The 128,763-nt window shown below is 41.0% G+C and overlaps 3 protein-coding genes across 4 annotated transcripts; 2 read left to right on the top strand and 1 right to left on the bottom strand.

Moving 5' to 3' along the window:
* The first annotated feature begins 7,646 nt into the window (after positions 1–7,646).
* Positions 7,647–59,469, top strand: HERC6 (HECT and RLD domain containing E3 ubiquitin protein ligase family member 6). The gene is made up of 23 exons (XM_046656805.1): positions 7,647–8,175; positions 9,637–9,796; positions 11,783–11,859; positions 14,970–15,197; positions 16,118–16,212; positions 17,463–17,590; positions 18,286–18,422; positions 19,365–19,432; positions 24,560–24,681; positions 25,480–25,539; positions 28,272–28,365; positions 31,187–31,376; positions 34,391–34,545; positions 42,026–42,139; positions 42,460–42,567; positions 46,048–46,212; positions 48,287–48,430; positions 51,639–51,805; positions 53,089–53,149; positions 53,592–53,662; positions 57,179–57,362; positions 57,451–57,553; positions 58,967–59,469. Exons 1-23 carry the CDS (start codon positions 7,977–7,979, stop codon positions 59,188–59,190), a joined length of 3,054 nt encoding a protein of 1,017 aa, XP_046512761.1. The 5' UTR covers positions 7,647–7,976; the 3' UTR covers positions 59,191–59,469.
* Positions 59,470–63,947: 4,478 nt separating this feature from the next.
* Positions 63,948–108,955, top strand: HERC5 (HECT and RLD domain containing E3 ubiquitin protein ligase 5). 2 transcript variants are annotated; one of them, XM_046656803.1, is made up of 23 exons: positions 63,948–64,469; positions 66,745–66,865; positions 67,558–67,634; positions 69,978–70,199; positions 71,371–71,462; positions 71,725–71,855; positions 73,808–73,953; positions 75,298–75,374; positions 76,081–76,184; positions 77,489–77,548; positions 82,064–82,157; positions 84,645–84,834; positions 86,341–86,495; positions 94,734–94,847; positions 95,777–95,881; positions 97,424–97,594; positions 99,135–99,278; positions 100,179–100,345; positions 104,245–104,311; positions 105,220–105,290; positions 106,956–107,139; positions 107,220–107,322; positions 108,573–108,955. In XM_046656803.1, the coding sequence occupies exons 1-23, from the start codon at positions 64,145–64,147 to the stop codon at positions 108,776–108,778; spliced, it is 3,126 nt and encodes a 1,041-aa protein (XP_046512759.1). In that variant the 5' UTR covers positions 63,948–64,144; the 3' UTR covers positions 108,779–108,955. The 2 variants fall into 2 exon arrangements, with proteins under 2 accessions (XP_046512759.1, XP_046512760.1); XM_046656804.1 differs by lacking the exons at positions 94,734–94,847; positions 95,777–95,881.
* Positions 108,956–115,676: 6,721 nt separating this feature from the next.
* PYURF (PIGY upstream open reading frame) lies at positions 115,677–117,537 on the bottom strand. The gene is made up of 2 exons (XM_046656540.1): positions 117,241–117,537; positions 115,677–115,953 (listed from the first exon to the last, which is right to left on the bottom strand). Exons 1-2 carry the CDS (start codon positions 117,441–117,443, stop codon positions 115,812–115,814), a joined length of 345 nt encoding a protein of 114 aa, XP_046512496.1. The 5' UTR covers positions 117,444–117,537; the 3' UTR covers positions 115,677–115,811.
* Positions 117,538–128,763: the final 11,226 nt, after the last annotated feature.

The following is a 128,763-nucleotide window of genomic DNA, read 5'->3' as shown; positions in this document are numbered from 1 at the left end:
AATGAGGTGACCTTGAAGATGGTAGTTAGGTTCTTGAATGAAGAAAACAGAAGGTGCCTGAGTCTCTGGAAAACCAGGAAGCTGCCACACAAGCCCTTGGTTGCTCACCTCCGGACTTTTTATGTGTGAGAGAAATAAACTTGTATCTTGTTAAACATTATCATTTGGCAGTTTTATTACATGCAGGTGAAACTAATCCTAACTTACAGGGAAATCTCCACTGGTTCACACAGGTTAACAAATTAAGTTAGACCATGTTTTCCATACAAATCTTGGGCAGTCCTCAATTCATAATTGGGCAATATCTTCAGAAGCCCTTGGCTTGAGCGGCAACCATTTCTAGGATTCAGAGGCACTTTTCTTCTTTCTTCCCAGTTCAGGACCATGTTCTGGATCTCTAAGAGAGCTGGTAGACTCCAGATAAATGTAGCATTATAATGCAATGTGTTATAATGACAATGATGTAGTGATAATATAACACGTGAGCGTAACATTTTATATTTTTTCTAAGTGATTGAAATACCAATATCTTGCAATGAGCATGGGAAAGAAAATCACTAATATCTTTAAGGATAATTATAAGACTACCTATAGAAAAGAGATGTCAGCCATTAATCTGCCAACCATAAAAACTAGGTCAAGTGTTTTCATGAAGGGTAAAAAAAGAGCTCAGATTGACCAACACTGCCATCTAGAGTTAAAATTCAAAACTGCCATTTCTTATCTACGAGGAGACCGAGAGGTCAGAGTTTGAGTGGGTGGGTTTTTATTCCCACTGACTTCTACTAGCTATCTGAATTGTCCACTTGTGAAGAACCACTGGACGGCATTTGCCAGGGAGCCACCTGGACATAATTGGGACGGAGGTTGGAGTGTAATCATAAACGGAGCTAATACCTGCACTGCGTCCCATTTTCCACTTGCCGGTCTGAGGGCTGTCCCGGCTAAGCAGCAGAGGGCATGGGCTTTGAACTCAGAAGCACAGGGGTTAAAGCAGAAGTGAGTGTGGAAAGAAGATGGCAGAGGAAAGCAATGCACTTGCCACACGCCCCTCTCTTCTCAGATGCCCTTCCACCTGATCCTCAGGGATTGCCCTCAGGCCTCTTTTCCCCTCTCCTAACTGGTTTAGTCCATCTTTCCTCAACTCCATGTGCTTCACGATGCTCTTTTCTTAGCTCATCCCCCTCCCTCATCCCCTTTCTCACTTCCTTCTCACCTCACTTTGAGTCAATGCTGTTTGGCGGAAAGAGGGAAGAGAAAGGAGGTATGGTTTGAATCTGGGTTTCCCCATTTATCTTACTATTTATCTGAGCAAGTCACTAAAATGTTCTGAGGCTTGAGTTATTCACATCGGTATGGGGGTACATAATATGGAGGAGTATTTAATAGGGTGGTTGCAAAGTTTAAATGAGGAAACCTATTGTGAGAGAAATTGGCATGTGGTAGGTTGATAGGAAATTTTATTTCCTTTCCATTCTCTCATTCTCCAGTCCTCTATAAATCACTGTTTAGGGGAAAATTAGTAAAAAAGAAAAACAGGTATTGCTGTGTAATATAAGGTACAAATAATCTTCAAAGTTTGATTTTAAAGATATGATGATGGTCAATTTCAATTGATTTTCTGTTTCTTACCTGGGTGTTCTCTGAGAAAGAGAAACACATTAGACATGATTGTGTAGTGGAAAGAAAAGCCATGGGCTGTTCCACTTACTCATCTGTAATTAGAGACAAATCGCTTTCACCTCTCTGAGCCGAAGTTCCTCTGAAATAGGGACAGTCTTCCCTCTCATGCCTGCTTCCTCTGTGCTTATGAGGACAGCAGGTAAAATGGCTGGAAGGAGTTCGTAAAGTCTAAAGTAAATACCAACATGAGTAATAATTATTATCTTTTGTTTGCTCCATGTTATACCCATAGTGGAAATTCAGTAAAGATTTAAAAAAAAAATAACCATGAATTTTACCTAATTAATTACCCTGATAGTCACTGAGCGCCAGCTGCCATTTAGCACATACTGTGTAACACTTTGCTAGGCTTTGGGGAGGCTACAAAGATGATTAAGGTCCCTGGCAGGGTTGGTTGGGCAAAGATGGAATAATGTAGCAATCCAGAGTGAACTTAGTATCGGGCTGGGGAGTGTGTGTGCACTATGGACATCATTTGTAGTAGGAGCCCAGAAAGCAGTAACTGATATTGTGGAGTCCAAGAAGTCCGTCACAGAGATGAGGCTTTGAGACATAAGTATTTTCGTAAACAGAAATGGGGAAAAGAAAATTCCAGGCAGAAGATACAGAATGAACAAAGGCATGGATTTGGGGGAAAAAAGCAAGTAGGAAAAGGCAAGTTTTTCATTGTGACAGTGGTCCCAGTGCATGTTACGTGTGTACGTGTGCATGTGTGTGCGCGTGTGTGTATGCCTGTAATTGTTGGTCAAATGCAGCTGGAAAGGTCATTTACAAACAGATCACGGAGGGCCTTAAGTTATACACAAAAGGTTTCGTATTTATTTTTTCTGTAGCAATAGGCCTGCAAACATTAAAAAAGGTAAGAGATATGATCAGGAGTGTTTTTTCTGCAGATAACTTGGTAGAACTTAAAAGATCCATTAGAGATGCCAGATATTAGAGATGGAAACATGCGAGATGTTATTGCAAAAGACCTGAACTAGGGTAGGAATGGTGGAGACAGAAAACGGATGGAAAATGAGACGTTGCTGATATGAGCCTGCATCTTTCAGCAACTAATTGGTTAGGGGAGGATTTTGCAAAGGGAAGGGAATATAAGATGAATTGTCTTCTGTTCATTGATTTTATCCTGACTCAGTGAGCTGCCTTTCTGAGTTTTCTGGTAGCTCACTGTTTCTTCATGACAGCTATTTCGAATTCTTCATGAGTTAGATCACAGTCTTCCATGAATTTATGTTTGGTTTCCGAAGAACCGTTATTTTCTTCTTGCGATGCCACGTTACCGTAGTTGTTTGTGGTGCTTGCTGAGTTATTCCTCTGCCGGAGCATTTGTCATGGCAAACACTTTTCTTATTTAGGCATGGGTTGGTTTGTTTTGATTCAAACTTTTCCATCAGTTGGAGATTAGAGGCCTTTCTTTTGCTTTTCAGTAGGTGGCGCTATAGCGCCAGTTTTTTGGTTTCTTCTACCTGAGCTGCCTCTGGCTACGTTTGAGGATCTGCATGTTCCACTCTCCAGAGCCTCTATTCAGGGTGTCGCTGCCTACACCCCTGGGGGTCACTGATGCCTCGCTGTCGCTGGCTTCGCAGCTGCCAGGAAACACAGGGATAGCTGATGCCTCCACTGTGTCAGGGATCACCTGGGTCAGAAGCTCTGCCGAGGTGCGGGGTGGCGGGGTGGCGTTGAGAAGGGGAACGAGCGGCTGGAAGGAGCAGGTCCGCGGGGCACTGTCTCAGCAGTTGCCTGTTGCCCTGGGGCTGCGGGCGCCGCTGGGGTTGGGACGTCGGAGTCCTGTGAGCGCCTCCGCTCTGCGACCAGCTCCGGGATCACCCGGCTCCGCCTCCGCTGCCGCTCCGCTTCCCGCGGCCACAGGTGCCGCCGCGGCCGGCTGGCCGGAGTTCTCCGGGGCTGGGGGCGGCTGGCTCAGCCGCTGCTGCCGGGGGTCCCGGGTCCTGGGCTCTGCCTCTGCTGTTGCCCTTCTCTCCGTTCTCCAATGCACGCACCGTTGTATGTACAGATGTGTCGATCTCTCTGGTCCTGGTGTTTTGGGCAATGTAACCTTTGTTGGGTATGGATGTTTCACTTTCTGTAGATCGAAGTGGAGACACAAAGGAATCCTGTCAGGCCACCATGATGATGCTGTCTGAAAGCTAGAATTTTCTACATGGAATGGTTGTGAGGATGTGCTATTAACCCAAAGGGCACATGAGAGGAGAGATCGGGGACTAAAGAGTGTGTTATAGTGGAAATTAAACAGGCATTCTAGTCAAATTCACCAGTGTTAAAATCCCGCCACTTACATGCCATGTAACTTCAAACAAGTTACCAAAACTCTCTGAGCCTTGACTCCTTATCCACAAAACAGGAATAAAACCAATACTTGTTGTACATAATTGTTATAGAGGATACGCCTTGGCATCCATCCCCCACCTCTTCCAGCAACATGCCCAGCTTTCATTTTGGAGTCTGCCTACTCCTCGCTCTCGGAACCCGCGCATTGGTGAGATTCTGTCCCCAGCTCACAGACAGTTCTGCCAGGTGATTGATAGGATCTCCTGGCATCCGCTGTGACTGGCTCAGGGGTGGACATGAGACCCAAATCAGTCATTGTGAGCACCACGACTAAACCCCAGGACTTTTGTTTGTGAGCAAATGCTCCACAGGCTGTGGGGCTGAGAGCTGGATAAAAAGGTTAGGGCTGCTGTAACCCTCTTGCCATCTCAGAGGGGATCCTGGAACTGAGGACTACACTGCATGGCGCCTGAAGATGAAGCCCCCATAGCAAGAGGCGGAGTGAAGAGATGGGAGAAATGGAGTCATCAGGACATTGTTTAAGTCCTGGTGGACAGCAGTTCCTGGAATCAGCCGTGCTGATGGACTTCAGTGATGTGACTGTCACAAGAGGCTACCTGATGCTATCTGTGCAATAACAAACACCCCCCAGAAGCTGAGGGGCGTACAAAGACAAAGATTTATTTCTCAGTTGTGCTCCTTAGACGAGCTGCCACTCAGCTAGATTGTTGTCTTTAATCTGGGACCAAGGATGACGGAGCAATCTCTATCTGGAAAATCACCAGTTGTTCTAATATTGTAATAGAGGAAAAAGAGAGTAGGGAAAACAAGTGCTGACTCTTAAACCATCTCCCAGGACGGTTGTTTGTATCACTCGCATGTCACTAGCCAGAACAAATTCAAGTGCTCAAGCTTGATGCCACACGTGGAGAGGCACACCAGATATTTTTGAATAATAATGCAATCTACCAGTAAATTTCCCTTTTGCCTCAGTGAGATTAGGACATATTTTCTGTCCCTTGGGAACCAAAAGAATCTTAACTGAGAAAAGCTGATGAAAGAATTAAATTAGATATTTTATATAAAATAGTCAACACATGGTAAACATTCAATAAATGAGAGCTACTATTTCCAAGTGCATGAACACAGATGAATTGAGAATTATATCTTTCTCAAGCAATAAAACTGTGTTCAGTTTCTTTAATTTACATTTTATTCACTTGTCTCACTAACATTTATTGAGGTCTTTTTATGTGGCAGTAACTGTGCTAGGTCGTAGGGACACAAAGTGAGCAGAGTACATTTACAATTTAGTTCTTTAGTAGATTTTTTTTTGTTTTGAGGAAGATTAGCCCTGAGCTAACTACTGCCAATCCTCCTCTTTTTGCTGAGGAAGACTGGCCCTGAGCTAACATCCGTGCCCATCTTCCTCTACTTTATACATGGGACGCCTGCCACAGCATGGCTTGACAAGTGGTGCCATGTCCGCACCTGGGATCCGAACCAGCAAACCCCGAGCCAGCGAGAAGCGGAACGCACAAACTTAACCACTGCGCCACTGGGCCGGCCCCTCTGGTAGATTTTTTTTTAAGAAATAACTTAATATGAGGGCTCAGTGTTTTATGCTGATAATATCAAACTCTTACAGTTTGTGCCTCAGGAAAGTAATTAACATTTAGGAAATTACCATTCAGAAAAAGGTTATATATGGTACATAGTGAAATGGAAATGCTATTCATTTACTCACCACTCATCAACCCATTTGTCCAGTACATACTTATCACATCTACCATGTGCCGGGCACTCTTGAGATAGAAAAACAAATAACATTTATTCTCATCTTTAGAGAACTTAAAATGTAGTAGTAAAGAGAGGTGAGCTAAGTATACAAATGGATACTATAATACTAAAACAATAATGCTGACGACAGCTAACGCTGTCAGAGTCACCAGTGACCTCCTTTTTGCCAAACCTAAAGATCAACCCTCAACCTTTATCTTGCTCGACACGCAACTGACAGAGTTGATCATTCCCTTACTCTTCCCTTGCTCCTCGCACACCGTCCCTCCTGGCTTTCCTCCCAGGAGCAGTCGTCTGTTCTGTGCCAGCCATGCTCTCCCCATTGGTGATCGCAAGCATCCATCTGGCTTTCAGTATCATCTCTATGCCGATGCCTCCCAGTTTTGTGACTCCACCCCGACTTCTCTCCACCACTCCAAAACGGTTGACTTTATTGCCTCCTAGTAAGAAGCATGGGGGAGCAGAATATGCCACCTCCAAAACGCCACTTTGGCATGCGGATTATTTCCAGCTGAAGACAATTAAGGCCCAAGAGACTCAGGAAAAGCTACCTTCCCCAAAAATGCCTGAAACAATTTAGATCGAGGGCCTGTACCAGGGAGAAAGCTAATACCAAAGACAACTTTTCATATCAGAAAGACTTCTCTGCATGGCATGACATGCCACGTCACCAAACATCTGCTCTTCCCATCTTCCTTCCCTCTGAAGGTCCAGACCCCCATTCCCTGCTCCTTAGCTCAGAATCTCACGTAAGTCTCAAATGCCTGACTGTCTTTGGGTCTCATGCCGGGGGCTTTTGTTTTTCTCCTGTTAATCTGTCTTATGCTGATTTAATTATTAGACCAGTAAAAGAACCTAGAAGGAAAGAAGCAAAAAATTTTCCGCCCCTAAACAAGCATCTCAGGGTTATTACAGACTGGACTCCTGACCCACCAGCCCCAAACTGGCACGTCCCTTGAGGCACCCCACCCCCGGAGAGGGTACCACCACTCACCCGGTTGCTCAGACCCACCTTGGGGTAATCCTAACCCCTTTCCTTCCTTCCTTCCTCCCACTTTCATCCATCAGCAACTCTGTGGACTCTGACTTCCAAAACATCTTGTATGTGATCATTTCTTCCCATTCTCCCCTCTAAGGTAGCACCTTAGTCCCAGCATCATCCTTCTAACCCAGACTCCTGGAAGATGTTCCCTGCCTGATGTCATCGGCCAGAACAAATTCACATGCTCAAGCTTGATGCCATTAGGTGGAAAGGCGCAGCAAATATTTATCCAGCAGCCTCTCCTAACTGGCTTTTCTGCATCCATTTTTGTTCTGTTATTTTCTACATGGCAGCTAGAATGATTCTCTTAAAACTGAAGTCAGATCATGTCACTTCTCTGTTCAAAACCTTCTGACTGCCCCCTCACCCCCTGCCCTTAGAGATGAGCATGACTCATTCCCTCATTTCCCATGTTCCTGCAGCGCTCTGCTCAATGTCACTTCATCAGAGAGGTCTTCGCTGAAACCTTATCAAAAAACACTAGTTCTTGATCCACAACTAAAATATACAAGTATCTACTGGGGGGATTTGGGGAGAAAAAGCGGAAAGAAAAAAAAAGAGGATTGGCAACAGTTGTTAGCTCAGGTGCCAATCTTTAAAAAAAACAAACAAAAAAACGCTACTTCCTTCTGCCCCCAGCCTCTGTTCCTTTACTGTTCTGTTTTTCTTCATGTTGCCACCTGACACTATACTATTTATTCATCTGTTTATAAATAGGAGAATGTAGGCACCATGAGGCTTTCGCATCTCGGGCGCCAAATTCTAACCTACTGTGGTTTATCTACTAAATTATCCTAACATAACCGTCCACATTGCACAGACGTGGTAGCTGAGGCACAAAATCGTTAGGTAACTTGCCCAAAGTCACACAGCTCACAGGGGTCTTAGCTCGAACGCAAATCCAGGGGAAATTCCACCGGAGTCCCCTCTGCTCCTCAGCACTTGGCGCTCCTGTTTCATCCCCCAAAAGCCGTAGGCGGGGAGACGTCAGGATGACGCAAGTGCCAGGGCAGTGCCGCTGGATTCGAGTTGACGGCAGGAGGAGACCACGGCTGGTGGGGCCGAGCCAGCCAGCCTCCGGGTTTTCGGGAAGTCAGCGCACACCTGTCCCCAGCCTCTGAGCGCCGGGCGGGACAGGGCAGACGGGCGCGGGCGCGAGATGTACTGCTGCTGGGACGCGGGCTCCGGCGGGCTGCTGCGCCGGGGGCCGGCGGGCGCGGGCGGCCCCGAGCTGCGGCAGGCGGCCTGCGGGGGGCGCCACGCGCTGCTGCTGCTGAGCGACGGCACGGTCCACTCGTACGGGGACAACAGCCGGGGCCAGCTGGGCCGGAGGGGCGCGCCGCGCGGGGAGCGGCCAGGTGAGCGCCGGGACCCAGGTGCGGGGCGCGCGGGGCCTGGGGCCGCGGGCCCCCGGGAGGCGGGAGATCGGTGCTCCGCGCAGCCCGGGTGCAGCTTCATCGGTTTCCTTTTCCAGACGCGCCTCGGGTTTGTTTCAGTTTCCAGTTCACCTTCAAAGCGAAACTGAGAGCGCAGCTAAACTGGACCGCCCTCCCCTGAACAGAGAGAGGTGGTCCTTCCCGCTTGCCTTTCGAGACCAGTCCTTGACTGTGCGAATCCATCTAAACAGAGTGATGGTTTGTGGTTTGCACAACTTCATCAATTTCGTTTTCCAGACGCGCCTCGGGTTTGTTTCAGTTTCCAGTTCACCTTCAAAGCGAAACTGAGAGCGCAGCTAAACTGGACCGCCCTCCCCTGAACAGAGAGAGGTGGTCCCTCCGCTTGCCTTTTGAGAGCAGTCCTGCTCTGCGCGAATCTATCTGTTGATGCCGACTCTGGTGATAAGAGTCGTTCTTCTCTTCCTGGTATGGGACAGAGGGGACACCTGTACAAGGGAAATTTGTGCCCTGCTTTTAGGCGGATAAAGGGAGGGCTGAGAATTCTTCCTGCATCTGTTGATTCTCAATTGCCTTTGGCTCAAAATAATCCTTATGCCAAAGTGGCATATTTTTGGGTGCCGTATCCTGATCCCCTTCAGGTAGAAATGAGGGACAACATGATACTTAATGCCAAATTGTTCTCCAGGAAAGTGGTTCCAGTTTCTACCTCCATGAATGGGTGAACCTTTGGGAGAATTTTTATTGTTGCGTGGTTTGAAAGTAAATTGTTGAAAAGGATAAGATTACAAAGATGAAAAAGAAAACTTAAGTGCTAAAAATGGTAATGATGTACTTGACTCCAAACCTGTAATAATTCAGAGACAAACCCCTTGAGAAAGCAGATTGGACTGACTTGTAGGGAAATGTGGTCAGGTGTTCCTTCGCGGCAGGTTTGCTGCCTTTGGGGGCACAGTACTGCGCTCCTCGTTGTGAGAGGATCTGGCATCCGCCCCTCGCTCTCACAAGGCGGGCTCTCTGCGGTTTCCTCCTGAGCAGGAGATTCACTGTTTTCACTGTTCAGGGCGAGGAAGCCAGAAGAGCGGAGCAGAGGCTAGCCCATCTTCTCTCCAGCTCCCTTTATTTTGCTGGGCTTTGCTACCACCATCATAGAGAAACGTGAGGTCAAGAATCATAGTCCTTACAAGTTCCCCTCCTCCACGATGCCCACCCTTTTAAGTAGCAGCCACATTCCCGTAAGGACAGTGTAACACCCATTGAGCTTATTTCCTTCACAGCTTTAGCGTGGACTTTATGCCTCCATCTAACAGTCCTTTGGAAGAGACGAAAAATCCAGGTGACCCTTCTTTTTGAAGGAAAGTATTATCTTAAACTTGGTAAATTAATAATCTTGTGGGGGGTCTTGTCTCGTTTTTGTTCCTAAAGAACCGATTCGGACATTGGAAACTCTACAAGTCAGCCTCGTGAGCTGTGGGCAGGAGCACTCCTTGGCTGTCTGTCACAGAGGACGGGTCTTCGCGTGGGGCGCGGGCTCTGAAGGGCAGCTGGGAACTGGAGAGGTCAAGGGAATAAATTTAACACCTAAGTAAGTGAGCAGTTCGCACTTTCCTTCCATATTTTTGAATTTCATGTGTCAGGCACCACGCACGAGGCCGGAGTACAAAGACAGACTACGACAAACACAGTTCGAACCTCAGTGATGACAGTGTAGTGAGGGGAAGAGGCAGGAAAAACCTGTAACAGCAATTATTATTTCTTATCAGAGTCCTGTGAGGGACAGGGAGAAGGGCAGGGTTAAATGAGAGCATGTGGCCCTTTCGACTTAGTCTTATCTATTGGAAATAACTGTGGGGACCCAGTTGGGCCCCCAGAGTTGGTATAAAGATTATTTCAAAGTGAAAACATTTGAGCTACTGAAGATGCAGAAAGAAATTTTCTTTGAACTTCTCTTATCTGACTATATCCGAGCATTCTGAAAATACAGCAGCCATTAACCCTCCTTGGAGGGAGTTTCCTGTGAAGTCAGCTGCTGTGAAGACAGGTTGCCCAGTCAGCATCAAAAAACCCAAGAGACGGGCCGGCCCATGGCCTAGTGGTTAAGTTCAGTGTGCTCTGACGCTCTGGCGCCCCAGGTTTGGTTTTGGGCACGGACCTACACCACTCATCTGCAGCCATGCTGGGGCAGCAACCCACATACAAAACAGAGGAAGATTGGCACAGATGTTAGCTCAGGGACAAGCTTCCTCAAGCAAAAAGAGAAAGATTGGCAACAGATATTAGCTCAGGGTGAATTTTCTTCAGGAAAAAAAAAAAAGAATCTTCCATACTTTCCCAATGAAGCCCTAAAAACCCTCTTTTGCTAAGTTGATATATAGGTAAACCTTTACTCAGGCTCTTCCATAAACTTTCCATCACTGGATCTCCTGTGTGTACACGTATATAAACCTTGTCTTTTCTCCCGTTAATCTGTCTATTGTCAGTTAATTCGCAGGCCCCCAAACACTGGCCTCAAGTTGGAAGAGGAAGAGTTTTCCTCTCAACATAACCTTTTGGCTTATCATAAGCCACTGGGTCCTAATGTTTTACTTAGTAAAGCGGGGGGAAAAATCACATCCTCACAAACAGCTTCCTTGGACAGATGTTATGACCAGCAGTCTGAATTGTGTGGTCATGAATTACATGCTTGAGGATTTTCAAAAGCTTGCTTTTTAATGCTAGGAAGTTACCTCTTCTTCCCTCCTCTGGTCGTTAACTCTTACGAGAGATCACTGTGGCTTGCGGGGATGCGCATTGAACTCGGAATGAAAACACCGAGGTGTGAGTCCAGCTCTACAGCTCAGCACCTGTGTGAGCTCTTTGAGTTCCACTAGCTTCAAGCATGTGAAATTGCTGATAGTTAGGTTTTTGATCCACAAAAATGTCAATTTAATGGGATTCAACCTAATGGTTTCTTTATCTCACAGGGCTTAAATTAGGTGTCGTAGGTGACAGTGTTCTATAAATTCTAAAGATCCATGCTACACATGTTTGAAGAAATTTATTTTTCTTTTAGGCTAATAAGTAAAGAATAAAAGTTAGTACATGATATAATGTATTAAAAGTCCATAAAGATCACTTTTGCATTATAAACTACTTTGGATTCTGCCCTGTACCTGTGTACGTGTTGATGTCATGTTAAGAACAGTTTGAGGGGGCCGGCCTGGTGGCATAGTGGTTGGGTTCATGTGCTCTGCTTCAGCAGCCCGGAGTTCTCAGGTTCAGACCCGGAGTGTGGACCTACACACCAGTCATTAAGCCATGCTCTGGCAGCACCCCACATACAAAATAGAGGACGATTGACACAGATGCTAGCTCAGCGACAATCTTCCTCATCAAAAAAAAAAAAGGAAAAACCCAAACAAACAAAAAAACAGTCTGAGGGCTTTCAAATGAAAGTGCTAGAGAAATATAGGGAAGTAAAATTGTTTCCTTAGGCCAGGTGTATTACCTGAGATAGCTTTAAATCTCTGTGGTTCGCTTGATGACCCATTCTAAACAAGGATTAATAGATTTTGTATCATTTTTGTTATAGGAAGATAAAAACTCTGACTGGCATAAAAATAATACAAGTTTCCTGTGGAGACTACCACTCCCTGGCATTATCAGAAGGTAAAAAAGGCTTGTTGGATCTACCAAGTGTCATAAGCGAGTAATTGTTTGAATATGAATGATAGCTGTTGATTTTTAATGCATTGGGGTTCATTTTAATGCATTTAGAAGTTTTTAACTCCCCAGATTTCATAAGATGCGTTGTTGTTCGTATTTTTTTCAATTTTCTTTTTTCTTATTATCCTCTAAGTAGTGTCTGATTCACGTCTCATTGCCATAGAGCCATCTCTGTTCACATGATCTGGTTGGCTGATTCCCTCAGAACTCAGCAGCAGGGTTATTTCCAGCACTGTGCCCTTTATGCTGAATGCCTTGTCAACACTGGCAACCTCAGACAGACAAAGGCCTGTATGTCTTTTTTACTTAGATCAAAGAAAGAAAAGGCAAGATGTCAAAACTATGCCTCAATATTTACTAACATGCCCCATCCTTTCGTGTGTCCCTTGGGGGATTGTCATAGGCATAATTGCAGCTGTGCCACAGGGGCCGTGGACAGCCAGCATTTCTTGGTTGCCTTCTATGTGCCACCTATGTGTTAGATGCTTTACACGTGTTATCTCCTATAATCACCTAACAAACACAGAAGCTCGGTATTATTCGTACCCTCATTTCAGAAATGAGGAGATGTGGGCTCCCAGTCTTTCAGTAGTTTGCCCCAGGTCACACACTAAGAAATAGAAGAGGTGGGATTTGAGCCTCTACTTGCTTACATCCCAGCCCTAAGTGCTTAACCACTGCGCCAGGCAGGCTATGAGACCAGGCGACCCCGTGGCTGCAGGAGGATTCCTTCTCCCACCATTTCCAGCTATTTGATCTGGGGCAGGCTATTGAACTTTGATGCGTCTCAGTTTTCTCATCTGTAGGCATCTTGATGCCTAACTTACTGGTTGTTTAGAAGATTCAGTGAGAGAGGGTACATAATATATCCTGTACAGTCCAAAGCAGATAGTAAGGGTACAAAAAGGAATAGTCTCTTTTCCTTCCTTTCTTCCTTCCTTTCCTTCTTTTATTTATTTATTTATTTATTTATCATTGAGGTATAATTGATATACAATATTATATTAGTTTGGGATACACCATATTTGATATTTGTATATATTGTGAAATGATCACCACAATGTCTAGTTGACATCCATCACCATACATAGTTTACACAATTTTTTTTCTTGTGATGAGAATTTTTAAGATTTACTCTCCCTGCAGATCTTAAATATGCAATACAGTGTTATGAACTATAGTCACCATGCTGTACATTACCTCCCCAGGACTTATTTATTTTATAACTGGAATTTTGTACCTTTTGACCACCTTCACCCACTTTGCCCTCCCCACCCCACCTCTGGCAGCCACCAATCTGTTCTCTGTATCGATGAGGTTGGGGTTTTTTTTTCGTTTTTTTTTTATTCCACATACAAGTGAGATCATACGGTATTTGTCTTTCTCTGTCTGCCTTATTTCACTTAGCGTAATGCCCTCAAGGTCCATCCATGTTGTTACAAATGGTCCCTGTTGATTATGGAAATGATGTGAATGTTCCTTGGGTACTGGTTTGTCCTCGCGTTGGTCTGGCCTGGAGAGGCTGTGTTGAGCCCAGCATTTGATACTTTTCTCTGCTGAGCTGCGAGTCCTCATAGACCTTCGAGAGTTTGACATCTTGCGTTGTGCCCTCAAAAATTCTTGGGGCTGGCCCCGTGGCCGAGTGGTTAAGTTCGCGCGCTCCGCTGCAGGCGGCCCAGTGTTTCGTCAGTTCAAATCCTGGGCACGGACATGGCACTGCTCATCAAACCACGCTGAGGCAGCGTCCCACATGCCACAACTAGAAGGACCCACAACTAAGAATATGCAACTATGTACCTGGGGGCTTTGGGGAGAAAAAGGAAAAAAATAAAAATCTTTAAAAAATTCTTTTCGGTGGTGGAAATAACTTTAGAGGAGTTAAATATAAAAACTGGATATTATAAATTACAAAAATCTGAGATGTGTTGGCATTTCTCTGGATAAATAATTATTAGAAGAGTTTGATTTTTGACCTGATATAAATTGTCCATTTCTGGTCAGATTCAACATAAAATGTTTTTTTCTCAAGTGTTTACTGAGTGCCTCCAATGTTTCTGGCAAAGAGGATACAGCAGTGAACAAACCTAACACCCTGTGTTCACGGAGCTCATATTCTGGGGGGAAGTAGAGGAAGTGACCCTTAAAGAGACACATAGTGATGTGGTATAACAGATAGAGATAAGGGTGTGCAGGAAAGTGGGGCAGGGTTAGGGGACAGAGAGCGAGCGAGCCCTCGGGTGGAGGGCAGGGGTCTTTCTATTTTATAAAGGAGGTCAGGGAAGCTCTCTTGTAAGGCAACATGTGAGCAGAGCCCAAAAGGAAGGAAGGGAGGGAGACATGATGCTAAGCCAAGATCCAGAAGAATGATCCAGATGCAAAGGCCATGAGGTAGGGGTATGCCAGCAGTGTGCTCAGCAACAGCGGGCGTCAGGAGAGCCTGAGCAAGGGGGGAGATGAGGCCGAGAAGTGGTCCTGGGGAGGACTGGTGACATGGGGCTTGTGAGCACTGGGAAGAATCGGCCTTTTGTTGGATGAGATAACAAGCTCCTGAAGGGTTTGATCTGACTTATAGTTATAAAGATCACCCTGACAGCTCTTTGGGGAACAGACTGCAGAGGACAAAGGTGGAATCTGGGAGCCCAGTGAGGCGCTGTTGTAATTCTGCAGCAGAGAAATAATGGTGACTCGGCAGCTGAGGTGGTAACAATGGAGGGGTGAGAAGTAGTTTGATTCTGGATAATCTCTGAAGGTAGAGGCTTTAGGATTTTCTGGGTTAAAGAGTGTAAAAGAAAGAGAGGAATCAAGATTTTTGGCCTGAGCAGCTGAAAGAATATGGTTGCCCTTAACTCAAAGAGAGAAGAAGAGTGGATGTTGTTGGAAGGGACTTTTAAAGGTGATCTTGACCAGCCCCCTTGCCTTTAGCCAGAATACTTTAACTTCCTTTCTTCCTGTTTTATTCTTTAAAGGTTTTTAGAATGAGGGTGGTAGTTTCTACTTGCATTTGGTATTCCAATGTGTGTGTGATTCTGAATTTCTCTTCTTTATTTTTGTAGGTGGCCAAGTGTTTTCATGGGGAAAGAACAGCCAAGGTCAGCTGGGCCTGGGGAAGGAGTTCCCTTCCCAAGACAGCCCGCAGAGGGTGAGGTCCCTGGAAGGGATCCCCCTGGCTCAGGTGGCTGCAGGAGGGGCCCACAGCTTTGCCCTGTCTGTCTCTGGGACTTCATTTGGCTGGGGAAACAACAGCGCAGGGCAGCTGGCCCTCAGCGGGAATAATGTTCCAGGTAACAAGATAGTCTTGTTCCTACGGTAAACCGTTCTTTCTTTCCAGTTGGAAGACTCTGCAAAGGGCCGTCTCACAGGTTAAAACAGTGGTTCCCAAACTTTGTGCCCCATTAGACTTGTTCTAGGGAGCTGTATTAATTTTCTATTGCTGCTGCAACAAATTATCACAAACTTAGTTTAAAGCAACACAAATTTATTATCTTAGCGTTCCGGCCATCGGAAGTCTGGCGCCCGTCCCACTGGGCTACAGTCAAGGTGTCAGCCAGGATGTGGTCCTTTCTGGAGGCTCTGGAGCAGAAACCATTTTCTTGCCTTTTCCAGCTTCTCCTGGCCACCTGCATTCCTTGACATGTAGTCCCCTTTCTTCTTCAGAGCAAGTAATGGCTGGTTAAGTCTTTCTCAAGTCACGTTACTCTGACATTGACTCTTCTGCCTCTCTCTTCCTCAGATAAAGGTCCCCGTGATTACCAGGCTCACCTCCCTGTTTTAACGTCAATGATTAGCCACTTTAATTCCATCTGCTTCCTTAACTCTGCTTTGCCATGTAACCTAACATATTCACAGGCTCTGGGAAAAGGACATGGACATTGTCAGGAGGACATTATTCTGTCTCCCCTGAGAGCATTTAAAAATCCCAGTGCCCAGGCTGGACCATATACCAGTTCAATTGGAATGTCTGGAGATGGAAGCGAGGCCTCATCAGTATTACAGATCCTCCAGGGGATTCCAGTGTGCAGCAAAGTTTGGGAGCCACTGGACTAGAAGACTGCTAATTACTGCTAATAATACTTCTGATTATTCACTTACAGATTATGTTAATGAATTATAAGATAAAATATTAAAAAGTATAAAAAATATAAAAACTCGTGACATCTGAGTCTGCTTCTTATGCTCTGAAGATGCTGCTTTCTTCCAACAGTGCAAAGCTACAAGCCTCGTTCGATTGGTGCGCTGAGGAATCTGGGTGTGATTTACATCAGCTGTGGTTATGAGCACACTGCGGTGCTCACCCAGGTAATCCAAAACGTCTTGCTATTTTTTTAAATCCTAGGGAAGTGTTACCACAAGGTACGTGTACTGATTGTTGCTGAAAGCAACATATGGGTCAATATCTCAGCACAGCCATTCAGTGTACAAATATCTAAAGGGGAGAAGTTAACCCAGTAAAAGCATGAAATTTTCAAGATCCTAAGACAAAAGCTACTTTCAGCTTTAGGAAATATTTTTAGATACCTACTAAATTAGATTATTACAGGAGCTAATCCTTTTTGGCAATTATTCATTCATAATGTGGGTCTACGGATGGAAATTATTATAGAAGCAGCAAAGTAATTTTTACAGTTTTCAATAACCCACTTTACAGCCTAGAACTCTCTTTGTTCCATTTCCTACTTGGCACAGTTACAAGCCGGCTTCCTGAATGTTTTCCTCCCCTTCTTATACTGGCCATACAATATATTCCAATGGTTTGGATTCTCTCCATTGCCATAAGGAATAGACTTGAAAGCTGTGGGGTTGAAATGCTTATTTAAAAACTCAACAGCTAAAATAATTTTTATTATTTGTTTTATAAACATGTTTGGATTATTTTATTCTTAGTTGGCAGGAGAAGGCTAGAGTTGTTTTAATCAAGAGTCATCTTTTGAAAAAGAGATTATTTTCAGAGTAATGCTCAAATAAATAAAGCAACCCTCTGCTTACATGTTAGTGTTACTCTTGAGCCCGTTAACTGGTCCCTCCATTCATTCTACAATTGTGTATTGAGTGCTTAGTTCTCAAGGGAATTCCACTGATTTTTTTTTTCCCATGTTTAATGTGTTAACTTTACATTTACTATTAGAAATAACTATAAGACCCCCTCCTCTTTATATAAAGCTTATATTTCGCTTAGTGCTCACATATAACTCTTATGATACTTAATCTTTAAGGGTCTTTTTGTTTGTTTGTTTGTTTTAAAAGATTGGCACCTGAGTTAACATCTGTTGCCAATCTCTTTTTTTTTTTTTTCCTTCTCTTTAAAGCCCCCCAGTACACAGTTGTATATTCCAGTTGTGGGTGCTTCTAGTTGTGGCATGTGGGATGCTGCCTCAGCATGGCCTGATGAGTGGTGCCGTGTCCGTGCCCAGGATCCGAACCAGCAAAACCCTGGGCCACCGAAGCAGAGCTTGCCAACCCAACCACTCTGCCACAGGGCTGGCCCAATCTTTAACTTTTAGTTACATTTTTTGACCTGAAATTAGTCTGATTCCTCCTTTTTTAAACAGAATGGGAAAGTGTTCACATTTGGAGACAACAGCTGTGGACAGCTGGGACACAGCCCCAGTGCGCAGGACAGAGGCCCACAGCTCGTGGAAAGAATTGATGGCCTAGTTTCACAGATAGATTGTGGAAGGTAATAGGCTTTATTAATGTTTTTTAGCATGAGTAGAAAGTGTTATATTTTATTACTCAGAACGGACTCATATGAAATGTTATCACACCTTAAAACCCTCAAATATGTGACTTTTCTTTTTATAGATCATTTTCCTTTCTGAAAATTTACTTCTTTCAAATAATATAGTTTAATTTTTCCAACTTTTTCTTTATCCTGGGCATTTTATTTATTTAATAAGAATTTATTGGAAGTTTACTGTGTATAGACGCCTTACTAGGTTTGGGGGCGGGTGGTGAGTTTTTAACAAAAATAATGGTGCTTATCCACTTGAGTTGATAAAACAAAATTAATCTCATGCTTGTAGAAGGTGATATATGTTTGCATTTATATTCAGACTTTTTCATAAGGCAATTATGAGGCTACTTTGAGTATCATCTATCCAACTCAAAAAAAGTACTTGCATTTAAAACACAAAGCATAGAAACCATAGTAAAGACCCATCAATAAGATTCTATATTTAAGGTTAGTAATGAGTTAATACTTACCTCCCATTTGTTTAGCCACATCGTTTGGTGGCCTCTAACCCTGACATTGTGATCAGGGATCTGCATGCTTAGTGTAAGATAAACCTGTTGTTTTGTGTTAAGAAACATCACCTTCTTCAAAAAGCATGATGACCCTGGTCTTCATTATAATGTGTTCTCTCTTTGCAGTTATCACACCCTTGCATATGTCTACACCACTGGTCAAGTGGTGTCTTTTGGTCGTGGACCAAGTTGCAGAAGCAGCTCCACTCACCCGGAGGCCCAAACAGAGAACTTTGACATCAGCTGCCTGCTCTCTGCTGAGGGTATGAGTGGTCCCCCTAATTCACGATTTTGTGTTAATTGATGCCAGTGGAGGAGAAATATTATTCAGCTTCCTTTCAAAGGAGTACTTAGAACTGGGGTTCTTCTAGGACTGTTACTTTTATTTTTTTTTTTAATTTTTATTTTTTTCGGATGTACATCATATTTCAAATTCTGGATACATTACATCATGTTCACCACCCAAACACTAATTATAGTGCATCCCCTCACATGTGACCCTAATCACCCCTTTTGCCCTCCCCCCTCCCCCCTTCCCCAATGGTAACCACCAGTCCAATCTCCAATGCTATGTGGGGTTTTTTTTGGTCGTTTTTATCTTCTACTTATGAATGAGATCATATGGTATTTGACTTTCTCCCTCTGACTTATTTCACTCAGCATAATACCCTCAAGGTCCATCCATGTTGTCACAAATGGCTGGATTTCGTCATTTCTTACGGCTGAGTAGTAGTCCATCGTGTATAAATACCACATCTTCTTTATCCATTCGTAGGACTGTTACTTTTAATTTGTATAATATGCATTTTTTCTTTTGCAGTGATCCCTAGAGTATTTAGTAATCATTTCTAAAGACTGAGGTCATACAAAAGAAGATCCCAAATAGGTTACTTAAGCATCAGAATGATACACTTTTATGTATTTAATCAAACCTCTTCTAAAGCACAGCAGCCTGGCTTCATTATGCAAGTGCGTGAAAAATTAAATTTTCAGCTAAATGAATATATCACAAAATTAATCTTTTATGCTGTTTGTAGTCAAAATCTGTTTAGAAGAATATAAATTGCAAATAAATAAGTAAATTTAGCTTGGTAATACACCAGATTTTTTTAAAGACTATTTTTTAGAGCAGTTTTAGGTTTATAACAAAAGATATATTTTTTACATCTAAAAACCATAAGCATGGATTTATGACTTTCTTTTAGACCTTGTGAATGTTCAAGTCAAACACATTTTTGCTGGAACATATGCCAACTTTGTGACAACTTCTCAGGTATCCATTATACTTTCTCTTTCTTTTAAAAATCATTTTCTTCCTCTATATTTCAGAACAGTATTTGAAACATTGTATCATTCATATGTCTTCAAATTTCTTACTAAAATAGTAAGATCCTCTGTTAGAATGCTTTTTATTTATTTATTTATTTATTTATTCTCCCCAAAGTCCCCCAGTACGTTCTATGTGAGCTGCCGCCACAGCATGGCTACTGACAGATGAGTGGTTTGGTTCCACAACTGGGAAACAAACCTGGGCCGCCGAAGCGGTGAGAGTGCCAAACTGTAACCACTGGGCCATCAGGGCTGGCTCTAGAATGCTTTTTAAAAGTTTTATGCAATTCTCATTTCCTCATTTGGCTTCCTAACACATGAGACCCAAAATCCAAATTCATTGCTTTTACAGTAACTTTTTATTATTAAATAATATTAATGATGATAACAGTAATGACCAATGATAATTATAGTCATCAGGCGTTAGGCACCAAAGTACACCAGATGGATCCACATGTTTAATCCTCAGATCAACTCCAGATGGTATTACTTCCCCCATTTTACAGATGAAACAACTGAGTCTGAGAGAGGTGGACTTCCCCAGAGTTGCACCGCTAAGAAGTGGCAGAGCTGGATTCAAACCTAGGCAGTCTAGCCCCAAAGCTTACACCAGTAGCCATGGACACAAAAGCATACTGATTTTCCTAATTTGTACTTTTTTCTGTTATCAGGAATGTTTTAAACTTGACGCTCATCTAGACTCTTACTGTATTCCCTGGGACGGAAAGTGGTCAGAGGAAAGGTTTCCGTGCTGGGGATAGTCAGGAGAATGTAGTTGGCTGCTCTGTAATAGCCGTTCAGTCAGCCAGTTAACAGAGGCCTCCCGTGTCTCAGGCTCTGCCCTCGTGCTTGGGCTAACAGTGAACAGTACCGACAAGGTTGCCCTCATTCATGGCCTTTGGGTTCTGCGGGGAAGGACAGACAATAAACATGTAAATGCAGAATAAATATGATTGTGTTAGAGAGTGACAAGTGCTCTGAAGAATACAAAATGTGTCATTTGAGACTGCTGAGGTGGGCTTCTTTAGAAATGTCAGTGAGGGAAGGCCTGGCAGAGGCCGTGACATTGGAGAAGACATCTTAGCCATGCCTAGATCCAGGGAAAGAACATTTCAGGTAGTGGGAACTGCACATAGAAGGGCCCTGGGGCGAGAATAAGTTTAGCTTGTGTGAGGGACAGAAAGAGGGCGAGTCAGGCAGAGCTGGGTAGAAAAGGGTGAAGAGTTATATGCGATGGAGTCAGGAATGGGAGGTGGGGTCAGTTATGTGAGATGGGTCAGCTTGAAATGTCCTCAGAGTCTTAGTTGGATGTCTGAATCTGGAGCTCAGGGAGGATGTCAGCACCAGAATAGAAACATGGTAATTATCAAGCTGTAGATGGTATTTAGATCCAGGGGTCTGGATGAAAGGTCACCCAGAGAGACAGTAAAAATGAGAAGGGGGCCAAAATCCAGCCTTGAGGACTTCCCCATTTAGAGGTCAGGCAGTGAGGAGGAGCCAGAAGAAGAGACTGAGAAGGACCAGTCTCTGAGGTAGGGGGAAGTTAGGAGAGGGTGGCTCATCACAACAAGAGAAGAAAGTATTTCTAGAAGGAGGAAGTTGGCCAGCTCTGTCACCTTGCACTGAAAGGTCAAGTAAGAGGAACAGAGTTTGTTTTTGCTTTCTTAAGATTACATCATCTTTGGGGAGAAAGAATGAAACTGGACTGAGTAGGGTAGACCCAGAATAAGAGGGGAGCAAGTGAGACAATGACTGCGATGGTTCTGAGAAGATTTGTTGTGAGCTATGGGAGGGTTTTGCTGTTGTTTAGAGAGGTGATAGTAAGTATGTTTGTATGCTGGTGAGAATCATCCAGTTCAGACGGAGAAATAGGTGATGCATGAGAAAGAGCCATTAATTGCAGAAGCAATGTCCCAAATAGGAGAGCAGAGCAGGATCCAATGCAGAATGGAGGCATTTGAGCAGAAATATGTATTCCGTTCCAATAAGGAAGAGGGCAGGTAAGGGGAGGTGGATGGCGGAAGGTGATTAGTTCCTGCCTGGTTGCTCCCCATCGGCGAGTGAGTGAAGTGGAAGAGGAGTGTTACAGGTTTGGGAATAAAAGGAAGGCGTACAATAGTTGTCTCAGAGAAGGAGAAAGCAAATGTCATGGGAAATTACTAAACAGTCTCGAAGGCCCGTTTGAAATTTGTGGTCGTAGAGGTAAAGTGAAATCAGTCAGCACAGTTGGATGATTTTCTCCAGTGATGTTAAGCTGTTTGGATTGCATTATGGACTAATCAGAGTTGAGTTTAACCACAGATGGACTTCTGCTAGGTAAGTACAATAGGAAAGGGACAGAAGAGTTAGAGGTGCTTGCAAAGGACTGATTATAGTGCTGACCATGGAATCTAAGCCGGGTCAGGAAGACAGGAGAAGGGTGATGGGCAGTGAACAATCGAGTCAATGGATTGGAGAGCTCAGGCCTCAGAGAATGCTGGACTGGGTTCCACTCTAAAATAAGTGTCTTAGCCTGTTTGGGCTGCTATAACAAAAGTGTAGACTCAATGGTTTATAAACAACAGAAATTTATTTCTCTCTGTTCTGAAGGCTGGGAAGTCCAGGATCAAGGCGCTGGCACATTGGATGTCTGGTGAGGGACCGACCGTTTCCTGGTTTATGGATGGTTGTCTTCTCGCTATGCCCTGACAGGGTAGGAGGAGCGAGAGCTCTCTCTGGGGTCTCTTATAAGGGCATTAATGCCGTTCATGGAGGCTCCATCCTCATGACTCAGTCAGCTCCCAAAGGCCCCACCTCCTAATATCATCGCATTGGGGGTTAGGTTTCAACATGAATTTTAGGGGAACACAAAGACCATAAGATTCTGCCCCTGTGGCCCCGCCCCTACGCAGTTCATGTCTTTCTTGCATGCAAAACACATTCATTGCATCCCAACAGTCTCAAAAGTCGTAACTTGTTCCAGCATCAAAGAATGTTGGACTGAGGGTTCCACTCTAAAGTAAGTAAATCAGAAAGATGGTATATGATGATCAGAGAGGAGAATGTTTCCAACAGAAATTTAGAAGGTGGAACAATTATTGATGGTTATCAAGTACAGGTATCATCTGTATCTAGGGCACTGGCTTTCAACCAGCAGTGGTTTTGCCCCCCAGGAAACATTTGGCAATGTCTGGAGACATTTTAGGCTGTCATAATGGGAGGGCGGTGTGTGTGTTGGGGTGGCAGCTACTGCCATCTAATGAGTATAGGCCAGGGATGCTGCTGAACATCCTACAATGCACAAAACAGCCCCTCACAACAAAAAATTTTCTGACCCAAAATGTCAATAGTGTCAGTTTAGAATCCCTGATCCAGGGCATCAGTGGCTGAGGTGGAGCAGAGGAAAAGAGTGGAGATAAGATCAAGAATTGAGAGATCCAAGTGGGAGATAGATTGTGTTCATCAATTCTGAAGTTGCCAAGAATGACAGGAACAATGACAGGCATGGTGGTGCTTGAGGAAGACAGTCAGCAAGATGCTCAAGTTTTCAATGATTGAGGGTGGTGACTAGGACATTGGGAGATGACTGTAGAAGAAGAGGAGGCAGATGATAAAGTCTGATGTCATGCCCTTCAGAGGAGCTGGGATTTTGAAGAAGAAAGTAGAAGAAATGGTATGTAGGTGCCAGTGGGGAGCACCTCATTGTTCTAAGTTTCCTTGAATGTAGGAGGAAGAAAAGCTTCCTCAGGACTGAACTACAGGGGACACTCAGGACTCAGAACAAGAAGCTGAAGGGAACTTTAGGAGTCATGGTTACACATCTTTTTCAAGAGCCCTTTATTTAAGCAATGAACAAAAGTGATGCAGAATTTCCTGACACAGAACAAGTTGAGTGGAGGCATAGGTATAATGTGCAGCAGAGCACTAAGGTCTTCAGAAGACTATATTAAAGACAGATTTTTCTTTCTACACGGTGATTTTCGACATCTCTGGCTGAGCCATTTAGTTTCAGTAGACACCAGGGTTTCTCAAAGTATGCTCCCCAAACCAGCAGCGTCAGCATCACCTGGGACTTTGCTAGATGCAAAGTGTTGAGCTCCACCCCTGACCTACTGAATCAGAAACTGTGGGGATGGGCCCAGCAATCTATGCTCCAGCAAGACCACCAGGTGATTCGGATGCATGCCAAAGTTAAGAACCACTGATAGAAAAGTAGAAGTCTGTGGGTGATTAAAGGGGAGAAGGAAACTAATAGTTATTGAGCACCTACTCGAATCCATAGGTTTGTTTACCTAATATCATTTAATCTTAACAAGAGCCCACTGAGGTAGGTATTATCTCATTTTTTTAATAGTGGTAAAATATATATATAACATAAAATTTGCTATTTTAACCATTTTTTAAGTGTACAGTTTAGTAGCACGAATTGCATTCACAATGTTATGCAACCATCAACACTATCCATCTCCAAAATCTTTGCATCACCCCAAAAAGAAACTCTGTAACCATTAAATAATAACTCCCCATCCCCCTACCCCCAGCTCCAGGTAACCTCTAATCTACTTTCTGACTATGAATTTGCCTATTTCATATAAGTGGAATCATACAATATTTGTCCTTTTGTATCTGGCTTATTTCACTTAGCCTAATGTTTTCAAAGTTCATCCATATTGCTGCATATATCAGAATTTCCTTCCTTTTTATGGCTGAATAATATTCCATTGTATGTATATACCACATTCATCTGTGGATGCTGTTGGTGGACACAGGTTATTTCCATCTTTTTGGCTATTGTGAGGGATACTGAAATGAATATTGGCGTACAGGTATCTGTTTGAGTCCTTGTTTTCAGTTGTTTTGTGTTATCCTGTTTTTTAAATGGTAAAACTAAGGCTCAGACCAAGCAAAGCAGTCAAGGCCAGGAGTTGGGATGCCAGGCCAGCCTGACGCCGAAGCTCCAGCAAAGCGCACTGTCCGAGAGGGCGGGGCCTGTCCACCTGCTGTGCCCCAGCTTTACTGTGTTATTTATCACTCAGCATGCGTGTGTGTTTTGTTTTCTTGATTGTTCTTTTTCTTTTTTCCCTCCTTGAAGGATGCCAGCTCCTCAAGCGTTTCCAAGAAAACCCTGCCAGAAATAAGCCGAATGAACCAGTCCCTGACAGAGAAATGGATGGCAGTGACAATAGGAAGCACTGAACATGAAGTGGCTAAGAGGTGGCTCTGTCTGATAAATTATAAACCACTTCTATTTATTCTGAAGCCTCGGTTGTTTTATCTTAGACATTAAAAAGAGGGTTTGGGGCCGGCCGGGTGGCTCAGCGGTTAAGTGCGCATGTTCCACTTTGGTGGCCTGGGGTTTACCGGTTCGGATTCTGGGTGCAGACATGGCACTGCTTGTCAAGCCATGCTGTGATAGGCGTCCCACACAGAAAGCAGAGGAAGATGGGCACAGATGTTACCTCAGGGCCAGTCTTCCTCAGGAAAAAGAGGAGGATTGGCAGCAGTTAGCTTAGGGCTAATCTTCCTCAAAAAAAGAAAAAAACAAAAAAGAGGGTTTGGCTTTGCTGTGAAGGTATTTGCATTTTACCCATGATTTGCTCCCACCACCTCTGAGTTGGAGGAAGTCATTGCTGTGCTCATTCGCTCAGCGTTTACTTCACAGAGGTATACAAGCACGGGCACTCTCCCAGCCACCTTGCTAGGTGAAGTGAATCAAAGCCTTCACTAAGGTGGACTGTTTTTATATCTTCAGAGTTCATTCTTTGGAGCTCCATCAGCTTCTGTTTTCAGAAAGTTGTGTTTTATTTAAATCTAGATGACTTGATCAAATCCTTATGAAGAGATTTAGCGGTAACATGCACAAGGTATACCCCGAATTTAGAAGACTCTTAGGAGCGTAGTTATGTTGAATAATAATGATTCCATGTCATCAGTTGTATATTCAGACATAAGATACAAGGAGCCATGCTTTATAGTATTTTGCGACTTAACCCTATGTTATTACTTTTGCAGTGAAATTAGCCTGATATTTTCATCACCTGCTTGTCTGACTGCAAGTTTTTTGAAGAAAAGGTAATATTTACATGAGCTTGACCTCCTAAAACACTGGGGAATATTTAAAATCAAATGTTTTGAGTCAGTCATTTTAATTTGTGAATTTTGTTATCTATGAATCAAAAATCCAACACAGAACACTCCATAGGTTGTGATAGAATTCTTCCATTGTGTAATTTTCTCTTAGAGCACTGTAAGTTGTCATTTCTCGTTTACATGGTTCACTTCCTCGGCCTGCCCTTCTCTGTTATCTGACTGGCAGGAACAGCGTTTCTTCGGGATCTTTGTATCTGCGAGTGATCAGTTCATTCTAACATGGCTGCAGTCCTCAGAGGCCAAGACTGCACTTGGCAGTTCTTACTCTGGCGAGATCAATAAGGAAAATACATCCTATTTATTTTATCTTTAGTCTTACTACTGCAGAGGAAAATCTAACTTTTCTGTTTGGTTTGACACTTGGTCTGATCCAGTAGTTTAAACAATTCCTTTGTGAAATGCTCAACGTTTGGTCTTCTATTTCTTCCCCTCCCTCTATGCTCTCCAATACTGTGCCTGGGAACTGTTAAGAGATAAAGTGAGGCATATTTCAAATGTTAAGAGCTTGAGCAAACATCGATTCGAATCATGCAGCACCACATCGGAAGTGTTAGGAGTGCTCCTCCCACAGAGCCAGGGGAGGACAGAGAGAGAAGGTGCAGGAACAAAGAAAGCAAATTATTTGACTGTAGCTGAAAGCCTAGTTGGCTGTTTGTGATGGGTTGTCCTCGGATTTCAGTTTTCTAACTCTGAGGTAGTTCCAGGCTTCGCTTTTGGTTGGCTTGCGTAGGTCACCATGGCAGTAGAGCCACGTCAGTGTGATGGCCTCTTATTTAATTAATTAAACAGGATATAAGGGAGGGGAGGGGGGATAGCAGCATAAAGGTGCCCTCAGGCTGCCTCTGCCTTCTCTGGAGGCCAGCGCCTGCTGGTGTGTCTGCAGCTGATGGAGCTCATTCCGGTCCTCCTTCGCCAGGTCGGGTCCTATCCCTCCCTGTTGACTTGGCCTCAAGTTGGCTCACTGGTTCAGAAGATAGTTGGACACATCTTAGATCCCCTCCTGGCCGCTGGGTGGTACTCTCTTAACCCTACTGCAGGTATTCCTTGTCCCTACATAAAGCCCAGTTGTCAGTCCCTTTGGTTCTTAACACAGCTGCATGTTCAGTCACCCCTCCCGGGGACTGGAAGAACTGCTGGGTCCAGCAACTTCGCTGGGAATCAGAGAAGCCCAGGGAAGCTAAATGTCACGGCTTCCCCCTGGTGGCTCATGAGACAGTATCTTTCTAGAGCCCCCAAAGCATCCCTATTCATTGGTACACATCCCAGCCAAAGGCAGGAGAGGAGAAATCAGGGCTTTGCTTCCCTCTGCCTGCTTTCTCTCCCATTTGCCTTCCTCTTCTTGCCGTCCGTCCTTCCAGGCTGGAAAGGAGGGACTCTTCCACACAGTGTATCCTCTTTCTTCCCCCCTCTGGCCTCAGGCTAATCCTTATCCTTACCACATACAGGAGAATCTTTTCTACGTCAAGATATTGTCTTTCTAAAGTGGGAAAGTATCCATGCCCCCCTCCCAGGAGTGATGAACCTAAAGGTTTGATCTTAAGATGTCAAAGGCTGCAAAGGAGAATATATTTTAAAGGGAAATTTACAATAGTACTCTGTTTTAGTACATGCACAACTGTTTTAACTCTCATATTAAAATAGATCAGTTAATCCAGCAAACATAAAATATTTCTTCAGGGGCCAACCCAGTGGCACAGCAGTTAAGTTCATGTGCTCTGCTTTGGTGGCCCAGGGTTTGCCGGTTTGGATCCCTGGTGTGGACCTACGCACCGCTTGTCAAGCCATGCTATGGCAGGCGGCCCACATATAAAGTGGAGGAAGATGGGCACAGATGTTAGCTCAGGGCCAATCTTCCTCAGCAAAAAGAGAAGGATTGGTGGTAGATGTTAGCTCAGGGCTAATCTTCCTCAAAAAAGAAAAAGAATTTGTTCAGCAGAATGCAGGCTCCTCAAGTATTACCAACACAACCCAGGGAAAGGCCACACCTAGACAAAGCTTTGGTAATATTTCTGAGGGCGAAGGCCAGGGGGGCGCAGAGTCTGGGGGAGGGTTTGAGGCTTGATTGGGATTGGAGACAGATACAATGATCCAGAATGGATGGAAACAGCAAGGTAAGGATTTTGAGACGAGATTCAAAGATTTTAGGGTATAAACTGTCTTGATGCCTTCTACTGAAGAATTAATGAGTCTTTTTGGGATGTTCCTATAAAGAATTATCAAGCCATTTGCCTGAGCAAGAGACTTTGGGAAGAGTAAAGTCATGCTAAAACAGTGGAATCCCAAAGTAATGGAAATGTAGATGGTAAGGTATGTAGGGGGAGGGTAGTTTCAGTTCTCAGTGTGCAGGCTGAGCATGGGGATAAATTGTTTCCGTACTCAGACGCAGCATGTAGAATTTTGCTATTACTGCAGCCCAAACTTGCTGTAGCTACTGTAGAGATAATAAATGATTAACTACTCTCTTTTAGGAGAACATAAATTTCATAATTTTTTTTGTGCCAAGTAAATTATTTTGAAAGGAGGCAAGCTGTAAGGAAAAAGTTTATATCTGATATATAGTATAAAATAAAACAATACTTCATGATATAGGAAGTTTAGAAATATTCCTTTCCATCTGTTTATGTGGTTTTTTTTTGCATTTCTTGTATCCAAAGAGAATCTGGAGAAACGATTTCCATTGATGTGGACTTAGAAATGGCAAGAGATACCTTCAAGAAGTTAACAAAAAAGGAATGGATTTCTCTCATGGTAATAGCCAATATTTACTTGAGAAACAGTGCAATAGAATTTCTTTACAGGAACCAATATGGTTGCAGTTTAATTTTGTTGGGAGCTGACTGAGAGGGAAGAATGATAGGGGAGGGGACTAGTGTTTATTATGCGGTCACTATATTCCAGATGCTACTAGGTGCTGGCATTTCTTATTGAATGCTTAAGTGTACAGTAGATATATTTTTATTTTTAATGTGAGAAAACCAATGCTTGAGAGGTAAAGAACCTATGAAAAGGGAGCCTGAAAAGCCCATTCTCTATTTTGAGATGAATTTGCTCCTGATTCCTCCCTTACCCTGTTTGGGTCACATTTTCTTTACCTGTAAGTTGAGTTCATCTTTACGGTCTATTCTAGTTTAATGTTTTGTGATCCTGGGTTGTGTTGGGAGGAAATCTTACCCTCTAGCAATTTAGGTTCATGTGTTTGGGGGCGTTCGAATTAACAGTAGACAGATTAACAGGAGAAAAGAAAACAAGTTTTATTCACGTGCACACAGGAGCATTCAGATGAAAGGGCTCCCTGAACAGCTGGGGATGAGGGTATGGAGCCCAACTTAATAGAGAAAAGGGAGGGAGGCAAGAGGGCTTCTGTGGGAAAACAAATGGCCTTTTTTGGGAGACAGTGGGCTTTTAGAGGGACAAATGGAACATATGATAGCTTGTGATCGTGTTTGTCTATGCAATTTCTCATCCAACTGGAAGTGGCCGGCCTTCTTCCCGGCAGTGAGGCTCCCCCACCCAGAGGGCATCTGTAGCTGCCTCCCTCTCGGAAGGCTCTGCCTTTAGTCAGATGGGGGGACCCTGAAGACGTCTTTATGCATCAGCTGTATCTCAGATGTCTTCAGTTTAAAGTCATCTTTATACAATTTTGGGTCTCTACATTTGGGAGGGAAAGGGGGAGAGTGTTCCTTAATATGCAGTAGCTACTATATTTTTATTTTCAAGATGAAGAAGAATAGTAAATATTACCATTATATTTTTAAAATAAATTTATTTAGCTGATATGGGAGATACCTAGGAGTGCTATTCCCACTCTGAGTTCCAAGGAACATTTAGTTTCACAGAAGGCTCCAGGACAAAGGGTTCTTAGCAAACAACTTTGGGAACACTGCATATTATTATGGAGTCATGATGCATATTATTAAATCAAAGATTCTGTGATGTCATACACCAAAAGAAATCTAGTTTTTTTGACCCTCTTTTTCTCAAAGTTTTTTGACTTTGTGACACTGTTTTCTCATATACACCTACATTCCACAGAAATCACGTTCTTCTGGACATATGAAAACATAAATTGTAGGAAGATTAATGTCCTAATAATAATATACAGTACTTCACAGTTGACTGTTATATAGATCATCTTTCTTACCCCTTATGACATGTAGAGGCAGATACTGTAGTTAGGAGTAACTGAGATCTATTAGAATAAATAAGTTGTTGGTTCACAAGCTGGACCCCAGACACGGAGGGTACGGAGAGACCAAAGAAAGAGGCAGACCACTCCAGATTGGCAGGTGGTGGGTTTAAAAGCAAGGGAACTTACAAACGAGGCTTGTCTTGGGCAGCTGCAAGATGGGTATATCTCCGTACCTGCCCACCAGAATCTTAAAAGCTTACAGGGAGGCCTGAACTTGGTTTAGTCACGTACACAATCCACATGGTCTCAGCCACACCCTACCCTCTCCAGGCTGTGTCTTTGGAACAGTTCCCACTGTGGCAACAGTGGGCAGAGCATACATTCCAAGGAAAGAGGAGGGGTAAGGAGCCCCCGAGTGCCGTGCCAGGATTCAGCTTGAGGGCCAACCATGGTCACATCCTCTTGATTGCCTCCTCCAACATAAGCTGTTGTAACAAACAGCTTGCAAATCTCGGTGGCTTAACACAACAAAGGCTTCTTCTCACATCGTAGTCCAATGAGAGTTGAGATAGGGGGCACCTGTAGGGAAGGAAAAAAATTATTTTTCCTCTACCCATTTTAGTTTCATTGTAATTCATTTAATTACACTGAGAAAAGACAGACTAACAAGAGAAAAACAGAAGTTTATTAACATGTTCTTCCCACATATACATGGAAGTACGTAGTGATGAGTGACTTAAAGGGTGGTTAGAATTTGGGCTTATATAGCATCTTAAGCAAAGAACAATAATTTGCTAGATAAGAAAGACGACAAAGGAAAAGGACTTTGAGCTTCTGGGGTGGCAAATTGTGGGAAGGCAAATATATGGAGAAACTACTGGTAGATAAGGGCTAGTTAGTAAGGTTTGTTTGTGTAGACTCTTTCTCAGTGCCGGCTCATCTCTGCTAATAAGGTTGATATCCCCTTCCTGGTACAGGAAGTTGGGGGCAGAAGGACCCCTTCACAAGGGGAATTTATGTTCTGTTTTCAGGTAGACAAGGGGAGGCCAGAGAGCTCCTTCCACGTCTGCTTTGTCATACGTGCCTTAGCTCAAAACCATCCTCCTGCCAGAGTGGCCTGTTTGGGGGGCATGTTATATCACCCTTCCCACCTCTGCACAGCTTCATTCAGGAGTGACTCACCCTCCTTCTTTCTGGACACATGTCATTTCACTTTTATTTCCTTCCTGCCCCCCAGCATAAAATAGGGAGAATGGCTCTCACATAGTACTTCAGGGGCATTTGGGATGCAAGGAGTGATGGAGTTTGAACAGTAGGTTTCAGGAAAACTAAATGATTATTCCAATTGGAACACGGTGGAATGAAACTCCACAGCTTGTTCCTCACAATGACTGTATCTGATATATCCTGAGCCTTTCCCTGATCTTGTTTCAACGGCAGGTAACTACATGTCTCAGGGATAATCTGCTCAGAGCTCTTCCGTATCGTTCTCCACACCAAGAAGCGTTATCAGTTTTCCTTCTTCTCCCAGAATGTCCTGTGATGCATGAGTCTAGGAACTGGGCGATTCTGGTGGTGCCATTTGCAAAGGCTGTTTGTAATATGAATCACCAGTCTTTACGAGTCCTGAGTAAGTTTGATTACTTTTTTGTCACTTTGGACTCTCAACAGAGTCACTGTCTGAAGTAGAAGTTGTGGCAAATTGTGGATAGAAGATTTCAAAATACACAAATGTTTGAGTAAGTGGCATGTGAATTATTGCAAAGATTAACCTAAAGCTATTATAATCATTTATCATACAACGCATGTGTAATTCTTAGACTTGGACATAGCTTTGACATCAGAGTTTAATAACTATAGAGGATCCAGTCAAGATAAATCCATACTTTAAAACTTTTTGCTCATGTTCTTTTAAAACTTCAGATGTTTTGACCAGAAGTGATGGAAAAAAACAGTTAAAACTTGTGTTCTTGTTTTTTATTTTATTCAATACTATGGCATGTCCTTTACAATTTTAAGCTAATGTTCAACATCCAAAGCTTAAAAGGGACAAAGGATATATATATATATATATATATAGTGAAATACAAGCCACCCAGTTCCCCTCCCAGAAAGCAGTTACAGAATAGAGTTCCTTGTGTAACCTTTGAAAGATATACCAAATATATAAAAACATATAGAAATGCACTCTTTCTGGGTTTTTTTAATGATCTTTATTTATTTATTTTTTGTTGAGGAAGATTCACCCTGAGCTAACATCCATGCCAGTCCTCCTCTATTTTCTATGTGGGATGCCTCCACAGCATGGCTGATGAATGGAGTAGGTCTGTGCCCAGGATCCGAACCTGTGAACCTGGGCTGCCGAAGTGGAGCACATGGAACTTGAACCATTAGGCCACAGGGCTGGCCCCCTCTTTTTTTTTTTTTTTTTTAATGATAGCATACTATTCACATTCTTTGGCAACTTGCTTTTTCCCACTAAAAGTATATCATGGTGGGGCTGGCCCCGTGGCCGAGTGGTTAAGTTTGCATGCTCCGCTGCAGCGGCCCAAGGTTCCACCTGTTCAAATCCTGGGCATGGACATGGCACTGCTCATCACGCCATGCTGAGGCAGCATCCCACATGCCACAGCTAGAAGGACCCACAACTAAAAATACACAACTATGTAGCGGGGGGCTTTGGGGAGAAAAAGGAAAAATAAAATCTTTAAAAACAAAGTATATCATGGAGATCATTCTGTTATAGGACCGCTAGAATTGCCTCATTTCATTTAATGGCTGAATAGCATTCTATTGGGAGGATATACTACAAATAGTTGTTTCTAAACTTTTGTTATTATAACAGTGCTAACATGCATTTCTTTGTACATGTATATATTTTCACACACAGGAAAAATTCCAGACAGCAAAACTACTGGGTCAAATTGTATCTGCATTTAAAATTTTGAGAGATTTTGCCAAATGACCCTCCGCAGAAGTCAAGGCCACCAGGTTGCTCAACTTTAAGGGGTCACCATTTTCACTATATAAGTAAATTGCACGCCTGGGGTTGGGCAACATGGCAACCCTGACAGAGGATGAACCAGTTTACACTTCATCAACAAATATGAGAGCATCAGCCCACACACTTTTCTACATTATTATCAAACTTTGGGTTTTGTCATTCTGAAAAAAGAATCTCTTAATTTGAATTCGAATTTTCTCATTATGAATGAGGTTGTGTTGTTTTGCCTATATCTCAGTTCCATTCATATACCATATTCTGGGAACTATGAGTTCTTCCCTCTTACCATTTTTCCATTTGTTGTTAGTATTTCTCTTTTTTATTTAGGAACTTTTCAACTATTGAGGCAATTAATCCTTTATGTATAATATGAGTTGCAAATATTTTCTTTAGGTTATTTTTCTTTTTTACTTTGTGGTATTTTTATCATGCATAATTATTTTTAAACATTTTTATGCAACCTACTGTATTAACATTTTCTTTCATGGTTTCTGAGTTTGGGTCATACTTCAAAACATCTACCTCACTCTGAAATTAAAAAAACAATTTCCAGGGCTGGCCCAGTGGCGCAGCAGTTAAGTTTGCATGTTCCACTTTGGCGGCCCAGGGTTCACCGCTTTCGTGGCCTAGAGTTCGCTGGTTCGAATCCTGGGTCCTGACATGGCATCATTTGGCAAGCTATGCTGTGGTAGGCATCCCACATATAAAGCAGAGGAAGATGGGCACGGATGTTAGCTCAGAGCCAGTTTTCCTCTGGCAGCAGATGTTAGCTCAGGGCTAATCTTCCTCAAAAAAAAAAAAATTCCCATGCTCCTACTAGAATTTTTATTGTTTCATTTTTATGTTTAAATCTTTGCTCCATATGGAGTTTATCTTGATTAAAGTTCCTTTTTTTCTGGATCAGTTTCCAGTTGTCCCCACATATTTACTGAATGATCTGTTTCATTCCCGCTAATATGCAATGCCATCTTTATCATATACTAAAGTCTCATTTGTATCTGGGTCCACTTATGGAATCTCTGCTACACTGATTTGCCTTTCATGCATTTGGGTCATACTATTTTAATTATATTAGCTTGATAATGTATTTTAACATTTGATAGGTTTATTTTCTGAGAATTGTCCTTTAAAGGTACAAAAGTCCAGGTTGTAACCTCAGTAACATTAAAATATTGTTATTGAGCTAATTTAAAAATATATGCATAATAGGTGTTCATAAAGTCTGAAAACATAGATAATATTTTACTTTTTACAGATTGAAAATGTCCCTGATGACATTATGTTGTGTGAGTATTCACCTACGTATGTTTTCCGACTTTATAGATACCCTGTAGAATTTTGAGTTTGAAAATCATGAAATCAATCAAGTAATCAAGCATAAATATGAACTATCAACAAATTTCTTCAGAGTCCTGAATTTGAGCTTTTAATTCCAATGATACTTAATAAGGGAAAAATTTTTTTTTCCACATGTGAGTAATAAGTGTCGTTCAGGATGATATCTGCGGAAAAGACATTTTATGGGTTATGCTATCAGAAATGAAAAATATGATCTATTTCTTAAGTTAAAGAACCCAGTAGAAACTGAGGGATTTTTGTGGGGGGTGCATATTTATCATGGCTGATTTTACACCCCTCAGAGCAGTGTTGGGCATCTTTGCAAGAATCTTCTCTCAACACACTGGTCCAGATGCTTAAAACTGCCATCATCTGTCAAATACATTGTTGGGTTGAAACCAGTCAGACTCACTGCAGTGTTAAAGCTCTTCTAGAAGTGATGAAAAAAGTGTATAAGGTAAGCGTTCATCTAAAGGGATGTACCTACCATTTACTCAATCCTAATCCCTTAGGTCTCAGTCAGTTGGAGTCTTATTTTGTGTTGTTTTCCACAACAGAAAGAAAATATTGTATTCAGCCCTTAATAATTCAAAATTTTGCTTGTTTTGCTAACTGGATAGACTTGGAGGAATATAGTATATGTAATATATTAGATGCACAAATACTCAAACATGAGAATGATTCAGCATTTTCGTTAAACAACATAATCTAGAAGGAACCTAAGGTAAGGCTACTAATAAACCAATGATTGTTGGGGGATAGGGAGGAGCAGGAGCATTTTAAATAAAAGAGCAGAATTAAATTGGTATTGTTCAATTAAAAAATAATTAGCTAAAATAAGATGCTTTTACAAATGTAAATTGCTAAATGGCAATCAAATTTCACAAGTATCAATCTCAAAAGGAGAAAATATTATGTACAAAAGTTAGTGCTTTTCAGAAGTACTAATGTACTGATATTTCTAACGCCCCAGCTTTATTGAGATATAATTGACATATAACATCGCGTAAGTTTAAGGTGTGCAATGTGCTGATTTGATACCCTCATACATTACAAAATGATTACCACTGGGGCCAGCTCTGTGGCCAAGTGGTTAAGTTTGCGCACTCCGCTGCGGCGGCCCAGGGTTCGGATCCTGGGGGTAGACATGGCACCGCTCATCAGGCCACGTTGAGGCGGCATCCCACATCCCACAACTAGAAGGACCTGCAACTAAGATTTACAACTATGTACTGGGGGGGTGGTTTGGAGAGATAAAGCAGAAAAAAAAAAAAGAAGATGATTGGCAACAGTTGTTAGCTCGGGTGCCAATCTTTAAAAAAAAATGATCACCGCTATAGCTTTAGCCAACACGTCCATCACCTCACATAATTACCATTTCTATACTGTGGTGAGTACACTGAAGATCTACTCTCTTAGCAACTTTCAAGGATATAGTACAGTCATGTGCCACATAACCATATCTTGGTCAACAACGGACTGCATGTATGATGGTGGTCCCATAAGATTATGATGGAGCTGAAAAATTCCTATTGCCTAGTGACATCATAGGCAATACACGTACATATAGCACATATAATTATGTACAGTACACAATACTTGATAATGATGACAAACAACTGTGTTACTGTTTTATATATTTACTATACTATATTTTTTATCATTACTTTAGAGTGTACTCTTTCTACTTATAAGAAAAAGTTCACTGTGAACTATGCCATGTTACGCTGGCAGGACTTCATACATCTCATGTTTACTGTCTCTTGATCGCATCATTTTCTCTTATGCTTGATTTAATCTCAAGTTATTTTGTTATTTTGTTCATCATGGCTCCTAAGAGTACAAAATCCACTGCTAATGCTGCCAGTAGGAGGCCACGTTGAGTGCCTGACCTGGAAACAAAATTAAAAGTGATTAAGGACTGCAAAGGTGGAAAATCAGTGACGGTTATTGCTCACCAGTCAGGCATGTCCCATTCGACCATAGCTACACGCTCAAAGAACAAGAACAAAGTGATGGAAGCTGTTAAAGGATATGCTTTACTGAGGGCAATGAGACAAACAAAAGTTTGACAAGGGCCTATAGCAGACATGGAGAAACTTCTTATGACCTAGATGAAGACCAGACACAGAAGCATATCCCTCTCAGCACCATGACGATCATGGTCAAAACAAAAATGTTGTTTACGATGTTGAAATAAAAGAGTGGACCCCACTATAATGTTAAATTGACTACTAGCTCTGGGTGGTTAAAGGATTCAAGAATCATTATTCATTGCATTATATGAAAGTGAGTGATGAGTCTGTGAGTGCTGATGTGAAGGCAGCTGAAGAATTTTTGGGAACTCTAGATAAGCTGATTGTGGAGGCAAATTACTTGCCAGTGCACACACTCAATATGGATGAAACCTCCCTATTCTGGAAACAGATGCCTGAAAGGACTTCCATCCAAAAGGAGGCCAAGGCAATGCCAGGTTTCAAGGCTTTTAAGGACAAGATAACAGTCTTGCTTGGGGGCAATGTTGCAGGCTACAAATTGAAACCCTTTGTGATCTGAGAACCCCGGGCCTTCAAGCATATCAATAAGCACCCACTGCCAGTGTACTACAGGAGCAGTAAGAAGTCATGGATGACTCAGCTCCTTTACCAAGTTGCCCTCCTGAATTGCTATGCCAGCGAAATGGAGAAGTACTCTTTGGAGAATAACATACCTTTCAAGATTTTGCTTATTGTTGATAATGCTCCCAGACATTCTCCTTTTATTGGTGATCTTCATCCCAATATCAGAGTGGTATTTTTCCCTCTAAACACTACCTCTTTGACCCAACCAATGGATCAGGGAGTTACAGCAACTTTTAAGGCCTACTAATTGAGGGGGACCTTTTGCCCAGGTTATTGCTGCAACTGAGGAAGACACTGAGAAAACACTGATGCAATTCTGGAAGGATGACAACATCTTGACTGCTTGGGTTTGTAGTAATGTCACTAAGGAGTGTATGATTGGCCTCTGGAAGAAGACACTCAAGAAGTTCAGCCATGACTTCAAAGGATTTGCCAAGGATGAGAATGTTGCAAAAATCAACAAGGCTCTGGTTGAGAGGGCAGACAACTTAAACCTGGGTGTGGATAAAGATGAATTGAGGAGCTCTTAAAGGTGGTTCCTGAGGGAGGAATCGACTAATGAGGAGTTGTTGGAACTGGAACAGGAACGCATAGTTAAAGAAGAGAGAAGAGAAAAGGAAACTGCAAGAGAAGAAAAAGAAGAAGAACCCCCCAAGATAATTCCCAGTGAAAGGTTTAGCAGATGCTTTTTCAGACCTCAACAAGCTCCTTGAAAAGTTTTAAAACATGGCCCCCAGGACTGAAAGGTTTTCATTAATAGAGAGGAACGTTCATGGTGCATTATCTGTTTACAAGCAAATCTATGGTGAAAAAGGGAAACAAACCAAGTAAACCACAATGGACATATTTCTGAAGAGTGACATCTCCTCAGGAAGAGCCTCAGGCAGGTCAGGTCCTTCAAGAGATGTTCCAGAAGAAGGCATTGTTATAGGAGATGGCTCCATGCATGTTATTACCCCTGAAGACCTTCCAGTGGGACAAGATGTGGAAGTGGAAGACAGTGAGATTGATGATCCTGAACCTGTGTAGGCCTAGGCTAATGTGTGTTTGCATCAGTCTTTAACAAAAAAGTTTAAAAAGTGAAGAAAAAGATTTTTTTAAGTGGAAAAATCTTACAGAATAAGCATATAAAGAAAGAAAATATCTTTGCACAGCTGTACAATGTGTTTGTATTTTAAGCTAAGTGTTATTACAAAAGAGTCAAAAAGTTAAAAAAAATTAAAAAGTTTATAAAGTAAAAAGTTACAGTAATGGGGCTGGCCCCATGGCTGAGTGGTTAAGTTCGTGCGCTCGGCTTCGGTGTCCCAGGGTTTCGCCGGTTCGGCACGGACACGGCACCACTCATCAGGCCATGTTGAGGCGGCGTCCCACATGCCACAACTAGAAGGACCCACAACTAAAATATACAACTATGTGCTGGGGGGATTTGGGGGAGAAAAAGCAATTTAAAAAAAAGTTATAGTAAGCTAAGGTTAATTTATTAGTGAAGAAAATATTTTTTTAATGAATTTAGTGTAGCCTAAGTGTCCAGTGTTTATGAAGTCTACAGTAGTGTCCACTAATGTCCTGGGCCTTCTCATTCACTCAGCACTCACTCACCCAGAGCAACTTCCATTCCTGCAAGCTCCATTCATCGTAAGTGCCCTACTCAGGTGTACCATTTTTATCTTTTACACTGTATTTTTACTATACCTTTTCTTTGTTTAGATATGTTTAGATACCCAAATACCTTTGTGTTACAGTTGCCTACAGTATTCAGTACAGTATCGTGCTATACAGGTTTGAGGCTAGGAGCGATAGGCTATACCATATAGCTTAGGTATATAGTAGCCTACTACTCGTGTAAGTACACTCTATGATGTTCACACAACAACCAAATCACGTAATGGTGCCTTTTCAGAATGTATCCCTGCCCCTAAGCAATGCATGACTGTACAGTATTAACTACAGTCACCATGCTATACATTAGATCCCCAGAACTTATTCATCTCATAACTGGAAGTTTGTACCCTTGGACCAACATCTTCCCATTTCCCGCATCCTCCAACCCCTAGTAACAACCATTCTACTCTATGTTTCTATGAGTTTGCCTTTTGTAGATCCTACATATAGGTGATATCATACAGTATTTGTCTTTCTCTGTCTTGACTTATTTCACTTAGTATAATGTCCTAAAGGTCTGTCCATGTTGTCACAAATAACAGGATTTCCTTGTTTCTCATGGCTGAATAATATTCCAGTGTATATACATACCACATCTTCTTTATCCATTCCTGTGTCCATAGATGCTTAAGTTGTTTTCCTGTCTTGGCTATTGTAAATAATGCAGCAATGAACATGGGGGTGGAGATAGCTCTTCGAGATAGTGATTTCATTTCCTTTGGATATATACCCAGAAGTGAGATTGCTGGATCATATGGTAGTTCTATTTTTAATTTTTTGAAGAGCCTCCATATTGTTTTCCATAGTGGCTGCACCAGTTTACATTCCCACCAACATACACAGGGTTCCCTTTTCTCCACATCCTCACCAACACTTATCATCTCTTGTCTTTTGAGAATAGCCATTCTGACAGGTGTGAGGTGATATCTCATTGTGGTTTTGATTTGCATTTCCCTGATGATTGATGATGTTGAGCACCTTTTCATGTACCTGTTGGCCATCTGTACATCTTCTTTGGAAAAGTATCTGCTTAGTTCCTTTGCCCATTATTTTTAATTGGATTGTTTGGTTTTTTGCTCCATTGTATAAGTTCTGTATATATTTTGGACATTAATCCCTTATCAGATATATGATTTACAAATATTTTCTCTCTTTCCATTGGTTGCCTTTTCATTTTGTTGATTGTTTCTTTTGTTGTGCAGAAGCTTTTTAGTTTGATACAGTCCCATTTACTTATTTTTGCTTTTGTTGCTTGTGCTTCAGGTCTCATATCCAAAAAAATCATTGCCAAGACCAATGTCCAGGAGTTTTCCCCCTATGTTTTCTTCTAGGAGTTTTATGGTTTTAGATCTTATGTTTAAGTCTTTAATTCATTTCAAGTTAACTTTTCTGAGTCATGTAAGATAAGGGTCAAATTTCATTCTTTTGCATGTGGTTATCAAGTTGTCCCAACTGCATTTATTGAAGATAATCCTTTGCCCATTGAGTATTCTTGGCTCACTTGTCAAATATTAGTTAACCATATATGCAAGTGTTTATTTCTGGTTCTTGATTCTTTTTTTTTTTTTTTAAGGAAGATTAGCCCTGAGCTAACTGCTGCCAATCCTCCTCTTTTCGCTGAGGAAGACTGGCCCTGAGCTAACATCCATGCCCATCTTCCTCTACTTTATATGTGGTACGCCTACCACAGCATGGCGTGCCAAGCGGTGCCATGTCCGTACCCGGGATCCGAACCGGCAAACCCCGGGCCACTGAAGCAGAACATGGACACACAACTGTTGTGCCACCGGGCTGGCCCCTGGCTCTTGATTCTGTTCCATTGATCTATGCGTCTATTTTTATGCTAGTACCATACTGTTTTGATTACTATAGCTTTGTAGCATAGTTTGAAATCACGAAGTGTGATACCTCCAGCTTTGTTCTTCTTTTCAGGATTTTCACTGTTCGGGGACTTTTGTAGTTCCATACAAATTTCAGGATTTTTTTTCTATTTCTGTGAAAAATGCCACTGGAATTTTGAGAGGGATTACATTGAATCTATAGGTAGCTTGAGGTAGTATGGACTTTTTAACAATAACAATCCTTCCAATCTATGAACATGCAATACCTTGCCATTTATTTGTGTTTTTTCAATTTCGTTTATCAAAGTCTTATAGTTTTCTGTATACAGATCTTTCACCTCCTTGGTTAAATTTATTCCTAAGTATTATTGTTTTTGGTGCTATTGTGAATGGCCAATTGGAGTCTTAAGAAGACAAATAAGAATCATAAGGAGTCAAATATTTTTTTATAGTAGTATATAAAAGGGAAATGTTTGGCATAAAATAATTGGGGATTTTAAAGGTCAGAAACTTTATGAGGACGTAAGAAGATGTTTTATAATGGACATATTTCAATAAGAAAAAGTATACATCACAATCTGTAGTTTTATTGCATTTTTCATTCCTGATATTGGTTATTTGCTCTTTTTTTTTGTATCAGTCTTACCAAGAAGTGTTTTGTTTTTTTTAAGACTCAACCTTTTTATTTGTTGATCTTCTCACCTATACACCTGTTTTTTTTAATTTCCTTAATTTATATTCTTAGATTTCTTATTTCCTGCCTTCTGTCTCTTGGATTAATTTGATGTGACAGAGGCTTATTTAGATCGTTGATTTTCTAGCACCGCTTCCTCTGGGAAGCCTTCCTGAACCCCTTAAGTCCTTTTCCAGGAACTGTATCCTTGAGGCCAGATTACTTGTTGTTTTTACCTACTAGACCATGAGTTGGCAATCTACTCTCAGGGACAGTCTCCTGTTTTGGTAAATAAGGTTTTATTGGGGGGGCCGGCCCAGCAACATAGTAGTTAAGGTCACGCGTTCTGCTTCAGCAGCCCAGAGTTCACCAGTTCAGATCCTGTGCATGGACCTACACACTGCTCATCAAGCCATGCTGTGGCGGCGTCCCACATAGAAGAACAAGGACTTACAACTTTGATATACAACTATGCACTGGGGCTTTGGGGAGAAAAAAACAAGAGGAAGATTGGCAACAGATGTTAGCTCAGTGCCAATCTTCCTCACCAAAAAAGTTTTTATTGGGACACATCCATATGCACTTGTTGACATATTGCCTATGGCTGTTTTGTGCTACAAAATGTCAGGGTTGAACAGTTGCACAAGAGACTGTGTGGTCCCAAGCTCAAAATATCTACTATCTGGATTTAAGAGTTTGCTGACTACTATACTAGACAGTAAGCTATGTGTAAGCCAGGACAGTTTTCAGCTTATGCTTTGTCCCATGCCTGACAAATAGCAAGTGCTAAATTAATATTCATTAATTCATGGAGAAAGTGCTGAATTTGTCAAAAATACCTTGAATTTTTATGGTGCTTTTATTCTCACTATCTAGAAACTGTTTCCAGTAAACCTGTGCCCTAAGAATTGGTTTACTAATCTCCACTGCCAACATCTTATATCTTTTACAATATTTATGAAAATTGGAGACATTATAGATCAAAAAATGGAAGATTTATACAAGTCTATTTCATCATTGACAAATGTTTTGGGTTTATAGTGGTCTTTCTAATTATCTGTATAATAGCCATATATTTAAAAAGTAGATTAAATCATTTATTAATAGAAAATGAAATTCACAGGTCATATTCTCTTTAAGGTAAATAAAGCTAAATGTCTACTACCAGAAAATACTTTCAACATAAATGAGCTCTCCTATTTTTTGAACTTTTATGAAGACAGAAGAAGAGTGTTCTTAAGGGATAACAACCTGGTAAGAAGAACATTTTTACTTCTGAAAATTTTCATACTTTAAAGGGGGACACATTAGTAGTATCTCTTTGATAAACCAAGATTTGAAAATTTCCTCATGGAAATGTTGGATTTGCTAAATTAGATGATCATTGAAAACTTAAACATCTTTCACTCACAAAACAAATGCATTTTCTTAGAAATTTGTTTCTGGGTAATATGGATTCTTAAAAACAGATCCCAAAATCGTACAGAGGGAGATAATTTAAGGTGATAAGATAAAGAAATGGAGATTTTCTTTTCTTTTAATTATCAAAACTGTTATCTCTGTTTACTTTTTAGATACCTCCAGAAAATCCCAGCCCTGTTATTTTCAGTGATTTTCCATTTATCTTTAATTTTCTGTCCAAAATTAAATTATTACAAGCTGATTCCATTAGACAAATGCGGGTATGTATGCCTTACTTTTTTTTATTATGTAACATTTCAAACATATACAAAATAGAGATAAAGGTGTAATGAATGCCATCACAAAGTTTCAGCAGTCATCAACATTTTGCCACACTTTCTTCATTTATCACTTTTGTTGTTTTTGTAGTTGTTACTATTTGTGCTGAAGTATTTTAAAGCAAATCCCAGGCCTAATTTCTTTTCACTTCTCCATACTTCAGTGCATTATTTCTGGTTGCTTCACTCTTGTTCATGCTGAGATTCGTCAGTGGGTTCAGGTGGTGACCACGTGATTCTTCCACTGTAGTGTCTCCCATCAACCTTTTATTTAATAATTTCATCCACTGTTTTGCTTAAATTTTGCAAAATGATGATATTTCTAATCTTATCATTCCTTCCAAAGTTACTAACTGGAATTCTGTAAAGAAGAACTCTTCCTCATCAGTCAGGACCATTTGGTTACCTTGAAAAATCAATCATATAATCAGGAAAGCTGAATGAGGCGTAATCCTTTTAAATTATTCAGTGTTGCCAAATCACTGTACCTAGAAGTTGTACCAATTTATGTTACTACCAGCAATGTATGAAATGCCCCTTTCACACACTCTCACCAATGCAGAGCTTTACCAAGCTTTGTGATCGTTTCCTGTTTGAATGGGTTAATCATGATACTTGAGTTTAATTTTAATAGCGTTTCTCATTATTATATAATGCCTGAGTCCTCACTTTTTAAAGATAATATTGTTTTCCTACTATGGGCAATACTGAAACATCTAGTAACTGCTCTCTCCCTCTCCCTTCCCTCTCTGCCTCAATCCAGGGTTAGTTACTCTGTGTTCTTAGCTTTAGGCTTTAGATTTTCATATCTGCTTAAATTAGGAAGCCCCCACTGATACTCTTTTATTCCCAGAGAATGCCTGTGAGTCAATCAGTTAGTTTATTCTGTTTTCCCCTGACTCTCGCTTCTCCTCCTTTTCTGGCAGTTGTATTATTCCCACATAACATTTACATGCTATTTTGTCTGTCTTATCACCATCAGCCTTAGTTCTCAGTTAAGTATATATAATGCTCACCCCACCCCAGACATTATACTAAAGATGTTCCAAACGTTTTTTGATTGCTGAGGCTTGTTTTCTAGGCCATTCCTCAGGAAGGCTTCCTATATATTCAACTATGATGTTTATACTTTAAAGATTCACAGGAATCAGAAATCATACCCATTACTTTTATTAATAATTCAAAGGATACAGGCCATCTAGGTGAAACATGGAGAAGTCTTGGACATGACACGCACAAAAGGAGCCATAAAACATTTCTGTTTTATACCCTACTAATTATATAGCTTACATGACATTTTCCAATGAGTCATGCCCCATAAATCCATAAATTCCAGTTTAATTTATAATGAGCAACCTAGACGAACAAGTCCCTCCTGCTAAAGCATTCGTAGATGAGGACTCTCCTACTAGTTGTGGTTATTACTGTCTGTCATCAGCGTGTTTACAAGGAGATTTGACTGGGTCATCTCTTCTTTTGTTTCCCAGCCACCTCTTTCTTTTTATTTTCCTAACATCCCTGGTAACGGGAGCAAATAGATTGAGTCCTTCCTTCTCAAACCTAACTTCCCCTTAAGTTTCCTTTAAACAAGCTCTTCCCTTTCTCGTATTTTCTTCTATAGCAGTGTTCCCTCTAACCTGTCTGCTCTGTTAGTGAGGGTTGTGTGGATGGTGGACCCAGGCAGGCTGCATATCATGAAGGTTTGGGAAAGGATTGAGGACAAGAAAACTTTTAGTTGTAGTTGTCATGTGTGAAGTTAGAAGGCTGACTCCAGAGTCCTGTCCTCTGAAGGAGAGAGGATAGACATAGTCAAAATCGTAAGCTCCAAACTGGATCCCCAATCCAAATGCATCAATGCAGAAAGCCAAAACAAGACATGGAGAGTGGGAGTAGAGAAACTGGAAAATAAGATGCAGGTTTCCAGTCCAGTTCTTGGTCAGGTGAGAGAAGGCAGGCGTGCAGCAGGCCACATACACCTCTCCCTGCTATAGCCAGTGGAGGACATTGCTGGCCACTTCATCACTCTGAGCCGCGAGACATGCTGCTCAGCAGTCAGTATTACTAAAGTGTCCCAGAGCTGCACTCCTGGGCCACAGGAATTGCTGACCCATCACCAGGAAGGACCAGAAATGGCACTTGTTCCGTCTGCCTACAAACCTGGAGCTTCTTTACAAGAAACATGTTAAGGAAAAACCAGAAGAATCTAGTGGAATCCTATATAAATTTGTCAGTATATAGTGGCAGCAGAGATCTGGAACTGGGCTTTCCCAAGCCCAGAGCCACATGCACACTTCTCTGAGATGCTTGTAGAGTCCTAAAACGGCAACCACACCCAGCCTGGAAACCTGCAAGTGGATAGGTATTATCCACCTGTCTTACTGTCACGATTGTGGGATAGGCCCTAAGAGGGCTGCATTGGCTTGTGAGTCCTGAATATTCCTTTTTTTTTTTTAATTATTATTTTTTTTTATTTTTAAAGACTTTAGTTTTCCTCTTTCTCCCAAAGCCCCCCAGTACATAGTTGTGTATTTTTAGTTGAGTCCTTCTAGTTGTGGCATGTGGGACGCTGCCTCAGCATGGCTTGATGAGCGGTGCCATGTCCGCGCCCAGGATTCAAACTGGCGAAACCCTTGGCCACCAAAGCAGAGTGCGCAAACTTAACCACTCGGCCACAGGGCCGGCCCCTGAATATTCCTTTCTTATCCTTGTGATGGAGCAGAAGCCCTGGAGGAGTGTAAAAGGTCAAAGCAAGGAGAGAAAGTCCAACACTAGATTTCCAGTCCAACGGAGTTCAGCAGAAAGAAGCTCGAGGACGAAAGTAGTGAGGAAATGTTGAGAATTCAGAAAAGCTAAACAGAAGTACAATGTGGGTGACTGAGAACAATGCTAGGTCCAAGATGAGGCCACCGGTGGCATATTTCTGGGGATCTCCCATGCAGATTCAGGATATGGATCATAGTTATTTGAAGGAGAAGAGGGGATCTTCTCTGAGCAAGTCTTTCCTCTAGTCTTTTTCCTATATCCACATTATCCCTGAGCTCCTAAACTGCCCTTATATTCTTAAGGATTGTGGTGCTAACACTCTGCTTCTTAAGTCTGATAGTGGATGAATGTCTTAGCAGCTTGGAATACCACTATTGCCTTTAAGGATCATGTTTACTGTAATAAGTGATCTGAGATAGCTTCTAATTACTTAGCTGTACATCCATGGTGACTGATCCCTTGTACACAATTCCTAGGCACCATAGTGTCACAGATCCTATGATCTCTTTATCCATGATACCCTTTTCCTTAACTAATTACAATACGAGTATAAATAGCAATGGCAGGCGTAAGTGTATGGCTATCCAAAATATGTTTATTTGAAATGGTAAATACTTCCTAATATTGCTATGAGCGTTCCTAAAATATTTCTTTTTCTAGAATGCAACAGAAAGTGCATACTTGGGGCAAACAATTCGGCAAGGAGAGGATGAATTCCCTCCATCACCTACGTTTATACTTAAAGTCAGACGAAGTCACCTAGTTGAAGATGCCTTGCGTCAGTTAAGCCAAGCTGAAGTTACTGACCTCCGGAAACAATTAGTGGTACAGTAAAACATCTCATTGGACATTTTTACTAATGTGGGAGGGAAACATTTATATAACGTAGCAAAGAAGAGCCTGCATTTGCAACTATAGTTATCAGCCTTATGGCTTCCAGAATTCCTCGCTTACCCTTCAGAGAAAAGCAATGGGATGCTTAACTGAACACTGGCATTATGAGTTAACTATTACTTACCTATGGCTACAAAAATGCTGCGTAATGAACCATCCCAAAGCTTAATGACTTAAAATAACAATAATTTATATTACAGATCTACAATTTAGCTGAGGGTCTACTTATGTAGGTTGAACTCACCTGGGTAACTTTGCAGATTTTTGTCTGCGCTTGTTTACATATTTGGGAGTTGGCTGGGGATTGGCTTGATGGAGGCTGGGCCTGGCTGGGGCAGTTTGTCTCTGCTTCCTGTGTTTCTCGTCTTCTTCCTGGGACTGGCAAGCATGTTCTTCTCACAGCAATGCCAGAGGTAAAAGACAGAAAGCCCAATTACACAAGAAACATTACTTTAGTCAAAGCAAGTCACATGGCTGAATCCAAGTCAGGGGCTGGCAAAATATATTCAGCCTCTTTAATGGGAGGAAGTGCAAAGTCACATGCAAAAGACATGGATCCAGGAGGGGTGAGGAATTTGGCCTATAAATGTAGTCAGCAAGCAGCAGGTGGAACAGATACCCTTTCTACATTTTGGCTCTAGTTTTAGTCACAGACCTTCTACCATATTGGTTTCAAATCTAGCCATCCTTTACCTCACCCTTTGGGTGCCTCACCTATAGGTTTTTGTTGTGTGGTACCTCAGATCATTCGTCCTATTGAGACCATAGAATAATGACTAACTCTGTAGGTAGGAGCTGGAGTCTGTCCAGAAGGAAGTGGATTTTCCTGATATTAGCCATTAGGGAAAGAGTTAGGTTCTCAGAGAAGAAACCAGAACCTGGAGGGTGGGGGCTCAGACAGGAGAGGGATATTTCCCACAACGGGACTCCAATGGAAAACAAAGAAACTATGTTATAAGCCAGATTTTCTACTTGTATGTCTCCCCCTCTATCTACTTTCCTTTAAATTTGATTATGAGGAAATCAGTAGAAAATGATACCACCTACAGGAGATGACAAAGAGGTAAGAGGGTAAACTTCAAGACAGATCCAATCAAAACACCGAACCAAGGCAAGGTTGTCAAGGTCCGTTATGAGTGGATCCTGACCATGGCGAAGGCAGACTTGCTGGTGTAAATAAGCAGAAATAAGAAAATTGGAGGTACGCTTAATTTGTTATTGGGGCATCCTGATGGAATGTGAGGCAAGTCCTTGGAAATGATGGTCTGTGGCCAAGGAGTTGGTTGATCAAAGTGGCATTAGATCTTCCAGGCAAAGAAGGGACAGAGAGAACTCTTTATGAAGCTTAGTGATATTTAAATTAAAAAGATAAAAAGAAATTAGCCAGAAAAGGAAGTAGCGAAGGAGTCACTGGAGAGGTCAGAGGAAAACCAGGATAGTACTAGCTTACAAAGTCCAAAGGTGGACTTCAGAAAAGCGGGACTAGTCAATATTGGTTTCCCTCCAAAGGATATGGGCAGTTGGTCTGATGGTTCCTGCACAGGTGCCCTGCCCAGGCTGACTGGGAGGGCTGCTTATCAGAAGGCCTAATGAGGACAGAGGCAGGAGAAACCAAATGGTTGTTGACTGGAGCCAAGGTTGCAAAATCTGAATGATGAAACGAAGACACACAACCAGATAGAAGAATTGGGAGTTTAGTGGCCCAGGGGTTTGAGGCACATCAAAGTTTGCTTCAAGATGCTGGTCAATATAATTGGTGAATGCTAAGTCTTGCTAGTGTCCCCCTTCATTTGGTTCATGGGGCATGCACTCGCTATACAATAATCTAACAATAAATAGGTTCATGGCATGCTGTTCAGTAGCACTGAGAGAGAACAGATTGCAGTGAGGTAAGGTGTGTGGGATTCTGGGAATTCTGGTGACTGCAGGAGGTTTGAAACTTTCCCATAAAGATCAAGACATTATATTTTACATCTGGACCTGGGAGTGTGTTCTCTTTCTTCAGATTGAATTTATTAAAGAAATTCGTCCTGAGAGTGGAGGGGTAAAGTCCGAGTTCTTCCACTGTATATTTGAAGAGATGACCAAGACAGAGTATGGAATGTTCATATATCCCGAAAAGGGTTCCTGCATGTGGTTTCCTGCCAACGTAAGTCTTTATTTTCTTATGGTTTTTCAGAACAGAAAATGTATACTATATACTGCAACATGAAAACCATACATAATAATGTAAAATTAGGTCATATATAGTCTAGCTACTCAAAATATAGTGCACAGAGTAGCAGCTCCACTGTCATCTGGGAGCTGTTCGAAAAGCAGAGTCTCAGGCACTGCCCCGGATCAGAACATGTATTTTATAAGATCCCCCGGTGATTCATATGCACATTAAATTTTTAAGCAGCTTTAATGAAGTATACTTGAGATACAATAAATTGCACATATTCAAAGTGTCCAATTTGATAAGTTTTGGTGTACATATGTATATACCCATGAAACTGTCACCATAATCAAGATAATGAACATATCCATCATCCCCCAAAGTTTCCTCGTGTCCCTTTCTAGCACTTCTCCTCCCCTGCTTCTACTCCTCCCCCGCCCCCTGCACAGGCAACCACTGATCTGAGTTCTGTCACGCTAGAGTGGTTTGAATTTTCCTAGAATTTTACATCAATGGAATCATAAGTAGTCTTTATGTCGGTCCTGTTTTGCGCAGCATAATTCTGTTGAGACTCACGCGTGTTGCTGCATGCAGCATAGTTCATTCCCTTTCTTAGCTGAGCAGTATTCCATTGTATGGACGTACTACATTTCACTTATCTAGTCTCTACTGATGGAGATTTGGGGGGTTTCCTAAATTGTGAGAAGCAGTAATCTAGAGTGTTTCAAATTAGGAGAGAAATTATTCCTAGAAACCTAGAGATAATCGCTAATTCTAATAAGGCGAGTCATTTCTGTAATGATTATATTTTTATAAAGATCCACGAAATGTAAACATTTTCTTAAAGTAACAAAAAACTTGTCTTCATTTCTCTATTGGTAACACAGAGCCAATAATTCTAAACAGAATCACACGTGGAGCTTCAATTTGTTGATCCCCTTTCCCATAAACTTTCTCATAAAAACTTCCAAAGGGTGGAGGTTTGGAACCCAAAAAGGACAGGGAAGAGGAGGAGAAAGATGAATGCGTGTGAAAAAATACTGAAAGAAGGGCCAGGCCATAGCCGATCGGTTAAGTTCACGCGCTCCGCTTCAGCGGCCCAGGGTTTCACTGGTTCAGATCCTGGGCCTGGACATGGCACCGCTCGTCAAGCCACGCTGAGGCGGCGTCCCACAGAGCAGAACTAGAAGGACCCACAACTAGAATATACAACTATGTACTGGGGGGCTTTGGGGAGAAGGAAAAAAAGAGAGGAAGACTGGCAACAGATGTTAGCTCAGGGCCAGTCTTTAATTTTAAAACAAATATTCAAAGGTGTTTTGTATCTTTTTGAGAAAGAATGAACCTCTAAAAGACAGGAATGGCCAAGGTGTGCCAGGAGTAGGATTTTTAGCAGTCAATCAACAAGCACTTATTGAGTGGCCCAGAGTCATGCATCTGCTAACAGCAAGGCTGGCGCTGGAATCGAAATCTGAGAATCCTCCCACATTGTTTTAAATATTGTGGGGGATTCAAATTAGTATACGACATAATCCCTTTGCTCTTGAAACTTTTTTATACATGTAGATGGAGCAATAAGACTAAAACACAGGGAACTTGAGCGTTGGTTCTTAAAGATGGATTGCTGCCTTCATGTGTAACAGTTATTGAGAGGCATGGTAGGGTGGGGAAAGAAGCCCTGATGTGGGATTAGAAGCCCAAAGTTCTCATCTTTAGTGATGGTGGATGTCATTTCGCTTCTCTGAGTTTTCAGTGTCCTCACCTATAAAACGGATGTCATCATTTCTGCTCTGCCTGCTTTCCAGGGCTCTTGTGAGAATAAAGCAAGATGAGGCCTATCAAAGTGTGAAAGTGCCAGGAGAACTTTAGGGACTGTACAAATTTCAGGCATTCTTTAATTAGGACAGAAAGAAATCAAGGGGGACTGAACGTGATTGGAGAAAGTGTCACGGAAAAGTGGAGACCACAGGTTGATGTTGAAGGACAGGGGCTAAATAGGGCAAAGAGATGCAAGTGGAGGATGGAGAGGGGAAAATTAAACCTGACATCAACTCTGTGAGGTAGGTGCTATGTCCTCATTTTACGGATAAATGAACTGAGGCTCAGAGAGATTAAATAAACTGTCCAAGGACATTCAGCTAGCAAGTGACCAAGCCAGGAGAGGAACTCAGGACTGTCTGACCCCAGAGCCCCTACTCTTAAGCACTGTGCTATGCTGCTGGAGGGAACACACAGAGACAAAAGTCTGATTTGCATATGGCTCCGTGAAGAGACAAAATCAACTAGAACCATGGGACACATTACAAATACAGGCAAGAAGACTGATTAGGTTTGAGGAGGCCACCTTTATAGAGTCCATCTATTGTACTTTTAATTCATTTTCAAAATTCAAATGCATTTTTAATATTTATCCTCACAGTTACTCTAAGAAGTAAACAGGGTGAGCAGATGGAGGCACAGACTATTATGTGAGTGGCCCAAAGTCATGCGCCTGCTAACAGCAAGGCTGGCACTGGAATGGAAATCTTAGAATTTTCAGGCTAGTGATCTCCTGGCTGGCTGTGGTGATGGCCTGGCCAGCTGTGGCCAGTGTTTTCCCTCATCTGGGACTACAAAGTGGAGAGGACAGTGAAGCCAATTTCGTCAGGACTCTTTCCTTCTTTCTTCCACCCACCTCCACGGTCAGCAGCCTCAGTCCCCGTTCCCTGACCCATATGCTTGTCCCTGTAAGCACACCTAGCTTGAGGGCTGTATTGCCCAAGGGGACACCACGCATCTGACACACATGCGACATGCCTGACACCCACTGAAAGCGTGGATAAAGTGCGCCCTTCCTTCCGCAGTGTCGTTTTTCTACATGAACATGAAGAGAGAGACTATAAAATTAAATAGTGAAAACCTTGGCTTATAAGGTCATCTGAGCTTATTTTTTTATATTCTAGATATGCTGTTAGTAACAAAAAGTAAATTCATTTATTTAATATTTGCGACTATTAATTTATATTTTAACTTATGGAAGAAATTTAAATTGTATTATAGCCTATGTAAGAACCTTAAATTTTTATTTTCCTGAACCCATTTTGTTTCTAATTTGTGACTTTTAGAAAAGGGGACCAAAAACTTTTTTTTTACTAATCTGTCCCTTTGGATTACTGATTCTTTCCAATACATTATGGATTTTTTAATTCTCCTTTTCCAGCCTAAATTTGAGGAGAAGAGCTATTTCCTCTTTGGGATGCTGTGTGGACTCTCCCTATACAATTTCAATGTTGTCAATCTTCCTTTCCCGCTGGCTCTGTTTAAGAAACTTCTGGACCAAAAGCCATCATTGGAAGACTTCAAAGAACTCAGTCCTCTTTGGGGAAAGTAAGTAAATGCTTTTTCAGGACTATATCTGGTAAGTCTCAGTTATTTAGGCATAAATGATGTTACACACACACACATACACACACACACACAGATACACACATAGACACCACACAAGGTCTTCAGTTTCAATAAATGTGTGCTCTTTAGATGAATGTGAATTTTAGCATGACTTATAATCAAGTAAACCTTCAAAAATGGAGAAAAGCCAAATGCTCCTCTAAGTATCTACCAGTACAATAAACTGAGCTCTGGCCTGGCCTCTTGACTTTATCCAGATGGAAACAGTTGCTTTGGGCAGTCCATAGTATTCTTAATGAGAATCAGGCATGCTATGTTTATTTTAAATAAATCATATTTAATTTATTTAAATACATCAGCATGTCATCAACTGAATTTTTCAGGGATTGAAAAATACTTCTTGTAAGTTAAAAGGCAAACTATATCCTGTGAGGAAAATACTAGCAACATATACGATAGACAAAGGATTAGTATCCCGGATGCATACATATATATGTGAGTGTGTATCACCACACATATAAATATATATGGCTGTATCTGTGGGTATGTGTGTGTATATATATAGCTAATCAAAAAATGAAAATACGCTCAACCTTACTAGTAACTGAGGAAATACAAATGAAAATGAGATGTCATTTTTCTGCTTACAGATTGACAACTGTTACAAAGTTTTTCATAAAATATAGAGTTGGCAACAGATTGGGGACAAGGATTCTCTCTTCATATACTATTAGTAGAAGAATAAACTGGCTAGATTCACCCTTGATGCCCTGCCAGTCTAGAGCAGGGTTTCTCAATGTTGGCAGTATTGACATTTTGGAGTGGATGAGTCTTTGTTGTGGAAGGCTGTCCTGGGCATCATAGGGATGTCTGGCAGTATATGGGGTCGCTACCCACTAGATGCCTGTAGCAACCTTCCTGTCAAGATGCCATCTTGACAACCAAAGATGTCTCCAGATTTTGCCAGATGTCCCCTGGGGGGCAACATCACCCCTAGTCGAGAATCACTGGTCCAGAGGAAGGGGCTCCTTTCTGTAATTTCCACCAAGACACAGCAACGTCTACGTATTGGCGGTGGTTCAACCAGTCAAACTCTAAATAGAGGTTAACTCTAGGAAGCGGGAGTGGGAGGACGGAGGAGAGGAAACTTACATGGCATTTTATACATTTCTGTATTGTCTAAACTTTTTTCCATTGAACATTACTTCTGACATCTTATAAGATTAATAAGCACAATTTTTTAAACCCAAATTTTTTATCAGGAATTTGCAAGAAATTCTAAATGATCAATCTGACATTGGAGAAGATTACATATATTTTTCTGTGAGTACTAATGAAAGCCAGATTATAAAATTACCTTTAATTTGTTTTTTTAAAATAATTCTTATTATAGTATCTTAAATATGGGATTCCTTTTTTGAAGAGTATTTTACTTCTGTACTGTAAGACTTTCCCCACCTGCTCCTCATTTGATATCTTATGTCTATATACTCTCAAATAAAGTGAAAACAGAGCAATTATTCAATCCGTATGAATTCACGTAAACAACTAAATGGAATGATGTATGCTTAAAAGCAGTGTACAGCAGATACTAGGGTAGGTTTTTTATTTTTAAATGTATTTAAAAGGCTGAACTTCACAAATAATTCTTTAGCTCCCAGTTATTTAAAACTTTATAGGGAAGAATGTACTGGCAATAATGGTATTACGGTTGATTATTCAGCCTTTCTCTCATGTTTGGTACCTGAATACATTTTGGTTACAGATACACTGGGACCACAATGATGTTGATCTAATTCCAGACGGGATCTCTGTACTTGTGAACCAAAACAACAAGTAAGTTTTGAGACCTAGGATATCTGCTTTGAATTACAGAAAATGTTTCTATTCTTATACTTTATAAATGTATTTCAGCTTCTCAGATGATCGTTTAGCTCCCCAGCTTTTACAAAGATAAAAAGGTTACAGGGTGACACAGGGGGAGACAGGAGTCAGGATTAAACATTTCCTTTGCAGCACTTTTCACTAGTTATTCATTTAACAATTAGTTTTGAGCCCCTATTCTGTACCAGACTCTATTCTAGGGGCCAGGGATACAGCAGTGAAAAAGCCAGACAAAATCTGGAGCTTAAATTCCTGTGGGGCAGAAAGACAATACACAGATAAATTATTATGTAATAGAATGTCAGGTAAGGATGAGCACTCTGAAGAAAATTAAAACCAATTAAGAGACTGGAGGGGCTGGCCCAGTGGTGCAGCAGTTAGTTCGCACGTTCCACTTCAGCAGCCCGGGGTTCACCAGTTCGGATCCTGGGTGCAGACATGGCACCACTTGGCAAGCCATGCTCTGGTAGGTGTCCCACATATAAAGTAGAGGAAGATGGGCACGGATGTTAGCTCAGGGCCAGTCTTCTTCAGCAAAAAGAGGAGGACTGGCAGCAGATGTTAGCTTAGGGCTAATCTTCCTCAAAAACAAACAAACAAAAAGAGACTAGAGAGTTATAAGTATGCTGGAGTCAGCTGGTACTAGCTTGTGAGAGCCAAGTGTTAAATTTTCAGAAACACTGTAGCTCGAAATCAATCGTGGTAGAAATATTTACACCACAGAAATTGGCAAATGCTGCAAGTGAGAGTTCCCTCTTCTTCTCTCTCCTTTTGAGAGAGCTGGCTGTTCAACATGTACCAGCACATCACTGGTTACAGGGGGAGGACAGAGAGGGGAAGAAATTTTTCCTTCCCCTTTCTAAATTTTTCTGGCTGGTCTAAGAATGAAATTGAGAAATGGATTTGGAGGGTAATAATAATAATAAAAAGGATTAAATTGACATGAGACAGATTAACAGGAGAAAATCAAATTTAATTAGGTACACACGGGAACCCCAAAGATATGAGGCTCCCTGGCAGTCAGGCAGCCAAGGCTTATATGCCATCCAGAGCTAAGGAGAAAGGGGTGGGGGTTTGGGGCTTCAAAGGGAAGGAAGATAATTCACAGAAAGATGGGAAGAGCAAGTGTTTGGTAAACAAATGTTTGCGATGCTCTGCAGAGACAATGGGACACAGAAAGCACTTTCCTCAAACAGGCCCTGCTAAGTTGCCCCCAGTCGACCACACCTGGCTCATATTCTTTGCAGATATTCTTGGTGATAGCTCTTCTTCCTGGAACAGACCCTTTATCTAAATTCTTTTAGGCAGTTAAGGAGGTAAAAGCTCTTCCTGAGTCTTTTGTTTCTTAAAAATGATCAGCCTAAAATAACCCTCATGCCAAAGAGACACATTCTGGGGTGGCAAATTCTGCTCCCCTACAGGTTGATTTAGATGGGATAGTCGAGGAAGGATGCTCAGAAGGTGGGAGACCATCGTGTTTCTGGTGGATCTCTGGTAGAAATACCTCCAGTAGTAACCCTGCCATCAGGAAATTCATCATGCAGTGGAGAAGACAGAGACTTTGGAGAAATAATTTTCACACAGTGACGTTGTAAGAGGGGAGAGAGAGAGGAACTGAGGCCCAACCCTGAGAAAGTCATGTTCATACTGAACTCTGATGAATGATAGAAGTTGCCAGGTAAGAGGAAACACTTCATGCTATGGCCTAATTACAAAAGAAACAGTGAGGCTGGTGAGCTGAAGGTCAGTATGGCCAGAGATTTGAATGCAAATAGGAAGAGGCCGCTGAGTAGGGCAAGGGTCAGATCGTGGAGGGCTTTCTGATCTTGCTAAGGAGGTTTGGAGTTTACCCTAAGGGCAGTGGGAAGCCTTTGAAGATTTTAAGCAGGACATATTCAGATTAGTGATACTGGCTCAACACAAGGTTGACATACAGGAAGCCATATCATAGAAAAGAAACCATATTGTCACTTTGAATGACCTCTGATTAACTAACCCAGACATTCTCTGTAGATTTTATGGCCCCTCCCAGCTGCTGTAAGTTGATAACTTTGTTCTTTCGAGTTCCTTAGGAATGTGATGACCTCCAGGCAGAGTCTATGCTGATAGACATCATCAATGACAACTGAAAGATCAGGGTATAAGGCATTGCTCCAGTCTCTGATGCATATCGAGTAAAACAAAAGACTGTCAGGAACTAAGACCAGATATCTAGCCCCTCCTGGAGATCAGATGGAGGCCCCACTGGCATTAGGTCTGTTTTTCAGGGACTGTTAAAATTTGGGTTGTCTATACTTCTTATCCTTCCGGTCTGATACTTGATTATAAAGTGTGCCCTTAGATGTTGTTCCAAAACTGTTGAGCAAGGTACAAAATTCTAATAATGCAAAATCTCAGCCTAAAGGTGGGAGCAAGAGAATATTTCCAAATGAGTGCTAAATGGTTTCATTCCTCTAACCCAGCTCTACGCCCCAGTTCAGCAGGAAGTAGCCAGATGGGTCGCTGCCCCAAACCCTCAAGAATAAGGAATGACCAAAGTATAGGGCGGTTAAAACCAGCAAACACTTAGCCATTGATGAGTAAGTAGCTAGGAACTAGTTTTTTTTCCTGTTTCTAATTACTGATTATAGCTTTTAGCTGTTTAATCCACCCATTGTTAACTGTGCTGTTTAGGCAATATGCTGTCTGACTCCCGCTAGACTGCTAGACATAACATCTTCCTGGAGCCTAGGTCACCATGGTAATGGGCATGTGAGCTGTTTTTCAGGAATTAGAACCCGTTGTCCACTTCAGGCCAGTTAAGACCACCAGTTCATCAACTGGGCCCATGCACATATCTGATGAGAGACCTTTTGATGTCAGGAGGCTAAAGACTCCACCCTCAGATCATGTTAATGCTACCATTTTGTGAACACACGAGTCTGACTGCCCTTGCGCAGATCATCAGTTACCTCACCTCTCCTCACCTCCCATCACCTTACCTCACCTCTCCTCACCTCCAATCACCTCTCTCCACATTTCAGACCACCTTGCCCCCCTACCCCATAAATATCCCTGACTCCCCATTTTCAGGGAAGTGGATTTGAGACTCATGCTCTCACTTCCTCACGTGGCTGCCTTGTGATTAAACCCTCTCTCTGCTGCACTCTTGTCGTCTCGGTGTTTGGCTTTCCGGGTGGTGGGCAAAAACGAACCTGGTGTGGTAACCTTAGTGTTTCTAAAATACCATCCTGACTGAAGTGAGGAAAATGGGAGCAAACCAAAGTCTTAATCCTTCTGCTGTATTCTCCAACGTTCCTTTTTCTAGCTGACCAGATGATTTTATATCCCTGCGTAGTACAGGGTTGTGTACTATGCAGAAGTAACTTACTTTTTTCTCAATAAAAATGGTAAAAAGGGCAAAGTAGAGACTATTCTAGTCACTGGCAAAGTATGTTAATGGCCTTTTTTTTTTTCACTTCCCTCAAGGAAAGACTATGTTTCTAAGTGTGTTGATTATGTTTTCAACACGTCTGTAAAGGCAGTTTATGAGGAATTTCAGAGAGGGTTTTATAAAGTCTGTGACAAGGAGATACTTCGACATTTCCAGCCTGAAGAACTAATGACAGCAATAGTTGGAAATACTGATTATGACTGGGAACAGTTTGAAAAGGTAGGTGATAACTAACGTGCCCCCCGTTCTTCCAAACAACTTCTATACATTCCCCCTAAAAACAATTTTTCTCCCTCTTTTTCTCAAGAATTCAAAATATACTCTACCCTACCACAAATCACATCGTACCATAGTGATGTTTTGGAAAGCTTTTCATGCATTAACATTGGAGGAAAAGAAAAAATTCCTTTGTAAGTATTATTTATAAATGCATCTATAGTTACTCATCTTTTTGAAAGATAAATGTCTTATTTGGGATGAAGTCATTATTCATGGTGGGTCACACATGTTAATAGCAAAGCAAGGATTAGAACCCAGGTTTCTTGTAGACCAGTGTTCTTTCTATGACATAAGCCTGTGTCCTCTTTTTTAAAAAATGATAATAATAATAAAGATATTGCCATTTTACTACCGTCTCCACACTGACTCTAATCCCACCTCCAATTTTAGTTTGTATCTTCTTTGTTCACTCTTGTTGGCTCCTAATCAAGCCTTTTCTCGCACATTCCTATCTTGATTTAATTATCTAAGTCCGATGGAATTAGGACAACATAAACTGTCTCTAATACTATTTTAGAAATCATATCAATAGCAATGACCACTGCTGGTAATAATAATAACAGCATTTATTGTGTACTTATTCCCTGCCAGGCATTGTACTGATCACTTTATGTCTGCTGCCTCCGTTTATCCTCATAGCAACCTTATGAAGTAGGTACTTTTATTTTTCCCCATTTTGGATATGGGGAAAAAGAGGCAGGAGGCATTTAGTAGCTTGCCTGTGTTCAGACAGCTGGTGAGTGTCAGAACGAGAATTTGAACCCGGCAGGCTGATCCGAAGCCCAGGCTCTGGGCCACTAAGCTATGTGGCCTTGTGGTATGAGAACTTCTCTTGGTGGAAACCCTGAGGTTTCCCTAGGACAGATTTACTGACTTATTATCTTACCTTTTCATCCCAGTTTTCAGTTCCTCCTGACATACACATCTTTTTTTCTTGCTATTTGTTGTTGCTCCTGAGGATGCTGGAGGACAATTCCAACTTTTCCACAAATGCAACCTACTTCTCCACAAGCCCAAACTACCTTTCCACTCTTTTCTCTTAACGGGAAACTTTTGCTTCAGCCCAGTGGTTCTACTGTCTGTACATTCAGTGAGTGCACTGACATCTGCCTACCTCTGGCTTTTTCTTGGCTTTTTCCCCCAGCCTTGAAAGCTCACCCATCTCCTCTCCTTGAGAAGTCACAAGGCAGACGTGACGTGTGAAGTCTCCCTGCTACCCCAGCCTGGCGCCTCTCTCCCGACCTGAGTCTCGGGGCTTCATTAGGCTCGTCACCTCAGACTTGCAGCTGAACCACATTAAACTTCATTGTATCTTGCTACTGTCGTTTCATGTATGTAATTTCTCCCCAGCTAGACCATGAACTCATTGGGGACAAAGACCAAATGTCATGATTTTTCTATGCTCCGCAGGGTCCTGTGCAGTTCTCTGTGCTCAAGGGCACTCTCAATAGATATTAATTGAATGAAGTGACTAATGGCTTCCTTTTTATTTTAAGTTTTGCTCTGTCTATGAAATATCTTAACCAAAGTTTATTTCTGTCTAGTTTTTCTTACAGGAAATGATAGGTTGCCTATAAGAGGCCTACAGGAAGTGGGAATCCTATTTCGCTGTCCTGAAACCTTCAGTGAAAGAGATCACCCAAGATCATTAACCTGTCATAACATTCTGGACCTCCCTGAATATTCTACAATGAGAAGAATGAAGGAAGCACTTCAAGTAGCCATCAACAGCAACAGAGGATTTGTCTCACCCGTGGTCACACAGTGATGGTCACCTGTGAGAGTCTGCTTGAGGCCTCAGCTTCTCAGGTCCTCCCACCCTTGGATTCCTCTGACTTTTTCTAGGTCTAATAGTACAAAGGGTTGATGGATTTTAGTTAGAATTAGTGGACAAATGTTGGGATAAACAATAAAGTGATGAATCAATGATGATATTTAATGAATCAACATTTCCTGATCCCTAAACTTGCTATGAGAATGTTTGCTTTTTACTGAATTATTTCCTGAACAATAATCATTTAAAAATAAACTGAGTATTAAAAGCTAACGGATAGTTTTTTTAAAATACTGCACATCTAATAAACACTGTCTGCAAATATGAAAGTCATCCTGAAGTTTGAAAAAGTAAAAATATAAACTCATTCAACATGTTTTTGAGACATGTAGAAGTACTTTTTATATTCTGGAATGACTCTAGAGTTTTGATTTTAGCCAACTGATGAATAATTTATTTGGAAAATTAAGTGTTAAGGGATTCAGTAATTCATGGAATAATTACTTATGCAAAATACTGTGTTCCAAGAATCATTCTAAATGCAGATTATCATTATTTTGGTTAAACACTGAACCCAACCAGGAGCTCCCGTCTATTGTAAGTGGGGAAAAGGAAGAACATGAACTATGTCTCAGCATCTTGGCTATAGAATGATTTAAAGGAGAAATATAAGTACGGAAATGGCCAAGGAACTTTGTGGACCAGTTCTATCTCATATTCAATTTCAAACTGTATGCTGTTCTCTAAACGCCTGGTGTTATCCCAAACCACATACAGAAGCCCTGTGTTGGTGGTCCTTTTGGACAAAGTCCACACTGGGGTTGATACTGAACCTCTTAATCTCAAATTCATGTGCCCAATATGCAGTAAGCCAATCATTGAGACATCGGTGCTTGGAGATGGAGAAAGGTTTATTTGAATTGGCCAAAATGAGAAGGTGGGAGCATGAGTCCGCTCAAATCCACCTTAATAGGAACAGAAAATGGGGTTTTATAGAGCTAAGGGCCTTGGCTGGAGGAGCTTCGGAGAAAGAAGGGGTCACTCCCAATAAGCCCCTGGGCAATTGGACTTCCAGGCATCAGCAGCAGCTGGGGGCCAGCCATTGTGATCACACCCTCCCCAAAGGCACTCTTTCATCTGCAAATCAAGTTCACAAACCCCTGAGACCTCTGAGTCACCCCTCAAGTTAAACAAGAAAACAGCAAATTGACAAGATTCAATATGTCTGTGTTGGGAACAAGGTTGAAAGACAAGCATGTTCTTATTGAATATCTACACTAACCCTCAGGTTCCCCACTTCAGGGTGCTGATGTGGAAAGAGGGCAGGATCACCTGAGGACAGACAGAACAGAGACAGAGAATTCACCAAGGACATTAGAACGAGAGGTGGTCTGGAGCCCCCAGCGAATCCTCAGAGTTATCTCTGACATGTCTGGTTTCTACAACAAATGGAATGAAGGCCCAGATGTATTCTATTTGCATTTTAAGGGAAAAGGTCGCCTCTAAATCTGAGGCATCCCCTAGGCACCTGACTTGTGGGTTGTGCTTCTCAGGCCTTTCAACTCCAGGATTACTTTTTCTAATGCAAATGGGTGAACTGTACTAAACATTTAAGGGAGAGACAGTACCAATTCTTCACACACTCTTTCAGAAAACAGAGAGAGAGGGAACACTTCCCAATTAATTCTATGATGCCAGCATATTACCCTAATACCAAAACCAGACAAAGACGTTACAGAAAAAGAAAACTATAAATATCTCCAATGAACACACACAAAAATCTTTTACAAAATTTTAACATATCAAACATATCCAACAAAATGTAAAAAGCATAATACCTTGTGACCAACAGGGGTTTGGTCCAGAACTACATTTGAAAATCCATTATATTTCACTGTAATTGACAAAGAAAAATCATGTAATTACCTCAATAGAGGCAGGAAAAAAACCTGACAAAATTCAATAGCCACTCATGTATGATAAATACTGTTAGGAAACTAGGACCAGAAGGAACTCTCTCCACCTGATAGAGCCTACACACGGCTAACTTCATACTTAATGGTGAAAGACTGAATGCTTTCCTACCGAAACTGGGAATAAGGCAAGGATGTCTGTTATCGCTTCTATTTAACGCTGTACGAGTTCATACAATAGGGCAAAGAAAAGAAAAAAAAAAAAGCCGTAATGATTGGAAAAGAAAAAGTAAAACTATCTTATTTATAGACTACATGGTCATCTGTAGAAGATTCTAAGGGATCTACAAAAATATTACTAGAACTATTAAATAAATATAGAAAGGTCTTATGATTCAAGGTTAATATATGAAAATTAATTGTATTTCTATATACTCACAACAATCATAACTTGAAATTTTAAAAAGTACCATTTGTAGTATCATCCAAAAAATAAGAAACACTTAAGGATAAATTTAACAACGCTGGTCTAGCAGTTAAGATTTGGCGCTCTCACTCCCATGGCCCAGGGTTCATTTCCCGGTCAGGGAACCACACCACCCTTCTGTGGGTTGTCACACTGTGGCAGCGGCTGCGTGTTGCTGTGATGCTGAAAGCTATGCCACTGAGATTTCAAATACCAGCAGGGTCACCCATGGTGGACAGGTTTCAGTGGAGCTTCCAGACTAGATCAACTAAGAAGGAGGACCTGGCCACCCACTTCCAAAAAATTGGCCATGAAAATCCTATGAATAGCAGCAGTGCACTGCGAAAAAGACCAGGCAGCATTCCTCTGCTATATACAGGGTCGCTAAGAGTTGGAATCAATGCAACAGCACCACCAACAAAAATGTAACAAAATACGTTTGATTGTACGCTGAAAACTAGAAAATACTGCTGAAAGAGATTAAAGAAGCTTTAAATTAATAGTGAGATATGCTCATAGACAGGAGAATCAATATTATTAGCACGTCAGTTCTTCCCAAATTGTTCTAATTTAGTGCAATCTCAAAATCCCTGCATTCTGTTTGCTAGAAATTGATAAACTATCCTAAAGTATATACGGACATACAAATGACCTAAAATAGCCAAAACAGCACTGAGGAAGGACAATGGGGCAGCACTTGAATGAAGTGATTTTGAGACTTAATTGGCATCCACAGTAATCAAGGCAGTGTGATACTGGAGTAAGAATGGACACACAGATCAATGGAACACAATAAAAAAAATCCAGAAATAAATCCAATCACACACACCTAACAGAGTTTTGACAAAGATGCCAAGACAATTCAATGGGAGAAAGGCAGGCTGGAACAAGCGGAAATCCATAAGGAAAACAATGAACCTCTACTCTTACCTCACGCCATAAAGAACAGCAATTCATTTGAAATGTAACAAAGATCTAAAACTATAAGACTTCTAGAAGATAACACATGAGAAAATCTTTGTAACCTTGGGTTAAGCACCGATTTTTTTTTAAGTAAGACCAAAAAAAGGCATGAACTGTGCAAAAGAAAAAAAAATGGATAAATTGCATCAAAATTAAAAACTCTAGCTCTTCAAAAGACATTTTTAATAAAATTAAAAGGCAGGGCAAAGACTGGTAGAAAACATTTCAAAACACATCTCTAATAAAGAACTTGACACATAACATAAAGAACTCATATATAAAAAACTTTTAGATAATGAGCAATCGAATTAATAAATGGGCAAAAGATGTGAATGGACACATCACCAAAGAAAAGATAGAGATTAGCACTAATAAGCACAAGAAAAGATGCTCAACATCATTAATCATTAGGGAAATGGCAATTAAAGCCACAATAAGATACCACTATAGACCACTGCATTTGCTAAAATTAACAACACTGACAACACCAAATGTTGACAAGGATATAGAACGACTGGATCTCCCATAAACTGAAGGGAATGCAAAATGATATATCACTTTAGAAAAGTTTGGCAGTTTCTTATAATGATATTCATGTATTTACCATATGACAGCAATTCTGTTTTGAGGTATTTACCCAAAATAAATGAGAACATTTATCCGTTCAAAGACTTGTTCACAAATATTCATAGCACCTCTATTCATTGTAGCCAAAAACTGGAAAGGGCTGAAATGCCCATCACTTGGTGAATGGATAAACAAATTGTGCTTTATACATATAACGGAATACCACTCAACAATCACAAAACAATAACGACAACAACAAAGAACTACTGATGAAACCCAAGATCACCCTCAAAAGCATTATGCCGAGTGGAAAAAGGCAGACACAAAAGACTGCACAGGTTTGATTCCATTTGTAAGAAATTCTAGGAAAGGAAAACTATATTGACAGAAAGCCGATCACTGGTTGCCCGGCAAACACAGTGTGGGCGGAGAGACTGGCCGCTTAGTTCTCTTTTTCAGTTTCCCCGCGATCCTGAGGCAGAGCCTGCAACAGAGAATCCTTAGCAAACTTGAACTTTACTTACCGCAACAGTTCCTGGAAATTCTGCAAGTCCACCTGTGTCAGGGCTCCTCCTAGTGGAATTGCTGTGTTTCTTCGAAAGCCACTTGGTCCGGGAGTTCAGGTGGCCACTGCCCGCCTGGGGACATCTTCTCCGCCCTGCCCACCCACCTCGTCACCTGCCAGCGCCCTTGTTTACTTTGGCCGCCTCCCAAGCCATTTCTTGAATCGTTCCAATTTCTCTTTCCTTTTCCACTTCGATTCTGCCCCTTTAAAAAAAAAAAAATCAGTTTCGTTTCTCATTTAAATTGCCGGCTCCGCCCCCCAACAGCGCACTCGGAGCCGACGGCGGAGCGGGGACGCAGCAGGGCAGGCTGCGGTCCTCGACGCCGCGGCGCGCTCCGCGAGCTCCGGGTGCAGCGGGCGCGCTTCGGCCTCGGCCGTTTCCCGCTCTCTTCTTGCCTCGAGGCCGGCTGGAGCTCCTTCTCCTCCGAAGGTCCTGAGAGCAGAGGCGCGGCGGTGGAACCCGGGAAAGCGGCGATGGAGCGGGGGTCACGGAGGAGGTCGCGGGGCGGCGCGCGCTCGGCGCTCAGGCCGGCCGCCGCGTCCCGGCCCGCCGCATCCCGGCCCCCAGCGTCTCGGCCCCCCGCGTCTCGGCCCCCAGCGTCCAGCTCCGCGGAGCCGCCGGGCGCGCAGCTCTGGCTGTTCCCCAGCGCCGCGGGCCTGCGCAGCGCGCTGCCCCGGAGGACCGAGGCGACGCGCCAGATGTGCTGCACGCGCGGGCGCCTGGCGGTGCTGGAGCGCGGCGGGGCCGGCGTCGCTGTCCACCAGCTGCCGGCGGGGAGCGACGGCGCCAGGAAGCCCAGTGAGTGGGGCCGGGCAGCGCCCGCTCCGTCCTTTCGCCTGGGCTGGGGATGTGAGGATGGGGGCTGGAGCTGGGGCCCGCACGGACGCTTCTCTCCAGAGGGGCCGGAGCTGTGGGTGTGCAGTCCTCCTCTAAACGGGAAGGAAGGCTCAGAGGGGACCCGAGGCCGCAGCAGTCCCCGGTGGCCGCAGAAACGCGCCGGGGGGCGATGGTTTTCGCGTTTGGCGCGTGCGGCATCCCTGAGCTCTCCTTTATCCCGGCTGCTGGTTGGCGCGGAGTTGGCGGGACGGCAGCGAGAAATCCATCGTCGGCTCCTCCGGTTGCCGCGCGGAGGGAGGCGGTGTCCAGGCAGCATCTTCATCTTAGCCAGTCTGCCTTTATCGTTGGTTTCTGTTCCCAGTCTGGTTTTTCACTTACTCCTTTTCAGAACATACCTGCTCCGATTTTGTGAGCCTTTGGAGAATAGAGTTATCTTGTTCTCAGTGATAATATCTTACATTTGCAAGCAGTTTAAACAAACAGTGCTTTCAGTTGCGCTTCTCCAAGGAGGTCATCTCCGTAGAGATTAGGTCAGGCACGGTGGCTCGGAACTTTTAGGTGGGGGAAAGCAAATGGCCACATTTTTAATCTTAAAAATTTTGCCCATCGGTTGAGTGAAGGAAATGATATTTTCCTAAAGTTGTTCGTTTTGCTTTTAACTTGAACGAAGTCGAGCATCTTTTCTTTTTTCGGTTGGTCATTTGGATTCCTTTGCGGTGAACTACCTGTTCATATCTTTGCCCGGCTTTTAAAGAATTGAATTATTAGTCTTTTTCTTATTTATTTGGAAGACTTATTTGAATATTGAGTAAGAATAGCCCTTTGTCGGTCATATACGTTGTAATGTTCTTCCCAACGTGCCTTTAGTTGATGTTATTTTATAATCGGCTTCCGTTATCAATCTTTTCTTTTAAGGAGGTTTGTGGATTTTGTGTTGTTAGAAGGCTGTCCACACTCCAAGTTTTTTTTTTTAATGTACTCATCTTTATAGTAGTTTTAAACTTTTATTTTTCAAGCGAATGCTTTTTTTTTTGAGGAAGATTAGCCCTGAGCTAACATCCGCCACCAATCCTCCTCTTTTTGCTGAAGAAGACTGGCCCTGAACTAACTCCTGTGCCCATCTTCCTCCACTTTATATGTGGGACGCCTGCCACAGCATGGCCTGGCCAGCGGTGCCATGTCTGCGCCCAGGATCCGAACCGGTGAAACCCTGGGTTGTCAAAGCGGAGCGCGCGAACTTAACCACCGGCCATTTAAAGCTAAAATTTTTGATACCCTTGGAAATTATTTTGACCTAAGGAGTGGGGTAGGGATCTGGATTTATTTGTTTCTCCAGGTGGTTAGCCCCATGTCCCAATACCTTTTTTGAATAACTCTTCTTCTTTTCAACTGATTTGAAATGCTGAGTCTGTAAAAAACATTAGTCTGTTGGGCCATTTCTTCTTTATTACCCAACTGTTTTGGTTCTCCTAGCGTTTGTAGTATGAAGTGGCTTTTGCTTTGAGATTTTTACATGAATGGATGCTATTTCATTATAACTGAAAAGTGAAAGTCCCAAATCTAACCTACTTTAATTTTTGTGAACAAATTAAATGAGATAAAAGTAAATGGTAACTAGTGGACGAATTTAAATATGTTAACTTTTGGAAGGGGCTAAATATGCACTAATGCCAGTAAAAACTATTTTAACAGCATCTTCTTTAAAGTGATCCTCCAAACACAACTCTTCGTTTTAAGAATATAGGCCTTGGCTCCTGTAAGGAGCAGTCAGAAGGGGCTTGTTACTGTTATTTGTTCTGTTTTTGGAAAGAGTATATTTCAGAATACACAATGTATTTGCTCCTAAAATGAGCTTTGTTGCCCAAAAATTAAGTTGTATTTTCTTACTGACTTTTTAATTTCGATTACTTCAAATTTAGTTTCTCTGTCTCAACTCAGTAAACATGAATCTAAAAGCAAATATTTAACTGGCTATTTTAAAAGTATATTCAATATAAAACAAAGTATGAATCAATGGTTTCCCAAATTAAAAAAAAATCCATTGTCAAGACAATAGTCATTGCTAATTTGTCTGCTTTCCGGACTTGAATTTTCTTTAAAGAAAAGTTCATGTTAAGTCAAAAGTTGTCTAGTTGAAATTTTCCTCCAGTCGTTTGAAGTGTATTGTATGAAATCAGTAATAATAGTGTGCAATCATCAGAGTGACGATAGCTGTCTGGTTGGATTTGCTCTGCAGAGTGCATTAAGTTAGGAAGAAAAATGAAGATCCATTCCATGGACCAAGGAGCAGAGCACTTGCTGGTTTTATCCTCAGATGGAAAACCATTTGAGTACAACTATAGCATAGAACATGCCAGGTAGGGAACTTTTTTCTTCTGTTAAAAATTATTTAAATTTTACTCAGAAGGCAATCATAATTTTTGTAGGAAAATGTAACATTATATGATTTTTGTCCTCTGCTTTATTTAGTGGCATCTTAAATAAACCATGGATTCTGAACTGACCAGTGAAATCCGTCAGTAAACTACAAAGCAGTTTATGTCTCCCAGGGGACGTGTCATGTGTTGCTTGGACATTTAAGGGAAATGCTTAGTTAGTCTGCCTAGCCCCAAGTTGGATTTTCACATTCATTAACTCATTGACCCTCATAATAATCCTACAAGTTAAATTTCCAGAAATAAAAGTTTTCAACCTAGAGAAAAAAATAATGTATTATCGTGGAATGATTTGTGAGACTTTTTCCTAGTAGATCATGTGAATTACAACTTATTTTCATCTTGTATTATTCCTGCATCATAAAATTATTGTTTGCAAAAGCGTCTTAGAATCGTCTTATGACAATTATATAATGCACATTATTTTCCTTTTAAACCTAAAAGGAAAACCTAAATATATGGTATTTTTTATAATTTTAGATGTAGTGAATGTGAAGCAGTAAATTAAAATTTTTTTCTTCTGCTTCGGTCCTTATTAAGTACAGTTAATAATTCTAACATCGATGTAGTGACTTTCATTATGGTGATCAACATAAAATATTTTTTTTCATCAGGTTTCAATGCGTTTTACAAGAAAAAAATATAATTCAGATCACATGTGGAGATTATCATTCTCTTGCACTTTCAAAAGGTACCTCTCTGGAATATTAATTGTTTTTTAGAGGGAGTAAATGTGTTTATCTGTAGAATGTGTGCTTCACTTTGTAACAGGACACAAATACGGTTTTGAATTTGATATGGCTCGGAACGCTGTAAGGTACAAAATGAGAGAGAATCCTGGGCCTGTAGGTCCAGCCAGGTTTCCATCATTACTGTTCCTACATTTTGTTCTGTCAGCTGACAAAACTGAAACCGTTTAGTAATGAGCTTGATGTCCTTTATACAAGAGAAAACAGTCCGTGGAGCGGGGAGTGGGTGCCTCACGAGCAGTGGAGCGCTCTTCCCACGGGTTTGGGCAGGAGTAGGTTCTCTAGAGCTTTAGAAGCGCAACCCGCAGACAGGGCATGGTTGGCTGGGGCGCATGGCTGATCTTCTATAGAAAGATCAAGGAACAAGGAAGTAAGTATAGAGCAAGTACACAAAGGAAGGAAGTATAGAGCCCGGAACTGTCCTGATGTCTGGGCATCAACGGCTGACTGGATGTACCTACTGCATTTCTGGTCCAGCAGAGCATTTATAGGGACTCGAAAGTTCCGTTTGCTGACATGGCACTCCGGGCAGCAGCGGCTCCGTTTTGGGCCTGGAAATTTATTTCAACAGTTCCATGTTTTTATTTTTTACATATGAAACATGAAAATATTCTGAATAATTAAAATCATTCTTTCTCAAATCAGGACCAGGCGTGGGCAACCTTTTTCCAGAACCTTCTTCCCTTTTCCTAGGGCTCTTCCACCTCCCATGGCAGGAGCTCAGGGTCTGCTTTTGTGGCCAGTTTGCAGGTCTCTGATGTGTTTTAACATTTTGAATTAGGGGATTCTCTCCAGCCCTTTATTATTTACTATTTCTTATCAGACACCATATTGGTGGTAAATGAAGCAGTGAATATGGATTATTTCCTGAAGAAATTTGACCATGGGAGGAATAATTAAGATAGGAGGGTGATAGAGGGAAATTCAGGGTCAAGGAAATTTTTTTTTTAATATATAGGAGAGACATAAACATAAATTGAATGGAAACTGGGATTCAGGGGAAATAAATAATCAACTCTTTGACCTGTACTGAAGGCTCTGTTGAGGTTTGAGAGTATGAACTAGTATTGAAAAAAAATTGGCCTGGTCATTTGACTTCATCCATTCATGAACAGATATTTCCTATTGAGTATCTACGATGTTTAGGTTATAAAGATGAAACAGACACACTGTGCCTTCATGAAGCCCTAGGGTCTAGTGATGTGGAGAAGGGGATGGGCAGGGTTTATTACTGGTAAATCATGATCTGGGAAGGATGAAAGTTGGGGAAGCAAGAAAGGAACTGATGATGCTCATCATTATATTCCTGGTGGCTGGTAGGCACATGATAATTATGTTTGAAGGAAAGGCTCTGCCTCCCACCAGATCCTGCACAGTATCTTGCAAAGAGATGCTCGGTAAGCGTTAATTCTCTGATATATTTTTCCAGACTCCATTAGATATTGTCAACTCCATTAGATAATATCTAAGAACTTTTCTTGCAAACTCTGCTCCATATATTCAATTAATGGAAGAAGATGCTGACTTTCAAGATACTGTGCTGCAATTTCAAATGTGCTTTTCAGTTGTTTATTTAGGATCTTCAGGCACATGTGGGGGGTGGGAGGAGGCAGCAGTAGTTTTAGCTTTTATTTTCCTAGATGTAGAATGTTTCTGTTTTTCATGGGCTCCTCCTGTGGGTTTTTAAAAATAAGAATTTGTTGAATTTGATTATAATATGTTCAAATAGCTTCATTCTACCTGTCTTTGTTTGGGCTGCTAGGAAAAAAAGCCACAGACTGGGTGGCTTAAACAGCAGAAATTTCTTTCACACAGTTCTGCCGGCTGAAAGTCCAGCTCAGGGTGCTGGCAGATTTAGTGTCTGGTGAGGGCCCGTCCTCTTACATGGCGGAGAGGGCAAGAGAGCTCTCTGGGGTCTCTTATAAGAGCGCTAGTTGAATTCATGAGGGCTTCACCCTCATGATCTTACTTAATTCTAATCACCTCCCAAAGGCCCCACCTCCTAATGCATCACACTAAGGCTTAGGATTTCAACATATGAATCTGGGGGGGTAGGGCGACACAAACATTCAATCCATAACATTACCCTTTGAGGTAGGAGATAAGGAAGTATAATAAAAGAGATTCTTCTGTGTTTTTCTGACTCGGTCTATGGAATAGAGTCCTGTCAGTTTGAATGGGAGAGATTGTGATATTATACTATGGCTAGCATATGCAATGCCCTTAGGGTAATGTCTGCTGCTTGTTAAACTTAATAAGAGAGCATTCTCTTTGGTTATGTCAAGGTGGTGAGCTTTTTGCCTGGGGACAGAACACATACGGCCAGCTCGGAGTTGGAAGAACATTTGCATCAACCCCCACCCCGCAGATTGTGGAGCACCTCTCAGGAGTCCCCTTGGTTCAGATTTCTGCCGGAGAAGCCCACAGCATGGCCTTATCCATGTCCAGAAACGTTTACTCGTGGGGAAGAAATGATTGCGGACAGCTAGGCCTGGGCCACACCAACAGTATGGAAACATATTTTCAAATTGATATTATCAACAAATATATTTGTTAGATATGAGGTGAATTTAACACAGACCTCCCTGTGAAAGGAGGTTCAGATCCTTGCTTTGCTTTGCACTGTTCTTCCTGGTTCTGTCTGTCTTCAGGGCGGAATCAGTATGAGAGACGTGCAGAGTGTGGAAGAGGGTGCTGTAAATGAGACACGTGGCAGGGCTGAGTGGGAAAAGGGAAAACCACGTTAGACTGCCGCTGTTCGAGTTAACTAACTGCAGGGCCTTACCGAGTCACTTAACTTTTCTCTAGGCTTTATTTTCTTTTTCTGTGAAGTGATGAATTTGGATGAAATGATCTCCAAGGTGCCAGTGCACTTAAATGTATATTAATATAATTATACATATTATGACGAAAGGAAACTGAAATTCTGTTTCAAAACACACATATCCTAATCTTACTCTATAAGGTATTAATTACATCTGTACATACACACACATGAACATGTAATTCCCATTATTGCGCTGCGTCCACAAAGCAGATGGCAAGATTTCTCACGATCCCAGACACCTTATTAGAGTCTTCAGGGGTGGCAGACTCCGCTGCTTTGCCTGCTGTGGTGATACACACATTACCCCTGGACTCCTGGTCAAACGCTGCGTTTCTCCCCAACATGGTCCAGTGCTGACTACTCAGGAGGACCCATAAGTCAGTGTTAGAAAAATATTTAAAGGCAGGAAAGGAGTAAAGGACACTTAACCTATTTTTGCTGAATCTCCAAGTGCTTTGACGAGAAAATAATCGTGAAGGAGGTAGGAGAAGGAGAGTGAGGCAGGGATACTGTAGTAGAGAATTTAAAACAAACAATCTTTATGTTCATTAAAAGGATAATTCTAGATGGGAGTTGGAAATATCAGATAAGTCAGGTTAAAAAGAGAACGGGCTCTGGGAAGCGGCCTGACGCTCTCTCAGGAGGGTGCCCCCAAGTGTGGCCCTTTGACCCCTGCCTCACCGCCCCCTTTAGGCCTACATAGAAAGTGTCCAGCCTTTCTTGTCAGCACGTGTTGGGACTGTTATTGCTGGGCTGAGAGAAGGAGTCCTGGTTTTGACCAGCAGCACGGACTCCGGTGTGAAGCCCAGCAGCTCCTTTTGGTCGCTTCAGCTGCTCTTTCCCTTGCACAGATAAAGATTCTCCTTCGCTTATTGAAGCACTGGACAATCAGGAAGTTGAATTTCTCGCTTGTGGTGGCTCTCACACTGCGCTGCTCACAAAGGTGGGTGTACCTTGTCTCTTCTTGACTGTAATTCTGGAAGAACTCTTTGCAGCGGGGAAAGCGCTAGAACATGGTGTGGGCAGTCATTGTTTCTGAGAGAAGAAAAGTCGTCACTTCCCGCATGCAGGACTGTCCTCCTGAGAATCTGGGGGCTTTGCTTTGCTGGGGTTTTTATTAATTATTCACTGATGCCTTTGCCTCGGTGAATGTTACTTCTGTATCGTGTTTCTTTAGAATCTGACATGAAATTCCCTTTCCTTAGGATGGGCTGGTGTTTACTTTTGGTGCTGGAAAATGTGGGCAACTCGGTCACAATTCAACACAGAATGAGTTAACACCCTGTTTGGTGACTGAGCTTGTTGGAAAGAGAGTGACCCAGATAGCATGTGGAAGGTAAGTGTCGATGAAAATTGATAAAATCAGTACAATATATCTACATAGGTAGTTTAATAAAATTGCCATCAGTTTTTGATTGGGATGAAAGTATCAAACATTTTCAAATAGATGAAAATGCTTAATTTACGTTATTAGATAATCATAATAAATATTTTAGTATAGATATTTGTTGTCCTTGACTTTTTTTAAATGAACAAATATAATTCATTTTCTGGTGCCCCTTTATTGAAATACCTTTATAACTGTTCAAAGGCACTTTTATCTTTAAGAAAAATAAGTCAACATTTATTTGGGAAAAAATAAACACAAATCACAAAGGATTCATTGATGTAATCACTCTTTCTCATAACCCCTCAGGGGGTCAGCATACCTTGTTACCATAGTTCTCTGAGAGTGACCACAGTAAGGTATAAGACAAAGTCAGTGGTAGTTTGAGTGGAATATTCGGAGAAGTTTGATTTTCAAAGCTCTTTTTTTTTTTTTAAACTAAAGCAAAAGAACTTGCTCAAACTCCTTGGTTTACTTAATTATTTTCTTCGTTGAACATCAGATTCATCAGTACGTTTCTCTGTCTTGGTGGGGTTAAGGAATATTTTCAGCCAGGGACACTTATTCTTTTGGGTAATTGTTTCCTCACTAAAAATAAGCAAATTCAGACTCTATCTGAATATTTGGCTCATTTGTTTGTTTACTAAAACCTTTACTATAAAAAACTGGTTATGTGCTTTCAGTCTGTAGATATGTTCTCTTATGATCTTGGAGTAAAATTACATAAATGGATATTATTAGGTAGACCAGATTATTAGGATGGTATGATTCTCTGCGTTCCATGTCTCTCTGTTAACTGAAGAAACATCACTGCTGTGGATTTTTCATAGCACACATTCCTCTGAGCAGCATGCGTTACAAGAGGAGTTGTCACGTTAGTTAGATAGGTTTTAATGCAAACCAGGACAGTACCCCTCATAACACAGGAGAATTCCCTGGAAAGGCCCACAGAACTCACTAAAAGCTGTCATACTTGCGGTCACGTTTATTACAAGAAGAGGATACAAATCAGAACTGTTAAAGAAAGAGACACATAGGCCAGAGTCTGGGAGGGGTCCCTACAAGGAGCTTCTGGTGTCCACTCCCCTTGGAACCGTGGAAGGTGTTACCTCCTCCTGGCCCAAAACATGACAATGCCTAGAGTATTGCCAACCAGGGAAGCTCACCTCAGTCCAAAGGGGTTTCACAGTTAGGCATGGCCTACGTGAATCATGGCCCACACGGTTGAACTCAGCCTCCAGCCTCTTCCTCCCTGTACGTTGGGCTTACACACAGCCAGAGGGGCTCTCTGTGAGCCACCTGGGTATGCTATTAGGTGTGGTCTCGGGCCCACCATGAATAACACAGCTCTGCTATCACTTGGGAGATTCTAAGAGTTAAGAGGTTACCTCCCAGGACCTGAGGACAAAGTCTGGACCTCTGTTTGAGCAAGGCCAGGTTCTTTACTTACACCTCTGTGTAGTGGGAGAGACCATCCAGCAAGTGGGTCAGAAAATCAGTGTGACAGAGGTCTTTGGGACATAAAGTGGGAGCTCAGAGAGGATCACCTAATTCTGTCCTCCAGGATGGGGAGAGAAAGGACTAAGAGATGGTTTCCAAGAGGTGGTGGCTCTCAAGCCAAGGCTTGAAAAGGGAGAAGACAAGGGGAGATGCTCGTTGCTGCCAAAGGGACCTCCATTTGCCAGGGGGATCCTCATGGCCTTGGGCAGACTTAGGGCTTCCAGAATCTTCTCAGCCACATATTAATAATTGTTTAGTTTCCAGATGGCTAATTTCATCCACTGGGAGTTGGTTAACTAGTTTCACTCACTGGGTAACGTAAGTTCAGCAGTTTACCCTGTTGGTGCATATGCTCATCATTGCGGATAATTGAGAATTGACTCTGTGCTTTTATTTCATAGGCGGCACACACTTGCCTATGTTTCTGATTTGGGGAAGGTCTTTTCTTTTGGTTCTGGAGAAGGAGGACAACTGGGGAATGGTGCAACACATCATCAGCTGATACCACTTCCCATGAAATTGCCATCAAATGAAGAACTCAAATTTGGTAAATTCTGTAGGAGCACAGGATTTGGGATAAACACCTTTGTCAAGAAACTGATTTTTCTGTGTGTAAGGTGGCAAGAAAAGAAATGTATGACTATGAAGGGAGTTTCTTTAAACATGGGTTTCATTTTTTCACTTGTAAACAGTTTAAAATATCCAATCTAACTTTATCAAGTCAGAATAGCCATTAGTTTTCTCTTGCCCCATCAGATTAAGATTAATGTGGACTTAAAGTGACACAACATAAAATAGACTGTGGATTCAGAGGCATGTGCAGCTCTGATTCCAGTTTGCAGGAGGTTCGTTCATTCCACAGTGAAGGGTTTTCCTGCCTGGTTAAATTGACTCAACCATGTAAAACCCTCAGAATGATGAGCAGCTGACATGCTGGGCGCTGTAACTGCGCTTGACACTTAGGTGTTTATCTCACCAATCCTTAAACAGTTCTGGGAGATATGTACTCCCAGGCCCATTTTACTGGAGGGTACAGAGCCTGGGGAGCGACGGGTTAGCCGTTTCTCACGGCCGGTGAGTGGTTTGGCTAGATTTGAACTGTGCCCTGCGTGACCTCAGAGCTCCTACTATGGAAGGGCCTCGGGGCACTTTGGTTACTCGCTTTTGAAAGCTTAGTGGTGACCTAAATCACCAAAATTCTCTCAGTTTTTCAGGGAAATGAACAACAGAGTTATTTCCTTAAGCATTTTCATGTATTATATTTGACTTCTTGTAGCCACTTACATGGACTTGAAGTACTTATTTACATTGTTCACAGCCAACAGTCATTGGTTAAATCTTCAGTTGTAGAACATGGTTTTTACTAATAGAAGCCAAATTAAATCAGGGAACAGTTGACTAATGAAATATTTGTTTGACTGTTTTATATATAGTCGTGCATCACTTAACGACACGGATACGTTCTGAGAAATGCATCATTGAGCAGTTTCATTGTGTGCACATCATAGAATGTACTCACACAAACCTAGATGGTACAGCCTGCTACACACCTAGGCTATATGGTACTAATCTTCTGGGACCACTGTTGTATATGTGGTCTGTCATTGACTGAAACGTCATTATGCGGCACATGACTATAAGCATTTATATATTATATGTCTGTTAAACTGATGCCACATGTCAACTTTGCAGATCACCTGTCTTTGCCAACTAGACTTTACCTTGAAGTAGATACATCTCTCTGCTTTATGGGTAGGAGATGTGCTGAGCCTTTGTGTATCAGAAAGATAAAAGGACTAAGTTTAAGAAAAATCTGAAATTATTTAAATCGAGTGTGTATGTTTGCACCAAATGACTTTCTAAACTGTTGCTTTTTGTGTATCTCTTCCAGAAAGCCACACCTCAGAAAAGGAGTTAATAATGATTGCCGGAGGGAATCAAAGCATTTTACTCTGGATGGAGAAAGAGGTAAAAATAGATCTCTAGAGGTTCTGTAAGTTGGTATTTTAAGCAAAACAAAGAGTTCCAGAATCTAGGTTTGGTGAATTCCAAAATCATCAGGTTACTAGGCTGACTTTTGGGAAACAGCTAGACATTATTGATTCTTTATTGTCTAAACTACATAAATATTTACCCACAAAAATCAGCGGATTTGTCCCTGGTGAATGTTGATCAGCATGATGTCCTTAGACTCTGCTTAGCTTTTGGGAGGCCTCCTGCCAGTGGCATTTGGTCAGTGTCCCAGCGAGCCAACAGGTTGACGTTCTAAAATGAGTCTGCCAGCCAGTACTGAAAAGACCTGAGGTTCGTAGGCTCATAGGTAATCAGGCCATAACCTCCTCGTGCTACTTCACCAAGACAAACCAAGTTCCTCCCACTTCCACACCCAGCGCACAAGACCGTCTGGCGTTCAGTGGAATCCAGTCATGCCTGTGTTAAGTGTTGGGCACTCAGAGAAATTTGCTTTGGATCCAAGTCCCTGAGGACAAGAAATTGGCCACCAGGCAAATGATTGATTACTCCTTGGTAGAATCTCACCTTATGATTTCCCAGAGCTATATTGGCCATATTTCAAAATCAATATTACCCTCTGTCCATAGAATGTTCCTAAAAGTTGGACACCTATTTCTGTTGTGTTTAAATTACTGTGTTTTACTTTTTTGTTTGCTTACAGAATCCTTATGTTAATCTGAGGAGGAAAATTCCTACACTGAATGAAGGGACTGTAAAGAGATGGATTGCTGATGTGGGTACTAAAAAGTGGCAAAATACAAAAAGGTACACCCCACATGTCTGACTGTCTGCTTATATAGCTCTCAAAAGTAAGGTTTCCCCAACTGGTTCTGCACAATACAGAGGTGTAAGATTTTGTGGCCACTAGTGGTCCATTAGAACATTTGTGGTCCATTACTGGTCCATCAGAGAACTCTAGAGAAACAGAACTGATGGGGTGTGTGTGTGTGTGTGTGTGTGTGTGTAGAGAGAGAGAGAGGGTTATTTTAAGGAATTGGCCCATGTTTTTAAGGAATTGGCTGGCAAGCACAAAATCTGTAAGGCAGGCCAACAGGCTGGAGACCCAGGGGAGAGCTGATAATGCAGCTTGAGTTCCAAGGCAGTCTGGAGGGAGAATTCCCTCTTCCTCAGGGGATGTTAGCCTTTTTCTCTTAAGGCTTTCAACTGATTGTTTGAGCCCACCCACGTTATGAACGGTAATCTACTTACTCAAAATCTACTGACTTAAATATTCACCTCATCTAAAAAAATACCTTCACAGCAACATCTGGATTGGTGTTTGCCCATATATTTGGGTACTGTGGCCTAGCCAAGTTAACACGTAAAATTAACCATCACGACTAGCATATAAACTCCATGCGGGCAGCTTTCTTTACTGCAGGACTTCTCTGGGCCTTTAATGTGTTTGTGACTCTCTGAGCAGGAAAGATAATCTTCAGTTTCCTAACCTTGTTTGTGGACCTGCTATTCACAGCTGAACAGCTTGGGCAACCTTGATCTAAACAATAGAACTCCTACCATCTGTAAAGAGTATGCTCATTTTTATAGACATCTCCTCATAGAGATATTTTTAGATATGGCTTTCTAATTCTTGAAAGTAATTGTACAAAATAGTTGCATCATAATTTGCAGAGCATAAACGATCAAGAGCTACTTGTGCGATTACTTCTAAGATGGAACTGAGCATACCTTCCTTCCCATTCCCACTATTTAGTTTCTGGTAATTTTTTTGTTTCCACTTCAGTGACACTGAAATAAATAGGGTTTGGAAAGCTGGGTGGGTTGAGAGTGTTTTATTTGTCCAAGAAAATATTGACCCGAGGTCAAGCCTTTTCCTCTTTCCCTGTGGCTTCTCTGAGTACATCTTTTTGTTTCCTGTATTTGCCACTCAGATTTTGAGATTTAGCAAATGGAATAAATCTTTAGATGCCCAAGGCAGTAAGCAAACAAATCGGAGACAGAGGGAGAAGTCTGCAGGACAATTCTAAGACGTTTTCTTTATCGTGTCTCACGCTATGTGGAGGCACGCTCTGTAATTTGTTTTAACCACCATCTTATTCCTCATGTAGGGAAATCAAAGAGATATTTTCATCTCCCGCTTGTCTGACTGGAAGTTTTTTAAGAGAAAGGTAATATTTATAAGATATATAATAAATTTAAAATTCTATTAACTCTTAAATAACAGTTAAATAACTATTAACAGCATGGTGACTATAGGTAATAATACTGTATTGTATATTTGAAACTTGCTAAGAGAGTAGATCTTAAAAGTTCTCATCACAAGAAAAAAATTTGTAATTATGTGTAGTGTGGCTGATAACTAGACTTACTCTGGTGATCACTTTGCAGTATATGCAAATATTGATTTATGATGTTGTACTCCTGAGACTGATAGAATGTTGTATGTCAGTTTATCTCAATAAAACAATACTGTGAAAGATTGTGAAGAAAATGATTTGAGGGTAAAATAATTAGCTATATCTTTATCTCTTTTCAAAAATTACTTTTTTTACAAAAGCAAGTATGTGCTCACTGTAGAAAATGTCAAAAATACAGACATGCAACAGAAAGAAAATGAAAATCACCCATAATCCACCACTTAAGAGTAATCTAGCATTTATGTATAAATCTTTTTTCTAGGTAAAAGTATTCTTTTTCAAAAAGTCGGATTATATTGTTTTACACATTGCTTTACACTTAATATATTTGTCCGTTTTCCATTTTCCTCAGTATTTTTCTATAACATCATTTTAATGGCTGCATGGAATTCCATGGGAAGGACCTACCTTAATTTATTTAATCATTTCCTTCTTGTAAGATAGTAAAGTTTCTTTGGATTTTTAAATATTATGAAAGAACAAGTTTGCATTTCTTTTCCTAAATATTTGTATAATATTTATTTATTTAAAAGAATTTTTGCTATTTTCAAACAATAGACACTTTAATACATAAAGTATGTATTATTTTACAAAGAATGTGTCTATTTTTTTTATTTTCCTCTTCGTAAATGCTTTTATTTTATTTTTTTATTTTTTGTTGTGGTCATAATAGCTTATAACATAGTGAGATTTCAGTTGTGGATTATTGTTTGTCATACACCACATAAGTATGCCCCTTCACCCCTTGTGCCCACCCTCCACCCCCTTCTCCCAGTAACCACTAATTTATTCTCTTTGTTTGTAAGTTTGTTTATATTCCACATATGAGTGAAATCATATGGTGTTTGTCTTTCTCTGTCTGGCTTATTTCGCTTAACATGATACCCTCAAGGTTCATCCATGTGGTTGGTTGCGAATGGGACGATTTTGTCTTTTTTATGGCTGAATAGTATTCCGTTATATATATCTGCACACCACAACTTCTTTATCCAATCATCTGTTGATGGGCACTTGGGTTGCTTCCACATCTTTGCTATTGTGAATAATGCTGCAATGAACATAGGGCTGCATAAGTATCTTTGAGTTATTCATTTCCAGTTCTTTGGGTAAATATCCAATAGTGAGGTAGCTGGGTCATATGGTATTTCTATTTTTAATTTTTTGAGAAATCTCCATACTGTTTTCCACAGTGGCTGCACCAGTTTGCGTTCCCACCAGCAGTGGATGAGGGTTCCCTTTTCTCCAGAACTTCTCCAACAGTTGTTGTTTTTTGTCTTGGTGATTATAGCCATTCTAATGGGTGTAAGATGGTATCTAAGTGTGGTTTTGATTTGCATTTCCCTGATGATTAGTGATGTTGAGCATCTTTTCATGTGCCTATTGGCCCTCTGTATATCTTCTTTGGAAAAATGTCTGTTCGTATCTTTTGCCCACTTTTTGATTGAGTTGTTTGTATTTTTGTAGTTCATTTGTGTGAGTTCTTTATTTTTATGGAGATTAACCCTTTATTGGATATATGATTCGCAAATATTTTCTCCCAGTTGGTGGGTTATTTTTTCATTTTGATCTTGGTTTCCTTTGCCTTCCTGAAGCTCTTTAGTCTGATGAAGTCCCACTTGTTTATATTTTCTTTTGTTTCCCTTGTCTGAGTAGACATGGTATGCAAAAAGATCCTTTTAAGTCTGATGTCAAAGCGTGTACTACCTATATTCTCTTCCAGAAGTTTTATGGTTTCAGGTCTTACCATCAAGTCTTTGGCCCATTTTGAGTCTATTTTTGTGCATGGGGAAAGATAATGGTCTACTTGCATTCTTTTGCATGTGGCTGTCCAGTTTTCCCAGCACTATTTATTGAAGAGGCTTTCCTTACTCCAGTGTATGTTCTTGGGTCGTTTGTCGAAGATTAGCTGTCCATATATGTGTGGTGGTATTGCTGGGCTTTCAGTTCTGTTGCATTGATCTGTGTGTCTGTTCTTGTACCAGTACCAGGCAGTTTAGATTACTATAGCTTTGTAATATATTTTGAAGTCAGGGATTGCAATGCCACCAGCTTTGTTTTTGTTTTTCAGTTTCGCTTTGGCTGCTCAGGGTCTTTTGTTGCCCCATATGAATTTTAAGATTCTTTGTTCTGTTTGTGTGAAGAATGTCATTGGGATTCTGATTGGGATTGCATTGAATCTGTAGATTGCTTTAGGTAGTATGGACATTTTAACCATGTTTATTCTTCCAGTCTATGTCCATGGAATATCTTTCCATTTCTTTATGTCATTATCAGTTTCTTTCAGTAATGTCTTATAGTTTTCTTTGTATAGGTCTTTCACCTCCTTGGTTAAATTTATTCCTAGATATTTTATTCTTTTTGTTGCAATTGTGAATGGATTGTGTTCATGAGTTCTTGTTCTGTTAGTTCATTATTTAAGTATAGAAATGCTACTGATTTTTGTAAGTTGACTTTGCACCCTGAAACTTTGCTGTAGTTGTTGATTATTTCTAATAGTTTTCCAATGGATTCTTTAGGGTTTTCTATATATAAAATCATGCCATCTGCAAACAGCAAGAGTTTCACTTCTTCAGTGCCTATTTGGATTCCTTTTCTTTCTTTTTCTTACCTAATTGCTTTGGCCAAAACCTCTAGTACTGTGTTGAATAAGAGTGGTGAGAGTGGACACCCTTGTCTTGTTCCTGTTCTCAGAGGGATGGCTTTCAGTTTTTCCCCATTGAATATGATGTTGGCAGTGGGTTTGTCATATATGGACTTTATCATCTTGAGGTACTTTCCTTCTATACCCATTTTGTTGAGAGTTTTTATCATGAATGGATGTTAGATATTGTCAAATGCTTTTTCTGCACCTATGGAGATTATCATGTAGTTTTTGTTCCTCATTTTGTTAATGTGGTGAATCACATTGATGGATTTGCAGATGTTGAACCATCCTTGTGTTCCTGGTATGAATCCCACTTGATCATGGTGTATGATCTTTTTAATGTATTGTTGTATTCAGTTTGCCAATATTTTGTTGAGGATTTTTGCATATATGTTCATCAGCTATATTGGCCTGTAATTTTCTTTCTTTGTGTTGTCTTTATCTGGCTTTGGTATCAGGGTAATGTTGGCCTTGTAGAATGTGTTAGGAACATTGCCATCTTCCTCAGTTTTTTGGAATAGTTTGAGAAGAATGGGTAATAAGTCTTCTTTGAATGTTTGGTAGAATTCTCCTGAGAAGCCATCTGGTCCTGGACTTTTATTTTGGGGGAGGTTTTTGATAATTATTTCAATCTCTTTGCTTGTGATTGGTCTGTTCAGAGTCTCTATTTCTTCTTGATTCCGTCTTGGGAGGTTGTAAGAGTCTAAGAATTTGTCCATTTCTTTTAGATTGTCCAGTTGGTTGGCATATAGAATGTGTCTATTTTTAGATAATGAATATTTTCAGTTCAGTATAAACATAAATCATGGGTTAAGATACTTACACATTTCATTAGTAATTATCTGTTGGAATACTAAAAATTTACTGCTCTGAAGCCCCCTTTTTTGGTCTCCACTTTCAGTTCATGTAACTGGAAGAAATGGTCATTTTTTTCAGGAACAGGAAAACCTTTACCTTTTTCTGTAGCTATTTTTTAAATTTATTTTTATTTTTTAAAGAACTTGCCTTTTTATTTATTTATTTATTTTTTTGGTGAGGAAGATTGGCCCTGAGCTAATATCTGTTGCCAATCTTCCTCTTTTTTCCTCCCAAAGCATCAATATATAGTTGTACATCCTAGTTGTAAGTCACTCTAGCTCTTCTATGTGGGACGCCACCACAGCATGGCTTGATGAGTGGTGCATAGATCTGCACCCAGGCTCTGAAGTGGTGAATGAACCCCAGGCCACCAAAGCAGAGCGTGTGAACTTAACCACTCGGCCACAGGGCCAGCCGCTGTAGCTATTATTTTTGCTGGAAAATAAATATTTATTGATCACTCATTTAAGATAAGACAATATCTGAGTTAAAGTCTCATAGTGTATATATTGTTAATGCAGCCTTGATAATTTTTGGCATTTTAGAAATAGTCATATGTTGTCAACTACTTTTTCAATTGTATTAATATTTAGCCAAATTATTGTGGTTATTATAAAGTTGAGGAAAAAAGATAATTTTATTGAAATAAAGCAAGCTCTAGAAGCAACTTTTCATCTGGATAGATAATCTAATAAAATATTTAATTTTGAAATGTCCTTATTCAATTACTTATCCATCTATTTTTTTTTATCTTGCTTCCACAGAATAACTGCAGAAACGATGTCTGTTCATTTGAACGTAAATAAAGCAAGAGACACCTTTAAGGAGTTAACCCAAAAGGACTGGATTACCAACATGGTGGTATTCTTTAGATTGTTATTTGGAAAAAGAAAATACACTGAAACATTTTTTCTAAGAACTCAAAATTTCAGGAGAAGCATTTGTTTTGAGAGATTCTTTGAGACCCTGTAGCATATCTAGATGAAGTCAAACTCAGATAGCTTGCAAGAGTTTGCCAGCATAGAGCAAAATGGTGGCATAGTAGTTGTATATGTCACAGATAGTTTAAATGGTTCATCTGTACACACACGCACACACACGTGCACACTCTCCTAGAGGGAAGATTTTCGACTCAGGGCTTTAGGGAGATGACAAACGGATTTGTTGAAATTGATACAGTAGAATAAGAACAACATTTTATTTGCAATTATTTTAAACATAAGTATGGAAATGAGAGCACTTTTTCTCCTATAACATCCCTCTCACCAAGGACTGCCTGGATTCTTGCTCTCTGTTTCATTGCACTTTCTCTTCTCTAGGTTCTAGAATGTTCTTGTTTTGGGGGGATTGTTGCTTCTTTGTTTCAACACTATTATTACTATTTGTAGGTTTCCCACTTACAGATGCTCCAAACAAGCTTCCTTTATTTAGTTTTTCTTGTTGCAGCCTTTGTTAATTTATTTCCCTGTTCTGTTGTACTGGTTGATCCAGGGGTGGTTCTTTCTACGTTCTTCTCTCAGTCTGTTTCTTTCTGGGTCTCACTCTGGTTCCTTTTTCTTTCTCCTTCACTTTTCTTCTCTTTGCCTGCCCCTCCCCTCTCCTCTCCTCCTCTCTCCTTCTCTCTCCTCTTTCCCTCTCTTATCATTTGATCTTTCCCTCTGTTCCTCTCTCTCTCATTCTCTTTCCCTTTCAATCTTGTTCTCGTCTCTCTCTGTCCCTCCTCTGAGCTCCCTCGCGTGCTCTGCTCCTCTGTCTGCCATAATCACTATTCTTTATACTTAGCTGCAAGTTCTCTCTCACACACTACTTTCTCTCAAGAGAAGATGGAAGGTTCAATTCTGTTAACTTTGGCAGAACCACAGCCCAATTAGAGGTCTGAGGTAAAATAGATTCCAATTATGCACCTTTATCAGTGCTCTGCAGCACTCAGTGGAAAGAGCACCAAAAATAGAAGGCCATTTCTGCATCTGTGAAGGGAAGAGTTTGGACCACTGTTACATCCGCTGTCTTCCCTAACACCTGGCTTAGAACATAGTGGGTGTAAAATAGATATTTTTGGATGAATGGATTCAGTCATTACTGGGGCAGTGGATGGTCAGCTCTACTTAAATACTCAAAACGAGGTGCCCTGGGGAAGTAGGAGTTTAGCAGGTTGCTGTGTGTCCTGGCAGTCAGGACAGTGTGCCCCGAGGCACAGTGTATGAAACAATGTAAGTGGCTTGAGAGTCTTGCAGTAGTTTTAAAGGATTGGGAGTGAGACAGGAGGTTGGGGATGTGGCTGATGAAGAGCAAAGAGGTGGGAGGGCTGTGTGCTATTGAGATGTGTCAGAGTAGAGCTGTTGGCTCTGTGTAGCTCCAAAGACGGAACCCCGTCTAGGAGCACAGGATAGTGTTTTGATATAAAAATAGATAATTATAAGAATTTGTACATTTAGAGATATCATTTAGCTAATATCCCATAATTTAGTGATTAAGAGTTTGGGCTTGGGAGTCAGAAAGATCCAGGAGAGATTCCCACTTAGCTGTGGGACCTTGAGCAAGTTGATTTCTCTGAAGTACAGATTTCTCATCTAAATGGGGTTAATGTCATCTATGGTACAGAAAAACTACAAGGATTAAAACTACAAGGATTAACTACAAGGATAAATATATGTGAATCACTTAGCACAGTACCTGACAAATAAGTACTCCGTAAATACTGGCTTATCTTCTTGGTGGATTTTTAAGCAAATTATCTCTATTAACTGAGCACACACAACAAATCTCAGAATTGCATTTGCATTTCTCCTTAACACTTGCATTCTGAATTGGGGAAACTATAAGGAGATGGGAAGGGCTAGAAACTAGAGTTTGTGGGGGCTTTTGTGATGGAACAGGTGGTCTTAGAAGTTAACAGGAAACCATGCTGGTTTTTGTTGGGCTTGTTGCTTTTCGTTTGGTTTGGGTTTTTATTTTTGTTTTGCTTTTTTGGGTTTTGACACATTCTCTCTCTTTAAAAGCAATGAGATGTGATAGTGGAACCAGAGGGTAGACTGTAGTACTCATTATTGGAGGGCTGAGTCCACCTTTTCACCCAGCCTAACTCTTACACATGTGATTTCTTGTTGATCTCCTTCATGCACCCCAACAATTGAGTGGGGACAACACATCACATATCTACACGTATCTGGTATTTGGGAGACCAGGTGAGATGGGATGTAATGTGGGTTTTAGAAAGACTAAATGATTATTCCAGTTTCATGGTGGGATGAAACTCCAAGTTCTACACTTTATCTTATTACAACAGATTGCACCCAGTTCCTGCTGTGTTGTAATTGTCTTTTCCCTGATCCTTTTTGACCGCAGATAACCACATGTCTCAGGGATAATCTGATCAAAAATCTTCCATTTCATTCTCCACACCGAGAAGCTTTAGAAGTTTTTTTCCTTCTCCCAGAATGTCCTGTGATGCATGATTACAACAACTGGGAGAGCCTAGTTGTTCCATTTGCAGAGGCAATTTGTAAAATGAGCAACCAATCTCTAGGGGTTCTAGGTAAGATTGATGATTTACATTTGAGAATATTTTACCATCCTCTTAATGGAAAGACATGCCTGGTAAAGTTACTGCAAACCTGAGGTGGATAATTGTAAACACATTCATGTTTTTTAGTTCATATTCTTAGCATGTTCTAAAGATGCTGTAATAATTACTGTAGTCATCCAAAATGGATGTTTCTAATACCTTTTTAGAGTTCTTACAATGATACATGTGTGGCTTGGTCATAAGGCCCTTTGTCCCAAACTTTTCCTTATGAAAAATTTCATACACAGAAGTTGAAAGAATCGGACAGTGACTACCCGTATTCTCTTTACCTTAGAGACAACAGTGAACATGTTGCCATATGTGCTTCCTCTCTCGGTGTACACATTACATTTTATTCTTGTTGAACTATTTGAAAGTAAGTTGGAGACATCCTGACATTTTACCTGTACTATTTCAGCATGCATCTCCTAAGAATAAGGAATCCTACATTACTATGACATCATTACCACGACATCATTACCACACCTAGTAAAATTAGCTGTAATTCCATAATATTATTTAATATTCAGATTTCTACATTTGTCCCAAAAAGCATTTTATATCCTTTTTTTTTTTTGAGGCTAGGTCAGATATCCTGTAGAAAGTTCCACATCTGGATTTGTCTGGTTGTTTCCTCCTTTCCCTGTATTTCCAATACTTTGGAAGTTACATCTAGGGGCTTGGTTAGATTTTAATGAGGTGGGTTTTTTTGGGACACAAACAGCATATTCTGCCCAAGGAAGTCCATTCTTTCTTATGTTTTATTAAATTGAGATAACACTGTAAGTGACGAAAAGCTAATTTAAAGTGTTTTGTTTTTTACAATGCTGAAAGATTTTTTTTTTTAAAGATTGGCACCTGAGCTAACAACTGTTGCTGATCTTTTTTTTTTCCTGCTTTTTCTCCCCAAATACCCCCAGTACATAGTTGTATATTTCAGTTGTGGGTCCTTCTAATTATGGCTTGTGGGACGCCACCTCAGCATGGCCTGATGAGTGGTGCCATGTCCATTCCCAGGATCCGAACCGGCAAAACACTGGGCTGCCAAAGTGGAACACGTGAACTTAACCACTCAGCCACAGGGCTGGCCCCTGAAAGACGTTTTCAAGAGTTAAAAACTCATGCTGGGAGCGCAAAAAGAAAGTTGCACAATCACGAATAGATCTTAATCTACTTTTAGTACAGTATGCTATTTCATCTGGCAAAAAGTGACTAATTTTATCTGGGGTTTTTTCCCCCCACAAATTGATTAGATCAAGTTTGTGGTTCTATTACTGTCAAGGAATTTTTTCTAGGACATTAAATCCTAAACTTTTAATTGCATTGTATTTAGTGAACATTTATTGCAAATGTGTTTTTGTAACTATGATATATATGAAAATATTCTATCAGTTTGGGAAAATATTGGCCACTCTTTACTGTTAAGGATCCAAGAGAAATTACGTGCTAGTAATTATTTACCTTTGTATCCCTCAGAGAAGTATTGGGCTTCTCTGCAAGAATCTGCTTTCAGCAAACTGGTCCAGATGTTTAAAAGAGCCATCGGTGCCCAGCTGCATTATTGGTCGGAAAGTGTGGACAGTAACTGTCACGTTAGAGCTCTCCTAGAAGTGCTGAAAAGGCTGCACCGGGTAAGGGTTCTTTCAAAAACCCATATGCCTTTATTGTGCCATGAAAATTCCCTTGGTTTTAATGTCCTGAATGTTAAGCAAACTCATGAAACACAAAGTTTCTATTGCTATTTTTAATTGTGTTTTTTTGTGAATTAATTCATTCATATAAAGGAGCATATTAGTATCTATGTACTGTTTGAAGAAAAGTGATAAAACAAACATCAGTGTAATGCCTGCCCATGTTAAAAAAGAAAACGCTTCCAGTACTGTAGAAATGTCTGTGTCTCTCTCATAGATTGCTCCCCTCACCTCCTGGAAGTAGCCATGATCCTGGATTTTAGATTCATCATTCCCTTACACTTCTTTATTATTTTATGACCATATATATATATAAATATCTCTAGACACTGTGTTTAATTTTGCTGTTTTCAAAATTTATGTGAATGCTTCCTACACAGCATTTTGTTCTATAGATTCATCCAGATTAGCACTTAGGCTGTATTTCATTCATTTTCACTCCTGCATCATAGACTATAGCATGAATCTACCATAATTATCCATTCCAGTATTGATGTGTATATGTGCTGTTTGCAGTTCTTATTTTTATTTTGGGGAGGGGGTCCTCTATGTTTCCTCTATGAGGAAACACTCTGCTATAAGCATTTTTGTACGTATCTCCTGGTGTTCACGTGTCAGGAGTTGGTCTTTAGTTTCCATACCTAATTCTGGACTTGAGAGGTGGTAGGATGTGTGTGTGTTGTTCTTTATTGGGGGTGACAAACTGTCTTCCAAAGTGGTTGGACCAGTTTGAATCCTCTCCAGGAGATGAGGAGAATTCCTGTTGCTCCATGTCTGACTTTAAAATTTGGAAAATATTTTCAATATTTGCAGTATTAAACAGTACCAAATTATGATTTTAATTATATTTCCCTGGTTCTAACGCATTAGAGCATAATTTCATGTTTGTAATTGCAATACCTGTTTCCTCGTCTGTATAATGCCTGTCCTTGACTTGTGCTCAATTTAAGTGTGTTGTTTGACTTTTTCTAATTGATTATAGGAATTCATTTTATTTTGGATACTAGTCCTCTGTCAATTAATTGTGTTGCAAATATCATATCCTAGTTTATAGCTTGTCTTTTCATTTTATGGTGTTTTTTGATGAACTCACATTCTTAATTTTAACAGAGATAAATTTGTCAGACCATTTCTTTATAATTTTTACTCCTTGTATCTTGCTTTAAGCTTTTTTCCCTTCAAGGTTTTAAATTATTAACCTACATCGGGGATCAGTAGAGCTTCTTTTTGGAAAGGACCAGAGGGTAAATATTCTAGGCTCTGCGAGGCATGTGGTTTCTGTCACAGCTGTAACTCTGTTGCTCTGCAGTGGTAGCATGAAGGCAGCCATGGGCAATAGGAAAATGTGTGGGCGTGGCTGTGTTGCGGTATGACTTTACAAAAATAAGCAGAGGGCCTGGTTTGGCTCTGAACACTGCCCCAGATAGTCTGCTAACAGAGATGATAGCCAGGACCAGAGGAAGAGTAGAGATGCCCATGTACCATATGTCTAATATGTAAAAGGTTAGAAATCTAGCTAACAAACTGTCGAATAAATATACTCTAAAATAAAACATGCTCCATCCTCCCAGCTTGACAAGTAGACCTTCCTAATGACAGGGGAGGCCGGGTTTGCGTTTAGAAGTCTTGGACTCCTTACAGAGTTCTACACTGAAGAAGTTCTACTACTCAGACAGAGGCCTCCCCGAGTCCTCTGCCTCCTTTCTTACCTCAGTTTTATCCCACACCAGGACACATGCCCAAGTGTGAACCCCTCAGCCCATGTGTCTGTGTTTCATCCCCACAACAGCTGCCCCTTAGCCAACCCTGGAGCCCTGAAGCCTGGGGTGGGCTCACCTGCAACCTGGTCCGTTCTCCAGAGATCCAGCAGGAGCAGAGGCATGGGCAGGTCCTGGAAGCTGGCTTGGAGCCATTTGAGCAGAGACTTCCAGGTCTGGGGTGTCTGGAGCTCAATCTAGAAGGGAATGTGTAGGCTGCAGGCAGGCAGGTCCCCTTGGCCCTGCAGACCCCTCACCTACCCTTTGTCTGGAGCAAATGCCTTGAAATCATAGACCTGGGCCAGAGGCCGCCCTTGTCCAGGTATAAAGGGAGTCTTGATTTGAACTCTGCCTTTCACAGTTTGTGTTTAAGCCAACTGGAAATTTAAGTTTGTTTTCATTATTTTCCGCATGAAAACAATTACCTTGCATCGCTTATGTAAAGTGGTGCTGTCCTTTCTGTCCTTATTTAAAGCCTGTCCTTTGTGCACTGACAGGCAAAGCAAACTCTGTCATAAAACAAGTTGCTGTGTGACATTCATTTGTGGACTCTCTTCTGAGGAGTTGTCGTTTACTTATGTAGCTCTGCATTAATTGTTGATATCTTGTAAGAGAAGTACCCCTACCTTGTCCTGGAAGTGTGTCTTGGCTATTTTTGGTGCTTAGCTCTTCTATATAAATGTTAGAATTGGTTTGTCACATTTCACACACACACACACACACGAAACCTTGTTGGGAATTTGACTGGAGTTGCAGTGAATCTATATTTCACTTTGGGGAGAGTTGACATCTTTACTATTGTGAATCTTTGTGCTGTTTATTTCTTCTACTTAGTAGATCATCTTGAAAGTCTTTCAACAAAGTTTTCTTATTTTACTAGGAAAGTCTTGGATATGTTTAGTCAAATCTATCCAAGTTATTTCTTTTTTTCAGGTTTTTGTAAGTGGTATCTTAAAAATTATATTATCTGTTTTTGATTTGTAGGAATGCATTGATTTTTGAATGTTGATTTTCTTCTATAGCCTGTGAATTTGCTAAATTTGTCTAAATCTAATTTATTTGAGGATTCTTTTGCGTTTTCTGTGCAGACAATCATATCTTTGAAAACAGTAACTTCTTTTCTTTCCCATCCTTGTACATTTTATTACTTCCTTTGCCGTCTGGCACTGGCTAGGCCTTCCCGTACAGTGTGAAACAGAAGGGGGAGTAACAGTGGGCACCTTACCTTGTTTGAGATTTTAAAGGAAAATTTTGATATCACTATTAAATAGGATGTTTACTACAGGGTTTTTGAAAATAACCTTTGTAGGTAAAGGATGTTGTTTTTCTAAATTATTATACATTTTAAATCTAAACAAATATTCCCTCTCTCCTTTATTACTGAAATTCCAGTTATATTTATTTGTTAGACCTTCTCATTCTATCTTCCATGTCTCTTAACCTTTCTGTCATATTTTCCATCACTTTGTCTCTTTGCACCCCATCCTGGATGATTTCTGCAACCTTACCTTCCTATTCATGAATTGCCCTTTCAGTTTCCATCCAAAAACCACAGAATACACATTCTTTTCAAATGCACATGGAACATTCTCCAGGATAGACTATGTATTAGGCCACAAAACAAGACTCAGTAAATTTAGGAAAATTGAAATATTACCAAGCATCTTTTCTGGCCACAACAGTATGAAACGAGAAATCAACTGCAGGAGGAAAATCAGAAAAGCCACAAATATGTGGAGATTAAATAAAATGCTACTGAACAATGATTGGGTGAAGAAATCAAAGGAGAAATAAAAAAATACCTAGAGACAAATGAAAATGAAAATACAACATGCCGAAATCTATGGGACACAGCAAAAGTGGTTCTAAGAGGGAAGTTTATAACAATACAGGCCTACCTCAACAAACAAGAAAACTCATAAACAATCTAACAGTGCATCTAAAGGAACTGGAAAAAGAAGAACAAACAAAACCCCAAATCAGCAGAAGGAAGGAAATAATAAAAATCAGAGCAGAAATAAATGAAATAGAGACTAAAAAAAAATACAGAAAATCAAAGAAACTAAGAGCTAGTTCTTTGAAAAGATAAAAATGACAAACCTTTAGCTAGACTCATCAAGAAAAAATAGAGAAGGCTCAAATAAATAAAGCCAGAAATGAAAGAGGAGAAATTATAAGGGACACTTCAGAAATACAAGAGTATAAGATAATACTATGGGGGCCAGCCCCATGGCCAAGTCGTTAAGTTCCTGTGCTCAGCTTCGGTGGCCCAGGGTTTCGCCACTTCAAATCCTGGGCACAGACGTGGCACCACTCATCAAGCCACGCTGAGGCGGCGTCCCACATGCCACAACTAGAAGGACCCACAACTAAAAAAAGAAAAAAATACACAACTATGTACCAGGGGGCTTTGGGGAGAAAAAGGAAAAATAAAATCTTTAAAAAAAAAAAAAAAAGATAATACTATGAAAACTATATGTGAACAAATTGAATAATGTGGAAGAAATCGATACATTCTTAGAGTTATACAACCTTCCAAAACTGAATCGAGAGGAAATAGAGAATTTGAATCCTAAAATTTATATGGAACAACAACAAAGCCAAAATAGCCAAAGGAATCCTGAGAAAAAAGAACAAAGCTGGAGGTATCACACTCCCTGATTTCAAAATATACTACAAAGCTATAGTAACCAAAACAGCATGATACTGGCACAAAAACAGACACACAGATCAATGGAATAAAATTGAGAGCCCAGAAATAAACCCACACATCTACAGACAGGTAATATTCAACAAGGGAGCCAAGAACATACAATGGAGAAAGGAAAGTCTCTTCAATAAATGGTGCTGGGAAAACTGGACAGCCACATGCAAAAGAAAGAAAGTAGACCACTGTCTCATGCCATACACAAAGATTAACTCAAAATGGATTAAAGACTTGAATGTAAGACCTGAAACCATGAAACTTCTAGAAGAAAACATAGGTAGTACGCTCTTCGACATCAGTCTTGGCAGCGTATTTTCAAGTACCGAGTCTGACTGGGCAAGGGAAACAATATAAAAAATAAACAAATGGGATTACATCAAACTAAAAAGCTTCTGCAGAACAAAGGAAACCATCAACAAGACAAAAAGACAGCCTAACGCTTGGGAGAAGATATTTGCAAACCATATATCTGATAAAGGGTTGATATCCAAAATATATAAAGAACTCATACATCTCAACAACAACAAAAAACTAACAACCCAATTAAAAAATGGGCAAACGATCTGAACAGACATTTCTCCAAAGAAGATATACAGATGTCCACCAGGCACATGAAAAGATGTTCAACATCACTAATTATCAGGGAAATGCAAATCAAAACTACAATGGATATCACCTCACACCCATCAGAATGACTATAATTAACAAGACAGAAAATAACAACTGTTGGAGAGGATGTAGACAGAAGGGAACCCTCATACACTGCTGGTGGGAGTTCAAACTGATACAGCCACTATGGAAAACAGTATGGAGATTCCTTAAAAAATTAAGGATGGAACTACCATTCGATCCAGCTATTCCACTGCTGGATATTTATCCAAAGAACATGAAAACATGAATGCATAGAGATTTGTGGCCCCTATGTTCATTGCAGCATTATTCACAATAGCCAAGACTTGGAAGCAACCTAGGCGCCAATCAAGGGACAAATGGATAAAGAAGATGTGGTATATATACACAATGGAGTACTACTCAGCCATAAGAAATGATGAAATGTGGCCATTTGTGACAGCATGGATGGACCTGGAGGGTATTATGCTAGGCAAAATAAGTCAGAGGGAGAAAGTCAAATACCATATGATCTCACTCATGAGTAGAAGATAAAAACAACAAACACACAGAAACCAAGATCGGAGTGATGGTTACCAGAGGGGAAGGGAGGAGGGGGAAAGGGGTGATATGGCACATGAGTGTGGTGATGGATTGAAATTAGTCTTTGGGTGGTGAACATGATGTAATCCACACAGAAATCAAAATATAATGATGTCCACCCAAAATTTATATAATGTTATAAACCAATGTTACCGCAGTAAAAGAAAATAAAAATTAAAAAAAGAAGAAAGGAAAAATAAAAAACTGCCCTTTGAGTTTTTGTTTCAAGTATTATGTTTCCCACTTCCAAAAGTTCTTATTAGTTCTTTAAATTATTTTCTTCGTTATTATTTATGATTTCTTCATCCTTCTCTTATTTTCAAGCTTTCCTTTTATGTTATAAATCTATTGACCTTATAACTCTGGTATCTGAAGTCTTTGCAGGTCAGGTTTTGCCATCTCTTGTTCCTGCTGAATCTTCCTCATAGTGCCTTCATTACTATGTGATTTGTGACTGTGTGTGAGTATCTGTGTGAGCTGACCATTTTCCTTGGAACTTTATCTTTTGGATTTCTTTGGGGGGTGGGTTTCTCCAGGGAGAATTTGCTTCTCCCAGGCCCCTGGAGACACCAGCAGATTGGTACTGCATTTTTTTTTTAAGGTATACTTTTTTGGTGAGGAAGATTGGCCCTGAACTAACATCTGTTGCCAATCTTCATCCGGCTGTTGGTTTTTCTTTTCTCCCCAAAGGTCGAGTACATAGTTGTATATCCTAGTTGTAAATCATTCTCTGTGGGACGCTGCCACAGCGTGGCCTGATGAGCAGTGTGTAGTCTGCACCCAGGATCCAAACCAGCGCACCCCAGGCTGCCAAAGTGTGGCGCTTGAACTTAACCACTCGGCCATGGGGCCAGCGCCTGGTACTACTTTAAATTAAATTCTGGTCTTGAAGCTTTTTAGATCTGTGGGTGGTATGAATTTGGTGTACGAATTTTCAGGAGAGCGCTTTTGTAATCACAAATCCTATAGGCGACATTTATTCCCCAACTCAGCGCCATAACCAGCTGTAATTTGCCTTGTCTTGGAGTCAAGGTGGGGTGGGTTGATGTAGGAGTGGAGGGAAGAGCTTGTTTGTTTCTGGTTCCCCCTCACTCTGATGGTTTAGCCCTTCTGGGTCCCACATTGACGAGGTGAGGTTCTACTGTTGGCTCCCTAATTTGAAGAGAGTTGGAGCTTTGTCTCCTTTCTCTAAAGGCCCAACCATTAAAAACTGAAGTTCACGTACACCAGGTTTGGCAAATACTCTCAAAGCAAATGCCACCTTCACTTAGTTTTTGACCTAATTATTCCATATCTACTTACAAAATCAGTATTGCATTAAAAAATGTTTGCTTATGGTTTATCTTGTATTTCTGGTTGTTTTCAGTGGATCAAGTTGCCTAATCTATCATACTGCTAAAAAAAAGTCTGCCATACTGCTAAAGACCAGTGCCTACCCTTGGCTATTTTTAAAGGTTTTGTACAAAATAGAAAGATTTGTAAAAAGTAATAATTTGGGTTTTGAGAAATTTACTGAAGAACTCGGGGAAAGTGTATTCTAGTGAGCTTGTGCCACTTAGGAAGAGAATCCTGAGAAATACTGAAGCAGCAACGAAAGAAGTCCTCAAGGGATCCTGCCTTGTCCTCTGACTCTGACAGGTGACATCAGAATTGCCCCCACCACCTCTGAAAGGGGACCACAGGAAGCCACGAGGATGCAGCACCCACTTTCTCCGTGACTCTGGGGACACTGAGGCTGTTGACAGTGCAAGGCTGAGATCAGCAGGGTCCAGAGGGCCGTAGTCACAGGGGTGAAGCAGCTTCAGCATGCTTCGGGCGGTGGGACTGGGAGGCCTGGATCATTTGGTGTTCTGGGCCAGAGTCACTAAGAATATTCCAGATAAATGTCTTAACTTACACAGCCAAGAAGGGCCTTCAGAAGACCACCTGAGAGTTAGTCATTTATACCAGGACTGTGCCCATCCGGGTCAAATACTGATGGCCATTCATGACCAGAGCATCTCGTGTCATTATCGGTGTCTTCCATGACTGATGGTTAGCACTGTGCCAGCGGGTTCGCGTGCATGTCATGATAACCCTGGGCATCCTGGGATGGAATGCTGGAAGATTCCCCCATGGTTTAAGAGGAGAATGTCCAATATACGCCTTGCTGGAGGGAACATTCTGTGAATGGTCTCTCGTTGAGCTCTGAAGAACGACGTGAAGCATTGGGCCTTACAGTACTTTGGGGTCATGTTGCACTGTGTTTTTCTTTGCATTAAAGTTCTTTAAAACTTTTCTATGAATTAGAAATAACTGGAAGTTTATCGTCAATTTCTATTAAATCTTAGGTATTCTTTCTGTTCCTGAAAATCTGGGGCTTTGGCAGTGGAGAAATTGAATAGAACTTTATTCTGGTTGTTAAAAGAATGTTTCATTTGCTGTTTATTCTGATAATCTAATTAAGAGCCATTAAGCAAAACTGTATATATAAAACTTCCTCACGGTCATATTTTATTTAAGGTAAACCAGACTAATTGTCAAGTGCCTGAAAATATTTTCGAAGTAAGCGAACTCACGCACTGGCTTGATTTCTATGGAGACGTGTATAAAAGGTCTGCTTGGAAAATGAACTCAGTAAGTGTGGCTAATCAGTGAATTAATGCAGGCAGCTGTGCTGTAACACTTTCATGAGTTTCCACAACTCCTTGCACTTTGCAGAATGGTCCAGTGGAAATAGCAAGGCTTGTGGGAAAAACAAGACAGACCCCCTCAAAACCTATGCAGCTTTGTAGCCAGAGCACCAGCCGAAAAGTGGTTGCTCCCTGGGGCACTAGCTGGGATCAGCCAGGCCGGCAGCTCGTGGAGAGCGCCACGAGAACATGAAAATTGCCCAGAAACCAAAGGTAGAAATCTTTGCACACTCTGATTAGAGCACTGGTGGTCCTGAGACAACACAGCTGGGAGTGGAGCTCTGCCCCTCAGGTGGCATAGAGGGCAGCGTGACTCACCCAGAGCCAGCCCTCTGGGGCAGCCCTTTGGGGAGGATACCCGGGGTGTAAGTACTCCTCTTTTATTTTCTTAAAATAAATCTAAAGGGCTCTTGCCGCCAGTTCAGCAGCACCTACCTGAGGGTTTTTTCCTTTTCCCTGAAGGTTATAATTCTACTCCCAGCACATCCATCCTTGTCTGGCAAAAATCATGTATGAGCTAAGCAGCTGTCCACATTGTCTCCTTCCCCTGTTTATCAAATGCATCTGAACTAATGCACATTTCAGAAGTGCAGGCTGCAGCAGGAACAGACTCTTTGGGAAAGTGCTTGGAGTTTATAATTAACCACTAAATTAAATGAGCACTGAAAATGCTAGGTTTATATACCTTTCATTAACAACATGTAAAACAGCGTCTTAGAATTTTATATGCCTAAGTACAACTGTCCAGCAGTTTGGATTGCTTTGGCTCTAAGTACTGAGACCTTAAACTATCAGGGATTAAAGGCTGTGGGGAAAGGTGTAAGATTTCTCTCTCCTTTCCTTTGTCAGAATCGTTGTCATTTCTGTTTTTAGGACACTTCAAGAGACTCTCCTGTCGTATTCAGTCATTTTCCATTTATCTTTAATATTCTGTCGAAAATTAAACTACTGTATGCAGACTCGCTTTTTAAAATATGGGTACGTATGCTTATTGCTTTGTCTTCATTACCAAATCAAATGATAAATAAACGCCTTCTGAAGCGTACAATATTTGAGGAGTGACAAGGGAGCCACCCAATGGTGAAACGAATGGTCATAGCATTCAAGGAGCTTGTAAGCTAAAGACGAAGGCAAGAAAGACTCTCAAATTTGCGGTGGGTTGGCCTTGAGGCATCTGAGGGCCTCAGTAGCAAAACTGGAGCCTGGGCAGCTGGCCTGGCAGTGGGGATTTTCCCTGGAGGTGGTGCCTGTGGTCTTCTGAATGGCACTCAGGAGGCACAGCAGACGTGGGCCTGACTGGGGTGGGCTCCAGGATAGAAGGAGGGCCCATCTAATGGAAAAATGAGCAGTGAGAATAGAGGGGACAGCAGAGTCTTGAAATCTGGACCCAGATAAACGACTGGTGCCCTGTGATGGTGCCATAATAAACATGTGTAGCAAGTATCCCCCTTTCAGTGTACTGTCACTGGCTGAGTTGGTTCTGTTTGTCAGCATATCCAGCAAAGTGGTTTTGAACTTAAAATTGGACAATTGAAAAGGCCTTGGGAAATGTACCTTATTGCCTTTTTTATAAAGATTAAATTTGTTAACATAGGTAAAGCATTTAGAACAGTGCCTTGCATGAAGTAAGTGCCCCAAAGCATTAGCTGTTATTATCATTTTTACTCTTAATATGCATCTGTATATGTATGAATAATATTGCAATATATGTCATAAAAGCAGATACTTTCACATAATGCAGTTACTGTAATAAAATAGAAAATTGACTTATGACTTCCAAGTATGACCGTTAGTGAAATATTTGACAAAGGAAAATAAAAGGAGGAAAGACATAAGAACTTTATTTTGCTTCAACTCTCGTGACTGTTCTCTCCTGATTTTAAGCAGGCTTCCAGTAATAATTTTATAGAACTGGTATTTGGCTACTCCTTGTTTTACTAAGAGCCACAGACTTTAATGATACCACATTGCCGTTTGGTTTCAGAGGGACAGTCTGTGTGTCTGTCTGTCTCTCTCTCAGATTAACTTGTTAGATTATCTGTCGCCTAAACTCTGCTGTCTGGGTTCTCCTCCTAGAATAGGATGTCTGTAGAGAGGTCTCTCCTGCTGGAACTTTTCCTGCAGCAACTTCCTTTCTAAACTTCTGAACTTCTTTCCAAATGAGAAGATTGTGTTTCAACGCACTGCTTTGCTGTTTACTGATGGGTCTCTTTGCCTGTTGTGGTCCTTAGCTTTGGCTCCTGAAGTATTAGTAATTGTGTTTACAGGATAAAGTAGTCCAATGGAGCCTGCAGTTTTTCCTCCTCACCCAAGGTGGCTCTGCAATGCTTCCCACTCCTTAGGTCTCCTGTTTCTTCTGCTCCCTGGGGGCGAGTCCTGAAGGTATAGCTTAGCGGTATAAATAAGGCTCTTCTCATAAATGTTTGTGACATGCACTTAAACTGAACCAGTTTATTCCACTTTATAAATTTCTCCTTAGAGCAAATGGTGAAATGAAGTGAAACGTGTCTGTTTTCCTAGGAGAAAGAACATAGACGCTTTATGACACTGGATGGAAATGTGGACCCAGGAGAGCCTGAATTAGCTCTGTCGTCCTCCTTTAATCTAACGGTCAGAAGGAGTCACCTGATTGAGGACGTCTTGAATCACCTAAACCGATTTGAGAATGAAGATCTGAGGAGGGAGTTACTGGTAAAGTATAATGCTCACTTAGTGTTTTTGCTGCTGAGAGAAGAAACACGTGGAAAAATGTAACAGCGGGTCCTACATATTTTTGCACAAAGCTAAAATCTGATGAACTCATGTGATTCTAACCTGTGTCAGCCAGCCGGTCCACTCAGTTATTTTAGTTCCACTTTTATATTTCATTCATCTATTTTTAAAATGTAGGTAACATCTGATGAGTAGTTACCATATTCTAGACTGTGTGAGGCATTTTACATGTGTTATCCCATTTAATCTTTCTGACAGTCTTGTGGGAAAAAGGCTTTGTGAGCTCAGGGAGCTGCCCACAGGACAGGGCAGTGTAAAGGTTTGACCCTGGTCTTATTAGAGGTTTTAGCTAATTCACTGAACGTGAATTGAATGGAAGAGGCGTTCATCTAAATAAAGAAGTCAGTAAAAGGAGCTTTTTGGAGGTGTTAGTGATCCATCGAGATGGAAATGTGGAGCAGGCCTTTGAAAATGAGTGGGTGTCAATCAGGAGAGAAGATAAAATGGATATGAAGGTTAAATGCCTGCAAGCGATAAATGAAGTTGAAAAAGAAAATGAGCATCTGGGGAAAGAGCAGAGAGAAAGGACAGAAGTGTGGCATAGAACTGTGGAATTTCTGGTATTAAGGGGGGGTGGGGAGAGAACTAAAAATCTAAATAGTGCTTGATAAGAGAAAGCAAGGAGAAAAGAGTGTGAAGAAAGAGAAGGTGGTCCGAGTGTAGAATGAGTTAGTGAAATCGGGGAGATGAGACACGAGGAAAATCTTTGGAATTGGGGATTCTGCAGGCTCTTGGTCCTCTTGGAGAGAACCATTTAAGTGGAGAAATGGGTTTGGAAGTTGGTGTACATTCTCCAGAATTTGGCAACCTGGAGTAGAAGGAACCAGTAGTGCCTGTATCTGAGACAATGGTGTTGAGATTTTTTTTCTTTTAAGAATAAGGGAGACCATAACGCATTTGTAAACTGAAGGGAAGCCTTCCAAGCAGAAAAGGCAGGAACAGAGTGAGTGATTGAAGGGGCAGATGGGTTAGGATAGAATCGTCTTGGGGAAGGATTGATGTCAACAGGTGGGATACCGCCTCCTGAAGGAGTAAAAAACCAAGCCGATAAATGTTTTACACATGCTGTTTTTTCAGTTTTTTGAAAATCCTAATATTTATGATTTTTTAGTGTTTCTTTTCATTATATTTAATGTACCTTATGACTATAATAATGATGCCATTTGAGGGCAATTTAGTGGTAAAGACTTCAGGCTCTGAGGTTTGACAGACGTAGGATTAAATGTAGGCTGCTCCGCTTAGCAGTTGTATAACTTTGGGAAAGTTATTTAAATTCTTGAAGCCTCTTCACCCTCATAGAATTAACAGGAATCTTAAATATGATAGTATGAGTAAGATGCCTACCACAATGCCTACTTGGGTCCACAAATAATGTGAGCTCTTACTGTCATTAACTGAGATTTAATGCATAGCAATACAGAACTCCAGAAGTGATGCATTATTTGCTCTGTTTCCTCAGGTTTCATTTAGTGGAGAAATTCCACTTGACTTTGGAGGAGTGAGGGCCGAGTTTTTCCACTGTCTATTTGAAGAGCTGACCCAGCCAGAATATGGGCTGTTCACATATCCCGAGGAGGCCTCCTACATGTGGTTTCCTGTCAGGGTAAGTCGTGTTTGCTTATGGTATTTCCTGACAGAAAAGGTATCACGTTCCATCGAAAATTAGGTTGTCTAGACTGTTTTATATTAGGAGAGGAATTATTGATATAATTGTGGAGATAAATTTTAATTCTAAAAAGGTGATTATTTTCTCTAAAATGGGGTCCGCTTTCCCTCAGTTCCCATGCCCACGCAGGAGAACTTAAGCAATATATGTTTTTGAGCATTTATAGAAGGTCTAGATGCCCATTCTGTGTTTCAGTTCTGTTTTTCGTGATGAATTTGAAGACAAAGGCTATGAAGAGAAATTGTGAAAAGTGTAGTTTGTGAGGATTACTGAGCCTAATGTGTTTCTTTTTCTGTTAACGCTTTTATTTATTTTTTATTTAAATATATTTTACATATAACATTGTGTAAGTTTAAGGTGTACAACATGTTGATTTGATACATTTATATATTATAATATGATTGCCACTGTCGTGTTAGCTAGCACCTCTGTTGCGTCTCGTAATTATTATTTCTTTTTAGTGGTTGGAATAATTAAGACCTAGTCTCTTAGCAAATTCGATGATTACAATACAATACTGGTGTCTATATTCATTACACTGTGCATTAGATCTCTAGGACTTATTTACTACTCATTGCAGTTTTTCCCCCTAAGCAGCATCTCTCCTATCCCCTTGCCCCCCAATCCCGTTAATGGTTTTAGTAATCAAAACTGTGGCAAGGATTTAAATCAACTTAATGATTGAATATAAACCCTAAATATTCCTATCTCAGGCTTTTTGGTTTTAATTTGTGATTTGATTTTGTGAAAGGGGAAAAAAAGGTTTACCTAACATAAATATTCCAAGGTACTAGTAAAAATTCATAATACGTTAGGATTTTTTTTCTCTCTTTTCAGCCTAAATTTGAGAAGAAGAGCTATTTCTTCTTTGGGGTTCTCTGTGGACTTTGCCTGTTCAATTGCAACGTTGCCAACATCCCTTTCCCACTGGCTCTGTTTAAGAAACTTTTGGACCAGACGCCATCATTGGAAGACTTGAAAGAACTCAGTCCTGTTTTTGGAAGGTTAGTAAATGTAGTTCCTTTTCAGAACCCCATCTAATGTTGATTTAGATAAATGTTTAAACATACACACACCGCAGTAATCTTTTCATGCTCAACAGTAGCATTCTAGGAACTAACCCATTTTTAACTTGGGCAAGAATTGTTGGATATTAATTTAACTTTCTAAAATTAAGAAAAGTTGAATGTTCCTATAATTAATCCTCACTGCTTGCATTGATCTTTGAACTTCATGTAGAAACAGTCATGGACAGAGCACAGGTTACATCTTGGTGCAAAATCTGCAAGTGATGTTTATTTTAAATGTTGCTTCATATTATCATCTTTAAAGTGAAAACTTTAAAACTTTCTAAATTAAAAGACAAGCTGGCACCTCACAAAAAAATATTGGTGTAATAATAGAAAGGGTTAAGATCCCTGCTGTATAAAGTGTTCCTACATATCCGCAAGAAAAATTGACAAAGTATACAAGCAGGCAACTCACAAAAGAAGCAATAGACATGGGTCATAAATATAAAGATGATCAATCTCACTAGTGATCATGGAATGCATATTAAATGAGAGGCTAATATGTACTTCAAATTGACAGTGGTTAGAAATACTGATGCTTATATGGTGTTAGCGAGGATTTAGGAAAAGATTCACTCTGATTTCAGGTATGGTTAGTGGAAGTGGAAGTTGGTAACTCCTTCTCAGAGAACAATATGGCAGGACTTAGCAGAATCAAAATGTGTTTACCCTTTTGACCCCACAATTCTACCTGTGAAATGTCTAGACACTTCACATTCAGAAATACACAACCATGCAAAGATTTATGTATACTAATGTCTATTATATCATACAATTCATAATATATAGACTACCTAAATGTTCTTCAGTAAGGAAATTGTATATTTTTGGTATATTTATTCAATGGAATACTATTTCATAGCAGAGCAATACTTTAAAATCTTTAAAGTATTCTTTAAAAAAATGAGAACAGTAGTCTGATCCTATTATTATTATCTTCATGTTACAGCTGAGGAAACTGAAGCACAGCTTAGGTAACTCGCCCCAGGCCCTGGAGGGACAGAACCATGATTTGAACACAGACAGACTGGTTCCCATTCCAACTATTAATCATTATACTAATTATACTAGTAAGATAAGGAAAAAATATCAAAAGCACAAGATTTGGAAAGGAGGTTGGAAATTTGTTGTTACTTTTTACTGAAAACATGGAAAATGACCTAACGTTTCTGCCTAAGAAGACAATAAACTTAATGCACATAAACTGAGTAAAGGTGAAGGGCATTACATCTGTGTCAGCATTTCTCACACTTCCAGATCTTCAGACTCTCTTCAGAATTATTGAGGACCCCACAGAGCTTCTACTTATGTTGGTTACATTTGTCAATATTTACAGTATTAGAAATTAAAAGTCATAAATGTTTTAAGTAAAGGAATACACACATACTCACTGTATTAGCTATCATTATAGCCTCTGGAAAACTCTTTTCTATACCCATGGCGGAATCTGAAAGAGGCAGGTCACATCTTAGTGTTATTATGAAGATAGTTTTGGCCTCATGGACCCCTGTAAAGGCCTCAGGGATTCCCAGAAGTTGCTCATCTGGGTCACACTTGGAGAAGCACTGATCTGTGTGTTCAACAAAATTCCAATTTTAATCCCAGAAGGCTTTTTATAAAACTTGACAAGCTGACTCTGAAATTTATTTGGATGAACAAAGGGCCAGGAATAGCCAGAAATAATTTATAAGGTGAAAACGGATGAGGAACTTGGCCTACCATATATGAAGAATTATTGGAAAGCCGTATTAATTAGGACAGTATGGTATCGGCGTAGGTTTTCCAGTGGAACAGAAGAGAGCTCAGAAACTGACGCATACACCTATGGAGCTTTGTTAGAGGCAGTATGTTAGATCAATGGGAATAGGAGTGCTATTCAGTTAATAGGAGTAGTGAAAAAATGAGAGCAGATTCCTTATGCCATATACAAAAATCAACTCCATGTGGATGAAGGACTTAAATATTAAATGCAAAAATGATGAAAATAGGGACAGATATCTTTCTCACCTTTGGAATTCCTTAAGAAAGGCATAAAAAGTACCAACATTAAAGGAAACATTGATAAATTTAACTGCAATAAGAGTAAAGTTCTCTGTTCATCAAGAGATAACTTAATGAAAGAAAAAAGACACTCTTCAAACTGGTAGATAATTGTAACACGTTTAGGGGGTGGTAGAAAAGTGGGAGTGGGGAGGTATCCCCTGTAGGTAGGTATAGGGTATTATCAGTGTTTAAGCTCTTGTTTTGGAGGCAAGTTCCCAGGTGTTCTTCATAAACACATCCATAAATAAGCAAATAAGCCATCCATGGACATATAATGAGAGAGGATCACAAACCAAGTATTAGGATGAATCCAATTTTGTCAGCTGAGTTCCCTTTGCTCTCCCACACCCTCGGAAAAAATGCAATGAATAAAACATGGTCTGTTTTATCACAATTCCATAATAAAAAGTCCAGTGGGGAGCCAGCCCTGATGGCCTGGTGGTTAAAGTTCGGCGCTCTCACCATTCTGGTGACCCAGGTTCGGTTCCCCGTCACAGAACCACACCAGCTGTCTGTCAGTAGCCATGCTGTGGCAGCGGCTCACATAGAAGAACTAGAAGGACTTAGACACAACTATGTACTGGGGCATTGAGGGGGTAAAAAAAAAGAAAAAAGAGGAAGATTGGCAACAGATGTTAGCTCAGGGCAAATCCTTCCCAGAAAAGAAGAAAAAATCCAGTGGGGAAAAAGTCACCGTGGATTCCACCTTCTTTCCCAGTGACACATATCCCTTTGGAATGAGTTAACCAGGCTCTTCCAAGTCATACCTGTACCATTTACATAGTTTCTAGCTGCACATATCTCACAGGACTGTGGCTGAGACTGTCATTAGCATATCTTACCTACTATTCTCATTGATGGTAATGTCTTAGTCTCAACTTTACATCCTTATGTCTGCCACTTGGGGTGCTTAATAAATGTTTGTCGAGTGAATGAGCAAATAATACAATATGAGATGTGCGACAGTCATATGTTGCTTAATGACAGGGGTACATTCTGAGAAATGTGTCATTAGGTGATTTCATCATTGTGAGAACATCATAGAGTGTACTTACACAAACCCAGATGGTATAGCCCACTACATACCTAGGCTGTATGGTACTAATCTTATGGGACCACCGTCATATATGTGGTCCGTCGTTGACTGAAATGTTGTTATGCAGCACATGACTGTACTTAAAAAGTATGTGTAAAGCACCATAGGACATCCTCCATAGGACAACGGAGGATGGAGACACGAGAAGACTGGCTGCTATCCATTGTGCTATAAGCTCTGTTCTCACAGATGCCTTGAAACAATTAAGGTAGTCAGATTACAGTCTGTCTTAAGCTTGATACTGGAACGGGAGATACAGAGAAGGTCCTTGGACCTACCCACTCCTCACGTTTCCTGCATGATACCCCATGTTTAAAAGAGATCTATTACTCTGTAGGTAAAGTTCAAAAGCTTAAATAAAGGTAACACCAATTCGAATGTTTCAGTATCCGTAAATATGTTATCAATCCTTTTCTAAATAGAAGCCTACAGTCACTGAGTAAAGGACTTTAGGATGACAGGAAGAGAGTGGGAACCAGGTGGAGAACCTGCAGAATTGCAAATAATCTTCTAAACCTCACACAAATAGTTGAGGTCTGGCCCTATTTAGACTGTCAATGTGCAGAGAAATGGGCGTTCTTAAGGACCTGACCTCCCGCCTTCACAACAGTCATGCGCTTGACATTTATTTCAGATGATATATCTAGTGATCATGATTACTGACTTCTGAAAAACAAAATTATTTGTTCTTTAGGAGTTTGCAGACACTTCTGGATGATGAAGGTGAAGACTTTGGAGAAGTGTTTTATATTCATTTTACTGTGAGTAACAATAAAAACCAGATTACAGATCAGATTTAATCTGATAAACCCTTTACATACTTACCTAAACATGTCACCCTTTACTTTCATTAAAAAATGAACTTCTGAATTAGTTAGCACAAAAGGTTTTATTCCCTTATTTTTCATGAGCTGGGTGTTGTCAGATTTTACTATATAACAAACAACACCTAAACTTGGTAGCTTAAAACAACAAACATAATTCTATGGGTTTCTGGACTGGACCAACTTGGCTGGGCTGGATAGTCTCCAGTGGCCTCCTCGCTCACCTACGTGGTCGTTGGCAGGCTGATTGGTTTATGGAGTGTCAGCTGGAACACCTTGTCTCTGTTCCAGTGATCTCTTATTCTCCAGGAGGCTAGCTAAGCCTTCTTCACAGGATGGTTCAGGGTTATAAAGAGATGAGAGAGAAGATGAACCCCAATGCACAAGCTTCTTTTCAAGCTTTGCTTCTGTCAGATCCCACTGGCCAAAGTACTTCACGTGGCCACACCCAGATTCAAGGGCAGAAGAAACAGACTCTCCTTCATGATGGGAGGTGTTGCAGAGTCACATTGCAAAGGGGCATGAATACTGAGATGGGAGGAACTTGGGGTCATTTTTGCAAGTCTGCCACACTAGGTCTATACTTTATAAAGTGAATCCTGAGATACTTCCAATTTTTTCAGTAGTTTTAAAATAGATCATCTATCTCTGTAAGTTCTTTTTTCATTCTGCATGACATAAAGTGGTCGTTTTTTATTTGTACATTCCTTGCTAGTTTTTATGACAAAAATGGACATTTCTGCAAATTCTTGAGGAAAAGAAGTATGCTTTAAGCTGTTTTTGTTGATGAGAGATTGTTGAGGATTATTTTGGAGATAGTTATCTGAGTTCATTTGTGGTTGCAGGTGCATTGGGACAGAAATGCAGAAGAATTAATTCCTAATGGAAGTGACATAATTGTCGACCAGACTAACAAGTAGGTACAAAGAAATGAAATATTTGTTTTGTTTATACACTATATTTATTTCACTGGGCTCTGAAAATTCCTTGTAGTTATTATAATTTTCCAATAAGGCAGAGAAGTTTGTGCGTGTTGTATGCATAGTGTGTCTCCTGGAGTTCCTATTCTGGTAGGGAAGGAAGTAGCTTTCTCAGAGAGGCCTTCCCTTAGCTTCCTGTCTAGAATGATACCACTGACCTCTCTCTTTATCCTCGTACCTTGCTTTACTTTTTCTTTTCATATCACACACTACCTACCTTTAGGATTTATTTGCTTATTTACTTGTCAGTATTTTCCCCACAGTCATGAGCTGCATGCTGGCAGTGACCCGGTCTGTGTAGCTCACCATTGTGTATCCAGTACCTGGAGTAGTCACAGTGATGCCTGCACCATAGCAGGCACTTAGTATTTGTTAACGTTATTAGATGTTACCATGGTATCTTGACTTGCCAGCACCTTATGGGATGCCACTGGGATTACAGAATGTTCCCTTGATAGTTGGTCAGAGTAGCAAAGAGATTTCTAGTGAGCATTCTTGCTTAAGCCAAATGTTTTTATTTTTTCTGAGGAAGATTTGCCCTGAGCTAACATTTGCACCAATCTTCCTCTATCTTTTTTTTTAGTATATGGGCCACCACCACAGCATGGCTGCTAACAGCGTGGTGTAGGTCCACGCCCAGGAATCAAACCCAGGCCACCAAAGTGGAGCGTGCTGAATTTAACCACTAGGCCACCAGGGCTGGCCCTTTTATCAAAAAAATTTTTTAATCATTATTTTTTTTTAAAAACTTTGTATTGAAGTATAACATACATAAAAGTGCACAAATCATAAATGTACAGATCAAGAAATAGAGTTCCAGCTCTATAGTATATTTTATGAATATATCCCAATTTATCCATAGTATTATTGATGGATGTAATAAGGTTCTCTGCCTCCTGACAGCTACTTTTTGCCTGGCCCTGTCCTGGAAAGAATTGGGACATGCGCAAAGGGAAGAATGGCAGGTCAAATGCTGGGCTCAGCTCGGTGAGCTTCCCTTCTCTCCTCTATTCAGGCCTCTAGAGCCTTGACTCAGATTTGGAAGCCTGGAGCTGGCTGTGTTTTGTATATTATCTGGCTTTTTTAGTTCTCACTGAGAGAAGAATTTGCTGCAAGCTAGTCCATCATAGCTGGAGGTCTAAATCCCCCCTTTATTTGTGTTGAACCACAATTAATATTAACGACTCACTATGACAAATTCAGACCCTACAGTAGAGTATAAAATAAAATGTGACATTTCCCCATCTCCAAGCCCACTCCCCAGAGCTAATCCTGTCGGCAGGTCAGGTTTTATTCTTCAAAACTTTTTTTATTCTAATCTGTGTCAATTCTCTTAATGGTGTAACCTTGAGCAATCACATAATTTACTCTCTCAGTTTCCCCTTCACTAAAATGTCATAAGATTCTGCCTCAGAGAGTTTTATGAAGACTAAATTAGATAGTATATGAGAACTAGCTGTAACAATCCCTGGCATGTGCGCAGCACTCAATTGTTAGGGGTTCCAGCTCTTCTTTTATGTTTATCATCCTCTTCCCACCCCCTCCCCCAGTTTTGCCCAGGGTGTTGCAGTAAGCTGAAATCATTTCTTGTTTCATTAAAGGAGAGACTATGTTTCTAAGTGTGTCAATTACATCTTCAACATCTCTATAAAGGCAGTTTATGAAGAATTTCAAAGAGGATTTTACAAAGTGTGTGACAAGGAGATTATTGGATTTTTCCATCCTGCAGAACTCAAGGATGTGATTATTGGAAATACAGATTATGACTGGGAAACATTTGAAAAGGTACATCATAAAGACCAAGTAGTTTGAATTTAAATTTCTTTTCTATTTCCTGAATTCCTTTTTTTTGCATTTTCCTCTAGAATGCACGTTATGCGGGAGGATATGACAGTTCACATCCCACCATAGTGATGTTTTGGGAGGCTTTACACAAATTGACTTTGGAGGAAAAGAAGAAATTCCTTGGTGAGTATTACATTAGGAATAGATCTATAATCTTAGGTCTTTTTTATGGGGTAAGAAAATCTGGTTTGTCATAGGCACCATTCACGACAAATCATAGTTGTAAGAGGCATTCCTAATCCAGTTGAATGTCCTCAGTGCTGGTTGTCCCAACATCAAAAAATAAATGTTAGGAGCTGGCCCCATGGCCAAGTGGTTGAAGTCTGCACCCTCCACTTTGGCGGCCTGGGTTCGCCGGTTGGGATCCTGGGCATGGACCTACTCCACTCATCAGCCATGTTGCGGAGCCATCCCACATACAAAGTAGAGGAAGATTGGCACAGATGTTTGCTCAGGGCTAATCTTCCTCACCAAAATAAAAGTAAATAAATAAATAAACGTTAATATAGGTCTTTTTTCCTGTGACTTCAACCCTGCCTATTGCTTTTAAATTTTTCTTTTCATCCCAGCTAACTATTGAGACTCTGTTCTGTAGTCGTGTCATCATTCAATCATCTATGCCCTGTGGGATTAGCCAAGCTGTAGAATGTCACTTGTCTCTAAGCTATTTTACCTCACCTTCCAGATTTTGATCTCAGTTTCATGCCTACTCGGTGGTTTTCCTGAGACTTGTTTAATGACTTTCTCTCTCACTTTCTTATGTAATTTTGAGAAACATTTATCTTACTATTATTTTTGTAGGTAATATGTATGCTGGAAGATATTCAGACTTTTCCAGAAGCCCAACCTAACTTTCCAATCTTACCTCTTAGAAGAAGTCTGTTCCAGCCAAACAGTTCCCTTGTTTCTACGTTCCTGAGCTCACCTTGCACCCTCCCACCTTCAGGCTTTCTCTGAAGCTCCTTGCCCTGCCTTGAACCCTCACCCACCTCCTGTTGCCTCTCGAAGGCTTTCCCTCCTTAAAGGTCCAGCTTGATTCCCAACTCTGGAGTCTCCCCATCATCCCAGCCTGATTCTCTCCGTCTCTGCCCTGCACCACTTCATCTACGCTCAGGAGGCACTGAATTCCAGGGCCCCTTGTTTGGCTGTCTTACACCCTTTCCTTTTTCTCTTGCTGTTTGTCGTTTTCTGCATGAGAATCTAATATTCCCAGCCAGACTCTAAGCTGCTTGAGGGCAGTGACTGTGTCAGACTTTGTCCTAGTATGGTCCCCAGTGTCGTCTAATGTGGGACTCCACACGTGGGCCCTCAATAAATGTTTTTGAATAAACACGTTTTTTCTCTAATAAATCACTCAATTTTATTCTTTTCAGTGTTTCTTACAGGAACTGACAGACTTCAAGTGAAAGGTGTAAAGAACATGAAAATAACATTTTGCTGTCCTGAATATTTGGATGAAAAAGATCCCATAAGAGCACAGACATGTTTTAGTTACCTCTACCTCCCTAAATATTCTACAATGGAAAGAGTCGAAGAAGCACTTCAAGTAGCCATCAACAACAACAGAGGATTTGGCTGACCCCACTTCACACTCTTTACCCCTTTTTGGAAATATGATCAAAAATAAAATGAAGAACTCAAAAATTAACATAAAAGTCTTGCTGACTGTTCGGGTGTCTCCCTGCTCTTTTAGACTCGCTGTTACTGCAGGGAGAGCTGTTAGGGTTCAGACTAGGCTGTTAAAACAAGGCGCCTCCAAAACACAGTGCATTAAATAAGACGGAAGTTTCTTTCTCTCTCATAATTGTCTCGGTAGTTTGTCCAGAGCTGAAGTGGTGCTTCTCCCACTCAAACTGCTCTAATTAAAGTCACAGGTGACTTCCCTGTTGCAAATTTCAGTGGAAACTTGCCCATTTCCATCTTATATCTATTGCATTTGAAACCACTGACAACTTTCTCCTCAAAATTGTCATCAACTGCTAGACTGTGGCTTTCTTTTTCTTGGCTTCTTTCCCATTTTCTTTCCGTGCTACTCTGACACTCCCCTGACCTGAAGTGCCAGTGTGGTCATCTTCTCTCACCTACACATCCTCCTTATCAACTCCATGGCTTCACTTATTCCTTCCATGCTGCTGGTACCCAGATCTCTCTCTCTGACCTCCTGTAACTGATACATTCCAGAACCACAACCATTTTTCTGTGTAGTCTGTGTCTCCACCTGCACGCCCCTTGGCTCCTTAATCTCAACATGTTCAAAAAGAAAATGATCGTTTTTCCTGTATTCCACAGTTTGGAGTGGTACCTCCAACGTCTCCAGGGAGAAGCCTGCGATCCTCTTCCATTCCTCGCCTTCTTCATCCCCACATTCAGAACGTCAGTCAAGTCCTGCCGATCCTGGTTCTACTTCTCTCTCTAACCCCACTGCCAGTGGTTTAGTTCAAGCAGTCATCATTTCCTGGCCCCTCACTGCAATCGCCTCTCAACTGGTCTCCTTGTATCTAGACCAACACTGTCCAACAGAATGTTCTGAGAGGCTGGAAATCTCATATCTGCACTGAGCACTAAGGTAGACGCCTTATCTACCTGCTGTAGATAAGGTTTAGTCTGAGGAATTTTGAAGACAAAACTTCCATTGGCCGTAGTGGGAAAAACAGTCTAGAGCTGTGCTGTCCAACATGTGGCTATTTAATCAAAATTAAAATTTAAGATTCAGCTCCTCAGTCACATTAGCCACATTTCAAGTGTTCAGTGTCTACATGTGACTGGAGGCCACTATACTGGACAGTGAAGTATGAGCACTTGCCACCGCAGGGGTCTGTAGCATACAAACCCCCTGTAATTTTGCATATGCTTTTTTTTTTCCTTTTCTGGGAATGAGAGCCATAGTGTTTTTCAGCTGCACAAATCAAATGATTTGAACATCAGGCAAATAAAGTCCAATTTTGTTAACACTGTGATTACAGCTCCCAAATCCTTCCTGAGGTGCCCCCTCTACAACTCTAGCCTCATTTCCTGCCATTGCCCTGCACACAGTGTACTTCATTCTAGTAGTTTCTAACTGTCTCAGTTTCCTCAGTGGGCCACAGTCTCCTGTTTTCACACATGCTTTTACTTCTGCTTGGAACCCTTGTCTCATCCCACCCCACCCCTCCCCCTTCCTCACCTCCTCTCTCTTCAATTCCACTTCTGCCTCCACCTGGGTTACTCCCACTTGTTTCCTGGGATTCACGCCAGCTCTCATGGCTATCTCGGAGATGCCATGATGATGCATTAGTAAGCATTTGTGAACTATGGCCCCTGGCCCAGCATTTCACAAGCGCAGTCCTCCTGCTTCCTGAGTGCTTAGTTGCCAGTGGCCCCATGAGTTAGCCAGAAGTGCCACCTGGTGGCATATGCACAAGATAGCAACCACTTCCAAGTGGAGCATTTCACCAAGAGGGACAGCACTTGGCAAAGGGGACAGGCCTTTCTCCCCACAACTGCACACAGTAGTGAGACTTTCTTAACTCTTGGCTATGCTGGCAATTTCATATTTTCTACCTCGCTTAAAACTCCCAGCAGGTCTGGCAGTAAGTATCATCATTTCCATCTTACAGATGCAGAGTCTAAAGTTCAGAGATGCTTCCTTAACAGCCCACTCTGCAGGATTGGAAGAGATTGAAGAGGGAGAGCAGGTTATGACAAGTCCTTTTTTGATCCCTCAGGGTGGGAAATTCTCACTCAGAAAGCTGGTGGGAAGGATCTTGTTCACAAGGTAGTTAAAGATGCTGCCTGTTAGTGATGCAGATGACACTAAGGAAGATCACCTTGTTAAGAGGCTCTGAGGAGGCAACAGGTGGCCTGTCACTGTGAAGTCAGCTAATAATCGGGGAGTGGGGAAGAGTCCCAAGTAGTGAAAGAATGAAACAGTGTTTCTCACGGTGGGTTTACAGTGCAACAATCTGAAGTGGTGAGGCCAGGGTCCTGGAGTGTGTGCAAAGCTCGTAAAGGGAAGCTAGTAAAGGAGAGTCCCCATAACGGATAGGAAGCCAGGATGATTTGCTAGTGAGGAACTTGGGAGAGGAACACCAGAACGCTGGTGGAGAATGCCCGTGAAGAATGCCCAGGAAACAGCGTTGTGTCTGAGAGGGTCACTAGAAGTAGCACAATGCGGTGGACAAAATTCAGAAGGCTTAAGACTACATTCCACTCTTGACCATGCCTCATGACCTCCAGCAAGTGACTTGGAACCACTGAGCCTTTTGCTGGACATTTAGATACTTTTTTTTTTTTGGTAACAACTTTATTGACATATAACTCACACAGCATATAAATCAGACATGTAAAGTGTACAACTCAGTGGACTTAGTATATTCACAGAATTGTGCGACCACTGACACAATCTTAGAAATTTTCATCACCCCAGACAGAAACCCTGTACCTTTAGCCATAAGCACACTCTCCCCTTCACCCCCAGCCCTGTGCAACCACTAATCTCCTTTCTGTTTCTATACATTTGCCTATTATGCTCATTTCACGTAAAGGAAATCAAACAATATGTGATTTTTTTATAAATGGCTTCTTTCACTTAGCACGTTTTCAAAATTCATCCATGTTGTGGCATATCTCAGTACTTCATTCCTATTTATTGCCAAATATTTCTTTGTATTCATACCACATTTTATTTATCCATTCATCAGTTGATGGACATTTGAATGGTTTTCCACTTTTTGGCTATTATGAATGATGCTGCTATGAACATTTGTGCACAGGTTTTTGTGTGGACATACTTTCATCTCCCTTGAGTATATACCTAGGAGTGGAATTGCTGGGTCATATGGTAACTCTGTGTTTAACCTTTTGAGGGACTGCCGACTGTTTTCCAAAGAAGCTTCAGCATTTTATATTCTCACCAACAGTGTATGAGGGCCTGAGAAATCTTCTAAAACTGCAGATCTGTTCTTACGAGTGCCCATGAGGTACAGAAACATTACTTCTAGGTAGCCCTATTTCTCTTTCCCCCTTTTTGTGCTATTATTGTCATTCATATCTCACCTACATGTTAAAACCTAACAAGACTTTGTTACTACTTTATGGAATTTAATGTCTCTTAAAGAAAATGAGAGAAGAAAAGAGAACAATATATTTTTGTAGCATTAGTTATATTAACTTTCTTATTTACCTTTCCTGGTTCTCACTTGTTCCTGTGAATTCAAGTTACCATCTGGTGTCATTTCCTTACTCCAATATAGCTTTGTTCCCATCCAGTTCCTTTGTGCTGTTAATGGCAAATATGATACAGGCCCCAAAATACAATTGCATATGTTTTATTTTATACAGTTGCTCTGCAAATCAGTTAAGAAAAAAGACGAAATACGCATTTACACTGGCTTTTATAATTACATAATTACCTTTACTCTGCTTGTGGCCTGCACCTCCTGGGAAGATACCACAACCCTCAGCTAGGAGCTGGGGGAGAGGGAGCCCTGCATCCTTGGCCGCACCCTTCTGGAGGAGCCATCACTGAGCTGACAGGGAGAAAGACGTGGCTGGTGGTTCAAATGCCACAAATTCTGCTGTACTTACCAATATTTAGATTTTCTTATATGTTTCCTCATTTGGGTGTATGCTCTTAGGACAATTTCCAGAGACTTTAAATAGTTGTTTTGTTTATAATTTTCACCAGTTAGGGTTGTTTCACCGGGGAATTGGGTCTGCAGAGCTCCGCTTGCTGCCATTCCATAAGTCAGTATCAGTATCACTTAGTTCTTTACAAAGTGCCTTCACATGTAAACTTTAATTTGTTCCTCGAAATTTTATGAAAGAAACAGGAAGGATCTCCAGCCCTAAAGATGAAGGCCAGAGATGTTAGAAAACTTGTCTAAAGTTATAAGGCTTGTCAGAGCCATGTGTTCATGCAGTCAGGCAGGGCTTTTTGCCTGCTCTGCGCTAAGCATTAGATAAAAAATGTTGAACAATTTACTGTCCAGACAGGAGACAGAAAACAGGCAATCACAGTACAAGGTTAAGTGCTAGAATAGAGATGAAATATATGATGCCTTAGGAAAACAGTAAGGCTTGAGTAAGAATTTGAATCCAAGCCTTTCGAGTCCTAAGTCTACTTTTCTTGTAAATAGGAAGAGTTTGCTCAAAGTAAAGAAGTACTGTATAGTGGTTAGGAAGGCAGGCTGAAGCCACACTGCCAGGTAGTTTCCACTCCAGTCCAATTACTGCTGCGTTACCCTCAGTAAATCACTTCACCTTCGTGCTTCAGCTACCTCAATTGGAAAATGGTGCTAATACTACCGACCCTACCCTTTAGGTTATAAGAGTAAAGAAGATTTTGTGTAATAATGCTTAGAAGAGTACCTAGTGGACAGCTTGTACATCATATACAAGTGATTGCTAAATAAATTTTACTAGTGAGAAGATGGAGTTCATACTCAGCTCCCCCAGGGATATGCCTGTCAGCTTCCTCTACAATGAGAGTTTCCTCTACAATGATAAAATGCTCGCAAAAGCTGCAATTGTCTTTTCAGAATACAATGCTTATTTTATCAGCAAAACTGTTTTGTTTACACTGACCACAGCGAGGTTTACGGTAAATTAAAAAGAACAATAATTCCATTCAGGAAATGATGGGAACATCTATAGTCTTCTTGGTTATTTGTATATTGGCATAGGGTAATTTTTAAAACGTGATTTGTTCTACAGTATATACGTTGAACTAATGCAATATAAAACACCTGTAACCTCATGTTTTAATTTTCTTTTAAAGGAGAAGAATCACTGTCTAAAGCTTTTGTTAAACTACCTTAAGATTCTACTAATTAAATTTACATTCAATTCTTAGGTTTCTTTAGGGTAACTAGTGAAACATTTGTCTACCTCAAATAGTTATTGTACTATTCTCAATCAGTCTTGTTGAAAGTTGTGGAAAACCAGGAACTATTACTGCATCAAATGCTTATGCCTTTAGTAGTGCTAAATAATCTCCTAAAGCAGGAAAATAAACTGATCTGTGGCTCAAAACATAGCTCTAAGCTCAACAGGACACAACCAGCTTTCTGCAAGACTTCCAACCTCACCTCTACCCCAAAAGGTACACACTTTGCTGAGAAATTATCCTATTTGGGGTATTAAGTGCCTCTTTAAACATAGCCTACATTTTAAAATTTAGAGTATTTTTTACATTTTCTCTCCCACACCAAACTCTTGTGACAAAAATAACAAAACCAAAAAACAGTAGTCTCCCTTTACCCGTGGGAGATATGTTCCAAGACCCCCAGCAGATGCCTGAAACCGCGGGGAGTAACGAACCCTATATATACCATGTTTTTTCCTATACATACATACCTATGATAAAGTTTAACTTAAAAATAGGCACATTAAGAGATTAACAATAGTAAAATAGAACAATTATAATATACTGTATAAAAGTTATGTGAATGTGGCCTCTCAAAACCTTTTTGTACTCACCCTTCTTGTGATGTGAGATGGTACAACGCCTACAAGATGAGACAAAGTGAGGTGAATGACCTAAGCACTGTGACACAGCATTAGGCTACTACTGACCTTATGACGATTAGTCAGGAGGATCATTGAGCCATGACGATGGCTGGATGTCAGGACCAGACGAGGTCTACTGTTGACCTCAGGTAACTGAAACTATGGAAAGCGAAACTGCAGATAAGTGGGGACTACTGTACCACAAACTTTCTTTATGGAAAGTATCAACACCTTATTTTATCATTACCAATGTCTGCATCTGATGCCAAAGAAATAAAGGAAATTTTACGAACTCAGAATTTTTCACATACATTTTATTGTACTTGTATTGAAATTTCCACTTTATTGTACAGTTTTATATCATAGCAGTTGAAACGCATTTCTCTAGAACTCAAACAGCTCCTTTGGAATTATTTCAGTCATCCTTAACATGTGACTTTACCAAAGATTTTGAATCTAAACAAACAAAATTTTGATTATTAACTTTTACATGAATGGGATAAGAAATAAAGTCATCAGATGATGGTTGGGGCTGTTAATTTCCAAGACACTTTGTAGAAATTTTTCTTCTGCTACAGCAGTTATAAATTAGAACTTCAAAAAATAGGGCAGAACCCAAGTACAATAAAAGAAGCTTCTGCAGCGTAACCTCCTGCAGTCCCAAGCCTCTGAGAGACGCGAGGCAAAGCATCTTTCCTGCAAATTAAGTGGGTTTCCAGTATTTCCATGCAGTTGAGCTTTCATTGACAGATGCTCGAGACATATCATTAATAAATACACCCTCTTGGCTCTGGCTGCATTAATTATGCCTGAAGAGTTTAATGCCCATCCAAGTCCAAAGGTGGAAGAACACATAAACTGGGATGGTGATGGGCAAGAGCAGACTGTAGAAGCACAGGCTGGAGGTGCTAGTGCAGCCCTGCGGGAAGTTTTCTTCCACAGAGGCCGAGTACAACAGGCCTGCTAAAGAGACCAGGGGAATAAGGACAGTCAATGTAGGAAGAGAGAGAAACATCTTCTCCCCCACTTAGTAAACGAACCCGCCACGCTGACTTGTTAAAACCTAGATGGTGGTAAGAAAATTGAGTTGGTGTGTGTTTCGTTGTTTTGTTTTTAATTATGATCTAGTGCTGCTCCATCTCTTCTTGCTTCTTATTCGGACGTGTCATCCGAGCTGCCTGCGGTATCATATTAGGAATCCCATCAATAATTGGATAGGCTATTCCCAACTCTTCGTTAATCAATTCATTTGTTGATGCTTCATACCTGAGGGGGAAAAAGAAAAACAAGATGAATCGTGGAAAACAAAATGCTTGGAAGAGCTTGATATTCAATAACCAACACCATTTATCCAATTCTTGGCACAGACTTAATCCCAGAAAAGCAGAATTAAAATACTTTCAATTCTACAAGCAGTAACAGCCAACTGAACTGTTTCTCTTAGAAAGTGAAAATCTCTAATTCTTCCCATTTTAGTCAGTTTCTCTCATATTTTCTTCTTCACTTTATTCTCAAGCTATGCCTTAATTTTTTTATACCAATCAGAAAAGATCTCCCCTTTTATCCAAATATTTCTTCTTTACTCTGGTCAACCCTCAAACCATCCGAGTCAATTTACTACCGGAATAGCCACTAGAGAAAAATTCAACTTCTTCGTGTTATGATACATGCTTAACAGAGCAACCTAACTGATCCATTAGAAGGAAACCACCGAAAAATCAACATGCACAAAATAGAAGTCTGAGAAAGACGAGAGGGCAGAAATGAAACTGGAAAGCGGCGGGTCTGCAGCGAGCTGGTTACAGAATTACCTAAAAGGTGGAGCAAGTGGTAATGTCAAGGTTTAAGAACATTGAATGAGTAATACGTTCATTATGGGAAGAATCTAGGAAGAGAAATGCAAAGAGATGAAAATAAAAATTACTAGCAATCTACCCCCCAAGATAAAGACTGGTAACATTTGGGTGTTTAGTGTATTCGATGTGCAAACCCAGCGTCGTCAACGTTCAGCGTCGGCAGCCCGGACTGCAGAGCTGCGCAACCCAGGGACTCTAGGTCAAAGATGAAGAGGACTGTACAAACCGGGCCAGTCCAGAACTAACGCCCAAGGGCAGCACACGGAGCTGACAGGCTTAAGGTCGCCAGGCACTACACAAGAATATGGAGGCCACCACAATACTTTTCATCATCTTCGCTTAAAAATCTGACCGCCTTGGACTAGTCCTGAATCCCGACAGCGCGTAAACCTGAATCTGAATCACGTGGGATCTTTGTAAGAAAATACGTACTGGCTCAGGCCCCGCCCCCCAGGCCTTCCGCTTCTGTCCGCCGGGGACCCGGGAATCGGCATTTTAAGGGTTCCCCGGCGGCGACCCTCTAAAGCTTCTATCCCTACCCGCGAGCCGGCCGTGTAACTCGCTCGGCCCTCGCCGCCCGGAGAGGTGCGTGGGAGCCGGCTGGGCCCGGGTCCAGAAAATGGCCGCGAGGACACAGGACGAGCCCGAAGGCCCGCAGCGGCGCGCGGCCCGCCCCCCGCACGGCGGCCCGTCTCACCGGAGCGGCTTCTTGGAGAGCGGGCACACCAGGAACTCCAGCAGCGCCGGGTCGAAGGCGCGGGCCGGCCCCTCCGGGCCCTCGCTTTTGTCTGCCAACGGCCGCGCCCCGGACGCGTGCAGCCGCCTCTGGGCGGTTGCGGCCGGCGCCGCGCGCGTCCCCCGCAGCGACGAGGCTAGCCGGCTGCACGCTCCCCTCAGCATGGCCCGCGCCCGCGCCTGCCGCCCCGCTGCGCCCGCAGCCGCCCCACCGCCCCCCGCGGCCCGCCGCGCCGGCCAGGCCGCGCCCCCGGTGCTCGGGAAACGCAGTCCCGCGGGGCGGGCTCTAGCGCTTTGGTTCCGAGGGCCCTCCCGCCCGGAGTGGTTTTCCCGCCGCCCGGCTCTCTAGTTCCGAGGCTTCCGGGGGCTGTTCACCGGCTTTACAAATTAGAAACAAAACCGATGCCTAAATCGGGGCGTCCTCAGTTTTCTCCAGGACCTGTCGCAGGGCTGCGGGGAAGCCAGTGGGCGGTCCTCACAGTCACCCGGTGTGAGACTTGGACCTACGTGTTGTCTCCAAAATGAGGTTTCAAACGCAGCCGGAGCGGGTGTGCAGAAGCAGTGATTTGCCTTTGTAAATCTTTACTGTACCACAGATCCTGTAACCTTGTTTGGCGCTTTTTTTCCTTTATTTAAAAACATGTAAGAACAAGGGGCCCGCCGAGTGGTTAAGTTCCCGCGCTCGCTTCCACGGCCCAGGGTTGCGCCGGTTGGGATCCTGGGCGCGGACATGGCGCCGCTCCTCGGGCCACGCTGAGGCGGGGTCCCACATGCCACAACTAGAAGGACCTACAACTAAATATACAACTGGACTGGGGGGCTTTGGGGAGAGAAGAAGGGAGAAAAAGATTGGTAACAGATGTTAGTTCAGGTGCCAATACTAAAAAAAAAAAAAAAAAAAAGACGTGAGAACCTGAAGAGAATGGCTTAGGCCCCTTAAACACCAAGACGTCCAGATTCCTGCCCTGCGGGACTCATTGTGAGTTCAGTTGCATGAAAAAGCACAACTAATGTAGTTCTATTAATGAGCTTGGAGACTAATGGGGCAGGTGTCCATTAGTGAACTAGGCGAGCCGGTCAGTGGGTTTCCGCCCCTTGTTTGCCTCTGACTCTGCGAAGAAGGGATGCGGGTTTGGTCCCTTTCTTACCTTGTGGTGGACAAGGGCCTGGGCGCTCGGCGCTGACCGCCTGGTTCCCGGTGCATAGTTTACCAGCTGTAGGACGCCAGCAAATGACTTAACTACCCCCTTTCCTGATCTGTATGATAAGATCATAATTGTACCTCCCTCGTGAAATCCGCTCGTGGGGATCAAAATGTGATAGTGCATGTGCAAAGAGCTTTTAGAAAAGTGCCTGGGACAAATTAATGCTCAATGCATGTTATTGTCATTTTTATTTCCTCTGTTCTTCCCAGTTCAATATACTAGAAGATTCTTTGTTAGTCGTCAAGTTTTTCCCTTTGTTTTGCTGAATTTTGCCTTGAACCTTTTTTTTTTAAAGATTTTATTTTTCCTTTTTCTCCCCAAAGCCCCCCAGTACATAGTTGTATATTCTTCGTTGTGGGACCCACTTGTGGCATGTGGGACGCTGCCTCAGCGTGGTTTGATGAGCAGTGCCATGTCCGCGCCCAGGATTGGAACCAACGAAACACTGGGCCGCCTGCAGCGGAGCGCGCGAACTTAACCACTCGGCCACGGGGCCAGCCCCTGCCTTGAACCTTTTTTGCACCATTGGGTTTTATCATTTTACACTGAGCTCCTGGGAGGTAGGGATGGGAGTGAGGGATATACAGATATAAATACAGGATTATATTTTCAAATTTCTCTTCCACTCAGCAATGTAAAAATAGAGAAATTTTTATAGTGTTTCTTCACTCTTTTAAAAAAAATACATTATATTATTTGATGCTCTTTGTTCACTAATGCTCGAAAGATTTCAGCAGGGGGCTGTTGTCACGGGTGTAGCCTCAGGAGGGACTAGTGTTCAGGTCCCAAGTGAGCTTCACAGTATTTCCTACTAGCGCAGTAGCAGGAATTAATTTTTCAGTTGTAGTTAGTTGATACTTTGGGCCCTAGGGAGGGAGTGAACCACAGGAAAGATACGTTTCAGCGAGGGGTGGAGAAGCAAGCGTGACTTCAGCCAGCCCTGAGTGGGCCCCCGCCAGGCTGGACAGGCTAGGGCCTTGGCCCCCATGGGATAGGGGCAGGTACTGGTGCTTAAGACCAGCTTCATTAGCCTCAGCTCGCCTCACCTGGCGGACAGATCGCTATCAATTGGGTTTTCTAACCAGCTATAAATAAATTAGTTTCAGGTTGCCTCTACATAGAAGGTTTGAAGCAGGTGAGTTTACTTTAATTTATCTTAGTATTGGGGAAAAATGGAGAGTATTGAAAACATCTTGAAATTTGTAACACCAAAAATCAACAACCAATATTTAAGAAACATCTGAGGGTGTGATATAGTGCAAACTATGTAAATGTTAAGTTGCAAAATGTCCCTAAACAGCCCTCAGTAATTAGGGAATATAACTCATTTCCACATGTAGTATACTGAATGTAGCCGAATATAGGTGATAGTGTCGCACTGTAAATCATTAGTCCTTTTTCACTATTGGCATGACTGATCTTTCCCATCACAGAGCCCTGTGCACACATGTAATGATATGCGGGGCTCCGGACTCAGGTACCGTACTGGCTGTGTGACCTTGGGGAAGTTACTTAAACTGTCTGCCTCAATCTTCTCATCTGTAAAACAGTATAATAATGGTACCTACCTTATTAGAGCTGTTGAGAGGATTAAATAAAATAATACAAGTAAAGCAGTTAACACAGGGGCTGACACAGACCACACATTTAAAGAATGTTAGCAGGAAAATTACTTATTGTGGTGAAAAGTCTGATAAAAAAAGAAAGCATAATATACAACTGGGCACTTTAATTGTAACTGACCTGGAATTTTTACAGTTTCCAGTGTAGATAACATTGAAACATAACTCTTGGCCTATTGTAAACATTGAATTAGAAATCTCCAGGCAGAGAAAGGCTAGAATATATATATTTTAATAAAGTCCCATAAATATTAAATTTGGGGGCATTGAAATTTGGGAATCTCTGATCCAGAGAGAGAAGTTAAAATCAATTTTCCACTAGATGGCATCATCCAATATTTGAACTAACATTTATTCCTGCTTGTACTTTGCTTTCTGTGATCACAAAGATTTGCTTTTATTTTGCCAGTTTGTTCCTTAATTTGATGACATCTATTTTAGGAACAAAACTCACAAAAATTTTATTAATAAATTGCAATTGTAATAAGTTCTTTAAAATCAAGGGTCTGATATGTAAATAGACAAAAAGTATAAAAATAAGTAACAAAGAGAAAATGCAGTGATGAATAAACATTAAAAAATTCATCCTCGATAGTAAAGTAATGCAAGTTTCAAACATCAGAGTTTCCATTTCTCACCTACAAAAATACTAAATTTTTTAAAAATGTAATTCTTAATATTGCTCATCATTTATTAATTTATTGAATGTCCACTATGTGGCAGGCACTGTCTGGATTAGTCAGGGTTCTCCAGAGAAGCAGAATTAATCAGATGTATATATGGAAGGGATTTATTATAAGGAATTCGCTCACATGATTATGGAGGCTAAGAAATTCCACAATCTACCGTGTGCAAGCAGGAGACCCAGGAAAGCCGAGGGAATAAATCCAGTCCGAGTCCAAAATCCTGAGGACCAGGGGAGCAGATGATGTAAATCCTAGTCCAAGGGCAGGAGAAGACAGACATCCCAGCTCAAGCCACAAGGTAGGAAGCAAAGGGGTGAGTTCCTCCTTCCTCAGCCTTTTTGTTCCATTCAGGCCCTCAAGAGATTGGATGATGCCCACTGGCGTTGTTGAGAGCAATCTACTGAGTCCACTGATTCAAATGCTAACCTCATCTGGAAACACCCTCACAGACACACTCAGAAATAAGGTTTAATCTGGGCACCCCTTGGCCCAGTCAAGCTGACGCAACAAACTAACCATCACACTGTCCTAGAGGCTGGAGCTGTCCTCTAGATGCACCATTATACAGTGTTAAAAACTCATCCCGACAGCAAAGAAAATGATTATTAAATAGAATAGTGAATAAAAGCAGGACACAAAGTTTTATGTACAATGAGTACAATTGTTTTTCAAACCAAGAACCGAGGAATAGAAAACAAAAATGAATAAAACCTAAAATGTTCATTGTTTTTAGGTGGTTGGAATATTGTTGAATTGTTCTTTAACTGTTTCTCTGTTTTAAATTTGTTCTTTAATAAAGTAGTTTTAAAATATAAATATTACCAGTTAATATTCGAGATTAATAATTGATAATGGTGTATTTTATTTCAAAACTGTTGATTCAATTCAATGAATACTTATTGAGCACTTCCTGTAGTCTCAGTATTATATTAGGGGGTAAAAAGGAAGGGTATAAAGGCATAAAAGATATCCTGATTTTCAAGAAGTTTATAATCTTAAGTGGAGTAAACAGCATGGGATAAAGTTAACTAAAATCCAGGTTTATGTGATGGCTTTTTTTTGTGTGTTCACTCAACATTTGTCGAATTTATGCTGTACATCGAGTACATAAAGGAGGGAATGACGCTTGTGCTGATGGAAGGCTTGGGGAGTGTCAGTAAACTAGAGGTCCTGTGGCACCATCAAATTCTTTACTTAGGTCTCAGGAGACACCCATTTCATGCCCTTTTATAATCTTTTTTAATACATGAAAACAAAATTTTAATTTTGCAAGTAGGATATGGAAACTAGCTGGCAGAGATGAGTATGAACCATCAATACTATACAGCAGCTCAAAGAAGAATGATTAATATGGAGTTGAGTGACTATTGAAGGGCTGCATGTTAATATACATTTTAAATGGCTTCTGTATATAACTGTCAGATTTCAAAACTGATTACAAAAATGGCCAGGTTTGATCTTCAGCTTAAAAGTTCAGCATAGGGACTGGCCCGGTGGTGCAGCAGTTAAGTGCACACATTCCACTTCGGTGGCCCGGGATTCGCCGGTTTGGATCCTGGGTGGGGACATGGCACCACTTGGCAAGCCATACTGTGGTAGGCATCCCACATATAAAGTAGAGGAAGATGGGCACAGATGTTAGCTCACGACCAGTCTTCCTCAGAAAAAAGAAGAGGATTGGCGGCAGATGTTAGCCCAGGGCTAATCTTTCTCAAAAAAAAAAAAAAATCCAACATAATTACGATGTGAACATACGAAGAAAGGAATAGCATTTCTTTTTTCTTTTTTCTTTTTTTTTAACATCTGCCTCCAATCCTCCTCTTTTTGCTGAGGAAGACTGGCCCTGAGCTAACATCCCTGCCCATCTTCCTCTACTTTGTATGTGCGACGCCTGCCACAGCATGGCTTGCCAAGCGGCGCGATGTCTGCACCCGGATCAAACCGGCAAAGCCCAGGCCGTGGAAGCGGAAGGTGCACACTTAACCACTATGCAACCGGGCCGGCCCCAGGAATAGTATTTCTTAAAGAGACTCATCACCACTATTTTGTTCTTTAAAATATTCTATTCATATGTATTTTGAAATACTTCAAAAATAAGAAAAGAGGTCACTAAAGCTAGAAGTATATCAAAAAGGGAATATCCAGATAAGCAACTCCTCATGACATTAATTCATCTATTTAGAATAAAAGAAATCAAGGACAAATGGCAGGAAGTTCTTTCCAACTCAGCTTTAAATAGGGATAGTATTAGGACCCATCCATGGCAGCTAGTTTGGCTCTCTCAACCTCCATTCCACCTTCCTTCTATTTGGAGAAGTTGGAAAGCTAAAAAATACGTTTTCCAGACTCTCTTGCAACTAGGGTTGTGGATGTGCAAGAAGCTCTGAGGTTTGAAAGGGAGACACACAGAGGCAAGCTTCCTGCAGTAAGGGAGCTGAGAAACAGGCTGACAGACACTAGGTGTGCGTGGGTCGGATCCATGGTGCCCTCTAGACACATCTTGAGTATGAGGCAGCTGTGGCAGCCACAGCAGTGGTAGCAGCAGTGGCTTCCTGCCCTCTGGATCACAGCTATGAGTATGACCTTAATGCCAAAAACCCAGAGGAAGCCCCCTAGATCTGCTCTTCCAGCTCTTCCAATGAGCTTATAGTCTCATACTTTCCTATATTAAATTCTTTTATACTGGAAATACCTGGAATAATTTATTTTTCCTACACTGAACCCTGAGTGATAAACTACCTGAGAGTGTTGTGAGAATTAAATATAATAATATATATGAATCACTTAGAATAGTCCCTGATACTTTGTGCTCAATACATGCTAGTTATTTACATTTTTATTAGGGAGATGAGTTCAAGCTGAAAGGAACAGTCTAGACCAGTGGTCAAAAGCTTTGGCTTGCAGACCAAATCCAGCCCACTGCCCGTTTTTGTAAATAAACTTCTTGGAACACAGCTAAATCATTTGTTTACATGTTGTCTGTAACTGCTGTCACCCTACAGGGTCACAGTTGCAACAGAGATGGAATAGACCTAAAAGCCTAAAATATTTACTATCTGACCCTTTACGGAAAAAAATTGCTGACCCCTGATATGAACTATCAAAAAGAGTGAGGAGTACGAGTACTGGGAAGTTCTCATGAAAACAGTTATCTTCTTGACACACTTGTCATGTTTAGGAAAAATCGTTTGGGAAATTTTCTTTCGGCAAGGGTTCAAAGGAGACATTGAGGAGGAGGGGAGGATAACTATACCATGTAAAATTCTGATTTTATAAGTAAACTTGAAGGGATAAAAGGAGGCAAAACTGACGTCACCCAAGACCTCAGCAAGTAATTTGGTGGTACTCATTTTACTGCCCCTGCCATTTTCCAAGGTTTTCTTCTGGATGGTGCAGCCTAGGTTAGGAAGGGACCACATGAGAAGCAGCATACCAAGTCTGGGATGCCCCTTTCACGTCCAGCTGGTCACCAGTTCTTACAGTTGGTTTCGTCATAAGTCCTCTGGCGTTCACCCACTTTGATCTTAATAGTCACTGTTCTAATCTAGGCCTCAGTAATTTAAAACTGTGGCTAACTTAATATAGTCCTAACTTCCTTGTCTTTAATTTTTTTCTCCTTTAAAGTCCCAGTAATAAAAGTTTCTTCTTTATCTTTCTCACTGGCAACTTTGTCAAAAATTTCACAAAAAGAAAAATTATTTACATTTGATTTCTTTTTTAAAGATTTAAATTTTTTTAGAGCAATTTTAGATTCACAGCAAAATTAAGAAGATACAGAGATCTCCCAAATACTCGCTGCCCCCCAGACACGTATAGCCTACCACATTATCAACATCCCCCATCAGAGCTGTACATTTGTTACAACTGATGAGCCTACACTGACACAATATTATCACCCAAAATCCATAGTTTACCTTAGTGTTCCCTTTTGGTGTTGGACATTCCATGCCTTTGGACAAATGTATAATGATATGTATCCACCATTATAGTATTACATAGAATATATATTCACTGCCCTAAAAATCCTTTATACTCCACCTATTTTTATGTTTGATTTTAAAGTTCTCTGTGTTTTCAATTTTAACCAAGTTTCTTATCTTTCATCTCTTTCTTTTTCTTTTGAATTCCCTCTCTCCCTCTTTCTACCCCCCCCCATACTTCTTTCTTCCCCACTTCCTTCCCACTGGTGGATAAATATGATCCATATAATCTGAAAGCACTTTTCAAACTTGAATGTGCATATGAGTCACCTGGGAATCTTGTTAAAATGCAAATTCTGACTCAGTATGACTGAGATCATGCTGAATAGGCAGCTTGAAATCCTCGTTTCTTAAAAGCTTCCAGGTGATGCTGCTGAGTTTCAGGCTACGCTTTCAGCAGCAAGACTCCAGAACCCTGGTTCTCACACTGGGATCATTTTGGCCTCCAGCGCATGTGTGGCAACAAGTGGAGACACTTTTGATTGTTACAACTGGGGTGTTGCTACTGGGTAGAAGCAGAATGCTGCTAAATACACAACAGCCATTCACAACAAGGAATTATCTAGGCCTAAATGTCTATACTGCCAAGCTGAGAATCCCACTCTAGAATGATCTTGAACATTCTAAGTATCCAATGGGTGTCTTCTATAAATTTAACAGGTTTTTTTCCTAGGAAAAGGCTTTCCAGGCTGCTCCCAGTCCTCTTCCCTCTTCTTAGCCAGTTCCTGCGACTGAAAGTGTTTCTTATATCATACCAGGAAGAACATTTTCCTTTCAAAAGTTTACCAGCCCTCAGGTCATATCATCTTCCAATTTATTGAATGAAAATTATGGATGGAATTTTTCATGGCATTAACATGATTTTAAAAGCCCCATAAGCCTGGAAAAGGATGAAAAATTAAGCAAGTTTATTGCTTTTAAATATGTGATGTTATAGACTTTTGTATTATGCATATTTAGGCTAGTGCCCTGTGGGGGGTCTTAGAAAACAACTGAGACTTTTCTCAAAGTGATCATCAATAGGTGTTTTACTCTGTGTATGTTTCTAATGAGCCCTCAAATTGCATCAGTCAGATAGTCCATAGTGTAAAAGGAAATGAACCTTAAAAGAGGTCTTTCCCTATATTTAGATGAGGAAGATGGGGACTGCCTGGAGAGTTCTTCACTCTGATTGTAGGAAGCTGTTTTTTCCACGGTTGAAGAAATTCGGGAATTTGACAACTCTAACTTGATTTGTCCCTTCAGTGGTGTAGCTTGCACAAAAGAATTATAGCTTGTGAAAAATATGTTGATTTTGCCAGAATCATGAATAAATGAAAGACAAGGAAACTGAGTCCTGTGTATTTTCATTTAAACTATGGTCACAATTCTATGTTTTTGGAAGTCTGCTTTTCCTAATTTTCTAAGCCTGTTAGGCATCCTTGGCTGACTCATGTTCCAACATTGGACTTGCTACCAGGCACTTAACCACCTGGCCTGCCAGTACCTGGAGCCCAGCCCTGTGATTCACTCTGTCCTGGTTTCTTCTTGACTTCCTTGCAATGGAAAATAATACCAAACTTTTAAATAGTGTTTGGTCTAGTCACTGAAGATATCTTCTTTTCTTGTACATTTTACCTTATTCACCAACTTATAGAATTCAGAAACTGAAAAGTGTTATATAAGGTGATTAAACCAGCAGAACGATCCTCTTAAACTTATTATCTCCCTCCCACCCTCCTCTTTACTAAACTTAGTAAATGACACCACCATCCACTGAGTCACCTGGGCCTCAGGACTGAAGTCATCCTAGACTTCTCCCTTCCTCTCACCTCCCACATCCAGTCAGTCAGCAAGTCCTATGATATGCATCCCTACGGCTTCTGACTTAGTCTACATCTTCACGTCCAGCTCTGTCCTGTTCTTCACTGATCCTGTTCTAACAGGTCCTGCCTCCAGTCTGGTCCTTGTCTAATTCATCCCTCACACTGTTGCCGAAATATTCTTTTAATGTAAAAATCAATCACAAAACTTACCAACTAAAAGCTTTTGCTTAAAATATAGTTTCCAAACTCCTGAATGCAGCTGCTTCAGAGGAATTTTTGGCATTAATCCTCTGGTGGTCTCCAAATTTATATATATATATTTTTTAATTAATAGATTTATTCTTTCAGAGCAGTTTTAGGTTCACAGCAAAATTGAATGATAAATACAGAGAGTTCCTATATACTCCTGCCCGCACAACCCAAATATCCTCCTCTGCTATCCACATCCCTTGCCAGATTGGTACATTTGTTAGAATCAATGAACTTACATTGACACATCAGTATCGCCAAAGTCCATAATTTACATTAGGGTTCACTCTTGGTGTTGTACATTCTATGGATTTTGAAAAATGTATAATGATATGTATACACCATTATAATATCATACAGAATAGTTTCAAGGCCCTAAAAGTCCACTGTGCTCCACTTACTCCCAAACCCCTCCCTCAAACCCCTGACAACCACTGATTTTTTTAGTCTCCATAGTTTTACCTTTTCCTGAATGTTGTATAGTTGGAATTGTCCAGTATATATTTTCAGATTGGCTTCTTTCACTTAGTAATATGCATTTAAGTTTCCTCTGTGTCTTTTCATGGCTTGATAGCTCATTTGTTTTTGGCACTGAATAATATTTCATTGTCTGGATGTACCACAGTTTATTTACCCCTTTACGTACTGAAGGACATCTTGATTGCTTCCAGGTTTTGGAAATTATAAATAAAACTGCTATAAACATTCATGTGCGGGTTTTTGTGGGCACATAAGTTTTTGACTCATTTAGGTAAATACCAAGGAATGTGATTGCTGGAATATATGGTAAGAGTATGGTTTTGTGAGAAACTGCCAAACTATCTTTCCAAAGTGGCTGTGCCATTTTGCATTCCTATCAGCAATGAATGAGAGTTCCTGTTGTTCCACATCCTTGCCAGCATTTAGTATTATGTGTGTTTTGGATAGTCACAGTTCTAATAGGTATGTAGTCGTATCTCATTATTTTAATTTGCAATTCCCTAATGACGTATGAATTGAGCATCTTTTCACATGCTTATTTACCATCTGTATATCATCTTTGGTGAGGTGTCTATTCAGATCTTTTGCCCATTTTTTAAATTGTGGTGTTCATTTTCTTACTGTTGAGCTTTACGAGTTCTTTGAGCATTTTAGATAAATCATTTATCAGATGTGTCTTTTGCAAATATTTCTTCCCTGTCTGTGTCTTGTCTTCTTCTTTTTATATGTTTTTTATATGGGAGTAAATAAAAGTACAGAATCCTGAGACAGATATAAATTAGAAATATTTTTTCATTAAAGACCTTTTATTTTTACTCAAAATAATCTTAAATAACCAACATTTATTTCTTGCACACATTCCTCAACTTTCTGACGCAGGGTTTCTCTCCTTCACTGCTGAACTTGTTCAAAGATGAGAGCAGAGGTTTTCAACCCCTTGTCACCCTGATTTAGGAGAGCCAAACAAAAAAGAGCTGCAGCCAAGATGGAGCATGGTGCTCTTGACTGAACCACTATTTCTCTCCCTGGAGTGACTGCAAGATAATTGACAATGATGACGTTCAATTACAACCTGAACTTTCTCATTTGACGTAATGAGAGTCAAGTCCCCTCCAATCTCTTACAGTGATATTACAAAGTAGAAAGAATGCAAATATTTCTCATGTCATAATGTAAGATGTAAAGATGGCAGAACAACCCATTCTCTCTTCCATTCCGTTGTTATAATTAACACAAATCGTCTCACAGGAATGGAATGACCTACTTTTATGTACCTTGCTTTGTATGTGATAGCTTAACAAGTTACATATTCACAGATGCAGACAGATGGCCAAGAACTCCCAACCCCATTTCCGTAGGATTGTGCAAATGTTCCTGGCACAACGGCTTAATGAGGCCCTCAGGGAACTGGCCTCTCTCTCTCTCTAGCATCTTTTCTCACTGTGGCCACTTCCCATC

The sequence above is a fragment of the Equus quagga genome, chromosome 3, assembly GCF_021613505.1.
Source record: "Equus quagga isolate Etosha38 chromosome 3, UCLA_HA_Equagga_1.0, whole genome shotgun sequence".
NCBI lineage: Eukaryota > Metazoa > Chordata > Mammalia > Perissodactyla > Equidae > Equus > Equus quagga.
Note: the sequence above shows the minus strand (reverse complement) of the source record. Positions and strands in the feature narration are given on the sequence as shown.

Bases quoted from the DNA above. Each gene is read 5' to 3' on its own strand.
- HERC6 (XM_046656805.1), top strand. From the start codon at position 7,977: ATGTACTGCTGCTGGGACGCGGGCTCCGGCGGGCTGCTGCGCCGGGGG. The intron at 18,423-19,364 runs GTATGAGTGGTC...ACTTTCTTTTAG, and splicing joins CTGCCTGCTCTCTGCTGAGG to ACCTTGTGAATGTTCAAGTC. The intron at 57,554-58,966 runs GTAAGTATTATT...ATTTCTGTCTAG, and splicing joins GGAAAAGAAAAAATTCCTTT to TTTTTCTTACAGGAAATGAT.
- HERC5 (XM_046656803.1), top strand. From the start codon at position 64,145: ATGGAGCGGGGGTCACGGAGGAGGTCGCGGGGCGGCGCGCGCTCGGCG. The intron at 75,375-76,080 runs GTAAAAATAGAT...GTTTGCTTACAG, and splicing joins TACTCTGGATGGAGAAAGAG to AATCCTTATGTTAATCTGAG. The intron at 107,323-108,572 runs GTGAGTATTACA...TATTCTTTTCAG, and splicing joins GGAAAAGAAGAAATTCCTTG to TGTTTCTTACAGGAACTGAC.
- PYURF (XM_046656540.1), bottom strand. From the start codon at position 117,443: ATGCTGAGGGGAGCGTGCAGCCGGCTAGCCTCGTCGCTGCGGGGGACG. The intron at 115,954-117,240 runs GTGAGACGGGCC...TTTCCCCCTCAG, and splicing joins CTCTCCAAGAAGCCGCTCCG to GTATGAAGCATCAACAAATG.